This window comes from Dipteris shenzhenensis, chromosome 4 (genome assembly GCF_047967505.1).
Source record: "Dipteris shenzhenensis isolate YYH24624 ecotype China chromosome 4, Dip_SZ_1.0, whole genome shotgun sequence".
Lineage (NCBI taxonomy): Eukaryota > Viridiplantae > Streptophyta > Polypodiopsida > Gleicheniales > Dipteridaceae > Dipteris > Dipteris shenzhenensis.
In genome coordinates, this window is record NC_141599.1 from 37,458,905 (window position 1) to 37,603,083 (window position 144,179).

The 144,179-nt window shown below is 41.2% G+C and overlaps 3 protein-coding genes and 1 pseudogene across 4 annotated transcripts in view; 2 read left to right on the forward strand and 2 right to left on the reverse strand.

Annotated features, from left to right (window-relative positions):
• The first annotated feature begins 15,665 nt into the window (after nucleotides 1–15,665).
• Nucleotides 15,666–25,914, forward strand: LOC147902805 (amino acid transporter AVT6A-like). The gene is made up of 6 exons (XM_087373943.1): nucleotides 15,666–15,694; nucleotides 22,243–22,865; nucleotides 22,951–23,106; nucleotides 24,416–24,622; nucleotides 24,759–25,224; nucleotides 25,797–25,914. Exons 1-6 carry the CDS (start codon nucleotides 15,666–15,668, stop codon nucleotides 25,912–25,914), a joined length of 1,599 nt encoding a protein of 532 aa, XP_087230069.1.
• Nucleotides 25,915–60,623: 34,709 nt separating this feature from the next.
• LOC147902806 (pentatricopeptide repeat-containing protein At5g27110-like) lies at nucleotides 60,624–63,916 on the reverse strand. The gene has a single exon (XM_087374273.1). It carries the CDS (start codon nucleotides 63,793–63,795, stop codon nucleotides 60,859–60,861), a length of 2,937 nt encoding a protein of 978 aa, XP_087230399.1. The 5' UTR covers nucleotides 63,796–63,916; the 3' UTR covers nucleotides 60,624–60,858.
• A 27,864-nt stretch (nucleotides 63,917–91,780) lies between these two features.
• On the reverse strand, nucleotides 91,781–93,856 carry LOC147902807 (exocyst complex component EXO70B1 pseudogene; annotated as a pseudogene).
• A 31,730-nt stretch (nucleotides 93,857–125,586) lies between these two features.
• Nucleotides 125,587–144,179, forward strand: part of LOC147902808 (putative methyltransferase PMT23) — a 20,086-nt gene continuing 1,493 nt past the window's right edge. The window contains exons 1-6 of one of the 2 annotated variants that reach the window (XM_087373824.1): nucleotides 125,587–125,674; nucleotides 126,823–127,768; nucleotides 128,100–128,249; nucleotides 141,442–141,712; nucleotides 142,448–142,558; nucleotides 144,129–144,179. The exon at nucleotides 144,129–144,179 is cut by the window's right edge and continues 124 nt beyond it. In XM_087373824.1, coding sequence (XP_087229950.1) covers nucleotides 126,860–127,768; nucleotides 128,100–128,249; nucleotides 141,442–141,712; nucleotides 142,448–142,558; nucleotides 144,129–144,179 — 1,492 coding nt within the window. In that variant the 5' untranslated portion in view covers nucleotides 125,587–125,674; nucleotides 126,823–126,859. Of the gene's footprint in view, nucleotides 125,675–126,611; nucleotides 126,716–126,822; nucleotides 127,769–128,099; nucleotides 128,250–141,441; nucleotides 141,713–142,447; nucleotides 142,559–144,128 lie in introns of those variants that run through there. The other variant, XM_087373825.1, reaches the window with a different exon arrangement.

A 144,179-nucleotide genomic window follows, 5' to 3' on the forward strand; every position in this document is an offset into this window, starting at 1 on the left:
ATGCATAGTATATGCACATGAGTTAGATGCATCTTTTGATGCTTTGAGCTTTGAATTTTGGTGATATTTCAGTCTATTGTGGCATACACATTTGGATGCACCTGGTATTTGGTGTGATTCTCTCTTGAGGCACTAGCATTTGGGATTTTGCTTTATTTGCATCATGGCATCCTCTTCCATTTCTGAAAAGGAGTTTTTCAACATTAAAAAGTTTGATGGGACAAACTTTTCTTTGTGGAAAGAACAAATAAGGGATGTGCTTATTCAAAAGAAGTAGATTAAACCCTTGGCAGGGATTGAAGCTAAGCCTGCAAATATGTCTGAGGATGATTGGAATGAGTTGGATGCATTAGCAAAGTCTACTATTAGACTTCATCTTGCAGAGTCAGTTTATTTCACAGTAGTAAATGAGCAGACTACGGAAGATTTATGGAAGAAACTGTGTGCCACTTATGAGGGAAACTGCCTCTAATAAAGTTTACCTCATGAAGAGGTTGTTTGAGCTGCAGATGAAGGAAGGGGTCTCCATTGCTTCTCACTTGAATGAATTCAATATTATTTTCAGCCAGCTTCAGGCTCAGAAGATGAATTTTGATGCGGAGACTAAGGCAATATTTCTCTTATGTTCATTGCCATCCTCATGGGATACCTTCCGTACAGCTGTCAATAACTCTGCACCTGGTGGAGTCTTGAAATTTGATGATGTTGTGGGTAGCTTGTTGGCCGAGGAGATTAGACGGAAGTCTATGGATGGCAACAAGCAGGATGCAGCCTTAAATGTGCAAAGGGGTAGATCACAGTTCAGGGGGAAGTCCCAAGAAAGAGGGAAGTCACGTAGCAAATCCAGGGCATGGAACATTGAGTGTTACCATTGTGGCAAGAAGGGCCATATGAAAAAGGATTGCTACAAGCTGAAAAGAGAGCAAAAGGATTGCTACAAGCTGAAAAGAGAGCAAAAGGATAAGAAAAAGAATGCAAATTGGGGTGCAAATCAAAAGGAAGAGAGTCTAAGGGAGGACAAAGGAAAAGTGAAGATCGAGGAGATCAATGCAGTCACACATGATAGTGACAATGACATTCTCTTCATGTCTAGTTTATCTGCAGAGTTGCTTACCACTTCAGATGATGCATATTCCCAGGATTGGATTTTGGATTGTACCGCATTTGAGTTTCTCTGATTTTGAATTTTGTGAGCATTGTCTCTATGGGAAGCAGACTAAATCAGCCCATAAAAGAAGGGGAAAGAAAGAGTTTGAAATGCTTGATTTGGTGCATTCAGACGTATGTGGTCCCATGCCTACACGGTCATTAGGCGGGGCTGAATACTATGTGACATTCATTGATGATGCAACTAGGAAAGTGTGGGCTTATGCTATAGCTCGGAAGAGTGATGTGTTCCAGGTATTTCAGAAATGGCTGGCCTTGGTTGAGAATCAGTCAGGTAGAACGCTTAAATGCCTACGGACTGACAATGGTGGAGAGTATCTCTCTCATGACTTTTAGCATTTCTGTGATACACATGGGATTAAGAGGGAGCTCACATCCCCTCATACTCCAGAGCAAAATCTGGTTGCAGAAAAGATGAACCGTACCATTCAAGAAAGGTTGCAATGCATGCTTTCCAATGCAAGTCTTTCTGGTGGTTTTTGGGCTGAGGCAATGAAGACTGCAGTGCATGTGATCAATAGATCACCTAGTAAGAGTTTGGATGGTGGTATTCCTGAAGAGGCATGGAGTGGCAAGAAGCCCTCTTACTCTCATTTGTGTATATTTGGGTGTGAGGCATATGCACATGTGCCAAAAGAGCTTCGAAAGAAGCTAGAGCCTAAGTCTAGGAAATGCATCTTTCTGGGTTATGGTGAAAGTGGAGAGATGGGCTATCGTCTCTGGGATCCACAAAGAAGATGATACGTAGCCATGATGTGGTCTTCAATGAGAAGAAGATGCATAAGGCACCCATGAGGGATGTGGAAATGAGGAGAATCACTTTCCACGATGTGAATCCACCTGCATATGTTGATAGACAGCAAGCTGTCCATGCACCAAATGTGCAAGAAATGGTACCACCAAGTACTCCCACAGGTATACAATCAAGGGTAGATGATGGATCATCTATTGGTGGAAATGATGAGCCAAATGTGGCTAATATGCAGGTGGGACAGCAAGCTGAAATGCCATTGAGAAGATCATCTAGAGTGTCTAGACTACCTGATATAGGTTTGTTCTAGGGGTAGACTATGTGATGCTTACTGATTGCGGGGAGCCTTCTTGCTACAGAGAGGCTATGATGCGTGAGGATCAACGCAAGTGGGAGTATGCTATATGCAATCAGAGATGAGTTCATTTATGAAGAATAAGACTTGGGACTTGGTTTCTTTGCCACATGGAAAGAAAGCCTTGCCATGTAAATGGGTCTACAAAATGAAGGTCACAGGTGATGATGTGCCTAGGTACAAGGCCCATTTGGTTGCTAAAGGGTTCAAGCAAGAGAAGGGTGTGGACTTTTATGAGATATTATCTCCGGTTGTGAAGATGACCACACTTAGATGCATGCTTGGACTAGTGGCATAAGAGGATATGGAGCTTATGCAAATGGATGTCAAGACAGCTTTCTTGCATGGGGATTTACATGAGGAAATTTACATGGTGCAGCTGGAAGGTTTGAAGAAAAGGGCAAAGAGCATTTAGTTTGCAAGCTGAAGAAGAGTCTCTATGGTCTTAAGCAAGCACCTAGAGAATGGTATAAGAAGTTTGATTCTTTCATTCGGTCCCAGGGTTTTAGAAGGAGTGAAATTGATCACTGCCTCTACACTAAAAGGGCTAAGGATAATAGCCTGATAATCTTGGCACTATATGTGGATGATATGCTATTAGCTAGCAAGAATACTTATGAGCTAGATGCATTAAAGGCCAAGTTGCATGAGGCCTTTGATATGAAGGATTTGGGATTTGCAGGTCATATTCTTGGTATGCGCATCACGCGTGATCGGAGTAGGAAACTCCTTTGGCTTTCACAAAAAGAGTATGTTACAAAAGTATTGCAGCGTTTCAATATGGAGGGGGGGAAGGCAGTGAGTACTCCATTACCTCCATATGTGAAACTGAGTCACAAAGATAGTCCCAAATCAGATGAGGAGAGGGCCATGATGGCCAAGGTTGCTTATGCATCAGCAGTTGGGAGTCTTATGTATGCTATGATAGCTACTAGACCAGACATTGCATTTGCAGTGGGAGTTATTAGCCAGTATATGGCTAATCCAGGAAAGAGGCATTGGGAGGCAGTTAAGTGCATCATGAGGTACATGAAGGGTACCAAGGAGATGTGCATCTGCTTTGGTAAAGGAGACATGCATGTACTTGGGTACACAGATTCAGACTATGCAGGGCATGTGGATAGTAGGAGATCCACTTCTGGTTATGTGTTCACCTTTGCAGGTGGTGCAGTGTCGTGGATGTCTCACGCACAGAAGTGCGTTGCTTTGTCTACCACAGAGGCTGAGTATGTTGCAGCCATAGAGGGTTGCAAGGAGGCTATATGGCTTGATCAGCGAGTGGGAGGTTTGGGGATTCATACAGGTGTACCGACATTGCATAGTGATTCCATGAGTGCTATTCAACTAGCACGGAATCCGGTCTTTCATGCAAAGACCAAACACATTGAGGTCAGGTACCATTTCATCAGGGAGGTACTTGAGGACAAGCGCATAGAGCTTGTCAAGGTTCATACAGATGATAACCCTGCAGATATGCTGACGAAGAGTCTACCTAGTCAGCGGTTTGAGTATTGTCGTGTATTGATGGGCATTGGATAGTATGCTCACTAGTTGTTCTCCCTTAAAGGCACATTGTCCTTTAAGTGGGAGGTTGTGGGGGTTAAAGGTCATTGTGCCTTTACCCCGGTTATGTACAATACTCAAACACATATATAAATGAATGAAAAAGAAGATTAGGGTGGTTCTGCACCCACCAAAACTTGTGGCTCTCTGTCTCTCTCTCTCCTTCTTCCGTTCTTGTTTCCGTTGAGAGCACTCTCATGCAATCTTGTGTGTTTCTCTTATCATCAATCCGTTGTGTCAAAAAATGCTTGCCCTCACACCATATTGCATTGAACATAGTACACTACACCAAGACAAAATCAATTGAATAAACAATCTAAATTGTTGAAAGCTCCTAACTTATGCATAACATTCTATATACCGACCTTTTGCATGCATCCTCTAGCATACTCCCATTCTTCCACTGTGATATGCATCCCCTCGTCTCTCTCTACTCTCTCCATGTTGTTAAGTAGCCAATTGACATGAATATCCTTTGGAAATGCTCTTAGATGATCAGGGTATGGCACACGAGATCCATGGTGTGTATGAAAGAGAGCCCTTTCTCCTTGTCTTCCTGCCTTTGCATCCTCATATCTTGTCACCCATATTTTCATCACATCACTATATTAAGCATGCAATGGAGGTTTAGATTATCAAGCAACACCCTGTCCATTACTTTTCTCCATCCTTTCCCTTGAGGCACAATAGAGGTCATCCTTAGGTGGTCTTCATCTCTCCATAGTCGTGGGAGAGAGCTATCCACACCAACAAGAAACTCAGAAATATATACAAGTGACTCTTGTACCAACCAACCCTCAGCCATGCTGCCTTGCATTTTGCCTCATGAAAAACTTCAAGGTCTTCATGAAGCGCTCGAGGAAGAACAACCATCGTGCATGTATAGTGTTGCATATAGCAATCTCATCCACCAAATGCACTATGAGATGTAGTTGGCTTGTGAGAATAGAACGTGTAAAGGTCTCCTCCACTAAACAAACCACCTCCACTAACATAACTTGAGCATCCTAAAGCATGGTGGGATTTGTTTCTTTTGAGCTCACATACCTAGAAAGAAAAAAGTGCACCATACTAGCAATATGAAAAGCTTGCATCAAACATTGTATACACTTCACATTTTGTATACTAGTGTGAAGTACCTCACAAGCTTGCCCATCTTGTAAATACAATCCTTTACATGCTTTGATGCACAATGAGAAATTCAAGTAGGTAGTATGAACTAAACATGTGAGCAATGGTTGATTAGTTGCTTCTAGACTCACAAATTCGAAAGGAAAAATAGATTTACTTGATAGTACTGGTGCAATTTATCATCATGTGTGAGAAGTAAATGGAAGTCACACTACCAAAGCTTTCTACTTACATTCTCCATTGAACTAGAAGGAATGGATGAGTTTTATATGGATCTTCATAAATGGGAGATATGTGCACTATAAAGTGAGACTATGTGCAAGCTATAATCTGTAACAAGAACTATTAATAGTTTTGAGAAGGATCTGGGAACTCTCTTTAAACCCCTCCTCATCTTTTGCTTGAAATGTCAAGAATGACAGGGATACCAACCATAGCTAAGCTATCAAGGCTACGGTTACAATTGTAAGGCAATGGTTCTAACTCTTGTTTTACCTTGATTGACGTAGATGAGTTCGGATACTTTTCTCAACGTTTTGATGCTTAAAGAGGAGACATGGGACCATTTTCCATGAGCATACTGTAATACCTACCTGTACTTTATGGCTTATGGCCTTTGTAGCACCTTTGTCTTGTATAGATTTTTTTGATAGAATCACAAGAGCTTTATTTCTACGGTGATATTATGAAATTTTGAAAGATATGACTTAGAACTAAATATCTAATTATGGCTAAATCTAACCTACTTGAAACCTATGCAAAATGATTTCAATGGACAACCCCAATCATGTTTGATGTTTCCTGAATATTGAAATGTAAGGAATGAGTACGAGTGTGGAAAAGGAACCCCCATGATCCTTCTTGATGTAGATTTTACTATTTGATTGCACAAAATTGACAAGGGTCAAGCTTACAATGGGCCCTTGTGGAACCATTGTTTTTTGTATTTTAACTTAATCATGGCGTTGAGTAGAAAATAGATGCAAAAAAAAGGGGGCTTCTTATGTTATGTTATCTTGTTTTATTAAATGAGAAGTGACAAAAGGGTGCACAAGTAGATTGATGAATTGAAATAGTAGGCAACACAGACACTTATAGATTTGATGTGGATTTCAAAGATCCTAACTTTTCAAATTGGCATGTTTGTCCCCCAGGCCACTTCTTAGTTTGAGGATATAACCAAACTTGGTTACGAAGATCCCTTACTAGCCCCTTTGCTAGCATGCCACGCCATCTTGACCATGTTCAATCAAAAAATCCATGAGGTCATAATTGACTTGGACTAAAAGGAATTTTGCAATGACCCGAAGTCAAGCTGGCTCCTTACCATATAGCTATGATTTAAGACTGGTGCAGAGTATTAGTCTTGGGAAAGGGAAAAGTGGAGGAGACAATCACCTTGATCAATAAGCTATAGCAAAATTTGGATTAGATTATTAAGCAAGATAATAAGGCATGCATGCACTCACGTATGCATGCACACACGCACATGCGCGCGCACACACACACACACGCACGCATGCACACACACACACACACACACACACACACACACACACACACACACACACATGCGCACACACGCGCACACACACACACACACACACACACACACACACACACACACACACACACACACACACACACACACACACACACACACACACACACACACACACACACACACACACACACACACACACACACACACACACACACATTCACACACACATCCCCTTGGGGACCTTTGTAGTCCTTGAGGTTTATCAGTACATTAATGACAATGACAGTAATGGATAATGATGACAATTACTGACACACACACTCATCCCCTTGGCGAATATTGTGTTTTCGAGATGTCACTAAGAGGGCACGTTGCCCCCTATAGAGGCCTAGTTGTGACCCCCTACGAGGCCCATCCTTGGCCTATATAAGGAGTCCTTCCCCCTCATTCTAGGCATCCAAGACAGCAAGAAGGCATCCTTGGCCTCCCCCCTCATTCCAGGCATCCAGAATAACAAGCAGATCCCAGCTTCATGCTCTCTTGTTCCCAATGTCTCCTTGCCTAGTTGTGCCCACAATTGGACAATTCCAAGCATTCTCTTACAGTCTTCATTGCAAGCATGGCTCCAGAAAAACAAGGAAGAAAGCCAACAAAGGCTCGTGATTACGTTATGATGTTGGGAAATGCAACTTTTTTCATGAGGATTACTCAGGCTTCGACACAAGAATGCAAAAGCACTTCTTGGGTGATAGCAACAAACAAATTAGAAAATGCAAGGGGCTAGGAGGCGGCAGGGGCACAGATAAATTGGGATAAATCCAATGGCTTTTGGATCAGTGATGAGGACACTCCAGTTTGGGGGCTTGACATAGGATTCACTTGGGTTCAGAGAGGTGAGCTTATCAGGTATTCGGGCTGCCAGGTCAGCTTGGATATTTCTACCATGCAGCAGTTTGCTCCCGGTTTGGAGAGCATCAGGAGGAAGCTTCTTTTTTGGAGCTCAGCCAAGCTGGATCTTGCCTCTAGAGTTGTGGTGGTCGACCAGGTCCTCTTGGCCACAGCCTGGTTTGTTTGTTTATGCTAGTGCCATTCTAGGGACTGCATCATTCAGCTCAGAAGACCGATTAGAAACTTTCTTTGGAGTGGTCTTGATGGCACTGAGAGAGTTATAGCCACTCTAGGTGGACAAATGCTTAAAAGTATGGACAACCAAGTAGATGATATAGTCACACATCACCACAATCCTAGCCTCGTGAATCTATGCCTGATGATATACTCAAACCTCAAGCTAGTCAATCAGTAGATGTGCCGCCTCAAAATAGTGGTGTGGCCTGAAATTTTAGGGGTGTTGAGCTAGGGAAGCAGCCATAGCAAATGAACATAATGCTAAGCTGCAACAACCCTCAGCTGATGAGAAAGGGGATGAGGAGGATATAGGTGCTTATTTGAGAAGAGCAAACTCACACCTCTGCCTCTATAAGCCTGCCCTCTTATTTTGAGTGTGTTCGAAGGGCATTTATTTCCCAAGCCCAAGAGGGCTCTAATGGCACCAATGAGTGGTACATTTGCCGATTTGGTGGCCACCAAGATTGTTTGATCATTACCAAGTTGTTCTTGGTTGTAGTGGTAGTAAAATAATTTTCACACAATTTGCTACAATGGGGGATACAATTGCATTGGAGCATATCTTGCAGTTTTTGTTTGTACACAATTTAATTAGGCATAACTAAAATTTCTTACATTTTGTGCTTAAAAACACATTTATATTTTCATTTGTTTTCACTAAATCTAGAGATTAGTTATTTAGCATACTAGAATTTTCAATAATATGCTATTAATGGATTTTGGATGGGCCTCGGGATGGGCTTTACATTTTTATCACAAAGGGGGGTTACACACCAATGTCCACTTGCCCACTTCAAAAATATCCACCAATATACTTTTTTAAAGGGGATGGTGGGCGTCCATCAAGGAAAGGACTTACAGGAATAAGAAATTCTCTTGCTTGGTTAAAACAATCTCTCAACTCAGGAGGTTTAGAGTCTACCCCGCTAAGTTTATCTTCATCATCAACAAGTGTGACAATTTCTTGTTCTTTAGTCTTCACAACCTATTTCTCTTTCTCCTCCTCGTATTCCTAATATATTTGTTTTACCCTCTTGAGAGCCAATTAACATATGTTAATTAATTGATTAATCTTCTTTAGCATATCTTAATTTATTTAAGCCAAGGTCACATGCAACCATATTTGTTTTCTTAAATCCATATTTCTTTTTGTTAATTAGTCACTAATTAACCTATGCATATTTCCAATTGAAATTTAAGCAATGTTCACACTAAGCCCCAAAAAGTAGGTATGCAATGGGTGAGGGCATTCCACTAAGCCTTTTTTTCTAACAACTACAAGTGGTGCTCCAACATATCTTTTATAGCATAGGCACTGCGTGTACAGTTGAGCTTATGGGATAATTCCCATGGGCGCCATGTGTCACTTTGTGCTGCCCTCTTGTTCTTGTCACTCGTGCATTTTTACAGTGTTAGGTTAATTCATCCTTGCTTTAATCCAAGCCTCTTGTGCTTAGGTTAATTGTCACGTGTGGGAGCTTCTATTGCTTTTGATTTGGTCAAAAGTTCGACGGGGGCCCCTATATGGAGAGCCTTCATCTCCATAGTCCATACATTGAATAACACCACCGTTTTGAGAATTTTCTAATGTGTCTTCTTTCCTTTTGGCAATCAAGAATTGCAACCCAAAACTATGATATAACAATGCCCAAAGATGAGCAAGAAGTCTCAAAACTTCCTTTTCTTTTGGTTTTGGCACTGGAAGGGGTTGTTAAGTTTAACAATGTATCTTCCAAGAGTAGCAATAGGTGTAGGATCAGATGGCTCTTATGTCCACTAGCCTCTCCACTACCAATGATTTGCTCTGTGAACCACTAGCCTCTTCACTTGCTTTTTCACTTGGAGATGAACCATTATTCAAGATTTCCTCTGCTTATCCTCCCTCTTCCTGTTGAAGATTAAGCTCCTACTTCTTCATAGCTTTTCTGTTGTAGCCATCTCCTCTTGGTACCTCAGTCTCTCTCTCTTTTGATGCTCTCTATATTTTCTCTCCAACTTTGTACATTGCTTTTCAACTTTCTCATCCACATGTGCCTATTCTATTTGATTCATGTGCAATGTTCTTGTTCATTGTCTCTTCTTGTTGTGATTTTTTATCTCTCCTTCTTGTGAGATTTCAAAAGACTTCCTATCCATGGCCACAAAAACAATAACAACAAGAGAAAAAGAAAAGAAAATTACCAAAATTTACATTCAAAAAATCTTTTAAGCTATAGTGCAAGCCGATGCTTTGCATCAAAAGTGTAGGCCAAACAAAGCACTAAACATACACAAAAAGAAACAAAAAAAATTTTAAAATGCAACAAAGATAGCACTATTTGCTTGAATATGATGCAGTGCATCAAGTTGGCACTTAAGAACCTTCCAAATTTAGCTCTAAGGCGGCATCTTCATGCATCGCAGCAGTTACACATTGGAGGAGGCCATCTGAGCTAGTGACTTGCATGCCAATGTGATGATGCATCGGATACACTCTAGAAGAGGCCATTTGATTGGGTGACTTACGCACCAATTCGATGCAATGCATCATATACACATTGGAAGAGGCCATCTGAGTGAGCAACTTATGCACCAATTTAATGCACGGAATCAAATACATGCTAGAAGAAGCCTTTCGAGTGGGTGCTTTATGTGCTAATCTTATATATGACATCGGATACACATGGGAAGAAGCCATCTGAGGGGATGACTTGCGTGCCAATCTCATGCACCTCATTCAATACACACTACAGCCAGTATGGTCAATGTCCTTAGCCAACTCGATGCATTGCATCCTTTCGAAGCATATTGGGTGTCTCACTTGGATAAAAAATGTGTATGCATAATGCATTGTATTGACTCAAGAACTATATGGAGTCTCATGGGCGTCTGAGTCAAGAAGATTATGTGCATGCTCCATGCACTCCATCAACATGGTCCTATGGGATAGGAGCGTATGCTTGATGCATTGCATCGACTCGGCATATATCTGAAGTCTCACAAGAGTCTCAATTGGAGGATTGTGTACATGCCCAATGCACTGCATTGAATCGATCCTTTTTGGGGTCTCACAAGGTTGCAAACTAGAGGATTATGCGAATGCTTGAGGCACTGCATCAACTTGGTTCCTATCTTGGGTCTCGTGGGGGTCTGAGACGGGAGGATTATGCGTGCGTTCAATGCAGAAGTTGCACGTGTGGTCTTAATATTTGCAATTTTCGATGCATTGCATCGTTGGAGGTTTGAAAGCCAATTTCCTTGAAATTTAAAGAGGAGACTTGCAGTTTTGTTTAATGCATTGAAAAAAGGAAAGAAAAAAAAGTCTTTTCGTAGAGGTTGCCTAGCAAAGCTACAATAGAAAGCACATCGGAGGTACAACGATACATGCATCTCTTCATTTACCTCTAATGGCATCTCATTACACTAGTCTTTCTTCCAAGAAGTTGCAAGAATTATCTCAACTATACAAACACCTAGAGGTTGTTGTTTTTGATGAAGTATCACTCATAGGACACAACACTATGGTTGCAGCTGACATGCATCTCCATGAGATCAAACACAATCATCTACAACCTTTTGGAGGACTTGATGTCATTCTTTGTGGGGATTTGTGCCAAGCTAGTCCTACAAAAGATGCTTGGATTTTCATGGAGAAACCTTCTAATTCTACAACAATGTCATCATTTTGGAAAGAAAATGTCCTCCTCTATGAATTAACAACCCCCATGCATCAACAAAACAATACATTCATCGACATACTCAACAGAATAAGGATTGGGGAATAGACTCATGAAGATATCTCTTACAACCAAAAGAAAAACAATATGCTCCACACTTATTCTACACAAACAATACAAAAGATGCTCAGAATGAAGAAGTTTTCAAATTACTAGAGGAAGAACCACACATATTTAAAGCAATCGATAAAAGAAACAAAACATGTAGCAAAACAATAACAATTCCAACAAGCCCAAAAAACACAGTAGGATTACACCAAACATTACATCTAGAGCTAGGAATGATAGCTAAAATCTGTTCAGGTAATCTAGACATCCAAGATGGCTTAGTCAATGGAGCAGATGGAATTTTTAAACATTTAACCACCAATACTTCCTCTGAACGTGTACTGTGGGTATTGTTCAACAACCCTAACACTGGCAAAACAACAAGATACAACAATGCCAACCTATACAATAATTATGTTTCTCCTAAATGGACACCAATGCAACCAATAATGAGGGAGTTCCAAATTGGGAAAAATTACTTGAACATCGTCTCGAGAAATCAATTCCCCATACAACCGGTAGCAGCTAGAACCATCCATCATTTGCAAGGATTGTCTATGGATTCTCTTGCTTTTGACCCATCATCCATTAAATCTTATGGGTTTACATACACAGCACTATCACACATACACAATCCAAATAACCTTTTCCTCATCAACCCTATCCTACCAAAACACATTAAAGTTGATATCAATGCCATACAAGAAATAAAAAGACTTAAGGAGCACCAACAATGGCAACCAAAACAAATTCATTTCAATTCCAAAACAATAACAACAATGACGATACAATCACTTAACACAAGATCATTAACATCACACTATGAAGACATACTCCATGATAAAAGCATGCTAAATGCAACAATCTTATGCCTCCAAGAGTTGCATTCAACAGAAAACAACTAAAAAAGCAATGGAGTTGGAATTGCAACATGTTACAAAAAAGAACTAGTGTTGGAGCTACACTTATACATCATCGAAAGAACCTACGAATGCTACCTTATATTATTCAAAACATCACAACAATCGAAATTCTCTTTAATTAACGTGTACAAAGGACACACGACACCACATTCAATTCTTGTGTCCATACTAAAAAACTACTACTTCAAATAGATCATGACATCCCAACTACAATAATCGGCGACTTCAACACTTAGTATGATCCTACCAAAATTGGCTCGACAATACTTACCTCATACATGCAACAAAATAAATTCTTGCAATTGATTCAAGAACCTACAATTATTTATGGATACACAATTGACCACATATGGTCAAACGCCAAAACAAGGTTGGTACTAATTATATTTATTGGTTAGACCACTCTCTTATTTACCAAATCATTGACCTCGATTTAGGGCAGGCCTTCTGAATGTAATTCACCTTGTTATTATTATTCTTCCACTCTACCCCCTCCTTGTATTCTCTTTCAATTATCCCCACCCCTCCCCCAACTTTTATTATTTTCACCCCCTTAACACCCCCCCCCCCTCATTACTCATCCCCACATCCACCTTCCCCCTTTTATTTTAGTCTCTCTACACCCCTTACCCCTCTTCCTTTTATTTATTGTCCCTCTTTCCCTCTTTTTAATTTTCTTATCCCCCTCCCCTTTCCCCCCCCCTTCTTTCCACTATTCTATGACATCGATCGGCATTGGCATTGGCATTGAGCAGTAGATTTCTTGTTGCAGTCCTCACGTACACCATTGCACATTTTTAGCATGGCAGATCACTTACTCATGGATGTGTTTCATCACATTTTGCATCCTCTCATCAATGTGTGCCTTCACATGCCATCTCCATAGCATGATACTACCTTGATTAGCTTTTTTCTTTGTAGCTACGATGATTTATGGGTATTAGTGCCATTTCTTGAGTATGCATGTGATGAGTTATGTGACACACATCAACATCCATGGACTACACATCATGATGACATTTTTTGACGGTCTTTACTTATCATGGCTCTCCTTGGTTTGCCACGGTTCTTACCACGATTACAGGATCATCTTGACTTTTTCCACCCCGATCTTCAGTGGGATGTCATGCAATATGATCCTTCTTTTTTGTTCTAGCACACAAGGCACCCCAAGATTTATCCTCACCATTGAGTATCCTTTTGAGCCATCATGATGCTTCATCAATCGATAGCCCCTGTTCGTCAACGAGAACCCCTTCATTGCATGAAGTTGTAGGGACTTCTCCCCCTCTCATTGTCACATCTTTTGAGTAGAATTCTCTTCCTTCATAGATCAACATCTTGCCTTTTTCATCAATGTCCGATGTCTTGGAGACTCCTCCCTCTCTCACTATTCCATCATTTTAGGGAGAGCCTCTTCTTGATTTCATGGACACTTCATTGTTAGATCTGGAGGTGTTAGCTCCCTTTTCCCCACTTCTCAGCCTTGTATTCTTTGATCTATGCTCATCACTGGCCACATCTGCTCTTAGCATCTACATGTGGGATATACACATGTAGCGCGAAGGTTGGCCTTTTGCTTCATCGACACCATCTTCATCGACATGTGCTTCATCGACCATCTTCAATGACCTCTTGCTTTCATGTATTTTCACTTGGGGAACCGTTTGACTTCCCTATTTTCATTTAGGACCCAAGTAGAGTGGTGTGCACCTTAGAGGTGGGGGAGCCTCCCTCACCTCACTCTTCAGCAACATGGATCTTGCGCTGCATCAACATATCCTCACCGGCCAGTATTACCCCCTTGAGCCACATTTACATATCCCCTCTACTTGTATTTTACTTCTATATCCGCCACATTCAAAAAACAGAATGTACTTCAGAGTAGGGGGCATCTAAACCCATTCTAGGGTTAACACATTGGTTAGATCCATGTCATGTTTCAGCTAGGGATTATGTGTACTTTTGCACTTCATTGTATTACTTTTCAGGTGCACATTTCATGTGGTTTAGACCATAGGTTAGGAGGATTACATCCACCTCCACATCCTATTGGTTGCAAATCATATAGCCTCTCATTGTGCAACATGTGGCATACATGATTGCCTGTTCTATCTATATATTGAGAGCTAGGTGATGAGAGTCCTCATTCCATCAGCCCTAGTTTGGAGTCCACTTGTGTTCGCTTGCATGATTGTGTACATACTTGGGTCTTCTTCCTCCTGTTGCTTTCTTGAAGTCTTGTGAGTGTGAGATGCTTGATGAGTGTGAGAGGCTTGTTGAGAGTTCCTCAGTTGCATTACTTGGTTGAGGTTCCTTCTTGCGTAACATTTGGAGTGGCTTACCTTTCTTCTATTCTAGCATTTCCTGAGAGTGGTCATGGTACCTAGCTTACCTCAAGTGTAAGATCTTGCAATCAAGTTTCATACTATGATCAGTTCTTCTTACATGACTGTGAGGTGTCTAGAGGCCCATATCCTCACATGTGGGAATGGTTGAGAGAGATGTTTTATTTCATTTTTGTTGTCTTATGCATTTCTTACTTGCTTAGGTTAGGAGTAGGTTATTAAATTGTCTTGTCATTCTTAGGATAGGTTAGTTTAGTTTTCTTACTTCTTGCGGTTTATGATTCTAGTTGTACCTCCTATGTGGCTTCTTTTGCTACGCGGATGATCCGGCGATGCATTTTAGACTATAGAAATAAATAGCATGGTAGGATCAATGGACATATCTACAGTGGTGTACAACCACATAGTGTCATGCAAGTACTATGTAATCCCTACATGTACCATTCCAGAGTGAGTGGTCCTAGGACAAACATGAGTCGTGCCACCTTTGTCCAAATCAACTAGCTAGAAAGGATAGCTATATGTTCTTACCCAATGGCACCACCACTATAAACCTATGTAAGGAAGTCACCAAGGGACAGAAGGTGTTAGCACCTAAAAGAAAAGCACTTGGCACACCCTGCCAGCACCACCAACTTCATCTAAAGCATCTCCCACCCCCACAACAAAGGTAACCCCACTAGCTATTGAAGACATCACAAAATAATGGGTCTGCAAGGACTTATTCACATTAGCTAATACAGGTACAGAAGAAGTTCAAATTTGGGTACCAAAGAGACCTCATCATAACAAGATGCCATCATCCCTATCTCGCCGACCGAGCAGCTAGGAGAACCAACAAAATAGAGGACCATGATGATCTTCCAAATCATACCATTGGATACCAAAGGACATCCTTAGGGCCCAAGGATTTTATGATGGCAAATCATATATCTACGCCCCCAAGAAAAGATACAATGGCCACAAAACAAAGGCCCCGGGCTCATCTAAATGCATTGTCACTAAGGTTTGCACACTCCTTCTAGAATCTAGCTATGCATGGTTATGTAAATCAAAGGGAAAGGTAAGGGATCTGCTTGAGTTAATGAACAAGGCAACCACATAAGAACCTACCCTGCCAACAAAGTCACTGACAAAACCTCATCAACAATGGAAGCCAAAGGGCCGAAAACAACACCAATAAAAGGGATTAAGAAGCTAGCACCACAAGGACCTACCTTTGTAGACACAAAGAAGGGCCAACAACACTAGCAACAAAATCAAGTACAATGACCCATAGTGAGTGATATGCAAGTGCATTGACACAGGAACTTGCAACCTCAAAAAAAGGAATGGCAACTGTAGTCTAAAATGCACCGTTAGGTGTCCACATGATGATAAAAGTCATGTAGGGGGCCTGAAACTCACTTGAAACCAGTAGCAAACAAGAAACCAAAATCTAACCTAAATAAATGAAATTATATCCTAAGCAACCTAGCCTAATCTACACTAACAAAGCAACAAATAAATCAAAGTAAGCACATCACACATCTCTCACAACTCACAACTCTCTCCTCTCACTTGCAGCACCTAGTCTCCCACTCTAGCCACACAAGGCATGGGCATCATCATGGGGTTCTCCCAACCTCACCATACAACCTCTAGCCTTACAAGTATGTATGGTATGGGGTAGTCGAGTCTCTAGGAAGGGGAAATGGTATGCCACCCATGTGTAGCACTACACATGAGGAAACTCAAGAAGGAGGAGAAAGGAATGCCACCCACATGACTACAACACACCCTTCTAGTCTAACCCACACACGAGGATGTGTAGCATCATGTGAAGATACTCAACCAAGCCATCAATCACACAAGCTCTCTCAAGCCTCTCACACTCAAGGAACTTGCACAACATGAAGACCTCAAAGAAGGAGACAAGCACTAAAGGAAAACACACATGAGCGGATTTCAGCTAGGGCTAGAGGGAATGAAGTCTCCTCTCTCCATGCTCTCAATATATAGATAGAAGAGGCAATCTTGTATGCCACATGTCATACAATGAGAGGTTGCATGGATTTCAACCAATAGGATGTAATCCTCCTAACCTATGGTCCAAACCATGTGCAATGTGCACCCAATAACATAATACAATGTAGTGCAAATGTGCTTACAATCTCTAGATCTAATCAAACATGGATGGCCAAAGTGTTTACCCTAGAAATGGGCTAGCATGCCCCCACCTCTGAAGTACATTTTGTCCTTGGAATGTGGTGGATATAGAAGGTGTACACCAGTCCACCTGGGTCCCAAATGAAGATAGGTAAGTCAAATGGCTCCCCAAGTGAAGGTGCATGAAATGATGAGGTTGATGAAGATAATATCACTGAAGCACAAGTCAAAGGTGACTATGTCGATGAAGTGCAAATTGAGCCTCAAACATAAGTGTATGTACCCCACATGTAGACATTAATAGTAGCTGGTGCCCTAGCATCCACTGATGATGAGTACAGATACAAAAGTACAAGGCTCATAGGTGGGTTCGACAAGGGAGCTACCAACTCCAGATGTGTCACAATGAAGTACTAGTCAATGAAGAAAGAGATTACCCCTCAAATGATGTGGTGATGAGAGGGGTAAAAGTCTTTGCAGCATCAGAAAGTAAAGTGGTACTCAATGATGTCGAAGGCAGGGTATCGATGCTCGATGAAGAGTTATGATGGCTCGGAGGGGTGCTCGATGATGAGGATAGATCATGGGGTGCCTAATGTGATGGAACAAAATAAGGATCATATTGCATTACATCCCACTACAGATCAGGGTGGGGAAAGTCAAGATGATCCTGCAATCATTGTAATAACTGTGGCAAACACTAGAGAGCCATGATAAGTAAAAATCATCAAAAGATGTCATCATGATGTGCAGTCCATGGATCCTGATGTGTGTTACACTGACACCCATAAATCATCATAGCTATGAAGAAAAGAGATAATCAATGCAGTATCATTTTGTGGAGATGGCATGTGAAGGTATACATTGATGAGGGGAGGTGGAACGTGAAGGAAAATGTCCATGACAAGGTGCTCCATCATGATCAAAATGTGTGTATGTGATCAATGCAATCTCACACGAGTAAATGAAAGATGTACTACTCAACATCAATGATGATGTCGATCAAGATGTTGATGTTGCTGATGTCAGAGAAGAAAGAGTGGAGCAATGGAAAAAGAAAGAAAGAAAAACAAAGAAATAATAAAATGTAAGTGAAGGAAAATAAAATAAAAAGAGGGGGGTGCAAAGGTGGGGAGAGAGGGATAAGAAAGGGGGCAAGGGGAAGGGGTAGGGGGGGAGTTAAGAATAAATAAGAAAAAAGGGGGGGGGGGGAGGGGATAAGAAAAAAGAGAGGATGGAGTAAAATAAAAAAATTTAAAAAGGAGGGTGGAGAGCTAAAAACTAGAAAATGAAAGAGGAGGGGGCAAGAAGAGGGAAATTTTTTTACTTTTTTATTTTTTTTAAGGGTGTGATGAGTGGAAGGGGGGGTGTGATGTGAAAAGGTCACTGACTATGGGGTGTGTGATGAGGAGGGCAGATAGGGTGGTGAGGGATATGACGTGGAGGATGGTGGGTAAGGTGGGTATAGAGGGTGGGGTGTGGATGTGGGGTGAGAGGTACACGTTGATGGAGGAGAGAAGGGGGTAGGGTTAGGTTTGGAGGGTGGTGAAATGCTACTGTTCGTCACTTGAATGCATGATTCACCGACCTACCTCGTAAACTGCTCTTGACTTCTTTCATCTCGTTCCTCTTGCTCTTGTCCTTCATGAGTTGATTACCAATGGTTTTCCATGTCCTTCCAATTGTTTTGTATTTTACATCACATCAATGTATAAATTATATTCAATATGTTACTATTCCCTTGACATACCTTAGAATCTCCTTGGTTGCCTTCTTATGGATTTCTCTCAAATCACCCATATTTGGGGATACTATGGTGTATGATAAGTTTTGTGTAGTTTGATGCTGGCAACTTCCCTCCTTAGCCGACTCAAAAACATCTTGGGGGCCATGGATAAACGATCAAAACACTAGTGGGGGAAGATGATATATAAGTATAGCTTCGATAAAAACATCCATGCTGTCCACAAATTTCCATCACTACGAGTCCTTTGTAAAATTGATTACCATTTGCTTATTTTTGGGTCTTGCTATATTCAGGACTCCCTTTAATTATTGCAAGATTTTAAAGGAGGGCTCTTCTCTCCCCCCTTTTCTTGGAACTATTTCTGCACTCCCGATTTAGAGGGATGAGATAGGTGGAGAAGCCCCCCCCTCGGAGATTTTGGGGGACGCCCCCCAAAGGCATACCATGCAAGACGAGAACAACGAAGAGCTAGAGAAAAAGAGTGCAAGATGAATGAAACAACATGTTTCTTGAATTTGATAGAGGCATAGGTGGCCATGGAGACAAAGGAGCAGAACAACTTGAAGACAAGGAGATGCACTAGAACACTCTGGTAGAACACTAGGTGCTTTTACAGAGAAGAATCCTCAAAGTTTAAAAGAAGGGAGTGGTACTTAGATTAAGAACCTCCCTCTCAACCATTCCAAAAAGTGAATCGTCTTAGCGGGGAATCAATCAATCAAACAATCCCAAGAATGAGGCACCTTAACCAACCACGAATGAAGCAAACAATCCCATGAATGTGGAACTGGATCACAACAGTGTCCATAAAAGATATCTAAAGTCCTACCTGAGGGGCATAGAGCTACATTCTTGGGAGGATCTCAAAGAAAATTTGCAATTGATTGACTCAGGTACACCAAAAGTCTTCACTTGGTGTAAAAGACAGGCGGGAGATATAGGAGAGTAGCAACAATGCATAGAATATACATTTCTCATGGTCTCTTAAATCAGACCATCTCCTACAAATGCAATGTAATGACCTCGTTAACACTCTTTAATGATCATAAACCAATCTGTTGTACCTTTGATTTTGGCTCAAGAAAAAAGAGCCCCTCGGTGTTCAAAGTAGACCCTCATCTCTTTCAACTTTAAGTAGTGCAGCAAGACATCATCAGAGCCTAGATGCATACTTTTTCTTGTTATACTTTACTTTGAATGATGCTTGGGCTGTTGGTAGTTTTTAGCACTCAAAAAATACTAAAGGATGCCAGGAAAAATAGGGCAATAATATGCACAAGGAGAATGGATAAACTCAGAGCTCACCTGGAAATTTCGAAACAAAAGGCTTGGCAATACAAAACCCAAGCCTAGATTTTTATTTTGCAAAAAAAGAAAGAGATAAGGCAACAAGGGCAGATCAAAATTAGGGAAGCTAAGATACTTCAAAGACAGTGGGCAGGAAAGATTGACAAACCAACTATAGAAAACTTTAAGATTATAAGAAGAAAAAGACTTGAAGAAGAAATTCGTATCCTCACAAATAAAGTGTTAAATTGTATTCTCTGGAAAGGGAGCTTATATGGGACTGGACTCAATATGGGTTTCTATTTTTTTAAAACAAAATCCTCTTAGTGATACAGAGATAATAAAATCATGGATGCTTTTTTAAAAATGCCTACAAACGCGGGAACAGATTTGGCACAAAAATGATCTTAGGTGGAAAAATTGGCAAGAAATTAGGAGCGAGTTTAGACTTTCAAACCAAGATAAAGGGTTGGTTATGAGCAAAATTCAACTATGGACAACAAGACTCCACCTAGAAAGGAGGACATTTCCTAAATTTTACAAAATAATTCATCTAGTTGGGAGCTCTCATCTGCTTCCTATCCCAACTCCATATAGTGACATAGAAGATATTGTTAAAACCCTTAACCTTAGGTGGAAAATAGTAGATGATAAATTCAAGTGGCAACATGGTTGATTTCTTCTCATTTGAGAGAAGAAAATTCTAGAAAAAAATTCCACTCTACTTTTGCTTATCCTTCACAAGGCAATCTAGACTAACTGTAGAAGTGAAAAGATAGGAAAAGGTTCTAGCTTTTATAAAAGATGCCTTGCACTTAAAGAGGATGTCTTTCACTTGTTTATCACTTGTCAAGGTGCCAAAAAGGTTTGGAAGTTTGTGCAGATTCAAGTTGGTGACTCTTTCAAAATTGGAAATCCAATTCTATTGGGAGACTCTTTCAAAATGCCTTATGCCTCATGGGTTGTCTTAAGAGCTCATGCACTATGGTTTTATTTGGATTGCCAGAAATTCCTTTCAGTTTCAAGATGAATCTATCAATGCTATTGATTCTTTCTCTCAATGGTTTAACAGAAATGCATTCCCATTTCAAAAATAAGCATTTTAGAGTTCTCATTAATAATATGCCTGTAACTTGTTTTCTCAGGTTAAGCTACTACTTGATCATGAGATTTTAAATTACAATGTTGCTCTAAGGGAGAGAGATAATTGAGGGTGAGAGCATAGAGAGCTGAGACTGAGAGATTGAGAGAGAGAGAGAGAGAGAGAGAGGGAGAGGGAGAGAGAGAGAGAGAGAGAGAGAGAGAGAGAGAGAGAGAGAGAGGGAATTGAGAGTAAGAGAGAGAGGGAGAGAGAACTGAGGGTGAGAGCGTAGAGAGGTAAGAGAGTGAGAGAGAGAGAGAAGAGAGAGAGAGAGAGAGGAGGTCCACGCTCTCACCCTCAGTTCCTCTCTCTCTCTCTCTCTCTCTCTCTCTCTTACAGCTCAAACATAGCATGAAACCTTCGCACCAAACATGCTACCTTTCTGGACTTGCAATGTCTAGCTAGGCTCGCATTTTTGCCAGGTCAGCTATTTCAATCACCTATGACTTTCCATTCTCATCATGAATCTCTCCTTTACCTCATTCAACGGCATGGTGTCAAACAAAGATCCGAGTCTGGCAAGCATGAATTCCTGCATTGTTTGCTTGTTTTGGGCTGCGGCATGGGCTTCTTGAATGGCGAGGGGATGGGATTATTAGGTAGGTTGGCATGGTATAGGCGGTCTGCAAAGCTGCTGACACTTCCTACTGCATCGGAGCAATCATCATTGATGGAACAGACACCGCCATAGAGAAAATACCGCTCTACGCTAGTTCCCCCCACAGAGCGCCATGCGAGTACAACTCCGCTAGCAAATTAGAAATTATGATTTTCTTTAAATGGAAAAAATGGACCATTTTTTGCTTTCAGCCACAAACAACTACTAAGGCCTACCGATTGGGGGCAAGCCAAAGACGCTCGATCAATTTTCAAGCAGGTAGAGCTAGAACGGGGCTCTGAGATTGCAGGTGCTCAGTGCGCAAACATATATGTATATGGAAGATGCAAGACTCCAAAACACGAATCAAATCAATTCTGTGATGAAATTAAAAAGAACCGACCCACAAAAGCTCCCCAAAAGATGTGCATGTAATGGAGGCTACAATTGCGCCAGCTTTTAATGCAAAATTTTGGGCAAACTTTACTCTCTAAACGAGCACGTGTCCCCATCATAATCGTTATCATCATGTGTTATGCTTACCCTCCACAGCTCCCGTACACTGATCAATCTTCTTTCTTGGCTGCGTCGAATAGATTGTATCTTTGCTAGCGCTGAAGAGTTTCCGGCAATAATCTTGAATTTGCATTTGTGTATGTCCGATCAATTTGAAGCTACACGATAACGTAGAGCCTTCTGCCTTGTGGTCTTTCCCGTCGCTGCTGGTTATGCAGAGATCAAGGAGAAGGAGAAAAGGAAGGACCAAGATGCAGCGCAGTTGGCCGTCTTATATTCGGATCCGCGTATTGATTCGTTGCTGAAGAATGTTAGCTTCGTGATCTTTTGGGGTGCTAGTATATCTTATTTTCGACGCTGCAATAGAGAGGAGATGACTTCTTCCGACTTGTCCTTCGGCCCCACGACTTCCGCCAGACTCTTAACAATAGCAGATGAAAATGCTCCATTGCTCCCCCGCAAACGCCACGATGATCGGCAGAACGATGGTTACAAGGCCGCTTCGTTTTCCAGTGCTGTTTTTAGTCTCTCCACGACCATCGTCGGAGCAGGCATTATGGGCTTGCCCGCCACCATGAGAACGATAGGCCTGGTTCCTGGCCTCCTCCTGATTGTGTTTGTAGGGTTCTTGAGCAACACCTCCATCGAATTTATGTTGAAATACTCTAATGCTTGCAAGGCCGTAACATATGGAGGCGTCATGGCTGATTCGTTTGGGCGCATAGGAAGAATTTCTCTACAAGTTTGTGTCATAATTAACAATTTTGGACTACTCGTTGCATACCTCATCATCATTGGTACGTCTTTTCAAAAAACGGGTGTTTATGCAGAAATGACCTTAAAAAGATTCCACGTAATTGACGCTATCTAAGGTCGTTGCAGCTGATGTGCTGTCTGGTTCAACGTCATCAACTTTTCATCACACTGGAGTTTTGGAGGAATGGGCAGGTGGTGAGACATGGTGGAACTGTAGAACCGTTGTGATGTTTTTCACGACAGTGTTTATTCTGGTTCCCTTAGTGTCAGTCCGGCATGTTGGTACTCTCTCACCCTTCAGCAATGCACAGCCTTAATGGAGCCACTAATTCAGCATGTCCTTCAAAAGCACTTGAAACGAAGAATTTTTCAGCAAATTTGTTATGTTTCAGAAAATGCGCTGAATTGTCTGGACTGCGGAGCTCATTGGTCAAGTTAGAGATGAGCTGTAGATGGAAATTTTTAATGCAAGTTCGTCTTATTTCTAGCTTATCATTGGATGAATTTCTGTAAGCAGGTGATAATTAGCTGGCACTATATCTATGCTGGGACTTGCTTCCTTTTCTTATTCTGCACACTGCCTCGCACTGTTCTAACAAGGCTTCACCCAGATTGTTATTAGAAATCAACGGGGAAATCGATCCATGTCCTTGGCATGGGGAGGGTACCAGGGCACAGCAGACCCCTATCTTCGTAATAGTACGGTGTTTGGATTCTTCATGTGCTTCAAATCGTTTTCTCAGACTCATTTATTGTTGCATTTGTGATCTTTGAGAGTGAGCTTGTTGAGCCTTTTAAAGGATCATCTTTCTCACTATCGTGCTTTACAATGTGTCAAATTTATGTATATATACGTAGCTCAAGTCTAATAGCTTCATCTAGACCGTGAGCTTGTCCTAGCTGCTTTGCCGCTGAATTCTCTGAATTCCTTGAGTCTGCAGTCGCGTCATATTGTGTACAAGGTGATAAATTAGTTGGCATTTTTCCATGATCGAGGTGGCCTTATTTAGACGAATTAGGTCAACTTAGTTGGCCTGGTCTGCTCGACCGTTTCCTACACCTTGGCAGGATTTCAAGTAAATCAATATTGAATCTCTGCAGCTGAATGTTTTCATGGGTGCTTTAGCTATGCTTACCTTCACATCTTGCACGATGGTAAAGTAAACTGGGGTAAAGCCTCTCCCTTAGTCATTAGGGTAGAACGAGCTAGCTTGTGAGGTACATCTTTAGTTTGAAAATGGATTGTTGCTATATGCACATCACATATTGAACTGACAATATCTATTTTCATATAATGCGCTTGGCACCTAACTCTGAAGGTCTAGTATATTCTGTTTAGTTGCCATTCAAAGGGAGTCTAAACTTGCTTGAATCAATGCAAGAAACATGATTCTTTTACGCGCTTGCCTCTACGAGGAAACTGGAATAGCTAATGGGGTGACTGTCTAACTTAATTTTTTAATTTTACCTGTATAATCTATGGGCTGTATGATCTACTCTCCATTATGGGCTGTATAATTCTATGGGCTATATGATATACTCTCCGTTGTCAAAAATAAAATTGAAGCATGAATTGTTTTTGTGCTCTCAGATTCTTTGAGGCTCTCATCAGCCCTGTCAGTTGGCCTGGCTGTCGTGTTTGTCATCGTCACGGCAGCAATCGCAATCTACAAACTGGCTGCTGGAAGAATCAGTAAACCAAAATTATTTCTACGGCTTGACAATAATCCATCCGTCATCTTGAGCTTTTTCTCTGTGGTGCCAGTCGTGTTGATGGCGTATATCTGTCATCATTGTGGTATGCTTCTTATGCCTGTGAAGCATGGAATATGAGTTTACATGAGACATAAACAATCAAATTAGGACTTCTAATTTTTAAGCTCGTAAACAGTCGACATTGAATTGCATCCTACTACTGTTTTCTGTCTCTACAGTTCACCCAGTACTCAATGAATTGCAGAAGGCTGCTCATTCTCGGGACATAATTCGGACCTCTCTCATTTTGTGCACAGCAATCTATTTGGCAACAAGCCTGTTTGGCTATCTCTTATTTGGAGATGATACCTTGAGTGATATTTTATTAAATTTTGACGTCGATCTTGGAGTTTCTTATAGCAGAGTATTTTCAGACATCATCCGAGTGGGATATGCTATTCATGTTATGCTGGTTTTCCCATTGCTGAATTTCTCACTCCGCCTTAATCTTGATGGCCTTCTCTTCCCAGGGGCTCCACCATTGTCGAGAGATGCGAAAAGATTTTCCTGTCTTACTGCATGTCTCATGGTGTCATCTTATCTGGGTGCATCATTTGTGCCAGATATCTGGGATGCATTTCAAATCACAGGGTCCACCTCAGCCATCTGCATTGGGTTCATCTTCCCTGGATTTCTTGTTCTGAGGTAACCGACAGTCGTTTTTCACTTGCAATCTAGCCTGTGATAAAAAGTTTGGGTATTTTATTTGGGAGAAAGGGAAGCGTAGACTTGGTTGTTTCTAAGCACCGTAAGAACATTGGACTATGCTAATTAGGGCGGTTGGTTGTCTACACAAATGAAAGATTTAAGGACGCAGTTGACAATCTCACTACTGTAGTTAGAATGTTTGATAGCTGCAAGGATTCGAAACTTTGGCAACGTGTGGAGCAACAGCCCAACAGAGTTTGTGCGTGTGCCCAATTGAGCTCACTTGAGGGCGTTTTATTCCCTCGGGAAGACCCTTGCCCCTCATATAAGCTGGCCATGTGTTTCGGGGCAAAGAACTTTGGCAACTGGAGAGTACCCGTATTTGAGCTTACATTTAGAATGAGTAAAGCATGGTCCAATGGGCCGAGTAAAGCATGGTCCAATGGGCCTAATTTGCACACACTTCTTCAAGAGAGTTCACTTACCAAATTAAGCTGTTGGAAACTTTAGCTAGTCATCTAGTTGTCATCTTTGTATACTAACATGTGTATTGCAATCTCCTTTTGTAGGGATGTTTATGGAATAGCATCAAGAAGGGAAAAGTGGATGGCATGGTTTATGGTATTATTGGCCGTTGGCGTAAGTCTCATAACTTTGACTGGGCACATTTATCGTAATTTTTGCTAAGCCCCAGATGGCGAACATGATCATGTGGGCTTATGTAATATTGGATCCACTCTATAGGTATCTCATTGACATTGATTATAGGTGCCTATTTAAGGCTCATTTAAAGAAAATCAAATGTTTGTTTTAGTAAGACCATAGGATTGCCATGGGTATTTTACATGTTCAAAAGATGGTTTGAACGATGGGAGCTATATTATCTAGATGACATAAAGCGTGTTATTTCAATAAAGAGAGTCATATGGGGGTACATGTTAATTAAACATGTTAATTAAACACAAATATGTTGATTGATAAATAGTATGTTTATAGTTTATTACACGTTTGGACCATTTTTGGACACATAAGTTTTGTGGTCCTTCAAGTAGTTGGCTAATTATACCTTTTTAAGAGGATCTACATAGTAGGGGAAATGATATAATATTATATAATTCTATGGAACCTTGAATGTGCTTTACTATCAATCGTCTAAAGAGCCTCAAATGTAGGCAAGAGAAAATCCAAATAATATATGAGTTTTTAAGACCCTTTTTAGGCTACAATCTAATGTTAAAGATTCCAACTAGCAACATTCGAGGTAGCAAACACATTGTGCACACTATATGGTCCACATGTTTTGACCCTATCAAAGGGTTTATTGTATCAAAGAGGGCCTATCACGTATATGTTTGGAACATAGGAACTTACCTTTACATATGGGTTGATTCTATAAATAGTATCTTTGTAATTAATGTCTATGCATACAAAGGTTCATTGTGTCAAAGGGCCCCTATTACATGCATGTTTGGACCATAGGAACATCACTGTATGTATGGCGCCACCCTACAAATAGTATACCTTTGTAAATTATGCATACATGCCTAATCCCTCCCCCCTCCATGTCCTTTCACCCTACATGCAAGTTGCAACAAAAAATTAAGAGTGAATTCTAGGCCCAGAGGATTGACTAACTCTTGACTAATAAAACACATGTAGAGGGAAGGATAAATTATTTTGCACAGTCTTTTAATCCTTGTCCTTGACATACTAACCCAAGCTATCCTTGATTGGAAGCTCTGTGACAAATTTCTAAACAAACAAAGATGGTTCCTAAATCTTTCTTCTTTATAAATTAAATTAGTTGGCCCATGAAAGAATCCTCACCATCCCTCAAAAGTTTGGGGGGTGGGGGGATTTTGAACTTTTCAAACTTCTCTTGAGGTATGGCTTTCATGAAAATATTTGCTACTTGATTCTTGGAGAAATAGTAAGTGGTTGGATAGTTCCATGTTCCCCCCATTTCTTGATAAAATAGTACTTGATTTCAAGACTCTGTGAGTGTCCATGGACATTTGGATTCTTTGCCAATGCCATGGACTATGGCTATCACAAAACATCACAATAACACTATCTTGGACTACACCAAGATACTCTAAGAATGTGAATCCATTTGATTCACATGCAAGGCCAAGTGAGATGTACTAAGCCTCTCTTCTAGATAATGGCTTCATTGCTTGCTTCTTCCTAGACCAAGGTACACAAAGGATGTTTAACATGAGTATATCTCTAGAAATATGGAGTGCTATGATAGTGAGATAATTTGCATTCTTCTCTTCATATGCCATCAATCTCACTCCTTTTGAACCCTTGTTTACTGAGATAGGTGTCAGTCTTTCTATAAAAGGTCAATACTAGGCCTGTGGGCTTGGTATAGTAAGATTGACACCTATTTTAGGTACACTCCATGATCAAGTTCACTCCTTATAAACCCTTGTTCCTTGAAATAGGTGTCAATATTGCTATACTAGGTCCATGGGGCTTGCTTGAGACCATAGGAGTGCCTTCTATCTGGCATACCAAATGATTGGTTCCTTTCTCAACAAATCCTTATGGATGCTTTATATAAATATTCTCTTATAGCTCTCCACCTCTAGTATAAGAAAAATAGACTAACATTCATTTTGTTGCAAGTATGACCTCATATTGTATCAAAGAGAGAGGATCAATCAAATGATCTTTGTTCTAGTAACTAGTGCAATGGTCTCCTCAAAGTCAATGCTCTTCTATTGATTAAATAATACCATATCTCTTTGCAACTAGCTTGCCGTATACTTGTCTCTAGTTTCGTAAACCTTGTGCACAACCATGTAGACCCATTTGTAGCCAATAACATTCTTCTTTTGGCTGGTTATGTTTCTCTTCCATGGCATGTACCCATTTCTTGACTATTCCATCTCTTGGAAGAAGCTAAGATCTTCTCTAACCTATACCACGAGCAATAGCTACAGACTATCTACTATCTTCTAGGTTTTATGTTCTTGCCGCCTCATCCACCAACCTTGTAGGCCACTTGGCATTGGCTTAGAAGATATGGATTCTTGGTCATGTTGACCTACACTTCTTGGCTATGCATTGTTAGATTGCCTATGGGTTGTTTCCCCATTCTATTTATTAGTCCTACTTTGGCGAGGTTGTATGCCATCAAATATTCCACACTCTGTGGATCTCTACAATCATGCATTTTTTACATTGTACTCGATTGAGTGTCAATATAGCCTTGCATTTTATTCTTATGACAAGTAGCTTGCTTTACTTCTCATCAAATACTATAATACATGAAGTAACAAACATCTTTTGAGTTGTTGGATTGTACAGGTTATAACATTTATGTTCCTCTGCACCAACCATGATGCATTTCTCACACTTTGAATCAAACTTGCCTCTCTTGTCCTTTGAAACATGGACAAGGGCAATTGATCCAAAGGTTATCAAACGTTAGAAATTTGGCTTACACCCCCTCCATGCTTCTTTTGTATCATGTCACATAAAACAACATGTAAAGCTCTCAAGGTAGACCGATTTAAGAAATACACCAATTTCCAAATTTCTTTTTCCGAATACTTCTCACTTGCACACTCATTAGTGGTGTAATTATTACTTTCCTCTACACTATCTTTTTGCTATGTGTTTGGCAAAGAGAGCACTTTGCATATTTCAAACTGCCTACAAATCCTTAAAAATGCTTCGGATACACATTCTTCCTCATTGTTAGATCCTAAAAGGTAGACCTTAGTTGAGCTTCTACTATTGCATTGGACCCTTGAATCTATCAAGTAGTTACTTCGTGAAGTAGATAGGTACTTTTTGGTATAGTCGTCAATAAATGTGAAACCAAGTCACGGCATATTAGTCATGTACCTTGCAATATCACTATGCAACATTGCCTCTAATAGTCTGTTGGCTCTTATCGCGATACTCCTAGAAAATTATCTTTGTGTCATTTCCCATAAAGGCATCCTTAACATAAATCCCACTTTGTGACAATTGAGAGTACCTCATGTTTTTTCATTCAAGTCCATGTGTGGCTCTAAAGTGAGCATGTCTAAACCATCGGCACCATAGTTGTGAATCCCTACTATGTGCAAGCAAAAGTACTCTCTATCTAGGGGTGCAATTATTAACTTGTATAAAAAACATCTTGTGAGCTTATCTAATCCTTTAAAAACATGCTCTGCATTAGCTGCATGTGCCAAACATTATTTATTTTCTATGTTTCCATGTTCAGGGCTTTCTAGGAAAATCTCTCGCAATGTGGCCTATCTTGCCACAATTGACTTGTATGTGACTTTTTCTTTGCATAATACTATTGTCTATGTTGAATTTGACTATTCTTGTTATGTCTAGGCTTGGACTAAGAACTCCCATTATGTTGCCCAAGGATTGCAAGGAAGGAGGCTTCCATGGACTAATATTAAGAGGGTGGTGTGTAAGGCTTACAAATGTGTCTAAAGAAACAATGCTTACATGGATTAAGCTCTAGACACCATGTAAATTGGAGATTGAGCCTAAGGCCACAAGGTTGGCATGTGTAATTACTGCTAAAATGATGACCAGTTGTTAAGACAGAAAACAATATGATAATCCCTTAAATTGTGGAGTCAATCTTATTTCAAGATGGGAATTAAATTCCTTGGATGACATGCCAAGCCACTGGATTACATGTTGTGATAGTTGAAATCTAGCCAACAAGGTGGATGGCAATTGAAATCGAGCTAGCAAGGTGGATGACTTTGGCCATCATCCTAGTTCCAACTCCACATTGGCATAACTGTGATTGGATTCCTACAAAATAAATTAAAAATCCCAATGGTTTCATCAAGAATATTGAAATATACCACATGGATCCAAATGAAGGGGTTTTTAAATTCAAAAATTTAAAAGAAAGTTTACAAAAATATAGATACTAACGTTATATATGGAGTTTTTAAATTGAATTTTGGCAAAAAATGGTAATTTTGCATTATAGAGAAAAGGGTCTCTTTGTCCATATAAAATTTATAGATAATGATTTTTAAAGTACCCCTTAAATACGTGCTATATCTAGGGTTTCTTAGTAGTGTGCCCCTTAGGTACAATTGTGAGGTGGTTGATGACCACCAAGATGGATGACATGTCCCAAAGTAGGCATTGATTTGAATAATGATGATGATCAATTGGATTTTATTAATGATAGCTAATGGGCTTAGACTATTTAAAGTATGCTTACGATTTATTCAAGTGAGATGGATTACATGGATGTCCAAGCTCATTTGAACGAGGCTCAAACTACACATTGGAGTAAATGTGATCGAATTCCCTATAAGTTAAAATAAATTTGCGACATGGATAATGGCCACTAAGACATGTGATGTGGCATGAATTAGGATCTAGTTTGAAGCATGATGATGGTCACTTAAATTTCATCCATAGTGACCATCAAACTAGCGTGCATTATGGGCTATTTTGAGGCTATTTTATTACATGATGATGCTTCATTAAATTCTGGCCAACGACAGTGATGATGACTACTTGGGTAGATTGAATTTCCCATTGACATGAATGTGATTGAATTTCATATGGATTGCAGTATTTAAAAAATCAAAGGCTATTAAACTATCCTTTGATCGACTTTTGGAGAATTCAAATCAAGTGGTTGGCATAAATGTGATAATTTGATATTGCACAAGCTATTATGCTCTTAGCACCTACTGGTCATTCCAGGTATACTCCACCTTAGATGAGCTTGCAAATTTCAATTAGCATAGAAGTAATGATTTTGGAATCCTCAATCATGACTAGTTGCACACATATAAAATCCACGACTAATGTTGTGCCTACTAGCCATTCTTTCCTCATACTATAAGAGATTTTACACAAAGTAGAAGAAAAAGGAAGAAGATGGTAGGCTCTTATCACTCAAGATGAAAATCACAATCTTCTTTTTCCTTTCAAAGTGCAAAGAATAAGGTCCAATGACCAAAATAAAGATGTAGCCATGTGCATAGCCAAAAAGTTCTATCTATTCCACTCTCATTTCACTCCAATTCACACGTTGCTAATCCATCAAAATAGGTCCCTCCCCTAGTTAGCTAGCATGATCATCTTCACCAAATTAAAGACTAGCAGTCGAACTACATGAATCACCATATGAAGCTCACCACACAAACATAGAGCTCTTTTAACTCACCCCCAAGCACATAGAGGTCACGGATAAGTTTGATGCCTTTACCCTATCATAGCCCAGTAGACATTCCTATACCATGCCACCCTAAACAGGGAAGCCTACCATGCCTACGGCCAAAGATATTGAACAATGAATGCCCATGCCCCAAGCCTTCATGCCAAGCCATGACTAAATATATCATGAATTCATTTTACCCATTAGACCTACAAGCAAAATTATATTTCTTAATATTATCCCTAGTTTCGTGATTAATTAATGTTTGTTTTGTTTTGTTTTGGACTGGCCCTCATCTCTCTTACGAGAGTTGTGTGCTGCAGTCTTTTTATATTAATTAATGTTTGTTTTGTATTGTATTTTAGTGTGTAGATTGGCACTCATCTCTCTTGCGAGAGTTGTGTGCTGTAGTCTATTTTTATTAATTAATGTTTCTTTTGTAATGTAGTCTTTTTAATGTTTGTTTTGATTTATGTTTGAGACTGGCACTCATCTCTCCTATGAGAGTTGTGTGTTGCAGTTTCAATTTTAATATAAATAATTATTTTTTACCTAAGGCTGGCACTCATCTCTCTTAAGAGTGTTGTGTGTTATAGTCTCAGTTTATATAGACATTTTTGTTTATAGGAACTCTTGGGCTAGCACTCAGAGTCTCTTAAGAGAGTTGTGTGTGTGTTGCAGTCTAAGCTTAGTGATGTTTTCATAGATGCTTATTCTCGCACTCATCTCTCCCTTGAGAGTTGTGTGTTGCAGTCTAAGTTTAGAGATGTTTTCAAGCACACTTATTTTGGCACTCATCTCTCTCTTGAGAGTTGTGTGATGTAGTCTAAGTTTCATATCATGTGATGTGCTCTTAGACACTAAGTCTAGCACTCACTAACTATCCCTTGATAGTTGTATGTTGCAATTGAAACCTAGTGTTAGATGTGAAGACCACAGTTAGTCAACGTTACACGCTTATTTTTTGTGTTTTGATTTTCTGTAGTCTATTACATGAGTTGAGCTTAAGTTGAGAGGTTATACCAGCTAGGTCATTTCTGAAACGGCTTTCATTGTTAATTATTATGGCTTAATCAGTTTCTTATCGCACTTGGCAGCGAATTCTTTTTTGAATTTTGTGTTGCAACTTATTGCATATTAGATGGCTCACGTGGGTGAGAAGAGGAAGTTTTAACAACCTGATCTCAGTAAGACTCAGAGGAAGGTGCTAAAAAATGAGAATGTACACTTCTTAATGAATGTCGATTAGGACATCATTGAGACAACTTTCAACAATGGTGAAAGAAGTGTACAAAATTTGGTTAGGACAATGGCAGAGCGTGGAGTGAGCATCTTGTGTAAAAGATATCCATATGTATTTCCAATAGAGTCTAGACCAATTCATGCACCACTTCACCTTGGAGAGTCGATGCCTCGATCAAATAGATCGAGACATCACCTCCTATGACACGAAGTGGGAGGGTCTCGCTGTAGAAGCCAGGTCATGCACATCAAGAATGTGTGGCGAGGTTTCAAAGGTAAAGGAGCTGCCTCATCCTCCCATCCATCAATGCACCCATGCCCTACACCCATGCCCCCAGTCACAAGCCGCATTGCATCCACACTGCAACCACAAGCACCACTGCAGCCACACCACGCATATGCATCAATGCATCCACCACAGCCTGTCTTCCCCCATATCCCTTTTTCCCAAGTTCTTCCACATCCACAAGCAGTTCCTCCACTTGGTCCACGTCTCCTATCACATGCACGCCCACATTTTACAACTTCTTATGCATCTTCGTTTGTGCCTCCTAGTGACACACGCAGACCAATTTCCATCTCCTTCATACTTGCTTGCACCAAGAATGCACAATCTATCTGCATAAGCTAACCCATTTCCATCTTCTTCATTCTCGCCTACACAAGCACCACCCGCATCACATGGCATGCATGAATGTGCACCAGTGGCAAGACCCATGCGACCCATACTGCTTCAGCGACGAGATGTTTGATTCACACCTAGTGCAGTTGTGGGCACAGGCACATGCAGAACTATCAGCATGTGCAATCTTCTTGTCGCTCCATTCGATCTGCACACAATTTATGCATGTAATGTGCTGAAGCTTTCTGTGCCCACCATTGCATTGAAGGCCAGAGCCTTGAAGGAAGCCACATGCCTAGGTGATGTCATACATCGGGGCATCATCCGAGCTATAGGTCTAGTCCATGATGATAATCCAATGATAATATTTTCGTTCTAGAATGGAAATCATTTTGGAAAGATGGCTAACCTACCTCAGACATAACGGAAGCAACCATCTTCAGTGGGACACAGAGATGATGCAAAAATGCCTGCTGGAGCTCCACAGGTCCATTAGCATGTATTTGATATTTTAAGTGCACTTGTTCGGAATATTCATTACATGCATCAACACAATGTGCTACATAATGATTTGCATGGGCAAAACATTATGCTACATTTCTCTGAGTCATCCGAGGAAGTGTATCAAGGCATTTGTGATTGGGGAATGATGACACTGATAAGCACTAGCAAGCACTATCCAACATTACCCAGTGACAGCCCCAACACTGTGCGAAGCTGCTGTGCAAGATTTTGCCACATCACTCCAAAGTGCCTATGCACCAGTCCCCCATCTTTCAACGTTGCACAAGATGTCTCATCACATCTTGAAGATCATAGAATTTGTGCACTATCGACTAATACTGGACCTGCAAAAGCTCTAATTGGGTGGCTATGACAATTTGTGATTTAGGGAAACTCTGCACAAGCGAACAGACATCCAAGCACTGCTAATTTTTGTGGGGTTTTTGATATTTCTCCTAGATGCAGCATATAGCTCAATCCAAACCAAGGACAGACCAGCAAATGACCGAGTCTTTCTTGGACAATTTGTAATATGAATTTTTGAACATGAATACTTATAACATTGCTATTTTTGTATATCATCCAAGTCTTCACTCTGTGATTCAAGTTTGTATATTTAAAATTGGTACAATTTCATGAGATGATAAATGATGCGATAATAAATGTTTAAATATTGTTTATATAAGTCAATGATGCGATAAGTATCCATGTTGAATTTAATTGTTTAATATTGTTTAGGGTCGTAAAATAATTCTATCTTGTTGTCATTTTTTAGGTTAAGTATGAGCATGGAGGGAGAGAACGTAGAGAACATTCTCCCACACGATACTCCCCAACCAGAGGAACCTCCACTTCACGAGGGTTCAAAAGCTGCTTTTGTGCCTCAAGAGGCTGATTTAGCAGACAAACTAAATCACACCGAGGCTCAAGCTATCTTGCAGGCACAAAGAGAGATGTTGGGAAGGGAGGGGCGGGGTATTTTTGCCACTGATCCATTGGATGATGACACCATGCAAGGTGACCCACTCTCTCTTTGGCAAGTACAAAGGCTTTGTCCATTGGACTTCATAAGAAACACCTTATTTCTTCAATCCGAAAATGCTAGAAACAAATATGCATAGCCCAAGTTGTTAGACTTGTAGCACAAAACCCTTTCCCACATCCTTCTCCAATGATTCATAGAGGTGGAAGGGAGCATCCCCAACAACCAACAGATACCCATGTTCTTCATTTAGTAGGTGTATGTCCGCGATGTCTTGCATCAATGTGTGGATTGGAACGACAAGCATCACTTGTCAGGAACAAGAAAGGGACATTTTGCAGAGCGCAAGCAAGCCATTAGGGGAGAATTGGGGTCTCCAAAGGGCCCCCAATTAGTGTTTCCTAATTTCAAGGGACTAGTGAGGTATTTGAGATGTACCAATGGGAGTGCTCCTTTTTGTGGGGCAATGCCATGTTGAAGTGGAGGGTGGGTAGACCTGCAAACAAACCCTATTGGCTACTCCTCTTACACCGGGGACCACTCAAACCATCCCCTCCCCCTCAACCCATACTTGACCCTTCTCCCATATGCACCTCCCCCAAACAAACCTGCAAGTCATTCAAGAGGTGGTGGGCCCTTTTGGGCAAATTTTCCCCCCCTCTCAACTTGTTATAGGCTTGCCCCCTCCTCGTCTCTGGTCCAGCTCCATTTTCCCTCCATTTTTCAAACGTGGGAACTCATTTGGCATCTTCTCTACCCCCTCCTACTCTTGTCCATTGTGTTTCTCCCTCTCTAGCACCTCTTGTAGCAGCTGCTCATTCTCTCTCCATTCCTAGCTATAGCACCTCCTATAGCAATAGCTGCTCATCCCCCTCTGCTCTTTCTTCCTCGATTCCTAGCTATAGTACCTCCTGTAGTGGTTGCTCATCCCCCTCTGCTCTTTCTCCCTCCATTCCTAGCTACAACAGCTCTTGGAGTAGCTGCTCATCCCCCTCTACTCTTTCTCCCTCCATTCCTAGCTACAGCACCTCTTGGAGCTTCTCTCAACCTTCAGTTGCACCCTCTATACCTTCTTCCTCTCTCTCCCTCTATCAAAGCTGCTCTCTCCCTCCAAGCTGCACTTTCTAGTCCACTATTGATGTTGTGACCCCTGTGCAAGCATGGTGAGGAGACCATACATGTACGCTATGTCCCACAGGAGCAAAAATGCACTGGGTGAATGGGTGCCTTGCACCTACATCTTGAATGATTAGATAGTCATGAGAGGATCTACCAAGGGTCCACATAAGCTTCCCAAGAGCAAAAGAGGTGATCTTTTGCACGAATGGAAGGGCTGCATCATGAAGTTCAAGCTTGGGAAGAAAGGATTGCTTGCAAAGGTGCAACACATCTACATGGGGAAGGACATGCACCTTCCTCCATCAAGCAATCAATCGACTATCCCATCGCATTGTAAGTCTACATTTTGTGTAAGATTTTGAAGTATAATGAGTCAACTTGAAATTGTATTTTGAAATAGAACCAGTGTAATGAGTCAATTGAAATTGTATTTTGAAATAGCACTTGTGCATAGCAGATGTATTTCCTTTAGACTTTGAGGAGTGGGAACCAGTCAAGTGCTTCTTAGGTAAATTTACTGCCATTCATGAGGATTTAGGAAGGCAAATGCATGCTAGAAGTCCTCTACTTTGAAACAAAGAAATATATGTTGGTATAATGCCAAGTACATTACTCCAAGGACGGCATCAAGCTATGGCCATCTTCAATGCATTGCAACACCACAACTTGAAGACATGGATTGCAGCATAGTGGACACAAGAACAATGCAATCATATAAGGAAAAGATTGTAAAGGATGTGGGCATGGCCATGAAGCTTACATTTGGCTCTAAATGGGTAAGGTTGTCTTGGTTTATGCCTCTGCACATTTTTGCTTCTTGTTTTCAGAATATCCAGATGCACAGGTCATGCAAGTGCCTATATGAGAATGCCCTTGAGGAATTGGTTGGGGTGAATTGGGGAAGCAGGTCAGGTGAACAAAAGGGTGATCTATTTCAATGCCATGTATGTAAGGACAATGTGGTTGTCAAGTACCACATCTCCCACCAAATGTTATATTTTGCTTTCCAATATAGGCACTAGAAGAAAACAGGTGGCAATTGGCTCCCCCTTGACTCTAACGACGATGATAATATAGGGGTAAGTTATGTATTGGTTCTCATTTAGGAGATGTCAAGAATGTGACTGTCATGTCACAATGGACTCTCAGGGATGTGGGGAACACCTATTGGTCATGGAGGATGGCATGTCTATGTCCTTTCACTTTACCTTAAATGGTGAAAAGGTAGGAAAGTGTGCAGAGAAGCTCATGCATAGTGCCACTTTTATCCCTCTTGCAATATTGAAGATTGTAAACAATGTGGGGTGGAACAATTGTGGATTTTAACATTTTCCAATTAATAGTGATGCAATTAATTTTGATGTTTTGAATGGTTTTGTTTCATGTCAATGTCAAGTTTTTCCCAAAAAAATTATAATTCTTTTTATTTGTTATATTTAGAACATTTGGGTATATATAGGTTATAAAGTTACTTTAGTTTCAAAGTTTCACTATCATAGCCATAGTTCTCCTAGCTACCAAACTACCATGGATTCTGCTAGGTCTGCCTACCATGATTTCATCTCTCGTACTCCATTAATTGATAGAGAGGAGGAGTTATTGCTAGCTTTGATAAGAGCATAGATGTCCTAGGCACCTACTTGGGAGCCCGAGATGATTTTGAAGACCTCATCAAGTACATGCAAGACTGCATCACGAGTTTTGCATATCAACTTGATGAGTCTACAAAAAGTTGGGTGCCAATTAATTATTTGAAGTACTTGTTCAATTAAGAACACAGGTTCGTGAAGCGTTTAGATCGCTTTTGAGCCCAACTCACACCCCTAGTGTTTAGGGAGGTGGACACTGATGACCTCCTAGCATGTGGAGTCATCAGAAACATGGGAAATAGGTTCCTATCCTAGGAAATGACCTTTATTTTCCTTCTCCAAGGGGGACAAATGGAAGAGGAGGCCTCGACCTCAAGCCCCGACCCTGCCCCTACCCTTTCTGATCCTCTTATTTTTGTAGATGAGCCCAACATCTACAATGAAGAGCCCATAGATGAAGAAGCTGAGGAGCGGGAAGCTGCATTAGCCCTGGAAATGCTTTGGTGACCTCTTGAACCCCATTCTACTTCTCAAATTCCATCCACCTCGGGCACCACATCTGTTGACCCTGCAACAATGATATGGTTTCTTGCTCCCCTTCTTGTCAATGGAGAACAATACCTCTTTCTTCATGACATAGAGGTTATGTTTGGTCTCCAGGAGGATGAAGCTCTTGGTGTCTCGTGTGGATATGAGGTGGACATGACTATGCAAGAACCTAGGTTTTTGGGGGCATATGATTCAATAGAAGAGGTTCTTGCTTTAACACTGGCCCAAATCAAAGATGCAGAGACATCAATCTTCTCTGACCTACCTGATGTTCCAGAAGAAGCCTCCACATCTCACTCCAGATAGCAGGAGGCCTCTAGATCCATCCTCATTGACAAAGAGGAAGGGATTGAGCATGATAACTCCATAGTGGTAAGAAACTATGAGCTTTGAATTTCTTCTCTCTTGGTATACTTTTGCTTTAATGGAATTCTAATGTAATGTTGGACTGTTGTAGGAGGCATTTGAGGTCGACCTATTCTCATCTCGGCAATGCCTTGTTCGCAGTAGCTTCGGCCGAGATCACTCACTGGCACATTACCTTGGCCAAGCAAAAGGGCACTTTGTGGTTATCCACAAAAAGTTTTCTCCACATGGCACCGATGAGCTCCTGAAGTACAAGGCCTTGTCAAGAGTGATTGGTCATGCTGACATCAATCGCAATGCTGACAAGGTCATTTTGGTGAACGGCATGGCTGCCCTCAATGCCTTTGGAACCAATTTTCAAGGTATGGCATTGATGGCAGCAGCCATGTCCCTGGCTAGCAACGATAATAGCGTTGACTCCCTATCGACTAGGTTTAGAGCTAGGAGTGTATTTGGGAATTCAAACCCCGATGTTCTCAGTGTTTTAGAGAAGAGAGAAAGGCTTTGAAGCCTTATTGTATATAAATTTTATTTTATATGAATACAGATATACTTTTTATACAGTGCCCCATTTTGTGTTCTTTTACAAAATTTATTTTATACTGTCATTGTATTTTGTAACTTTAATTGTTGTTGGCATTAATATTTTCATTCACTATTCTGTTCAAAAGCATGCTATCAGATAAATATTTGCACTATAATGGTCATTTCTGAGCAATCTAGTAAGAATCTCACCACCCGGCAGAAGGCAAATGTGCATTGCACAAGGAGCCCAAAAATGCTAAAACCCGCTATGGCACGTATGGGGCCTGTTTGACTTGGCATTAATATTTTCATTCACTATTCTATTCAAAAGCATGCTATCAGATAAATATTTGCGCTATAATGGTCATTTCTAAGCAATCCAGTAAGAATCTCACCACGCAGCAGAAGGCAAATGTGTTCGGCATCGCGTGGGGAGCCCAAAAATGCTAAAACTGCTATGGTGCATATGGGGCTGTCAAACAGGCCCCATACACGCCATAGTGGGTTTTAGCATTTTTGGGCTCCCTGTGCGATGCCGAACATATTTTCCTTCTGCACCATAGTGAAAAAACATCATTTGATCACTCAAATTCACACTAAACTTGCATAAACTGATGGAAAGCATTACGTAACATGTATAATAACATGGGAATAGTAATAGAACATAAAAATATCTTTTATTCATTGGCCTCAAAGGGCAAAGATTTACAAAATGATTCAAGTTACACCAAATGAACCTAAACAGCATCTAGGGTCTAAGGGAGGAATCAGAGCGGATGCGCTTGGCGAGTGCAAGGTCCTTGTCCATCACTATTACTCTTTTAGCATGGATAGCACATAAGTTCGCGTCTTCAAAAAGACCTTCTGTCATCTGCTCCATTGTCTCCTGAATTGCTCCCATAGAAGTGAAGCGCACATCACTCTTGTAATGCTATGCTATTTCACGTACAACATGCTGGAAGGGTGCACGAGGAATGAGATTGTCCACAGTGGTTTGGAACTTGCGGATCTCCTAAAGTGCCTTCACGCCTAACTTTTTGCACCTCTTAATCTTTGGGGGACCTTGCATTGGCCTTTGTACATGGCTCCATGGCCGCTTGTCCGCTTTGAACTTCTTTTGCCTCTCCTTCCTTGCAACCATCTCTTGAGACTTCGCTTCCTATGTCTGGTGGGTCCTTCGAGGTGGCTTGTCGCGCCTAGGGGTGTGCTTTGTCCTTGGTCTCTTTTCCTTTTCATGAGGCTGTGAGATAGCAGGCTGAGGCTCTTGCTCAACTCGTACTAGAGGCTCCTCATATATGATAATATTGAGGCACAGAGGGTTGATGGTGCTCTTCCGTGCGGTCTGCTTGGTTGGAGGATTGGGGCCAAGGTTCATTATATCTGCAAGCTCGCCAAATACTTTCTCTTGTTGTGGCCCGTTTAATCTCTCCATCTTCTCTCTTTGCCTTTCTTACTCCCCATGTTGGTCTAGATGCTCCACGTGAGGACCCCACGGAGGAGGGATGGGCAGTTAATCAAGATTGACCGGACTATTTCGCCCCCCTTGGGAGACCTCTCTACTTCCATGGTTAGTTGTGTGGAAGGACTGAGAGGACCCCTGATCATGCTTAGATCCTTCATTGCGCTGGGATTCCTCATGGTGCTGAGATCCCTAGGATCCCCCACGCGAGCCGAATGGTGGGGACTCGTGTTGCTTGGACTTCTGATGATGAGAACCGCCTTCAGATCCCTGCTGATCATTACCCTCTTGGTCGCTAGGGCTTGCTCACTCTCTCTAGCTTGTGCTCTCTTACCAACTGAGCTTCATCCATTTTTATAACAAATACTAGCTTGCCATGTGTACAATGAAAGAGAAATTTAGTAAGAATATAGAAATCAGAAGAAATAAAGTTGAATGTGAAGAGGGAATTTCTCTTACCTTCTTCTCTCATCCCATAGAATTTGACCATGGCTCTCTGCAAATTCTCTACATCCATGTAAACATTATTGAAAGCATTCATCTCAAACGTTTGGATGCCAGATTTCTTTTTACTCTTCCAAGTCATTATGCCACTTACACAATGGTATCCTCCAAGCTTTTCTCTAGCACATTGGTTTGTTTCTTGACGTGCAAGCATTACAGACCATGGTGTTGCAATGGCATTGTAGATATCTTATAATTTTCCTCCATAGCAGACTTGAAAATTTTAAAAACAGAGTTATAAGCTTCATGACTTACACCAGTAGTATCACAAGATCCAAGCACCTCCTTTGCTTGGATGAGGCCCTTGAAATCCTTCATTACCTCTCTAGCAACTTGTTTACATAGCCCTTTTTGTCTAGGGTCCTTTAACACTTCCATGACATCACTTGGCTTTTTACTTCTTAGAACATATGAAGATCACTATCATCCATTTGCATTGTTCCCATCACATCCTCCATGAAATTCCTAAAGTAGAGTACAAATGAGTCTTAGTGGAAAGAATGCAACACCACAAATATTTTGGAGTAAGAAATTTCATTGAAAATGTGGGGAACTAACCTTGCAGCCCGTATTCTCTTCTTTCAGGCACCACTATTGGTTGACAATGCATCCTTAGATTGCAATTGTCTTTTCCTCTCCTTCAGTCCCAAGGGTGTTCCCTTCAACTTTTGTACTCGTTCTATCGACTTCACTCGTTCCTTCTCCACAGCACGTCTTGGAAGTTGTAATATGCACAATCTTTTATTCCTTTCACAAATCTTTCAAGTGCATCCTTGTTTTTGTTCACAAGCTAGCTTGTCAAATAACATAAAATCATTTCTCATTTTTGTGTCTCTTTCTTTATTTAAAATAAGGAATCTGATGGTGCAATGCTATTTGTCATGGGTTGCAAGAGAACTAGACAAAGATAGTGAGATAGAAAAGTTGATATACTCGATCAAGGTACAAGGAGGAGGTTAAAGGCCATGGAAACTGATGATACAATTTCCAAACAAAAATTGGAAGACACAATGGCAATGAATGTGGAAGGGAGAGAAAACACTAGAAAAAATGTCTCCTTGCTAAGAGCAGCTGGCCTTGGAGGTATGCACCCATTCAAACAGTGCCAGCAAAACAAAGGACACAAGCTATGGTTTCAAGGCAGCAACATCAGGTCACTTGGGAGACTAATAAGCTTATGTCCTTAAAATCTTTACCCTACACCCGAGGATTCATCAAGTGTCCACTCTTTCAATGCTTCAAGAGTTGCATGCCCAAGAGATCATACTCTCTAACTTGAGGGATGGCCTTGACAATGTCAAAGGGTTCCATAGCTTAGATCAACAAGCTGCAAAGAGGAAGTGAGGAAGTCATCGCTGCAGCGACATTGTTCTGGCACAATAGCATGAGAGTTACTCCAAACAATAAGGATGTCTATATGCTATGGAGAGGATGCAAGTAGCATGAGGAGCACATCATACACATGCTTGACATAGTGCAAGTCAGTAGTTGGACTTGCAATGCTAAAATCTTGCTATCTTTTTCCCTCTCACAAATCATTATGCTAGTTAATTTTCATTTGCATCTTATGAAAATTTTTGGGTAGAGAGAGAGAGAGAGAGAGAGAGAGAGAGAGAGAGAGAGGGAGGGAGGGAGGCAATATTATTTTCCAAGCCTAGTGTTTGAAATAATAACCACCATGCTGGTTCTTGTTAGGGGCCTATGTAAGTGTGATACATTGAATGTGCTATGTGTGCAGTAGTTGGGAAAATGATGGAGCAGAGAGCCCATCTAGTGAAATGATGGTGTGGTGAGGATTAAGTGGTGACCCTTGAAGTTGATTAGGATTAGGTGGGATGATTTAATCACTACTTTTTAGCCATCGGGCTTGTAGCCAATTATTAAATGGCAGCCCTTGGAGTTTGATTAGGATTAAATGGGATGACTTAATTTTACTGAATCTATTATTTAGACACCAGGCTCCTACAATCACTTGGCTTGCATGATGAGATGACCATTTTATCCACCACTATGACTAGTGAAGTATGCACAAAGGCGATTTGGCATTCTATCCTTTCCCCCCTTCAAAGCAAAGTGCCACATTGGAAAAAAATTCTTTTAAAATGATAGTAAGCAGTCAATTTCTCATCGACTATCAATTTAATCAAAATACCCAATTCTTCATGTAGGTGGCTCAGTGGGAATGGGCTATTTAAGTTGTCATGTAGCCTCATTGAATTCACACTACTCCACCCTTGTTGATTTGAAACTGCTCTACCCTTTTCAATTCATACTTCACACTACTCCATCTCATCTCCCACCCTCGTCTCCTACTCAACCCTCTTTCTAGACCTCCTACTTCACCTGCCAAAAGGTGAATCTGCTTAGATTGTTGTAATCAAATTTTTATAGTAGACTGGGCCCAAGGATGCCAAAGTTTTTTAATATTTACAAATCTTGTAATAATACAAACATGTTTCTCTTTTCCTCATGTTTTCTCAACACATGCCAAATGGATTGTAGTAAAAATATTATAGTAGATTGGGCCCAAGGTTGCCAAAATTTTGTAGTATTTACACATTTTGTAATAATACAACACGTTTCTCTTTTCTCATATTCTCTCAACAAGTGCCATATGGTAAATTTTCTTAGACTGTTTAATGAAAATTTTACAATGGGCTGTGATTTTGTAGTAGAGTATGCCACTGCTAGGGTGCTAAGGGATTTCTAATATACCCTTGAACATACATGATAGTATACTTTTTGATATAAAATATGAGTGTCTCTTGTGATCTTTTTTTTTGCTTTGTGTTTGTGAATCATGAGCATGCTCTAAAAGAGATAAAAAATGCCCTAAAAAGTGCCCCACCTCTCTTAGTGGTCAGTGAGATCTATTCCAGGGTTAGCTACTATGTTGCTTTATAGGTTGGGCCCTCAAGGCAAGATTTAGTTGTAGAATTTTTGTTTTCTACAACGTGGCAAACAAATTCTTGCTTTGGGCAACAATTTTCAAGGAAAGTTTGGTACATCATAAGATAAAATAGTTATTTATTTACTTCTTTACATCAAACTAGCTATAACAAAAGCTCCCAAAACCACCATGCTAGTTTTAAATAGCCTCAAAATTGCTAAATTATCTCTCTTGTTGAACAAGCATGGTGGTCATAGAAGTATAAGTCAATGGGCGTTGGCGCACAAGAACCAGAGTGATGGTCCCACTATTTCGTGGACTGCCATGTGTTATACACTGAATTGTAGTCGAATAAAGGCATGCATTTCTGTGCGCTTCTTCAATAAAGACATGGAGTGGTGCATGTTCAGATTTTCATCGTGTTCGAACGACTGCAGTAAAGGCCCCCATCGAGTAAAGGTGTGGAGTGGCACATGTCAGGCTCTACACCATATTTAAAATTGTTGTATGATCGTGGAGTAAATGCCTAGAGTGCCCATATCAAGCTCTACATGGTGTTTAGAACAATTACACTAGTGAACTTGAAATCTCTCCCACTAGCATGTCATAGTGTGGCCCAAAATATGACCAAAAACAGCTTCATTGGCTACACTCGATTGTGCATTGGCCCAGCAGTTAGTTGTAAGTTTGCTAATTAATTCTGAATTGATTGTCTCAAAGTTGTAATTGTTCAAGCCACATGATTGAAGAGTGTCAATTTAATAAAGGAAAGGGACCACAGAGGTCCACCAAGTAGAGAGAGGGAAATTTTCCCTATCAAAATGCCAACACTCCAAGGAAGGTTACTAGAGAACTATAAACTATGAAAAAATAGCTAGATACGCTACAAACAAAATCTAACTAGCATGAGCAAGAAGTAATTATAGGCCTAGTTTTGGAACATATCAAAGAAAGGCTGGCACTAAGTCACAAGAAACCCAAAAGGACCCAACAAATCAAGAGAAGTAAAAAGAGATAGGGATCCATTGGAAAGATGAAAAGAAGATGGCACCTGAGTTCACAAAGGCCGAAGTAGAAAGAGCCTATGAGAAGAATCTGAATGCATCCAAACAACAAATCAAAGCATCACAGACAAACCAAAATATACTCAAGCAAAGAACTAACATAGAGACAAGCTAGAACGGGATGATGAAATGGAAGACAACCAAGTGGAGCAAGATAGAATCAATGGAGCTTGGCAGAAATTCTATGAATTGAATGTAACAATTATAATAGGTCAACTATTGGAAAGTGCTCCCCACTACACCAATACTTCCAAAAACCCTGAACATTGAATACTATGTGAGTGGAAGTGATTGAGATGAAGTTACTAGGATGAAGAAGTTACAATGGTAGACATCAAGGTTAGGGACCACACAATTATGGGAGTACTCAATGATTGAAATTCCAAAGTCAACACTATCTTAGAAAGAAGTCAACAATAACTCAAATTGAAGAACATCACCCTTCAAAATTCGAACAGCAAATCAATGCTAAAGGATGTATGCATTTAGATAATTGTGCCTTACTTCATGATGAATGAGAGGATAACCCATGTGGTTAGGTAGGATGTGGCATAAAATTGGCATATAATTAAGGCAATGATATGCTCACAATTGAGAAAAAAGGAAAGAAGGTACAAATAATAATGGCAAAATCACTATTATAAATTCAAGCCATAATGCTTAACTAATTTGCTCAAATTTTATTTTAGTTTTAAAAAATGCAAAAAAATGTGAATTTCTTGATTTAAAATGAATCTTACAAATTTTCTTATTTTATTCATACGAATAACTTTTATTCGTATGACTAAAAGCTTATTCATATGAATAAGCTTTATATTTTTTTTAAATGATCATTGTTTTTGCCATTTTTTATTTAGACAAATATAGCTACCTCCTCTCCAGATGCCATCCCAATGTCTTGCCTACCATCTTACCTGCAAGCACTCTTATGCATCACATTCAGGTTTTTAAAAAATTTGAAGTTTTTTTTTCCCTCAATCTGGCACTCATCTCTTTCTAAGAGTTGTATGTTGTAGTCTGAGTTGTCTGTCTAATAGAAGTTTGTTTTTTTCTTTAGTTTGGCACTCATCACTCTATGAAAGTTGTTTGTTGTAGTCTGAGTAGTTTGTTTAATAGAAGTTTGTTCTTTTTCCTTAGTCTAGCACTCATCTCTCTTTGAGAGTTGTGTGTTAGAGTCTAAGTTGTCTATTTAATATATATGCATGTTTAGATGGGTTTACTCTCATTTTGGCACTCATCTCTCTCTTGAGATTTGTGTGATGCAATCTAATAGTATGTAATATGTTTGCATATTTAGATAGGTTTGTGTCTCAGTCGGGCAGTCATCTCTCTAATGAGATTTGTGATGAAGTCTGAGTCTTATGTTTAGATATTGTTTTTATCTCATTTATGCAATCATCTCTCTGATGAGAGGTGTGTGATGCACTTTGAGTTTTGTGTTTAAGGTTGCTTCTAGCCTCAAGCTGGCACTCAACTCTATTAAGAGTTACATGATGTAGTGCAATGCAAATGTAGCTCCCCGGTAAAGGAGTGTGCATCTCCTTCCATCTTTTATTGGACACTGTATAACCTGCTTCTTCTCCTTGGTTGAGAAGCACATGGATTCTTTAACCAGCCAAATTGCTTTAGACATTTTCTGGGTCACTTTACCCACAACGAAGGCATCTATAGCAACCTTCTTTAACACGAGCATAAATGGTTGTACACCTTCTTTTATTGTTTTAACATTTCTCTAGAATGCACTCGATGCCCGGTATTGGTATGGCAGCTCTAGATTGAGCACCCACTGGTTTATGGAGTTTTAGCATGGTGAGATGGAGGCCTGGGGGTTGAAGGAGTCCCACATGCCTGGGTTCGTCAGGGTCCTGGTACCTTCTCTCCTCTCTAAGTTTCTATGTAATACAGAGGATCCACACCTAAGGTGGCACTGAATAAATAAGGTGGGAAGAAAGAGTTCTCTATGAGATTTCTGGTGGGTGTAAGTGCCTCACACAGCAAAGGTGGCTCTCAAAACAAAACAAAACAAAAATATTTATTGCTAGGTAGTGTGTATTGTCTCTTTTTCTCAAGCCAATTTGCCCATTGTCTATCTACAACTGTCTCGAGTAAAGCCTATCGTACTTCCAACAACCTCGTGAGCACAAGAAAATATGTGGAAAATCTAGCCTGACAAAATTACCCTAGTTGCTTCATTGAGTGCTCTCTAAATACAGCATGCAAGTATTGATGGCTTTTTATGAAATAAATCTGCATGTTAGCATCTTGTAGCATTGGTTGTATGAATGATGATAATTGCCCAATATCTTTCAACAAATTAAGAGTATGAGCACCACATGGCACCCATGTCAGTGTGGGATATTTTTCCATGACCATCTTGCCTGTAGTCTTATAATTAACCATGTTATCTCTTACTAATGCAATAACATTATCGCTACCACCAATCTTACACATTGCTCTTTCATACGCTTTATAAATGTAAGGTATTTTTTTCTCCTAGAGAAGTATCAATAATCTCTGAAAACATCGTTCCCTTCACAGCAATGCAAATTACATTTATTAAGGGCTTGGCTTAATTGCTCGTCCACAAATCAAAAGTAAGATTACATCCATATGTTAGAATAAAAACTAGAATCTTTCTTTAAACACATTTTGCCATTGTTTTTTCTACTTTGTTGAGATAGACCATTCTCATTTTATTAAAATATCGCAAGACAAATCTTGGTTTCACACATGACTTTAACACATTACGAAACATCTTGTCTCTCATAACATTGAATGCAATGCCATTCTTTGCAAACATTTCCATCCATCTCAAATGCTCTTCAAGCACTTGTTGCTTTTGCAAACCATCCTCCATGGATGTTTATCCTGCCTTTTTTCTCTTTTTAAGATGACTCATATTCAAGGCATCATGCAACACTTGTGATCCACTTGTTAATAAATTTTCATCCTCCACTTCATCTCTCACATTAGAAGGCTCTCTCACTTCCTTATTTTCATCAACCTCAATCCTCATCGTAGAAATGCTTCCAGCAAATCTTATTAATGTAGGAGTAGCCGCTCCCTTCAACTTTTCTAAATATGACTTGCATAAGGGAAATACATTAGATGGAGGACATGTACAAGCTTTAACATTCATGCCAATCCCTAAGAAATGTTGCTTGATGTGAGTAGAGCCACTAGTAAGCTTATTCCCACAAGATTTACAATATAAATACAAGACTAAGGCACTTTTTGTATTTCTGTACATTATGACTAGATATTAAAATGCACCACACTTAAGAGTAACAGACAAAAATCATAAATTTTGAAGATAATAACAAAAATTTTTATACTTAAATTCATTAACTATTCATAGACCATACATATTTAAACACACATATGGGAATGAAATTGGATAAAACATTGTATAACCAATTTAAAAATTATATGTATTCTTTCAAGAGAGTACAAGAATGTAAAAATCACACATACATTCAAAGTACACTATTGAAATAATATAAAAAATACACTTAACATATATCCATTCATTCACATACTATTGAAAGAATAGACAATATTCATACAAAAGTAGGTGTAATAATGTTATTAGTTCAAATATCTCTATTCATTCACATACTTTCGAAAGAATAGAGAATATTCATTCAAAACTAAGTGTAAAAATATTATTACTTGAAAGTTCATCCACATAAAATTGAAAGAACACATATTTATTCTTTCAATTTCAAGTGTAGGAACTCTAATTAAGACTGCAAATAGTTATGCATTCTTTCACATTGTATTCAAAGAAAAAATATATTCTCTAAAGAGAAGACCGCTAATTAAGAGTGCAGATTTCAAATAGTTATGCATTCGTTCACATCGAAGTGAAGAATAAATATATTCTCTCAAAAGTAAGTGTAAGAATACACATTGTGAAACATTCATTCACATACTTTTGAAAGAATAAAAGATATTCATTCAAAAGTAAGTGTGATAATCCGCTAGTTAAATTGATAGAATACATATCTATTCTTTCAATAGAAAGTGCAAGACCTCTAATTTTAGAAAGATACAACACATTCATTCACATAATATTGTGAGAATAAAATACTCTCAATAATCAGTTTAAGAATTAAAGTAATGATTATCTACATTTTAAATATTTACCATATTTCACAAGGTTACAAAACATTCATTCTCAATAATAAGTGTAAGAATGTCAAATCAAAGACATAAACTAATAGAGATTTTAAGAACTTAAATAAATTAAATCCTAAGAAGTCTATCATAATACATAAAACATAATTTACATAGCTATCTTAGATACCTTAAGAACTCAAAAATAAGATCCTTAGAACTTTATTAAATTACCAAAAGCACTATTCACAAATCAGGCTATCTTAGAGATCTTAAGAACCCAAAAATGAGATCCTAAGAACTCTATCAAGCACTATTCAATAATTAGCCTATATTAGAGATCTTAAGAACTCAAATGAGATCCTAAGAACTCTATCAAATTACAAAAAAGAACTATTCACATGAGATATTTCAATCTCTAATGAGATTTGTAGAACTCACACAAAGCAAACACACCATTTTAGTTCAAACCTTCAAGATTGCTTGCTAGACTAATAGGCCTTCCTTCTTATCTTTCCCTTTTTTTATCTCTTCTGATAGGCTGGAGAATCAAGTGCGAGCTAAACATATCAAGGTTGTTTACTAGATTTTATAACATGAACTATTCATACCATTTAAGTTATTCATATAAATAAAGTTTATTTGTACAAATACTTATCCATACAAATAAAGGTTATTCATAGTAATACATGTTGATGGTGTGGCAAATCACCAAAAGGCTTTGATTTTTAGCGTGATTTTTTTACCCTTATGTATTATTTGTCCCGAATTCCCAAATTTTTTGAATCATAAATTTGAATTTTTCTACTTAGATACTTAGAAATGAAGGGAGAATTTTCCATGGACATACAAGACAAGCTAGTCCCAATGAACATTGTGAATTTTCCATGGACATACAAGACAAGCTAGTCCCAATGAACATTGTGTTGGTAGTGCTTATTAATGCCATGAGAGGGGCATCATGAGAGTAGCAACACACTTTCTAGTACGTGAAGAGGAGCCAAAACTAGAATTTCCAAAGGGTTCAATGAAGAAAAAGAATGAAAGTGGGAGAGCAAAGAGAAGCCCATGCATGGTGGTCCATCAAGGAGCTCAATGTGGGTTTGGAAGAAGTGTCAAAGCTCATACAAATTAATGAGGAGCTACAGGCTAGTGAATTCATCGAGCAAATCCCAAGAACCCTTTTCATAATACAAAGATGTCTTCACATGGGAGTACATGAACTTGAAGTGTGTATGTCCAACTTTGATTCAACACGAAATCCCCTAGTCTTAAATGCAAAGCTAACCAACAAGTAGAGATGCCAAATGAGTCCTAACCCACAAAGTTGATCAAAGCTAAAAATGGTCAACTATATTGCTAAGGGTATGATTCATCTATGTAGTGGACCAAAGAAAATGTTGGTCCCCATTGTCATTGTGCCAAAGAAGAATGGAAAGCTAAGGGTGTGTGTGGACTATAGGAAGGAGATAGGAAGCTAAATGAACAAACTGATGGCCTTCCACAAAAGTACCTTCAGCAATAAGCTTCAGTCCATTAAATCCTTGAGTCTCAACCACATAAAAATACTATTGTTTTCAAAAAATGATGGCCACAAAACATTGTAGAAAGAAAAATGTGTAATGACAATAGCAAGGATAATGCCTAAAATATAAATAACCTTCTAAGAAATGGAGTTGCTTTACAAAATACATTCCCAAGAAAACCACAACACTATAGGACCTTCTAGGGAATATTGATGGAAAAATATATATAAGAATGTCTTAGTAATAGACGTTTGAAGAACCAAGAACTGAGGCATTCCAAACTAAAAAGTCTATCATATCACTTGAAAAAAAATACAGTATTAAAATTTCAAGGCTTATAAATAAGCATGATAGCATCAGCATCAAAACTTTCTCCTAGCACCTAGTGGCTTCAAAGCTTGAGTAAGACCTTTAGGTGGCTAGCACTGCAATCACAATAGGAGAGTGTGGTTGAAGGTGTAGCAACAACTCATGGTCAACAAAAGGAGGCTGCAAATGTTAAGAAGGGACAAGGGGGAGAAGAGTAGAAGATTCTCATACCATGTTACAATGTATGAAAGAGAGTGCACACTCGAGGAACAAGGTCAACATGGGAAGGAGAGAAGAAGATAGAGGAGAAAAGGATGTAGAGCCAAAAGAGAAGGTATATTGGCCTTGCAAAGTGAAGATTCCTTATGTACCACACAAAACACACAAGGTACCACTTAACTTATATACTACCAAGTCTCCTTAATAATCCAAAATCCTATCCAAGGTCCACATCCTCCAATCATCCTAATGTACAAATCCCAATAGAAACCAAGGCTAAATCAAGTGGAATTTCAAGATCCTTCATAAACTTAGTCCTTCTCATTGCGAGGCGAATTATTTGTCTCACACTCAAGACAAAATAGGGAGAAAAGATCCAAAGAGGAGATGGACGATGAGCTATTCAATCTAGACTTATGCACTATGTTGATGTATAAAGATAAGCACAAAGGGATCTTGTAGTACATCTCCATAGACACATTCCCTAAAGGAGACTAAAGTAAAAGGATTGTACTCAAATCTTGAGATATACATTGATCATAGGACATCTCTATAGAAAAGGTAGGGATATTCTATGAAAGATGTGTCTTTCCTCATGAGACAACAATAGTAATGAAAAAGCATTGCAAGGAGTGGCAGAAGGTCATTTCTCTATTGATATCACAATAAATATAATAATGAATGCTAGGTTGTGGTGAAGCACAATGTGTGTATATTTAACAAGGCACTATAAGAGGTGTGACATATGCCAATGAGTGGGCAGTCTAAAGTTTTAATAAAGTCACAGACCAGATAGAGGGGTTTATGGTCTGACAATATAGGGAAGGAGAAGATCAGAGAAGATGTCCTGCTGCTTCTACTTAAAAGACCTTGGGAGAGGTAAGCTCTATCTAGACTTTCCTCTCCTCTTTTGTCTCCAAGGCTACATGTTAGACCAAGTGAAATTACAAGGTACACTAGAGTCAACTAAATGAAGGGTATCATTGAGGTGTTTCCTAGGCCTATAGTTTAGTACCTATGATCACAATCGCCTTTACCTTGCCATCTATCCTTTTTACTCACTATCATGCTAAGATACCCATGAATAAAGCCATCTCCATTTAACACTATCAAGGCATCCTAGGTGTTTGTCTTACATTGCAAAGCACAAACTAAGGCAATAGTGAAATGAACCTCTTTCATTAAACATTGCAAGCTATCCACCTTTGTTCCCCATCTATCGAATCCTTGAGCATACCCTCCTTGAAATGTGAGAGTACACCTATGGAAGGACCCCCTCTCCCTCGTCATGTTTAGTGTAATACCATGCTATACTTTTATCTATCGACTTCAATCCAGCTTCTAAAGTCTATTTTGTGACCTTGACTTCTTTGATTGCTAGAAAGGTTGGTGATAGAGAGTTAGTTCGCATTCAGCTACATAGAAAACCCCCTAGATGGATGCACATTAAGTGTGAGAAAATAGAGTGGCTTTGTAACCATTCTATTGACCCTTTTTAGCCCTGGGTTTTTGGCTTCTAACTTGAGAGGTTGTCTCTTTTGCCTGTGAAAGGCTCAATAATCAAACTCCAGAAAGCCAAGTAAGCCATTGCTTAAAAATCTTGATTGGTTCTTAATGGCATCAGTCCCATTGGATCTATCAGTTTCTCACTCATACACCACCTCAACACCTTTGGCAATGGGAAATATCAATAACTGACACTCTTGCATCTAGTGGAGAGAAGAGGGAATCAGTAAAGGTTACACGCACTCATGCATATAATTTGAATTGGGCATTCTCAATGGTGTGTAGCTACGATCCTTTTCTTCATGATACATGCCCTTTAGTATCAAATGCTAATGATTGGTTTTTTGATAGTGGTGCTAGCAAGCACATTACTTCCAATCATAGTATGTTTATCTCTCTTGAGAATGCATCTCATGGGGATACTGCCACATTTGCAAACAACTCCTCATATCTAGTGAAAGGTGTTGAAAAAGTGTTGCTTACCACCACCACAACAAATGGTGGGACAATTACACTCTCTAATGTTTTATGGGTACCTAGAATTGAAAAGAACCTACTATTAGTTTTGGCCATTGCTAGGCTTGGTTGTGTCATTATGTTTGTTGATGACAGATGCTTGGTTCATGACATTTTCAATCGAACACCATTATCACTTAAGTTACAGTATGCCATAACCTATACATGATGAATCAGTATGAGAGAGTTGCACATGATGCTTTCTCAGTGATTACTACTTCAGAGATGGTGGATGCAAATATTTTGCATTCCTAATTTGGCCATCTAAATTATCATAGCTTGTTGCTTTTCAAAGGCATGATATGGTGTCTGAGGTGCTACAAATACATGCTCTTGCCCATCATGTTTGCGAGGAGGATTGTACCTAGGGAAAATGCATTGGGTATCATTCCCAAAAGATCGACCAACTGGAGCTATTAGAAAATTATAGCTCATTCATAGTGATCTATGTGGTCCCATGAGGATAGATGTGCATGGGTATATCTAATGAAAGAAAAATCTGAGGTATTTGTGCCCTTTTGACATTTTATCTTTAATTATGATTAAAAATATATTAGGCTTTAAGATTGGTACTCTCCCTATAGATCAGAAGGGAGAGTCTATGTCAAAGGGTTCTCATGCTTATTTGGTAGATACAGACATTATTCATTAGTGGATTGTGCCATACACACCTTAACAGAACACTATGACTGAGAGAAAAATCGATCTCTCATGCAAATGGCAAGATGCATGTTGAAGAGTTAAAGTTTTCCCATTAGGTCTTGGTTGGAGGTTGTCATGTGTGCAACATATGTGCTGAATTAATGCCCCACAAAAGCATTATAAATAGTAACTCTATTAGAAGCTTGGTATGGAAAATGCCTTCAATCTCACACTTTTGAGTGTTTGGATACTTGGCATATACATTAGTGCTAGATCAATAGAGAACCAAGCTTGATGACAAATCTATTAAATTCATTTTTGCACATTAAAGCTTCAAAAGAAAAGGGTACAAACTCTACCATCTGGTTAGGAGGTGGAGTAGAGATGTGTTTCTGGAAAAATAAGCTCATATCATTTGTTGCCATACACAAAACAACATGAAATCTATCCACAAGCCCTATACAATATGATTTAGTCAATTGTATAGCTTTCAAATCCACATCAAGGTGTTGAAATGCTGCCCATAGCAATGGGACTAGCCTATTTTAGCAAGAAACCAGCCTGTTAATATGCCCATAGATGAGGCAATTGTGGATGATGCAATGAATGAGGAAATGCAAGCAATTTAAGCATACAAATGGATTCCCAAATGGTTGTTGGATACAATACGTGGCATTGGATGGCTAATTCATTACCTTACAGGACATGCTCAACATCTCATCATGCATCTGGATTACTAAATCATTATGAAATTTGTGAGCACGTGTAGTGAAAAGGAGGATGGCTTCCATGCAAAGTGAATATGATTCCATCATGCATAACGATACATGGTATCTACCTCATGGGAAGAAGGCAATTGGCACTAAACAGTTTTACAAGCTCAAATGGGAAGAGATGGCACTATGGACCGCCTTAAGGCAAGGCTTTTTGCAAAGGATTATGTGCAATAAAAGAGTATGGGCTTCAAGGACACCTTTACTTCCACTTTGAGGATGACTACTATTAGATGCATAATTGTTATGGCATCTCATCATGGTTGGAATATAGATCAATTGGACATAATAAATGCTTCTTTGCATGGATATTTTCATGAGGAGGTATATGTATCTCAACCTCATGGTCTTGTATAAAAGGTGTAGGAACATAAATTGTGTCAGCTAAAGAAAGCTCTCTATGTAGTAAAGCATGGTACAAGAACAACATACATAGATATTTAATTCCACATGGCTTCTATAATAGTCCAATTAAGAGTCCTCTCTATGTCAAAACAATAAGAGTAGAATTTTCGATCATCGTGTTTGATGTCAATGATATGCTATCGATAGAACCTCATGAGTAGAACATTATAGCATTTAAGGCTGAAATTCAATTACATGACTCATTTGAGGTCAGTGATCTGGGACCATTGCATTTCATTTGGGGAATACAATTTTCACAGTGAGAAAATGGTATCCCCATGATGTAGACAATGTATATATAGAAGCTACTCCAAAGGTTTCTTTTTTAGGGCTACAAGCCAGGTGACATACCTATGGACATAGGTATGAGGCTTAGTCTTCAGAACTCGAGATACCCATTTGATCAAACTTTATACCAATAGGCTATGGGTTCTTTGATCTATTTATGCAACACAAGGCCATGCATACAGTATGGGTGTCAGTTTATCGTAGCCAAGGTAGTAAGCATTGGTAGGCAATGAAGTGGATATTTTGCTATTTGCAAGGTACTCAACACCTTGGATTGTTCTACCCTAGGGGGGGTAGTCCGTAGCTGCATGCTTTTTGTGACTTAGATTTGGCTAGCTACTTTGACACATGAGTGTCACACTATTAGTTTTTCCTTCTTCTTGGGTAGTTCATGCATTTCATGGTTGAGCAGGACAAAACTTTTAGTAGCCACTTCTAGTTGTGAATCTAACTCTAAGGAAACATTCAAAACTACAATTGAGTGTGTATGGCCTAGACGATTATATTCTTATTTGCTTATGGGACACTTGTCACTACCTCTATCTTCATTGACAATTAGCTGTCCGCTAATTCAAAAACTGAGTATAGAGCAAAATTCACAACTACAGTTGAGTGTTTATTGCATAGACAATTATATGTTGATTTGGTTATGGGACCATCATCACTACCTCTATCTTCACTAACAATTATAATGCTTTGGTAGTTGCAAAGGATCCTATCTTCCATGCTTACATAAATAGCATTGAGGTACACTATCATTATGTAAACCTTCAAGGAGCAATTGTCTTCACTAAAAATCATTATTTTCATTGCTTTGGTTATGGGATAGTCACCATTACCTCTATCTTCACTAATAACTAGAATGCTTTGGCAATTGCAAAGATCCTTCCTTCCATTCTTGCACAAAGCACATTGAAACACACTATCATTATATCAAGGAATGATTGTCTTCACTAATAGTCATTTTATCAAGGAGAGATTGTCTTCATTGACAGTCATTATGTCAGGGAGAGATTATCATTATTGTCACCAGCAATTAGAATGCTTTGGAAGTTGCAAAGGATATTGTCTTCCATGCTTGCACAAAGCACATTGAGGTACATTATGTCAAGAAGAGATTGCTTGCAGGAGTGATCAACATGATCTTTGTGCCTACACATCATAATGTGGTAGATATATTCATAAAGGCTTTGCCTCACAAAAAGTAAGATTTTGCAAGCTTTCGAGCTTGCTTCCATTTCATGATTGATGTCACATTCAACTCCAGGGGGTTTGTAAGCACATGTTTTAGAAGTGCCAAGTGGTCTAGTAAGACTCAAACAGGGACACTTTTTACTCCATCTAGTGGAGGTTTTTTCCCTTTATTAGTTCATGTGACCATGGGGCTGCTAAGCGGTTTATCCTTATGTGTACATGTAAAATGATTGCTAGCCTCACACATTGTCTCAATCCATTTTTTGTACTTTCCAAGCTTCCTTTCTCCCTTGCTTTGCTCTACACCAACAAAGCATATGAATCATAAACATGTAGAAACCAGATTGCTTGACTAATTTGGCAACAAATCACCAAGTCCCAAAACCATGTATAATGATAGTGAAAAAAAATTTGACATAGGGAACACACTCTGTCTATTCCCAAGTCCATAGCAAATAAAAGAAGATGGAACCGATGGATGTAGGGGTATTGTAGGGGGTGGTAAAAAAGCCTATTCTTGCATCAAAAAGTGATTGGAAAATAGGTGTCTATTAGAAATGCCTCCATAAAAAATGGTTGGTTTAATAGATGGTGACATATGTTCATCATTTGCATGGTCTTCTAGGAGGTTCCCATGCTATGCAACTCTTTGATCTATGCAATCTTGCCTCAAGAATGAGTTGATGTTCAACAAAGTCCTCAACTATGTTTAGAGAGATATCACATTATTGTGGGCATTATCTATATGGCAATTTGCAAGCACTAGATCTCCTATAAATGAGTTGCAACTATGTATAGAGAGCTATCACCATGTTGTGGGTATTCTCATCTACATTGTGCTTTGCAAGAACTAAATCTAAATTTTCGTCTTGAAACTTCTCTACTTGGTCCTCTCCTATGCTCCCTAATTTGTATTGAATATCATCCCTTGTGTGACAGAGACATTAGTTTGAGGCTTCCATCATTTTTCCCAATCTAAAGAAAAGCCAACCTAAACTTTCTTCACAAAGTATAGTGGCACATATCTATGCTGATGCTTCTTGCCATGTATTGAAGTATATAGTGTGTGCTCTAGGACAAAACTTGAGGTGCCAATAGTTTGTGATCTTCCATTTTCCATGTGATTCAATTGGCTAGGTGGCCCTCTATTGCTTGAATCCATGCTCCCCCACAATGTATGAGCCTACTTCTAGTAGCATCCTTGCTTACTCTAGAGCCTTGGTCCTCAAATGTTGCAACCTATCATTTCTATTATTGTGACCTCCATCACTATCTCATATTGTTTATTTTCTCTAGCAATTTCTCTTAAAGCAAGCTTGCATGGAGAATTTGTTAACATAGCACCAAAATTGTGCTTAGAGCCAACCAAAATTTAACTTGATGTCACCTCATAGAAATTTATGCATGCAGTGTTTTGCTTATGGCACACGCCAAGATCCACATATTAATGCAACTTTATAAAGGCCTATTGACTGGAGAGCCTCCTTGATGCTCAACTATCATAACCTATGTGGATATGCATTTATTAAATAAGCTACCTCTAGCACACAATGATACATACACATGATTTTATGCATACATGACATATAAAACATGCATGAATTTATAAAATAATTTTACGTAAAAAATGCAAAAGTGCATGCATGAGGTGGACATGTCTTAAACAATGTAAAAGTGAACCCATGTAGCATTTCATAGTACTCATTTTATATGTGCTAGAGACATGTACACATTAAAAAAGGCAAAAAAACTCCCTTCAAGAGATTCTAAGCATTTGCACCTAAGAAATAGTCCCATCTAGCCCTTGCCTTGTGGGCATAGGAACTAGTAACGACTCCCTAGGACAAGGCCATGTGTGGGCTTGGATTAGAGAAGAATATACCTCTGAAATCCAAAGTAGGAAAAAATAACCAATGGGGTCCTTATATAAATGTGTCGCCCAATAGTAGTACTAGTACCATCAATACTATGTTTATTACTTCCTATAATATTTATCACAATAACACTACAATTTTCAGAGTGGTAACAAGAACAATATGGAATGTGTTATTTTTTTTCCCAATCTATCACCATTATTTTCAATTTTATTAGTAGTAATAAGATGTTTAAAGCCATTTTTTACTATGTTACTAGCTTACAAAAATAAGTCAAGTAAAAAATGCATATAATTACATGAATATGAAATTCTTGATGCTAACCATGTCTTCTTTGATCTTATTCCTTCTCATGTCAATCATTTACATCACCCGGCACATTGTCCGCATTGTCTACCTACTTCACCTTCTGAGAAAAAACTCTCATCTCAAAAAAGCCAATTACTCAACCAAAATTGATTATACCTATAGAACATGCATCATACGCAATGGACTCAAGAATTATGTTAGTTGGATGAAGATCAATATGCATCACAATGATCCAATGATCCAATGATCTAATGGTCAATATGCATCACAATGATCCAATGCATGCAAGCTTTCACTAGAGTAGATCTTGGTGTATTCTCTCAACCATGTCTCTACGGAAAGATTCCTTGCTTTTATTAAAACATGCTAAACCGTATGCATCGAGTTTCCATGACATTTCTTTCCCAAAAATGCCTCATAATACTACTTGTGCCCCGCTTTGCTCAACAACAAGTGATGCACGTGCTTCTAGAGTTCCACCATTGAAAAAAGGTGTGATTAACGATGGTAGTCCTTCACTTATGACATCAAGGACTTGGACAAGCATGTTGTATGTATAGGTGTCTTTTCATCAAGATGTCTTTCTTGTTCTTGCAATCTTTTCATCAAGATGTCTTTCTTGGATTTTATAGTTTGTGCTCTCCCCTCTCCATATTACATGGCATGTTGAAGCAAGACCAAGGATACCTACCTTGTACACCTTTCCAAAGGCCCATCTACCAGTACAATCTTCAACTTCCATGCCTTCATCCTTGAGATACACATCCACATGGAGCTTGAACTAATGGCTCATGCCTCTTTCTCATGGCTATGGATTCAACTCTCACACTTCCAAACATATCTATGCCAACTAACCAATCTTGCCTACAAAATCGGCGAAGTGGATAGTGAATGCATCTTTCGACTTGGCATATGCTAACTCGGATTATCTCACCAAAGCATGATTTTATATATCCATCCTTTGGCCTTAGCTCCACAATTGACCCTATCTCTAAGGTTAGTGTTGGCCTCCTATCCCAATCCTTTAGATGCAATCTTTGAATTTCTCGCTCCCTAAGTCAAGAGGTGTTCATAGTTCTCTCTTTCATCTAATTCATCTTAGCTTCTATCATCTACAAATCTAAATAAGAATCTCATAGTGCACCTTCCTTCTCACAAGCCTTCCCTTTGCTTTACTAAACTCTTATTATCTTGGGGCATCCATGATTGCAGAGTTGTTGAAGACGAGGGTAATTTTTCTTGATGTATCTATCATATAGCCAATAATCATAATTTGTGTTGGGGTAAGGTGGACCACAATTGAGTCGCAAGTATCTAAGAGAGGAAGATGGTGAGAGATGAATGTTGATTGTGCTTGTGGAAGTGGTCCATTGCTCCAATATCTTGCATTTGGGGTAAGGGTTACCACAACTAGAGCCAATAAATGTGATTGTGAACATGGAGTGATGGGTGAGGTTGCTAGGACTTTTCTTGCTTAAAAAGCTAGATTGATTTCTTTTGTTTGGTTTGATGATGCAATGGTCTAAATTTTACATGTCATACAATAGTGGCCACCTAGATATAAATCCCGAAGCCCCAAAACCACATATATTCACATGCCATAGAGTAATGGACATTTGGATACTAATACCAAACGCCCAAAACCATATGCAACTTGTTAGCATCCTCAGGGAGGAGGAGTAATGGTGTGGTGACTACCAATGGCATTAATAAGACTATTACTTGCAATTATCAACATTTTACTAGTGATAATTGACCAATTATCGATGGTAGTGCCACAAGTATCGACAATAGTAAGACCATTACCTGAATTCTAAATGACGCGGGGGGATTTATACAACTTACTCTTTTATTTCACTAGGTGTGTAGAAGAGAAGTTTACTCTGACCTTTCTTGAACTTTCAATTGAGTAAGAAAACATGATTCGCCATGATTTAGGGATGTAAGTTAAAAGGATAAACATAAAGTTCTAGTAGCTGAAAAATCAGATTTACATTTTGATTTTGTAGCATTAAATTAGAAATTGGATCAAAAAAACATTTGAACAAAATGTTATGAATGCCAAACACGTCGACTTTCTTCTAGATAGCATGTTTATAATTAAAGGGATACATCGTTAAAGAATTGGTATTCGTATGGGCAGGTACCCTAGTTGATCCATTTGTCATGGATCTAGCAATTAAAGATTTTGAGTGCAAAGATACAAGTTCATTGTTGGATATGAAATTTTTCGTAACTTCTGTAAAAATTGAATGCTTTGCTGTGTTTTCAGAAGTGAAGTCCCCTGTCTGCATACAATCAACCACCGTTTCCTGGCTTGGACCACATTTTGATCTTCTCTCAGGCCACATCTTTATATTCTTACCCATCTTTCCTTCACAAAATTTCCCCATCAACCCTCCCAGATGCAAGAGACATTTTTGATAACACGACATATGGTGAAACCTCCTTTGGATCCAGTTCCAAAGTATAATCTACAGCTTTCTCTCCTCGATTAACATCCCCTTGGTACCTGCAGGCACCAAGTAAGCTCGTCCATGATACCTCACTAGGTTGAAATGGCATATGACTAATCAAGTGCTCTGCCTCATCCAATCTTCCTGCCCTTCCAAGTAGGTCAATGAAGCAGTCATAGTGTTTGGGAGCCATTTTATTGCCAACATATTGATCAAGGGCAAACAAGCATTGGTGACCTTCATCAATCAGGCCAGCATGACTACACCCAGAAAGAACACCAACAAAGGTAGCCATGTCTGGGTTCAGTCCTTCCTTCAGCATCAGATCAAAGACATGTAGGGTCTCATTCCCATGCCCATGTTGGGCATATATTGAAATCATAGTATTCCATGTGAAGACATTCCGCTCAGGCATGCTATCAAAAATACCTTGTGCATCCTGCAGGCTTCCACACTTGCCATACATGTTAAGGATAGCAGTTGCTAGTACTACATCTAACGCAACTCCACTGTGTAGCACCTGAGCATGCACACGCTTACCTTCAATTAAAGCTGATTGGCTGGCACAGGCAGAAAGCACACTGATGAAGGTGACCTTAACTGGAATAAACCCTTCCAGATGCATCCGGTCAAAGAGCACAAGGACATCTTTGCAGTGCCCCAACTGGGCATAGGCAGAAATCATGGTGTTCCATGAGATAATGTCCTGCTTATGCATCTTTTCAAAATTTCTTCGAGCCTTTTCCAGGCTGCCGCACTTACCATACATGTTGACAAGTGCAGTCACTACAACATGATCTGACTCAAAGCCGGAGTTCATAATCCGAGTGTGCAGATATTTGCCTTCGGCTAAGGCAGCCTGGCTGGCACATGCTGAGAGCATACTAGCAAAACTGAAATTATCTGGAATTATTCCTTCCAACTGCATTTGATCAAACAGGAGGACGATTTCCCTGCTGTAGCCATGCTGGGCATACATTGCAATCATGGCATTCCACGAGTATAGATTCCTCTCAGGCAATTTGTCAAACGCTCTCCTTGCCTCCTCAAAACTGTTGCATTTTCCATACATGTTAATCAGAGCATTTACAACAACCAGATCTAACTCGAGTCCAACATTTATAATACAGGTGTGCATATGCTTGCCTTTTACCAGGGTTGCCTGGCTGGCACATGCAGAGAGAATGCTGAGAAATGTGACTTTGTCTGGAATGAATCCTTCCCATTGCATTCGATCAAAGATAAAAAGGACCTGACGAATGTGCACATGCTCGGAATATGCTGCAATCAAAGAGTTCCAAGATACAATGTTTCGCGTAGGCATCTTTTCAAATATCGTTTGAGCATCCTCTATATGTCCACACTTGCCATACAGATTAAGTAGTGCATTTGCAACTACAATGTCCAGGTCACAGGTATGGATTGCGATGAGCATATGTACCTGACGCCCTTCCTTTAGGGCTGTCTCACTAGCACAGGCATCAAGAATGCTAATGAAGGTGAACTTGTCTGGAATCGCTCCTTCCTGCTGCATTTCATCAAAGACCTCAAGGGCCTTCTTACCTTGTCCATGACGGCCACAGACGGCAATCATAGCATTCCATGACACCATACTTCGGTGCCTCATTGTTTCAAACACCATTAGGGCGTCCTCAAGCCTATTGCACCTTCCGTACATGCTGACAAGGGCAGTTCCCAAAACAACATCTTTCTCAAGCCCAGTCTGTAAAATGCGGGCATGCATTCGCTTGCCTTCAGCTAAAGCTATCTCGCCAGCATAACCATCAAGAATGCTGACAAAGGTAACCTTGTTCGGAATAAAATCTTCGTGTTGCATTTCACAAAAAAGTTCCAGGGCCTCCACAGCATGGCCATGGTAGGCATATGCACCAATAATTGCATTCCATGCAATCACATCCCGGGTCTTCATTCTCTCAAACGTCTTGCGAGCATCCTCAATGCTTTTGCATTTGCCGTACATATTGACAAGTGCAGTTGCCACTACCACATCTGGCTCAAGTCCATTATACAAAATGCAGGTGTGCACACGTTTGCCTTCAATTAAGGACGTCTGGGTTGCACATGCAGAAAGAATGCTCACAAAGGTAGCCTCATCCGCAATCACTCCCTCCTGTTGCATATTGCTAAAAAAGTGGAAGGCCTCATCGCCACACCCATGCTGGACATACGCTGCAAGCATAGCATTCCAGAAAATCACGTTCCCCTCAGTTATTTTGTCAAACGTTCTCCGTGCGTTCTCAAGGCTGCCACACTTACCATACATGTTCACAATTGCAGTGGCAACAACAACGTCAGACTCAATTATGCTACCCATGAGACGGCCATGAATTCGACTTCCCTCAGCTAGGCATACCAGGTGGGCACACGCGGAAAGAGTATAGACGAAGGTGACCTTGTCTGGAGTCATCCCTTCCTGCTGCATGAGACTAAAGAAACGGAGGGCCTGCTCGCTCTGCCCAAGCTGCGCACAAGCTCCAATGATGAAGTTCCAGGAGTGCGTACTCCTTTCACGCATTCTGAAAAAGAATGCACATGCTTCCCGTATAGCTCCACACTTGCAATACATCCGTACGATGAGGCTCCCTAGAAACGGATCGTTTTCCAGTCCAATTTTACTCATGTGGGCGTGAACGCGCTTGCCATCTGGGAGAGTCTTTGAATTACCACAAGCCCGCATGAGAAAAGCACAGGTAGAAGGATCCGTTGAGGCGCCGAGAGAATCCAGGGTCTGTTTCCACGAGAGAGGTCGAGATGTGGATAGCACATGAGGAACGTATGTTCCTGAGAGGCATGCGAGGCGAGACCAAATGCAATTGCTGTGGATGGGTGGCAGCATGAGCGAGAGAGGAGGTGTCTGCGATGATGGAGTCGCTCGCGGGAAGCAACCCACAAACGATTGAGGACCATGACTGAGATTTCAGCCGTAGCAAGTGCGAGCACAAAACAATCTCTTGAGGGCAGGGATTTATGCCCTCTGGCCACTTGAACATCATAACATAAGTTATAACTTAGAGCATACCCCTCCTTCCTTTGTACATGCCATTGTCTAGAATTAACCATAACAGCTTCACATTTCTTTCAAGTCTTTATTTTCTCCCATATGAGTAGTAAAAACCTTTTTTTTCCCCTGCCTCAAGGGTAGGACTAAGTGAAGATGCCTCTGCAAGAAGCGAAAAAAGCCCACATTTCGTTTTCTTAATTTCTTCAAAAATAGGTGGCACCAACTTTTCCTCCCTCTTTCTATTAGAAGGCAAGCACACGCACACACACACACTCTCTCTCTCTCTCCCTCTCCCCCCCCTCCCTTCTTCTCCTTGGTGCAGATCCAAGTCATCACTCTCTCGTTCTCACTTTCTCACTCTCTCCCCCTCTTTTCCTTACTGCAAGGCAAGCAAGGCAGGCCACTTGAATGTCGTTCACCTTGCTTCTTTCCACTTGAATCTGTTGTCAAAAGCTTTCAATCTGTCATTAAGAACTCTCAAAATATCCTAAAATTCATTCATGTGAGTAGGGATAGGGAGGAGGTAGGGAGAACGTACCCAGGTGAGTAGTTAAGAAAAGAACCCCTTTTCCATTGAATGTCATGATTCCATACAGAGATTCTGGCCATAACAAAAGTTTGATCTTGATTTGAAAGCTTGAACAACATCCATCTAATTTTATTGATATCCCACAACTGACCTCAGCATTATTAGGCCCTTTTTGAAGGGCAGGTTACCTTCAATATGTCAATATTATTGAGAGACCTACCTTGAAATATTTCAAATACCTAAATGGAGTCCAAACACATAAAATTACTCTTGCCTATGAAGAAGATGACCTAACTCTTGACTTCTTCAAAAGCATGCCACAAAGATTTTCAGAGTTCACTACCCTTAGTCTGACAAGGCTCAGGGTTGCAAATAGGAGATAACCTAGGTGTAATTTTTCCATTTAAAAGCCTTCACAGGTCTGACATGTCTGAATTTTCTAAGGAGAAGTTGAGCCCAATCCATGTCAAGGTTTTAAACTACCTTAATGATCCACGAGGCTGCCAGCTTGGATTGTTGAATGTCCACAACCCTCATGCCCCCCTTCTTGGTTCTTGTGCATAAGGACCACCTTACCTTAGATATTCTCTTTCTAGTGGCATCTTTTGAATTTCAAGTCCTACCTTTGACACTAGTAGGATAAATAGAAAATAGCTATAGGATAAATACAATGGTTTAAAGCCATCGTCCTCCCTACCAAGTTAGCCTGAAAAACCATTCACTTGTCAAATTTTCCTTTGAAACTATTTAAGAACCATTTCCATTTATCTTTCGTATTAACATCAAAACCCATGGCGATGCCCAATAGTCTAAAGACTTTCCCTTTAGGGATTTTTTTACAACCTAGCTGCTTTAAAGTCAGCTAGTCATTGCCTTCCAGAGTTGCATATCCTATTTTAGCATGATTGATAATTGAGGCTAAACAAAAAATATCAAGACATTCTAGAACCCCTTGAATGTCCTGAGGAGTATTTCCAAGAGTGAGATTTGTATCATCTGTAAATTTTTGAGTAATAAGTTGTTTGCTAGAAGGGAGTTCAGTTCCCTTTATCCTACCTTTAGTCGCTTGGTCTTGAAGAGTAACTACCCAAGGGCATCAATTGCAAAGGCAAAAAGTAAAGGAGCTTGGAGGCATCCCCATCTAATAGATCTCCTTTGAAAAAAGCCTAAGTCATCTCACAATTGACGTGTTGGAACATGAAGCCAAAGTGAGTGTTTTCTAGTGTTCTAGAGTAGTACTAGACTACTTTATATCCTAGAGTGCCATGTGTCACTATGGGACTTATCCCATATACATGTGACACCTAGAGTGTGTGTGCCTATTCTATAAAGGCATTGTACTTTCTAGTTTTGTTACATCAGTCAACATCAAGCTATCTACATGTGAGTATTTTGGTTCAATACTATTGTCTACTTCCATTTCATTTTTATTTCCATTGTCTTGCATTCTTTCCTTTCCATTCATAGAGATAGCTTGCCACATGTTCCTTCATGTAGTATCAGAGCCACATTGCTCTTAGAGATTGAGGAGAGGGAGGCCGGAAAAGGAAGCCATGCCCTCTCTCTCTTTCTCTAAGTGCAAGAGAGGTGCTCCCCTTCCTTAACCTCATCATCGTCTTCATTCTTGCTACATCTCCCGAGTTCATGTGGAGCTGCCTGAGTTCATGAAGAAGCTGCCCACGCTGTGGTTCCTTGAGCAATGACGTCTTCATTCTTGCTACATCTCCTTGCTAGAAACAAGCCGCCACTTTCTGATGGCCGTATCTTTGGACAGAAGCTGAATTTTGACCTGAAATCTGAAGCAAAGTTGTAGAGGACTTTGAGAACTTCATTTTTTGTTTTCACATCTTTGCAATTCGATGTTCTGGTGAAAAGTTATGGCTCCTGCAAGAAAGTGACGAAATTTTTCCTGCGCGAATTTTTCTGCTTGCCCACGAGTTCTGTTGCCCGTCATTTCTTAGAAGCTGCCTACCACCACTCTTCCTGAAGCTGCTGCTCACTTCTCTACATTCGTGGAGATGATTCGTGGAGCTGATTCGGCCTGAGACAGTGCTAATTCGTGGAGTTGATTCGACCTGATCTACAGCAGCAAGACATTGTTGATTCTTATTTCTCATGTTGACTCCCTCTTTCCTCTTCTTCACCAAATCAACATTGATGACAAATGTGATGTTGCTCCTATTGCTCATAATGCTTCTCTCGTGATGCCCTCTCCCGTGATGACTTCTTCCATGTCCTAATCAAGAATCATTTACAGCCATGGAGTCTTCAAGATCGAGTACCTTTATTGAGAAGTTCACTGGTAAGAACTTTCCGACATGGCAAACAAAGTTGCGTCTTATCCTTATGAAAGATGGGGTCTGGAATGTTGTTTGTGGCAAGGATAAAAAGCCACAATTGGATGAGAAGAAAATTCTACACTGGGAGAATTTAAACGACAAAGCCCTTTCTCTCATTGGTTTGGGTTTGGGTGATGAAGTTATTCATCATCTCGACTTTGATTCCACTGCTCAAGAATTATGGGAGAAGTTTGAAGGTCTCTTCGGCAATAAGGTAATCAATTCTAAGGTCTTTCTCTGCCAAGAATTCTTCAAACTCCAGATGAAGCATGAGGACTCTCTTCTCACCCATCTGAATCATATGGAGTCTCTCATCACTCAACTTGCTACGTTGAAGGCCCCAGTTGGGGATGATGACCAGGTTGCAGTGCTCCTCACGAGCATTGAAGAAATTCCTAAGTATCGGGAGATCATACCAGCATTAAGAGTGGCAAGCATGAGCTACCATGACATGGTTGCTATGCTTCTTGATCATGAAAGAAGGCATAGTGATACTTTTGATGCCAATGCACTATTTACTAAAGGGAGGTTTCCTAAAGGGAAAGGTAACTTCAAACCTTTCAAGTGCACTTACTGTGGAAAGCTTGGTCACACCGAAGATCGTTGCTTCCAAAAGCTGGCCAAACAACAATCTAAAGACCATGCCAACTTGGGTGGGACTATATCCAACGAAGACGAAGACGATGCAGACACCTCTACTCCAATTCATGCTCTCACTGCTCACATCCAAGATCTCTCTCTTAATAAAGAGGTCTATGAACCGGATGATCTTGACTTTGTTTTTTGAGTGTGTCGAAGGTACTTTGCCTTGGGAGTCCCCCTAAAATGAATGCAAATAAATCATGTGTGTTGAATTAATAAAGGTTCTCAGCCTTGGATAGTCCTCCTAAAATGATGTTATTCTCTTTTACTTTATTTGTGTGTGGCTTCCTACCACTTCATGTTATGAAGCCAGGGGGGGATGTACTATGAGAGTCCTATTATTGGCATTGATGGATTTCGTTATCAGGCTTGGCCGAGTTCCAGGATGTTGGTGCACTCCCTAGACCGTTTTGTTGGGTCAGGTAGCCATGCTTCTCTTTTGAGCCTCTGAGCTATTTGGGATGTACAGATTAGTAGATTCATCATGTCATGTCTTGTTCTTGGCTCCATTCTAGTAATCTCTCACCTTGCCTTCATGGGGGGGTGTTGGAACATGAAGCCAAAGTGAGTGTTTTCTAGTGTTCTAGAGTAGTACTAGACTACTTTATATCCTAGAGTGCCATGTGTCACTATGGGACTTATCCCATATACATGTGACACCTAGAGTGTGTGTGCCTATTCTATAAAGGCATTGTACTTTCTAGTTTTGTTACATCAGTCAACATCAAGCTATCTACATGTGAGTATTTTGGTTCAATACTATTGTCTACTTCCATTTCATTTTTATTTCCATTGTCTTGCATTCTTTCCTTTCCATTCATAGAGATAGCTTGCCACATGTTCCTTCATGACGCAAATCTTAGCTAAGGCATTAGTGAGTAACAATCTGACAAAAGAGATGAATTTTGTTCCTAGACCCATGTCCTACAAAAATTGTAGCAAAAATCCCATTCCAATCTGTCATATGCTTTGTTAAAATCAATTCTGAGAAAGCATATATCTTTTTTAGTCTCCTTAGCATACTCATAGCCTTCCAAAATATTAATAATAGCTTCCAAAAGCTATCTTCCCTTTATAAGCCCTTTCTACTCCTACAAAGTCCATCTATCCATTTTATTTTTTAGTCTCGGAGCCAAGGCTTTTGCAAAAATTCTATAACTACAATTTAGCATGGTCAGGGGCATCCAATTTTTTCAATCATTCTTATCTCTATCTTTAGGTATAAGTTTCATTATGTCCCCATTAATATGTTCAAGTAGTTGTTCAGGTAAGATACTTTCTTGCCATAACTTCAACAAACAAGCCCCAACTATTGTGGGGGTTAAAGGTCACTGTGCCTTTACCCCGGTTATGTACAATACTCAAACACATATATAAATGAATGAAAAAGAAGATTAGGGTGTTCTGCACCCACCAAAACTTGTGTGGCTCTGTGTTTCTCTCTCTCCCTCTTCCGTTCTTGCTTCCGTTGAGAGCACTCTCAACTGGTATCAGAGCTCGGGTGATCTAGCTGAGGGTGCGTGAATGCTTGAAGCTCAACAGCTCTGTGGGAAGCTTTGTGGGTGACTTTACTTGCATCCGAGTATGTAGAGACCTTGGAGGAACCTTTGGAAAAGTCACTTTGGTTTTGTGAAGTGGTTTTGAGAGCCTGTTAAATGTTTTCAAAGAAAAAGTCGTTTTTTGAGCTTTCCCTGTTCCATTCGATGACAGAGACTCCGTATTGACTTGTAGAGGCAACTATTGCTTGCTTTTGGTGTCCACTTCACTTCAGGAGCTTGGAAACACCTTCATTCTTAAATCTGGGATCATTTCATTGGATTTCTGACTCACTGTGTCAGTTTCTGCGTTTTTCCTGCCCGAGTGTTGGAACTCAAGTTTGGAGCAACCATTTGCAGATCTGTCACTTCCGGTGGACTCAGGAGGTCCTAAAACTTCTATTGCTCATCATTCGCACTCCGGTGGAGTTTAAAAACAGCTCTGTTTCCAAAAACATTTTTCAGTTCGTGTGTTGGACCCAGTGATTGAGACCACGGTTTCCAAAACCATCTGTCCCATTGCATTCCGGACGCCAAAAACCCCTACATGTCAGTTCTGATGCGATTCGGTGGAGGATTTCCAGAGTTATAGATCTCTGTGTATTCGATTTCGTCTCTCTATTATGCATTTTTCATTCTAAGGTTTTGAAACCTTAGATTTATGCCACATGGCAGTGGATAAGTGTTGACTCCTATTTCTCACTCATCGGTTGGGATTTTGGAGTTCCGGCAGAAGAGAGATATTTGCAGATTTTCTTGCTGAGTCCGATTATGCAATGGCGCCCATGTTTTGAGGCATCTCCAGTTCTATTTTCAGTAGTGGTCATTACCGTGGGACTATAATTTCTTGAGCATTACTTATGCAGATCACTCTGGTTGCAGTTTGAGCAGTGTGCGCTCATTCGTGGTGTGCATTGGGTTGCAGTGGATGATTTATAGGCCATTTGGATGCATTGCGATTTTTATTGGATGCGTTGATAGGCCCAAATTTCCTTGTGGGATGCTATTTTTATGGACGCTTTGCACATGGATGCTATTTTATGCTGAGGGACAGCTTTGACACATTGCAGGTGATGCACTGATACTGCTATGCTCTCTTGGATGAGATATTATTAATGCATATGCCAGTGGACGGTGTTTATGCTTGAGTCATTTGGCACTTATTGGCATTTTGAATTGCCATTGCAGTTGGCATTTTCTTTTGGGCCATATTTGCTCATATGGATGCATAGTATATGCACATGAGTCAGATGCTTTGAGACATGAGTTTTGGTGATATTTCACTCTATTGTGGCATACACATTTGGGCGCACCTGGCATTTGGTGTGATTCTCTCTTGTAGGCACTAGCATTTGGGATTTTTGCTTCATTTGCATCATGGCATCCTCTTCCATGTCTGAAAAGGAGTTTTTTAGCATTAAAAATTTTGATGGGACAAACTTTTCTTTGTGGAAAGAACAAATAAGGGATGTGCTTATTCAAAAGAAGCAGATTAAACCCTTGGCAGGGATTGAAGCTAAGCCTACAAATATGTCTGAGGATGATTGGAATGAGTTGGATGCATTAGCAAAATCTACTATTAGACTTCATCTTGTAGAGTCAGTTTATTTCACAGTAGTAAATGAGTAGACTACAGAAGATTTGTGGAAGAAACTATGTGCCACTTGTGAAAAGGAAACTGCGTCTAATAAAGTTTACCTCATGAAGAGGTTGTTTGAGCTGCAGATGAAGGAAGGGGTCTCCATTCCTTCTCACTTGAATGAATTCAATATTATTTTCAACCAGCTTCAGGCTCAGAAGATGAATTTAGATGCGTATTAAGGCAATATTTCTCTTATGTTCATTGCCATCCTCATGGGATACCTTCCGTATAGCTGTCAGTAACTCTGCACCTGGTGGAGTACTGAAATTTGATGATGTTGTGGGTAGCTTGTTGGCCGAGGAGATTAGATGGAAGTCTATGGACGGCAACAAGCAGGATGCAGCCTTAAATGTGCAAAGGGCCAAATCACAGTTCAGGGGGAAGTCCCAAGAAAGAGGGACGTCTTGTAGCAAATCCAGGGCACGGAACATTGAGTATTACCACTGTGGCAAGAAGGGCCATATGAAAAAGGATTGCTACAAACTAAAAAGAGAGCAAAAGGATAAGAAAAAGAATGCAAATTGGGGTGCAAATCAAAAGGAAGAGAGTCCAAGGGAGGACAAAGGAAAAGTGAAGATCGAGGAGATCAATGCAGTCACACATGATAGTGACAATGACGTTCTCTTCATGTCTAGTCTATCTACAGAGTTGCTTACCACTTCAGATGATGCATATTCCCAGGATTTGGATTTTGGATTCTGGTGCTTCATTCCATGTTACTCCCCATAGGGAATGGTTATCCACTTATGACAGTGGAAAGACAGGTTGTGTGCATCTTGGAAATGACTATACATGTGACATAGTGGGAGCAGGTGACATAAAGTTTTCTTTTGCAAATGGGTCTGCATTTGTTTTGAAACATGTGAGACATGTGCCTAAGTTGACCAAGAGTCTTATTTCAGTGGGTCAGCTAGATGATGCTGGTTTTCACACCACTTTTGGCTTTCAGAGTTGGAAAATTCAGAAGGGCTCTATGCTTTTGGCCAGGGGTGCCAAGTGTGGGACTTTGTATCCCTTACATGTATCAGGGGTATTTGATCATGTTGTTGCAATAACCAAGCAGCCAAGCACTTCTTTGTGGCATTGCAGGTTGGGGCACATGAGCCAGAATGGAATGAAACTCTTATGCCGTTTGGGTTATGTACCGCATTTGAGTTTCTCTGATTTTGAATTTTGTGAGCACTGTCTCTATGGGAAGCAGACTAAATCAGCCCATAAAAGAAGGGGAAAGAAAGAGTTTGAAATGCTTGATTTGGTGCATTCAGACGTATGTGGTCCCATGCCTACACGATCATTAGGCGGGGCTGAATACTATGTGACATTGATTAATGATGCAACTAGGAAAGTGTGGGCTTATGCTATAGCTCGAAAGAGTGATGTGTTCCAGGTATTTCAGAAATGGCTGGCCTTGGTTGAGAATCAGTCAGGTAGAACACTTAAATGCCTACGGACTGACAATGGTGGAGAGTATCTCTCTCATGACTTTCAGCATTTCTGTGATACACGTGGGATTAAGAGGGAGCTCTGAGAGTGCTCTCAACGGAAGCAAGAACGGAAGAAGGAGAGAGAGAGACAGAGAGCCACACAAGTTTTGTTGGGTGCAGAATCACCCTAATCTTCTTTTTCATTCATTTATATATGTATTTGAGTATTGTACATAACTGGGGTTAAGGCACAGTGACCTTTAACCCCACAACCTCCCACTTAAAGGACAATGTGCCTTTAAGGGAGAACAACCAGTGAGCATACTATCCAATGCCCATCAATACACGACAATACTCAAACCGCTGACTAGGTAGACTCTTCGTCAGCATATCTGCAGGGTTATCATCTGTATGAACCTTGACAAGCTCTATGCGCTTGTCCTCAAGTACCTCCCTGATGAAATGGTACCTGACCTCAATGTGTTTGTTCTTTGCATGAAAGACCGGATTCCGTGCTAGCTGAATATAGCACTCATGGAATCACTATGCAATGTCGGTACACCTGTATGAATCCCCAAATCTCCCACTAGCCGATCAAGCCATATAGCCTTCTTGCAACCCTCTGTGGCTGCAACATACTCAGCCTCTGTGGTAGACAAAGCAACGCACTTCTATGCGCGAGACATCCACGACACTGCACCACCTGCAAAGGTGAACACATAACCAGAAGTGGATCTCCTACTATCCACATGCCCTGCATAGTTTGAATCTGTGTACCCAAGTACATGCATGTCTCCTTTACCAAAGCAAATGCACATCTCCTTGGTACCCTTCATGTACCTCATGATGCACTTAACTGCCTCCCAATGCCTCTTTCCTGGATTAGCCATATACCGGCTAACAACTCCCACTGCAAATGCAATGTCTGGTCTAGTAGCTATCATAGCATACATAAGACTCCCAACTGCTGATGCATAAGGAACCTTGGCCATCATGGCCCTCTCCTCATCTGATTTGGGACTATCCGTATGACTCAGTTTCACATATGGAGGCAATGGAGTACTCATTGCCTTCCCCCCCTCCATATTGAAACGCTGTAATACTTTTGTAACATACTCTTTTTATGAAAGCCAAAGGAGTTTCCTACTTCGATCATGCGTGATGTGCATACCAAGAATATGACCTGCAAGTCCCAAATCCTTCATATCAAAGGCCTCATGCAACTTGGCCTTTAATGCATCTAGCTCATAAGTATTCTTGCTAGCCAATAGCATATCATCCACATATAGTGCCAGGATTATCAGGCTACTATCCTTAGCCCTTTTAGTGTAGAGGCAGTGATCAATTTCACTCCTTCTAAAACCCTGGGACCGAATGAAAGCATCAAACTTCTGATACCATTCTCTAGGTGCTTGCTTAAGACCATAGAGACTCTTTTTCAGCTTGCAAACTAAATGCTCTTTGCCCTTTTCTTCAAAGCCTTCCGGCTGCACCATGTAAATGTCCTCATGCAAATCCCCATGCAAGAAAGCTGTCTTGACATCCATTTGCATAAGCTCCATATCCTCTATTGCCACTAGTCCAAGCATGCATCTAAGTGTGGTCATCTTCACAACCGGAGAGAATATCTCATCAAAGTCCACACCCTTCTCTTGCTTGACCCTTTAGCAACCAAACGGGCCTTGTACCTAGGCACATCATCACCTGTGACCTTCACTTTGTAGACCCATTTACATGGCAATGCTTTCTTTCCATGTGGCAAAGAAACCAAGTCCCAAGTCTTATTCTTCATAAGTGAACTCATCTCTGATTGCATAGCATACTCCCACTTGCGTTGATCCTCACGCATCATAGCCTCTCTATAGCAAGAAGGCTCCCCGCAATCAGTAAGCATCACATAGTCTACCCCTGGAACAAACCTATCAGGCGGTCTAGACACTCTAGATGATCTTCTCAAGGGCATTTCAGCTTGTTGTCCCACTTGCATATCAGCCACATTTGGCTCATCATTTCCACCAATAGATGATCCATCATCTACCCTTGATTGTATACCTGTGGGAGTACTTGGTGGTACCCTTTCTTGCACATTTGGTGCATTGACAGCTTGCTGTCTATCAACATGTGCAGGTGGATTCACATCCTGGAAAGTGATTCTCCTCATTTCCACATCCCTCATGGGTGCCTTATGCATCTTCTTCTCATTGAAGACCACATCATTGCTGCGTATGATCTTCTTTGCTTCTGGATCCCAGAGACGATAGCCCATCTCTCCACTTTCACCATAACCCAGAAAAATGCATTTCCTAGACTTAGGATCTAGCTTCTTTCGAAGCTCTTTTGGCACATGTGCATATGCCTCACACCCAAATATATGCAAATGAGAGTAAGAGGGCTTCTTGCCACTCCATGCCTCTTCAGGAATACCACCATCCAAACTCTTACTAGGTGATCTATTGATCACATGCACTGCAGTCTTCATTGCCTCAGCCCAAAAACCACCAGAAAGACTTGCATTGGAAAGCATGCATTGCAACCTTTCTTGAATCGTACGGTTCATCTTTTCTGCAACTGGATTTTGCTCTGGAGTACGAGGGGATGTGAGCTCCCTCTTAATCCCACGAGTATCACAGAAATGCTGAAAGTCATGAGAGAGATACTCTCCACCATTGTCAGTCCGTAGGCATTTAAGCATTCTACCTGACTGATTCTCAACCAAGGCCAGCCATTTCTGAAATGCTTGGAACACATCACTCTTCCGAGCTATAGCATAAGCCCACACTTTCCTAGTTGCATCATCAATGAATGTCACATAGTATTCAGCCCCACCTAATGACCGTGTAGGCATGGGACCACATACGTCTGAATGCACCAAATCAAGCATTTCAAACTCTTTCTTTCCCCTTCTTTTATGGGCTGATTTAGTCTGCTTCCCATAGAGACAATGCTCACAAAATTCAAAATCAGAGAAACTCAAATGCGGTACATAACCCAAACGACATAAGAGTTTCATTCCATTCTGGCTCATGTGCCCCAACCTGCAATGCCACAAAGAAGTGCTTGGCTACTCGGTTATTGCAACAACATGATCAAATACCCCTGATACATGTAAGGGATACAAAGTCCCACACTTGGCACCCCTAGCCAAAAGCATAGAGCCCTTTTGAATTTTCCAACTCTGAAAGCCAAAAGTGGTGTGAAAACCAGCATCATCTAGCTGACCCACTGAAATAAGACTCTTGGTCAGCTTAGGCACATGTCTCACATGTTTCAAAACAAATGCAGACCCATTTGCAAAAGAAAACTTTATGTCACCTGCTCCCACACCTGCTCCCACTGTGTCACATGCATAGTCATTTCCAAGATGCACACAACCTGTCTTTCCACTATCATAAGTGGAGAACCATTCCCTATGGGGAGTAACATGGAATGAAGCACCAGAATCCAAAATCCAATCCTGGGAATATGCATCATCTGAAGTGGTAAGCAACTCTGAAGATAAAGTAGACATGAAGAGAACGTCATTGTCACTATCATGTGTGACTGCATTGATCTTCTCGATGTTCACTTTTCCTTTGTCCTCCCTTGGACTCTCTTCCTTTTGATTTGCACCCCGATTTGCATTCTTTTTCTTATCCTTTTGCTCTCTTTTTAGCTTGTAGCAATCCTTTTTCATATGGCCCTTCTTGCCACAGTGGTAACACTCAATGTTCCGTGCCCTGGATTTGCTACGTGACTTTCCTCTTTCTTGGGACTTCCCCCTGAACTGTGATCTGCCCCTTTGCACATTTAAGGCTGCATCCTACTTGTTGCCATCCATAGACTTCCGTCTAATCTCCTCGGCCAACAAGCTACCCACAACATCATCAAATTTCAGTACTCCACCAGGTGTAGAGTTACTGACAGCTGTACGGAAGGTATCCCATGAGGATGGCAATGAACATAAGAGAAATATTGCCTTAGTCTCCGCATCAAAATTCATCTTCTGAGCCTGAAGCTGGCTGAAAATAATATTGAATTCATTCAAGTGAGAAGCAATGGAGACCCCTTCCTTCATCTGCAGCTCAAACAACCTCTTCATGAGGTAAACTTTATTAGAGGCAATTTCCTTCTCATAAGTGGCACACAGTTTCTTCCACAAATCTTCCGTAGTCTGCTCATTTACTACTGTGAAATAAACTGACTCTGCAAGATGAAGTCTAATAGTAGACTTTGCTAATGCATCCAACTCATTCCAATCATCCTCAGACATATTTGCAGGCTTAGCTTCAATCCCTGCCAAGGGTTTAATCTGCTTCTTTTGATAAGCACATCCCTTATTTGTTCTTTCCACAAAGAAAAGTTTGTCCCATCAAACTTTTTAATGCTGAAAAACTCCTTTTCAGACGTGGAAGAGGATGCCATGATGCAAATGAAACAAAATCCCAAATGCTAGTGCCTGCAAGAGAGAATCACACCAAATACTAGGTGCACCCAAATGTGTATGCCACAATAGAGTGAAATATCACCAAAATTCAAAGCTCAAAGCATCAAAAGATGCATCTGACTCATGTGCATATACTATGCATCCATATGAGCAAATCTGGCCCAAAAGAAAATGCCAATAAGTGCCAAATGACTCAAGCATAAACACTGTTCACTGGCATATGCATCAATAATGTCTCATCCAAGAGAGCATAGCACTATCAGTGCATTACCAACAATGTGTCAAAGCTGTCCCTCAGCATAAAATAGCATCCATGTGCAAAGCGTCCATAAAAAATAGCATCCCACAAGGCAATTTGGGCCTATTAGCGCATCCAACAAGGACCGCAATGCATCCAAATGGCCTATAAATCATCCATTGCAACCCAATGCATACCACGAATGAGCGCACACTGCTCAAACTGCAACCAGAGTGATCTGCATAAGGTATGCTCAAGAAATCATAGTCCCACGGTAATGAGTGCTACTGAAAATAGAACCTGAGATGCTTCAAAACATGGGCGCCATTGCATAATCGGACTCAGCAAGAAAATCTGCAAATATCTCTCTTCTGGCAGAATCCAAAATCCCAACCGATGAGTGAGAAATGGGAGTCAACACTTATCCACTGCCATGTGGCATAAATCTAAGGTTTCAAAACCTTAGTATGAAAAATGCATAACAGAGAGACGAAATCGAATACACAGAGATTTATAACTCTGAAAATCCTTCACCGAATCGCGCAAGAACTGATAGGTAGGGGTTTTTGGGCGTCCGGAACGCAATGGGACAGACGGTTTTGGAAACCGTGGTCTCAATCACTGGGTCCAACACACGGACTGAAAAAAGTTTTTGGAAACAGAGCTATCTGTAAACTCCACCAGAGTGCGAATGATGAGCAACATAGAAGTTTTAAGACCTCCTGAGTCCACCGGAACTAACAGATCTGCAAATGGTTGCTCCAAACTTGAGTTCCAACACCCGGGTAAAAAACGCAGGAACTGACACAGTGAGCCAGAAATCCAATGAAATGATCCCAGATTCAAGAATGAAGGTGTTTCCAAGCTCCTAAAGTAATGTGGACACCAAAAGCAAGCAATAGTTGCCTCTGTGCTTGGAAATTATTTTGTCTTACCACAATCTCAAGTGCTTCTAATTCTTCTTTGAGTTTTTCCATCCTTCTTGCCTTGATTACAACCCTATTTCTTTTGTCATTTTTGAATATCCTCTATGTACACTTAATAGCCTCTTGCCAGGCTATTGAAGCAGAATTAGAATTAGAAAAAGTTAATTCTCATACAAAGCCTATCTTTGTACATTCGCAATTAAGAACAACTGAGGATCTGCCTTACAATTGTTGTGGAGAGGGGTTTGTGATTTAATAGTGCAAGAGTAGAAAACAAAACCATCTTATGATCTATTGTTTGTCCCAAAACAATTTGGGAGATTTAAATTCTATCTAACCTTGCTTCCCTTCTTAGATCCCAAATTATCTATTACACCAGCTAAAACAACTAACTATTCTTACATCCACTATTTGTAGTGTTTCTAAAGGTCATCCCACATTTGTAATTTATAGCCTCTCAAAGAGGACCCTTTCAGAACCATCTATCATCAATATTCTCCACTATGTTAAAATCTCCTAGCAACATAGTGCTATCCTAAAAGTATGTAAGGACTCCCAAGTTGTCATCTTCCTTGTGCTCCTATAGGTGCATAGACTAAAACTATTGCGAGGAGGATATTTTTCATTTTACAATTCAATGAAACCCATCTAGTGTCTCTGTCCACAATCTACCTAATTACACCTTTTCTGAAGTGCGATAGAACACCTATTGCTATTTCATGCCTCCCTTCCTCATGAGTGGTGTAGTACCAAACTCTTCTTCTATGTCCTCACCTAAGTCTCTATTCAAGTGTTGCTTCAATTACCTCAACTTTTTGTAAAGCTAAAATGGTAGGTGAAAGTGAGTTGGCTAAGAAAGTGAGTTGGCTCTCAACCATCCAGCTAATTCCCACCCTCTAAAGGGGGTTGGTCAATCCACACACATTGAGTATAAGAAAAGACAAAGGTCTACTTACCATTTTTATTTTTCCCCTTTTTAGCCTTGGGGGCTAGGCTTTCGAGGGGCATAGTTGACATTTCATCTAAGAAAGTCTTCTTTTGTTTTGCAATATAGCTTGAGCTTTCCCTATTATTGAAAAGTCCTTCTCCACATTTCTTAGGGTGGCAGGAATCTCTTCCTTAGAGCCTTCCTATTGAGTCCCTTTGATTTATCTCATCCTCCAAGGCTTTAGACTAGCCAAGCTTGACTTCACTTTCTCCCATCTCATTATAGTTGTCCACTACTCTGTCTCTTCATCAACAAGAGCCTCAAAAGCATTTTTTGAATCAAAAGACCTAGTTACATGCTCCTTTATAGGTTATGTTCATGCATCCTTCTTTTCCTCCTTCATGGATGCTCTGTGATACCCTCTTTCTGAGGTTTATTAGTCTTAATAGTCCACTTGGTTTTGACAATCTGTGGGACTTGAACAACTCTTTTGGAGGCTTAGCTTTACCTCTCTTTTGATAATAGTTCTTGACTGTGTGAGAGGAAAATCCATAAAGAAAACAAGAATTGGGAAATTTTTATAAATCAAAGGCTGTTCTTTGTAGAGCTTGCCATTTCTATTAATAATAGAAAAAGTATCAGGAAGATCCTCTACTATATCCATCTTCACACAGACTTGGGGGTTGCATAACAACACAAAGCAACTATAGATGCGCTTGGTAGACGTGCAAAATAGCGGGCGCATCTATAGGCATTGCTTTAATAGAGGAATTACGGGCGCGTCTAAATGTGCATCTAAAAGCTCGTCTATTTGCACGTAAATTACCGCATCTACGTGCACGTCTGACCTGAGAAAATACGGGCCCGTCTAACATCCCGTTTATTGGCACGTCTATTTGCGTGTGTATTTGCACTTTATTTACGCGTTTACACTGAGAATCAGACGCGCATTTAGACGCGTAAATAGACACAAACCAGAGAATACAGAAAGTGAGATTTTGGTGTACATCATTGCTTTCCAAACATTGCCCATGATTACCAAAGCACATAATTTTTTGCAAGCCCACATATACAAGAATTAAGTGAGATGAGGAGAATGAGACAATATGTAAAATAGTTTTGCCAATATCAATTATGGGGCTACGGTTCAATCTCATCCTCAATGAGATCAACCCTTGCCAAACTATCTACTTCAAAATCCAAACAAGTGTTTAGATCTACAAATACATTCAACCCACTACTACTTGTGCCACTCATGTGCTCATCGAAATCAGCATCTCGAATGGTAGGCTCGTCCTCATGGGTAATGGCCTCAATATCTGTATCTCCTATCTCATGATCATCCTCCTCTCTTGTATCACGGTCATCATCACGTCCATGGCCATGATCATCCTCCATACGCTCCATATTAGTAACTGTACTATACATCACTTTGGAACGTGGCATAATAGGTATGACATGCCACCATCTATTATTATCCACCATTGGTTGATAGACAACCTAATTCAAACACAAATACAATCATGTTACTTTTCTTGCATCAAATATTTAAAAGCGAGTATTTTTATATGTGTGCACAGTACCTGTTCACATTGTTGCAGTAGTACTAGTGTGTCCTTCCTACTTTGCCAAAACTTTGTGGAGTCAATAGTTACAAAGCCACTTGCATGGCGTTTGATTGTTGCATTAGGGCCTCTTTCCACCACGTCCTTAAACCACTTTACATCCAAAACATACACAAAGAAGCGTCGAAAGTCAAGCATAATAATATCTTGGATTATGCCACAATAATCATCCATGGCTCCATTAGCTCCCTCAAAGCTAGCAATGACGCCGCAATCTTGTGTGTTTCTCTTATCATCAATCCGTTGTGTTCGAAAATGCTTGCCCTCACACCATATAGCATTGAACATAGTGCACTACACCAAGAAAAAATCAATTAAATAAGCAATCTAAATTATTGAAAGCTCCTAACTTATGCATAACATTCTATATACCGACCTTGCTCATGCATCCCCTAGCATACTCCCATTCTTCCATTGTGATATGCATCCCCTCGTCTTTCTCTGCTTTCTCCATTTCATCAAGTAGCCAATCCACATGAATATCCTTTGGAAGTGCTCTTAGATGCTGAGGGTATGGCACACGAGATCCGTGGTGTGTACGAAAGAGGGCCCTTTCTTCTTGTCTTCTTGCCTTTGCATCCTCGTATCTTGTCACCCATCTTTTCATCACATCACTATTAAGCACGCAAAAGAGGTTGATACTATTACGCAACTCCGTGTCTATTACTTTGTTGCATCCTTTCCCTTGAGGCACAATAGAGGTCATCCTTAGGTCTTCATCATCTCTCCATAGTCGTGGGAGAGAGCTATCCACATCAACAAGAAACTCAGCATCCTAGAAACTCAAGCTATTCATCGAACCTCCCTCACAACACTCCCTAAAACCCACCTCCTTTCTGTGTCACTTTACACTCACTTTGGAGTTTGGAGTTCTCCCATTACATGTAGTACATGCATGCACGCATGACACCTCTCGCAATTCACTCGTAGTTGTGATCTTTAATTTCTCCTTTGTAGAGATTTAATAACATTGAACAAAATTTCAATAAACCAATTCATCCAGTAAAGTGGTAAGAGGCCATCCTTGTCTAGTAGAGAGTTTCAAATCCATGCATCTCACTACCTCTCCATTTAGCATAACAGTTGCAACAAGGTTTTGGAAGAAATCATAGATTGCATTCACAAAAAATTACCGAAAATAGACACGTTTGAGTATCCTAACAATGAAATCCTAGAGAACCCTATCATGAACCTTATCTTGACAAGAACTCAGAAATATATACAAGTGACTCTTGTACCAACCAACCCTCAGCCATGCTACCTTCGGGTCTTGCATTTTGTCTCACAAAGCCCTTCAAGGTCTTCATGAAGCGCTCGAGGAGGAACAACCATCGTACATGTATAGTACTGCATATAGCAATCTCATCCACCAAATGCAATATGAGATGTAGTTGGCTTGTGAGAATAGAACGTGGAAATGTCTCCTCCACTAAACAAACCGCCTCCACTGACATAACTCGAGCATTCTCAAGCGTGGTGGGATCTATTTCCTTTGAGCTCACATACCTCACAAGCTCGCCCATCTTGTAAATACAATCTTTCACGTCCTTCGATGCACTACGTGAAATGCTAGTAGGTAGTATGAACTGAACCCGCGAGGAGGTGGTTGATTAGTTGCTTATAGCTATTCACTCACAAATTTGAAAGGAAAAAGATATTATGCATATAAAATACTTACTTGGAGCATCTTGTGCCAATCATGAGATTTCAAGCCATATAATTGCTCTACACCTCTTTTCTTGCTCTTTGTAAAGGCTCCCTTGAAACACCTCATGCATCTAGTGGGAGTATGAATTGTAGTAATAGCGCGCTTCACCATCGCCATCTCTAGCTTTGATAACATCCACGGTGCACGAGGTAAAAAAACACGCCCATTTGGTCTCTCTTGAGGCCAAGCTTCACGCATTTTCCCTGTGGTACATAGATCCTCCCTTATGCCTGCCGAATCTCGTGTCCCATTCAAATGCTCCCAAATGGTAGATGCCACATTCTTGAAAATATGCATGGGATCAAGCAGGTGATTGATCTTGAGGTGGGACCAATATGGTAAACGATAAAAGATGGAGTATCTAAACAAAATAAAGTGTTAGCGTGCAATCTTTACTTTCAGCCAATATAGCCAATCTTTACTTCCAACCAATAGTTACAAACCCTTACCGGCTCATGCCAAGTGGTGGAGGAGTCGTGGAACCGTCCCAAATTCTCATCCAATCTCCCGCAGTGAGTGATTGTGGGAGGACTTCATTCCAAGGGGCAACATATCTAGGATGATCAGGTGGGAGAAATCGATGGTGATTCTCATAGATGACCTTATTCAATGCGTCTGCCCGTGAGACAACTAGCAAAGGACCACAAACAGGACATGCATGGTAACCCGATGTAGTGAGACCTGAACAATAGATGCAATTAAGAGTGGAAGGTGGGTTTAGGGTGCCACATCCTTTGACTATTCATAATTAAAAAATGCAATGCTTACCTGAACACTCGCCATAGCCTGGGAAGTCATGCATCGTCCACATCAAGACTGCTTTGCAATTGAAGTCTCGTGACGAGGGAGGCCTGCTCACATCATGCACCTCGATACCTCTCCGAAGTATCTCTAGCTCATCAATCAAAGGCTCCAAATAAACATCAGGGTTTTTGACTTTATGTTTCCCTGGAATTAGAAGGGACAGCATGACATGTCCTTTCTTAATAGCCATAGAGGGTGGAAGATTGTAATTCACTAATACCACTGGCCATACACTGTAAGACGTGCTTTTGAGACCAAATGGGTTCACACCGTCCATACCCAATCCAAGTCTCAAGCTCCTAGGTTCTTCCTTGAAGCTTGGCCATGTGTCTTCAATATGCTTCCACGCAGGAGAGTCCGCGGGAGTTCTCCACTTGCCATCGGTCGATGGGAGGAATGCCATGACATGAGCTCTGCAATAGATTTGCACTTGAACATATGTTGGATGCGAGGGATTATGGGAAAATGTCGCAATACCTTACAAGGCACGTCCAAGGTTTTGAGATCTGCTCTATATCTTGCCTCTCCACAAGTAGGACACTCTCTTGCATCCTTATGTAGTCCACGAAACAAAACGCAATCGTTGACACATGCATGGATGCGCTTGTAATCTAATCCTCTAAGAGAGGTCACATGTTGCCTTGCCATATCTCTTGAGGTCGGTAGTTTATTCTCCCTTGGAAGCATTTTACACAATAGCCTGCACGTGAAGACCATAAATGAGGAAAAGCATTCGAGTAATTGACCCACTAGCATAATTCACCATGTTTGCAAAATTGACTTTAAAGCTTACTTGAGTAATGCATTCAAACTTGCATTGCTCCATCAATAGATGGTTTGCAAGTTTAGTAACTCAAGGGAGGCACGTGGAACAGAGAATGTGCACCCCTCAAACAGTGGAGTCGATGCCGCAGTAAAAAGATCATCCTGCTCCATGCTATTATCCCTCCCTTGATGGACATATAAATCCCGCACCATATCATCAAACACCTCCTCCTCCACGGCTTCATGAGGTAATGTCGGAGGGCTACTATCACCATCACTCCATGCATCCGTAACGGTCCCTTCTGAAGATCCCACCTCATATCGCCGACACTTCGTCTCCTCACGACGGGCATAGGGTAACATATGCGGGTGTGGCACTGCATCCTGTATCAAATTAAAACGGGATCATAACTCAAACATATGAACACCCATAGGTATCTCAATCAACCTTAACTTACAAAGCCTTACCCTGTTTATGGTCACATCCCATTCTCCATACTTTGAGATATGATTGAGTGTAATCCTGCGTGCACGATACATGTTTCCTCGACATCGATCACACAGACATTTGATTTTTTGCTCCAACCACATTTCGCGATGGTGGATACAGAGGGATTCATCCTCACTGGAGCTACTTGTTGAAGATGGAGACATCCTACAAACAAATAACCCACCAAATTTGCTCTTCTTCAAATGTTTAATTTAAACTCTGTGTTGTGTCTATCGCCGCGTCTATACTCGCGTCTAAAATCGCATCTAACGGCGCGTCTAAACGTGCATCTACTCTATGTATTTAGACGCGCCTATAGATGCACTATTAGACGTGACTATAGACGCGGCTTTTAAACCTGCTTTTCGGTGCGCCGCTCGCTTTGCTTTTCTTCACATTACTTATACTTCACGCGGCTTGCTTCCTTCTTTATTAGTAGATCCATAGTTTCGAAGCTTAAGAGGGAGGCTCCCATACTTACTTCCAAGCTTACACTCAAGAGAAAGGCACCCACACTTACTTCTAAGCTTAAAGGAGAGAAGGACGAACAAGGAGAAGAAGCAACTTTGAAAAAGAAAGAAGAACCTTCCATACCTCTATCCAAGTAAGTCTTTTTGCAGTTGATCTTGTTTGGAAGTTTGCTCTCTCCAGTTTTGTACTTTCTCGTATCCAAGAAGCGCATGACCTAGGTATTAGTGTCACGTTTTTGAGTCGGGCGCAATGTCCTTTTCTACTTTTTAGAAATCTCGTCTGTCAGAGCGCGTCTATAGGCGCATCTCAGAGCGCGTCTACAGGCGCGTCTAACCGTGCGTCTGGCTTGTTTCAGACACAAACACACGCGTCTATAGACGCTCTGTTAGACGCTCTGTTAGACGAGTTGTTAGACGCTTTGTTAGACGCATCTATAGACGCGCAAATCAGACGCGTCTATAGACGCGCTCTGACAGTAAGCCTCTCTTTTCTTCCCCTTTCTTCTCAGCTCATCAGTAATAGATTTTTTTCCTTTTTTCCAGTTCAACATGTGGCCAGGAAGCGCTTTTAGCTCACTTGATCCCCGGGAATCTATTTGGAAGGACTTATATAATCTTTTAGGGCACCCTCTCCAAGTCCTGCGGAGTTATACGGGTATATGACGGGTACTATAAACACTCCCCAGGAGTCAGCACTACAGACTCCAAGCCACCCCACACCGCCTGAGATCACCCCAGCGGAGTCAGCACAGCCGTCTTATGCCCCTTCTTATGCCCCTTCCCCCGTACCGTCTTATGCCCCTTCCCCCATGCCGTCTTATGTCCCTTCTGCCATCCCGTCTTATGCCCCTTCCCCCATGCCGTCAGGAGGTCCTTCTGTCTCGGCGAGCCGTTGACGTACTCTTGTGCCGTCGAGACTCGGTTCTCCAGCTACGACTGGTCAGCGTAGTCCCGTGTAGTCCCCAGCTACGAGTGGCCAGCGTACGAACTTGACACGACAGGGTAGCAGGCGTAGTAGCAGGGAGAGCGGTGGGGGATGCATGGCACAGTGCTTTGGGCCATGTGGCGGTGGGGAGGATGATGATTCGGATGATTTAGACGTGCCTCTGGGTGATGGTACGATTTATTATGACATCACTCAGACAGGAGGCATCTTGATGGATGCGCGGGGGAAGGACATCATGGCCTTCATGCGCTCTGTAATTGCTAACAATTACAGAGATTGCTTTATCCACTACAAAGACCACCCAAAGAGGTTGGCTGATGAGACCCTCGCTACTGTTCGCTCTAGGTATCCTAACCCCCCCAATCGCCAGTTCACAGATAAATGGGGGAAGTCAAAGATTGTTACGATACTTAGCAATAAATTATGTAGTTTATTAGGAGGTTGGTTGTTTCTTTGTACTAATCCCTCCGCAAAGTGTGTCGCGGTCATGCAGCTTGGGATCGTGGGCAGATACCCTACTCCAGTGGAGACAACCTACCACCGCCACCATCGCAGAGGAGATACATGGAGGCACTTCTATGATGACGGGTTGATTACTGAGGAGCAGTATACCCGAGCTACTGGAGCGGCCCCCCAGGTATTTGAAAGTAATTAAATAATGCCAAAATTATAAGTAAAGATTTGATTTTTCATACATTGATATATGTTGTCCCTTGTTTACAGGCCCGTGCACAAGACGATGAGGAAGAGGAGAAAGGAGGCGCAGAAGGGAGCGCAGAAGGGAGCGTGGAAGGGAGCGAGGACCTAGAGAACATAGATTAGTCGTATAAGTAGTGCTAGCTACTGTTTTTTGTACTTAAAGCCATTGGCTTGGCTTTGTGCCTCTTGTATATACACTCCTCTTATTTTTCGTACTTAAAGCCACATGATATGGCTTAGCTTCGTGCTATATGTATATACAAGCACTTTTTGAGCTTTCAATTTTATTGCATTTTGGAGTTGTAATGTTTTATTTGGAATTGTAATTAAAATGCAGTTGGCTGTAAGAATTGAATTACACAATGTGGATATGGGATTCTTGTAACTATTTAGCATACACAACATACACAGTATTCCGTAAAATTTAAATTAAAAAAAAATAAAGCGCGTCTATCAGTGCGTTTAAAAATACGTTTATATGTGCGTCTGTCTGTTCGAATTGCGTCTATATGTGCGTCTATAAACGCGTTTATAAGCGCGTCTATTTATGCATCTAACTGTGCATCTATACGCGCGTGTGTCTGATATATAGACGCGCAATTAGACGCGAAAATAGACGCACAAATAGACGCGCCCGTAAGTTTTTTATTTAGTTCATGAAACGCGTCTGTGCGCACGTCTATGTGTGCTTTGTCTTGTTGTGCTGCCTCTGGGCTTATGAATTGCTCTTTCTTTACCCCAACACCAACATCCAAATAGGGATACTTGTTGGTCTAGGCCTATCTAGAGTGAAATCATGAGACCAATTCTCAAGGTTGTGGAACCAGTCCCACTTGGTTCTATTTGGTACTATTAGTAATGTATAGTCCCATTTATAATAGAGACACTTACTATTTTGTGTTGTTATCACACCCTTCATAAAGACTCTAGTCTTTAAATCTTCAGTAGCTTGCCTATAACATTGATTATTGAACTCATACACTCATCAAGTTAGAATATCCATTGCAAGTCTACAATCTAATATTGTCACATGCCTTCATGAGAGCTCAGCTTTTTGGATCTCCAATGGGTTGCCGGTATAAAAAGAAGAAAGAGCTATGCTAAAGGTATCAAAGGGCAACCTTGAACAACTAATGAGAAGGTAATGAAAAAGGTTCACAAGGGACACCTTCAAGGGTAGGGAGGAGGTGTGGCATAGGGAGAGTGTAGTACAAGGAAAGATGATGATGTAGTAAAGATGACTACATGATGTTCCGAGAAGCTAGTTTAGAGAGGAGCAGCACTACTATGAGCGTAGTCCCATGAATGCAATTTGTACGACCAAAATATGTGGAGGGCCAAATGCTGGCAAGTTTGCCTTACTCACCAAGGCTACAAAAAAATTTGATGTGTTGAAAAATAACCACCCCTTCCACTTCGAAACTACTATTACCTGACACAAGGGAGCACCTCTAGATAACTTGCAATTTTACTAGCTTCTACACATAATCATGGACAACCCCCTCGATCTCTACACATTGACTTAATGAATACTTTTACAAATCTCATTGGATAAGTACGAGGCTTGACTCATGGCAAAAGGATTTGCACAAGTCAAAGGATTTGACTATTAGGATACATTTGCCACCACAAACAAGTTAACCAAATCCACCTTGTCTTGGCCTTAATAGTGCAAAAAAGATGGCCACTCCTACAGATGGTATGTCAAGGCTACCTTTTGGATTGAAAATCTCGAGAACGAGGTGTACATGGCACAACCAGTGTGTTTTGAGATTCTCAGTTTAGAAGGCATAGTTTGTAGACTCAAGAAGGCTCTTTACGAGCTGAAACAGGCCCCACGTGCATGGTTGGTACTAGTGGATTGACACTTCTTTTGTGAGTACTAGTTTTATCAAAAGCCCCTATATGCTAATTTATATGTTTTTGTTATAAAAGGAAGTACCTGGTGATTGCCCTTTATGTGGATGGCGTTATCATCATCTCAGGGAGCCATGAAGACAAGATCTCTCAAATGAAGGAGATGTTGAGGTCTGTTTCTTCACATCAATTGGCTCTTACTTCCTCTTGGAGCCTACTACTACACAATATTGCAACAAGATAATCTCTCGTCCACGCATCAGCTTTGCAATGCCTTCAATAGCTCCAAACACAAGTACCATATATCATCTTATTTTGCCACATCAGTAGAACATGTGGCAATCAGGCCACATCATTCGAGCTTGTATAGTGCCACATCATCCAAACTAGTGGACTATCCCATCAACCACATCAGTAGTCCAGCCAATCGTGAACTCATAGTACCATGTCATCACTACCATGAAGGTAGTTGAGTCAGCATTACTAGCTCAAGAGTGCCACATCGTCATTGCAATCTCCACATGGACAACTTAGTAGGATTGACATCGATAGCAAGGTGGCACGCTGCCACTTTATATTATGCCATCTAAGCATGGTGTGCTACATAGGTAGCAATTGCATCTATGTATGCCATATCACCCGTGCATGCCACATCATAATTTTGAGCACTCTTTCAAACAAAGGTTGGCAAATCTTCAAAGTGCCATAGCTTTTGATCCATAGAGAAGTTTAAGGTGCTAAAAAATGAAAATTGCACAAGAGCTCATGCTCTTTACACTAATTATCTCAAATTTTGAGCTTTGACCTACTCAAAGTGTAGACTCATTCAACCTCATCATCAAAACCACCTCATGGTTCATTGTAGCCTCTTCAAACCAACACATAAAGGAATAAAGAAAAGAAAGTATGTGTCTAGTTGTAGACTAGCACACCTTTGTAGGAGACCGAACTCCACAAAGCCAAGTGAGCCCTTACTAAAACACCCAATTCGTTCCTGTTGGTGTCCGTGATCTATCATCTGTTTTCACATACATCTGATGCAGTGGGAAGTTCACCACGTCAGTGAGTCACTTGCAAAGTTCTCTCTTTTGGATTCTTTAAAGTTATTTTGTTGACTATTTTTGGCATTGATTTCTGCACATACATCACTCTGGTAAAGCCTCTTGGCTATTTCGACAAATTGTTGTCACTATCTTGTTACCGGTTTTGACCTTCTACATTTGCTTATCCCATCATGACTTGGAGCAAACATCATGATTAGAAAACAGTCTCTTTTGCGGGGGAGTATTACGGACTGAGGAGGTTGAGCACAAGCCCCACAAAGTCCACTTACATCTCTTATCTTTCAGCTCATGATCAAGTTTATGAATGCTCATTTATCAGCATTCTTTCCACATTTCAGTAGCCTTTCACAGTGAAGCATCTCAGTGTTCTCATTGGTAGATACTCTTGATGGAAGATGGGTAAGCCTCTACCATGGAGCCCCATAAAATCTCCAACGTGAAGCAATTCACATTCTGACAATATTCATTAATGACTCTGGATGAAAATCCGTGAGTGACAAGGCAAAAGAACATTACCCGGTATACAATTCTGATTCGGAGTTCATAGGTCTCGTCTCAGATAAAACCAGTTTGAATGCCACATATTTATCATATGCTTGCATAGATTAGACTCTACTTTTCGATCATGCAGATTTATAGGTAAGCCTTCAGGATGAGGCCCTTCCCTCTAATCATCGTAGTCTTAACATTTGTAGCGATGTACAACCATCACATGCTTGCATTGATCAGAACACACTTTTTGATCATGCAGACATATAAGCCCTCAACCCATCAGATTCTGTAGATTTATGCCAAAAGTACATTATTTGTTTACTGCCATTTGTGATCAGCAAAAAAATCCTTAGCATCAGGACATCTCAGCATCAGTTCAGTTATGCCATAGTGCATCATTCTTGGATTCAGTTTTGACCACCACTTGTGATCAGCATATCAATCCTCAGCATGAGACAATTCAGCCCTACCATATTGCAGTTGATATTATCAGTTTTTCCCATAGAGCAAATTGGGCTCAAACCCATAACTCAGTCTTTGTTCAACAAGGAGGGAACAGGGGTTTGCCATTCTGAAGACAAGGGAGAGGTATACAAGCACAAATTCAGACATTTTTAAGCAGCGATAACTGGCGATTGAACAGGGCAGCCAGGAGTCCTTATCACAGGCCAATCATCTAGGCCCATTAAGCAAGCTGATTTGAGAATAGGGGTAAAACACCTGCAAAAGTAAACAGAACCAAAAGACGATGAAGTACTGGCCTTTGTACCAATGACCCTGGTTATGCATGAGAGCTCCATTATGAGCTGGAAAGGGTTGATCAAGGAGAGACCCATCTATTTCATTCAATCATTGCATATATATTCAGCCAGTCTTCCTCCACTAATGTGGAGTTTCACCTACAGTAGTGACTGATTCTACATGCAATGGTGGAATGAAGAGATGGGTCTCTTCTTGATCAGCTCCATCCTAAACATTTCAAGCTCTCATGGACAACGGCCGGTGAATCATTGAAATCTAGAAGAGCAGTATTACTGCATTATGTTTTAGGCTTGTGTTAAAATTGAATACTTGTTAAAGGACTCTTTTGAGTTCAAACCAGTCCTGCTGCTTTAATTTCTTATCGTTCAATCTTTATTTTAGCCCTCGGTTTCTATCTTGTATGACTTGAGCTCCTCTAAGGAGGTGAGAAAAGCAGTCGAGAGCTCAGATCATGAGGAAAACAGGAAATCATTTCGATAATATGCGAGTGAAAGGATTTGATCAGTCTGCTTTGTACTCGGCCAAAAGCTGGAGCGTATCTAGGGCTGTCCATCTGCCATGCTTTCCTTTTTCTATATGTATCTCTCTCCCAACTGCCCTTCTCTGTCTGCATCCCTGTCTCTGTGACCATCAGAAAAGATGGCTGGATACTGTGAACAAAAGCTTACAACATAGAGTAGCCATAGAGGAGTTGCCAATGATCTATACAATCTAGAGACATTCATCATAGTAGATATTTTGCTGAATTAACCTTTTTTAGTTTTAAAAGACAAGCGAAGGAAAACAAAAAGGCAAGCGAAGGTTGTAAAGGAAAAATCTAACCAAACACTCCAAATTATTATTCTGATACTTCTGTGGCGAATAGTTGGTTGACAACATCTTAAAAGCAATCTTGTGGCTCACCTATTTCAAATTACTTTACATGGTCAGAAGGACCCATCAACTAATCAACATTCTTGAGGCAGTTGAGAATAGCAGCAGTAAAAATGACTGTGTCCTAGAACGAGGCTTATATAGCTATCCATTCTTATTGAAAAATGATGTGGTCTTTCCAGGACAAGGATCAAGCACCATAAACTGGGGGTAAACTCAGTAATATCAAGGAGCCTTTCTAGTTTCTGTTGGGCTAGATTGCTTCTTTCGTGTAGACCTAAGACAACATGCTGCACACCACTGTCCCAGAATGCAGAAAAACCATTCCAGCTACCACGTCACCGAACACACAAGACATTCTCCTTCCAAATTAATACAGGTCCCTCCCCTAGAAAGGGAAATGTCATCATTAATATTAACAATGCAACACGAATGCAAGCATCATCAAAGAACTGAATGCTGAACGTTTCTTGAACACGTTTACTAATTATAAGAGAGATAAATTTTCCAATGAAAGATGCGAGATGCAGGAACACATTTACCTGCCTCTGTCAAGTGACTTCCTGAAGAAGAAGAAGCATCCATGTCAAGGAAGCTACGCAAATCTTAAATAGCATTAATGGATACAAAATGCAGGAGATGGTAACAAAGCTCTTTTATTACAATGAAATTCCTGAAGTTGACATGGACAGGGACTTTCTCCTATTCATAGAACCTGAGCTCCCTTTGAACAAATCGTTCAAATGGGACTCCAAATCCTCTGGCGTGTATTTCACGTATTTCTCTGGATGCTTGGCAACATCCAAGTGGCTCTTAAACCGGCCAAGAAAGTTACGATAAGCTGGAAGAATCATCTCAGTGATCGAGATTCGTAGTTCAGTACACAGTTGAGGGTCGGAAACAATCCAACCAGATTGGGTTTTCACATTCTCCTCAAATGCAGCATTGAAATTCTTGAACCTGTCCTTTAGTAGCACATTTCGTGATGCGGCACTGGCAGAGCCTCCGCTGGCATTCATGCCCTCATCCTTCAAACAAGAAAGGACCTTTGTCCAAGCGGTCCTTCTGTAGTCATTGTGATACTGGTGCAGTTTACCACTGTGCCGTTTTATCCAGTCAGTACCAAGAAGTGTCCTGAACTCGGAGTCTTTCACCTTCTGAACGATATAATGTATGTTATTCATCAGGAACAGAGACGTTAGAGCTGGATCTTTGTATAATTTTGACTTGACGTCTAAGTTTTTCTCGAGGAGTTCCATTAAACTTAGAGTTGCTCTAGAGAGGGAGCCTCGGTCTGTAGCTAGTGACCTGCCATTATGCATATCACCGCTGTCTCTAAGTAACTGGTTCAGTGTTTCCGTGTAGTCCGACAGAAAACCCATATAATTCATGACATACCGGGTCAGAGGATGAACTGCACCACCGGGCACGGGATTCTTGGAAGTCTCACGTTGGACTGCATTCTCAAATTCTGCAAATGTTCCACGGGCAGCATCTGCAAGTCGGGTCAATATGGCCGATGCCTCTGACCTTAGACTTGCACAGGCTGCCCCCGCAAAAATGGACTCGATGGAAGGAACGAGATCCCGGAGCGCCTCGTACATATCGAGAATTTTGAATAGCTTCTCTGGAGCTCGACGACCTATGGCTACGGACTCGCCAAAATTGAGCAGCTGCATTATGGACGCCCTGCTAACATCAATGTAGCAGGAATCTGAAAGAGAGTTTGAAGCTGCGAAGACGTTTTCGCAGAGCTGTTTTTCGCTTGGGAAGAGGATCCCGACAGTCATTTTCATCGCTCGGATCCAATTCGCAATTTCGCTCTCGAGCACCTCCCATGGCATTTTCTGCACTTCTTCGATCGTGAGCTTCTCGACCCCCAAGCTATGCATACTCTCCTCAAGAATCGGTTTTCTCATACAAACATAGACCTGGCTGCACTCTGTCTGGTAGCCAGAGCGGACCATTCGTGTGGCAATGTCGCACAGATCTGAGACAACCTCGGGTGGCAGTATATCAATGGTCATCTCTACGATGGGTCGTGACTCTGCCGTCTCTGGTTCAGCATCTGCTTCGACGTCGTCATCTTGCGCGAAATATTCTCTATTGCTCAAGGAAGCTGCGGACATCGAATCGAACAGCCGCTCTGGATCTTCAGATCGACCGTGCCTATCCAGGAGATTGCGGAATTCCTCTTCCACGCGCAGCATTGCGAGTTGCAGAACGTTTTGCGCATGATCCAAGGTGGAGCTACTCGGCTCAGAAGACAAGGAGTCAATGAGTGCCTGTAAGCTATCAATGGCAGCGAGATAGCCCGGCACTTGGTCCCGCTGCTCCACCCAGATAAAAGTCTGGCGGGCCGATTCGGAGGAGCCAAAGTCCCATCGCAAGACGGTCTCCTCAGCGGACTGCAAAGCGAGGGAAGTCTCATCAGAGCCGAGATCTATGGGGGAGGGATCAGAGGAGGAGCGAGGAGGCGAGGAAGGAGGAGGGTCACGAGGGAGGGAGAGGCTGAAGCGGGAGAAGCGATCGTCGAAGTTGGAGAGGATACGGAGCATGTCACGGGAATTGGAGGAGCCTAAGCTACGGATGATATGGTGAGCGGTGGCCATGACACGGTCATCAGCACTGAGGCCGGCCATGGCGAGGGAGAGGGAGGGAGGGAGAGCTCGGAGATGGAGCTTGGGAGCTTGGAGCTGGAGCTGGCGATGGCGATGACGAGAGTGAAGAAGACCAAAAAGATGATGAAGAAGAAGAAGCAATGAAGAAGATGATAAAAGTAAACGTTGAGAATAGAATTCCTTTGCCCCCTTGGACTTTCCCTCCCAGAACCGCCGCCGGGTCTCCCTTTCCTTCTTTGCTTGCTTGGCTGCTGAGCTGTCCGCTGGTCCTATATTACGCTCGCGTTTCCCATACGCTCTCTCTCTTTTTGCATTTCATTCCTTGGCAATCCATGCCTATCCCTCTTTTTTAAGCACCATCCCCCAAGTTGGTGCCTAGTTGTGTGTGCATGTGCACGCTTTTGCGCACCGGTTTTTTCTCTAACACCCTTCTCTCTTGTGTTATTCATATAATGGAGGGGAAAAAAAAGTGTGTTTGCATGGCTGCATGTGAAGGGGGGAGAGGGTCGGGGGGGGAAGCATCCACCATCGCCCGTCAAACGTACACAGTCCATTAGGTCGCAAAGGTGGTCCACACATTCACTCAGGGGATGGACACTTATTACAAGGCTTTCACCAAGCTTATAACATGACCTTGTCAAACACGTGATAGGTGCGATTGTGTCAAACGCTTGTGACTATCTTTGGCAGGATTCTGACGCCCCCCAACTTTCATCCCTCGGGATAACAACACCAATGTGCAAGCAAATGGTTGTGGAACCTGCCTAATTTTTTAATTAAGAAAATGTATGCTATCTATCTATATATATATATACCTCTCTATCTATCCATCCATCCCTCCATATATGTATATATATATATATATATATATATATATATAGAGAGAGAGAGAGAGAGAGAGAGAGAGAGAGAGTCTCTCTATCTATATATCTATCTCTCCATCCATCCATCCATATGTGTGTGTGTACATACATACATATATGTATATGTATATAGATATAGATATAGAGAGAGAGAGAGAGAGAGAGAGAGAGAGAGAGAGAGAGGTTCCTAGTACCCAACTTTAGATTCCAATCCAATGCAAGTCCCCGATTGGTTGGCACTATTCATCCACATCTACCCACAGCCAATATTAAATCCTCACCACCTCATCTAAGAGCTTTCAAATGTAGAAACTAACTCACAACATTGCATGGCAACCCAAAAGTGCCATAACTTTCAGCGCCCCAATCCCTTGACACACAAAAAATGCTCATGGCTCCATTCTTTGCCATCAAAAAATGGCTCGTGGCTAAAAACCGCATTCACCATTTTCTAATGCCGGGAAAATGATCCCACACGCATTTCTCTACTGTATGTTGACTTTATCCAAATCATAGTTGTCAAACCATTATCATTTGACACCTATGACCTATGTTGCATAACATCATGATCAAGAAGGCACATCACAAGGAGGCCAATAATCTTCACTAATGCAATTTCAAACAGCATCCCGCAACTAAAACACACGTACAAGGTCAATAAATTTAGCTTTGTGTATATGTCTCATTTTCTTTTCTCTTTTTTTCCTTCTGTAACTTAGAGGAGCTCATCCAACAAATTTGGCTTGCATATGAGAACTCTAGCTATTGTGGCATGGGCATCATTACCAATTGCTCTTACAAGCAATAGTAGCATAACTACCATTAAAACACAGTAGCAACAACCCCCATGAGTCCTTTAAGCACAATAAGCTCGCAAGCAAGAGCTCTATTGTCCCTTCCTAGCATATAACAAGAACTCAAGCGGCCCTTCCTAGGGCCTCGTGTTTAAGGAATGACAAGTGCCAACACCCCTCAAACCCCCCCTTTTGGCATCTTCTATTCTTATAGTCATCGCACATCCACCCCCCAGCCCCCTCTCTCCCTCTCTCTGTCTCCCTCTCCCTCCCTCCCCTCTCTCTTTCTCTCTCCAGAGACAATGTTCAACATCCAACTCTAACTTCTTAATCCAATTCCTATACAAATCAATAAATCAACTTTTGAAATAACATTGAGTTTGTATGTACAAACAATAATAGAGCATTCTTGATCCAAATTTTCTCTCTCGGTTCAGTTTGAATTTGTTGAAATCCTACGCTATCCAACGTAAGCATCATAACAATGGCATATTGGCATATTCTCTCTTTGATTTGATTTTAAATTTGTCTTCAACATGCGACAAATAATTTAAAACCTAAAAAGATATAATCCATAACATTTTGTTAAAATGGCCTTAAGCATGTTCTTAGAAAACACTTCAATTCTTTTTGGGCCAATCATAGTGCATAATCAAAATATTATATCTTTAGTATATTCGTTTTAACAATGTGTTTCGTCATCGTGGATACCAAGGTCAATCAAAGCTCCCTAATTAACACATATAATTAATCCCACTTGGTTTTGTAAAATATGATTGGAATGGAGGTTAGCTCTATCAATCTTGTATATAAGCAAGAGACTATTCACGCATGTGCATATTCCAAATAATACACACGATGCTTTGAAAATATCACAAGGCACAATAACAAGAGCTTCACAAGACAAAACAACTAGATTTTGCTAGTTTATGAATGTTATAAATGGAAAGGCTATTTTTTAAAACAACTTTGCATATCAAGGAATATCACATCTAGTGTTATTGGGGCTCTAGCCATCATGCCCTTTTTGGAAGTAAAAAGAGATTTTGCAAACATTAGTGCAAAAAGGCTGAAAGGGCTATTTGTATTCATGGGGGGCAATTTTCATTTTATCTACTATAAGTAATCTTATGAAGGGTTTTTCTTTTTTATTCCAGAATCATAATTTCTATTTATGCTTGATTAATTGCATGTACTCAATTTTATGATAAGTGGCAAGAAAGTAATAAGGATTATTTGTTTAAAATGTTAAAAATGGTACACCTAAATCAATGTGTACTCGTCTACATGCAAAGCTAATGATGTTAATTGACAATTTTTTAAGATTTCCAAGCACAATTTGTGTACGCTTGATTGCTAATGCACAAACTCTTTGAATTCTAAGATAGAAGAGATGAAGAGCGATTGGAAGAATTCAAAATGAATCTTTCATGATATTATAGCCTCATTAACAAGCAAAATAAGGCGCCCGAGCAAGAAAAAGCTACCTATTAATTGATTAGTTGAGGTGCCGGGGGGGGGGGGGGGGGGGGGGGTAGTGGCACAAAAATTAACATCGATTAACGTAAGGTGGGGTGGCACGATAAATTAGAAGTCTCTTGAAGAATCTGCGATAAATTAGAAGTCTCTAGAAGTTGAAGAATCTGCGATTAATCAAAAGTCTACAAAAGCAAAGGGATCTAGACGGGTGAGGTCTATAAATACACGGAGGCACTGAGCCAAGGGAGGTAGAGGGAGGAAGGGGAGGGAAGGGAGAGGAGAGGAAGGAAGGGGAGGGAGAGAGAGAGAGAGAGAGACAGGAGAGGAGAGGGAGCAAGAGAGAAGAGGGAGGAAGGGGAGGGAGAGGGGAGAGGAGAGGGAGGAGGGAGGAGAGAGGGAGAGGCTGGAGAGGACCGAGGAGAGGCTGAGAGATGGTAATGGGAGGGGAAGCGAGGGAGGGAGAGGCGGCCATGGAGGGAGAAGTGATTTCTAATAAATTTTACATGAGAGGTGATCATCCACTACTCTTTCAAGAGTGAGTTTCTAAGCCAATGGCTTGCCATGGGTTTCACACTAGGTTGTATGTATGTCCATACATATATATGTATGTATGTATGTATGTGTGTGTGCTAGATCTAAAAAGAATCCCAAGTGAATGGACTACTAATATAAGATCTACTAAAATGTATTATTCTTGAAAGAAAGTTAAATGCAAGATTAAAGTCCAAAATTTTGAGCGTGTCTTTGCCAAAATTTTTTGAATCTTCAACCATATCCACTCACCTGCCACCACCATTTAAAAGAGAGTTTGTAAGAACTGACTTAACCCATATGGGAAGACAGGCTTCAACACGGAGATGGACTTGTTATCGATATCCAAAGAAAATTGAAAGAAATTGCAAATAGATATCAAACACATCACACGAGTTGATCTCCAAATGGAGATTAAAACACATACACCAATTGGGGAGGGGGGGGAATAATTTTCCCAAGTATCATAGTAAATGATCAAAGTCTTTATCGTATTAAGTGTAAACCAATAAGTGTGCAAAGAAACCCTCAATAGAAACTTTACAAAGCCAAACCTATAACCATATAACACCAACATAGCATTGGTTATTAAATTAAGGCTTTACACAAAAAGAGCCTGTAAGCCTTGTAAAATAAATTTGTAATGTTATATTCAGAATGAAGAAATTTATATTCTTCCCCAAGGAGTTTAGAAAGCCCTCTCTTTTTTTTAAATCCCTTGGCACATAAGATCATGCCCTTATAAGTCATAGCAACTAGAAAATTACCACCATACTTGCCATTCTTATAGCCTTTTAATACCAAAATAACTCCCTTTTATTCCCAAAATGAACCCAATGCTTTTCCTCATAAGTACAAATCCGAATTATAAATGCGTTATCTAATCAGGTCATGCACATGGAATGGATGATCATAAACTTGTAGCTTACAAAAACTGCCCAAGCATAGAAGGGTAGTGGTTACCTATATTGATTTCTTTAAAATTTACTCATACATTATGTTGAGAGTTGTGGTGCCATGAGCACATAATTAAAGGCTAAGGTATGGTATAGGAAAGAATTAAAGCATAGAAGGGTAATTGATTTCTTTAAAATTCACTCATACATTATGTTGAGAGTTGTGGTGCCATGAGCACATAATTAAAGGCTAAGGTATGGTGCCATGAGCACATAATTAAAGGCTAAGGTATGCTATAGGAAAGGCTAAGGTATGGTATAGGAAAGAATTAAAGTAGCCACCCTAGGATGTGGACTACATGATGTGGAGATGTGGATCGAGGATATCCACAAGGAGAGATGTGGATGAGAGGATCCCACATGGTTTGACTATTCAAAAGGCTCTCTCTATATAAGAAGATTATTATGCACATTGGAATATTCTTGAGTGTTGTCTACATCTTGTGTCTTCTCTCTCATGGATTTCCTTGTTTGGTTTTATCCTCCTTATTAGCATGTTCACTAATCTTGTTGCCCTAGGCTAGTGGCGGCCCATTTGTGTATCTTATCTTGTATTTTATTATGGTATCAAGAGCTCAGGGTTGCCCACTAGGTCTAGGTAGATTTGTGATTGTTTTTATTATTATGGTTCTTGTATAGAAGAAAAAGAAAATGGCACACTCAAAGTGAGAGAGCTTTTGTTTTGTTGATTGTGAGATTCCTTACGCCCTTCCTCAACAACCCCTTGCAGCAGCTCTGTTCTCTTTGGTTTCAGCTGCTACTGCTACCCCTGTTGCTGTCCGGCCTCTCAAAGTGTAGGCCAAGAAGGGCGAGTGGCTTCCTACGACCTAAGGCGCGGACCTAAGGCTTCTACAACCCCTAAGCTCCAAATGAGCTGATCTACAGCATAGCCTTCAAGCTTCCGTCCTCAGCTTGCTCCATCAAAACGACAGACCACCTTCAGAACCTGCTCTTCAGTGCCTTTTATGACAGCTCCAAATGAGCCTATCTATAGCATAGCCTTCAAGCTTCCGTCCTCAGCTTGCTCCATCAAAACGACAAACCACCTTCAGAACCTGCTCTTCAGTGCCTTTTACGACAGCTCTATGCTCAATTAAAGTTAAGCGACAATAGGGCTCTTGAGAAGCTCCTCTGCCAGATGCAAACAATGCTGGTGCAGAGAGCCCAAGAGCACGTTGTAGCGGGTAATTGTGCTACGTCGAGTGGGCAATCATGCCTCCTGCTTCACGCCCACGTTCAACAGCAGCAAGGCAATGCAAACGATGCACTGGCGACTCAGCAAACAGCAGCGCAAGGGCACCGCTATAGCCCACGACCAGCCTCCTCCGACCATCCATAGGCGCTGAGAGATCAACTGTTCTAGGCTACGGCCCAAACGAAAGGCGGCTCCTAACAGCTTCGTTGCAAGGGGAATCCTCACTACATTCGTCTCGCTGCTGCTGCTTGCCAAATGATCTGCTACATGCTGCACCACTGCTGTGTTGAAGTCTCCCGGTGGACTCTCTTGGCATGCTTCCGAATCCACTTGCGCCTCCAAGCTCCCTACTGCAACCTTCCAACACGCCTTCGAGCTCCCTGCGACATTCCGAAACCGCAACGCCGTTTCTGCTTAGAATTTCTTCCACAAGCCTAAGGTTCTCCAAAAAAATTGACACGTGGCATTTTTGGAACCACCCCTAGATAAGCTGGTTAAGTTATTCGGCTGGTTAGGTTAATATAACCTTGGTTAACAAGTGGATAATATTGGTTAACCTTAATTGTGGTTGGTTAGGTTCATCTGCCTGGGTTAGTTGGACCATGGTAAAGTGTGTATAACCTTGGGTTAAAAGGTCACCATAGTGCCACCTAAGCACACAGTACCTTGCTAAGCACTGGTTTGTAAGCAGCATGTGACTCCCTATGCCACCTCATCATGCCCCCTCTTCTCCAGAATCTTCGATAAGGCGTAACTTGCAATCCAGGAGGAATTTGCACACGCTCCAAAAAGGAAAAATAACCAGTTTTTCGAGCTCTACACGTAGAGCTAATGTTTGAGCCATTACTTTGTGAATAAATAGAACCTAAGGGCTCCCTGTTGCTCTGAGTCTTAGCCATGGAAGGAAGGCATGAAAATTTTCTACTACGCTTTTTGGCCTGCCATCAGAGGCCTTAGTATAGGTTGGCTTCAACAAGTCAAAAATAATTTTTGATGCAATCATTTGGACGCGTTTGGACGTGTAAATCGGTGGTTGGATGGCATTGACACGTTGCATTTTGTTTGGTTTTCTTGCATTCTACATGCATGTCGGTGGCCTTCCACATGTTAGTATTTGGTTGGTAGTGTTAATGGATGACTATTGTTGGCTTCCTCGCCTTGTGCATGGATAGCCTTGTTTGTCGCTTCGTCGAATGAAAACAGATTCTCTGTGTGTTGTCTCTGTGGCGGTGGAGAAAATTCTGGAGCTATCGGGTTAGACGCTTGAGATTGCATGGGAGAATGAAATGTTCGAGAGGGATAGAAGAGGAAACGCTTAAGGGAATGGAACAACAGTTTGTAGCCTGACTACACTGTCAAGGTGAGAGCCACCGTGGTGGTTGTAGCCTACCGACTACTATCAAGGAAGGTGAGAACCACCACGGTGGTTGTAGCCTGACTACTGTCAAGGTGAGAGCCACCGCGGTGGTTGGCACGAATTTTGAATAATTCAATGGCAGTATTGACTTGCATGGTAATGAATGATTAGAGGTGGGGGCATCTAAGATTCCCAACCTACCAAGACATTGCACAGTGGGAGCTACTTAACAAAGGTAGGCGCTTTGCATTGTGCATAGAAAACCTATTCTTCAAGATGATGAAAGTGCTAGTCGCACAAGTTTTGTCATCCTCTTGGGTGTGCATGAGGAAAGGACAGTTGCGAGGACAAAGAATATTGGCAAAAGATGCAGCCAAAGACACAAACATTGAGCAGCTCCTTCAATCACATATTGGCTTTTGTGACTTTGCATGCCTTCGCATGTCCGTTGATTACAAACACAAACTCTAAAAAAACCTGTTTGCAATGTTAGACAACTAGGCCCACCTACTTTCTTCTTAACTTTCTCTGCTACAGAGACCGAAAGCCACTTTTAGATTGTGTGCACAAACTCAATCAGTTGCATGCCAGTCAAACTGATCTTTCACCATAGAGGCACTATGGTCAATAGTGCGTGGTGATCCAATCACAACTTTGAGGTACTACGTTCATAAGTTCCAAGCAATGAAACGGTTCCTTAGACAAGATTCATCAACACTAGGACAAGTGCTTGACTTTTTCTTCGTTACTAAATTCCAAAATAGAGGCAACCAACACGACCATGGTCTTCTATGGATTGAAGGTGCACCTGCGTATGGTGAATCCTCAAATGAGGATGTCATGTCATTTGTGGATCAATACATTTGCACTCACATTGCTAGATTTTCATTGAACAACAAAGACATCCAAAAACACAAGCACAAAAAAACTTGCACGAAAAAGGGCAACGTATGTCGCTTCCACTTCCCACGCCTACCTATGAAAGCCCACACCTACCTATGAAAGCAATAGCAATATTGACCCCTCTACAAGAAAATGAAAAAACAGTCAAGCACAAACACAACTATTGTAAAATACATGCTCTCTTAAGCGACCACAACATAGAAGAACTTGACTTCGATGGACTACTACAAACCTTGTCACGCTAAACAGAAGAACAGTACATTATGGCCCTAAGAGCTAGTGTTGTTTAGCCTTCACTTTTCTTGCGTCGTGAGCCCAAAGATATTTACACAAACAATTTCAACACAATAGTCTTAGCGTTGTGGCAAGTTAACACTGACATCCAATTTGTGATGAATCCCCACACCGCAGCTGCATATTGCACTTCATACATGACCAAAGTGGACCATTCGATTGCAAAAGCCATGAAACAAGCGATGGATCAATGCCTTCAGGCGGATGTCCTGGTAAATGAACGCATCCGTAAAATTGGAAATGCAATTCTAAACACTCAGCATATCAGCTCGTAGCAAGCAGCATATTTAACCTTGTCCTTGCCATTAACTAGCTCCACGGGGACAATAGTGGACTAGAAAGTGCAGCTTGGAGGGAGAGAGCAGCTTCGATAGAGGGAGAGAGAGGGAGAAGGTATAGAGGGTGCAACTGAAGGTTGAGAGAAGCTCCAAGAGGTGCTATAGCTAGGAATGGAGGGAGAAAGAGTGGAGGGGGATGAGTAGCTGCTCCAAGAGGTGTTGTAGCTAGGAATGGAGGGAGAACGAGTAGAGGGGGATGAGTAGCCACTACAAGAGGTACTATAGCTAGGAATGGAGGAAGAAAGAGCAGAGGGGGATGAGCAGCTGTTGCTGTAGGAGGTGCTATCGCGAGGAATGGAGAGAGAATGAGCAGCTGCTACAGGAGGTGTTGGAGAGGGAGAAACACAGTGGACCAGAGCAGGAGGGGGCAGAGAAGATGCCAAATGAGTTGCTACTCCAGGAGGGGGATGGGCAGCTGCTCCAGGAGAAGAGCAGGAGGGGGATGAGCAGTTGCTCCAGGAGGTGTTGTAGCTAGGAATGGAGGGAGAAAGAGCAGAGGGGGATGAGTAGCCACTACAAGAGGTACTATAGCTAGGAATGGAGGAAGAAAGAGCAGAGGGGGATGAGCAGCTACTGCTGTAGGAGGTGCTATCGCTAGGAATGGAGAGAGAATGAGCAGCTACTACAGGAGGTGCTGGAGAGGGAGAAACACAATGGACCAGAGCAGAAGGGGGCAGAGAAGATGCCAAATGAGTTCCCACATTTGAAAAATGGAGGGAGAATGGAGCTGGACCAGCGAAGAGGAGGGGGCAAGCCTGTAACAAGCTGAGAGGGGGGGGAAATTCACCCAAAAGGGCCCACCACCTCTTGAATGACTTGTAGGTTTGTTTGGGGGAGGTGCATATGGGAGAAGGGTCAAGCATGGGTTGAGGGGGGGGGGATGGTTTGAGTGGTCCTCAGTGTAAGAGGAGTAGCCAATAGGGGCTGTTTGCAGGTCTACCCACCCTCCACCTCAACATGGCATTGCCCCACAAAAAGGAGCACTCCCATTGGTACATCTCAAATACCTCACTAATCCCTTAAAATTAGGAAACACTAATTGGGGGTCCTTTGGAGACCCCAATTCTCCCTTAATGGCTTGCTTGCGCTCTGCAGGACGTCCCTTTCTTGTTCCTGACAAGTGACGCTTGTTGTTCCAATCCACACATTGATGCAAGACATCGCAGACATACACCTATTGAATGAAGAACATGGGTATCTGTTAGTTGTTGGGGATGCTCCGTTCCACCTCTATGAATCATTGGAGAAGGATGTGGGAAAGGGTTTTGTGCTACAAGTCTGACAACTTGGGCTATGCATATTTGTTTCTAGCATTTTCGGATCGAAGAAATAAGGTGTTTCTTATGTACTCCGATGGACAAAGCCTTTGTACTTGCCAAAGAGAAAGCGGGTCGCCTTGCATGGTGTCATCATCCAATGGATCAGTGGCAAAAATACCTAACCCCTCCCTTCCCAACATCTCTCTTTGTGCCTGCAAGATAGCTTGAGCCTCGGCGTGATTTAGTTGGTCTACTAAATCAGCCTCTTGAGGCACAAAAGCAGCTTTTGAACCCTTGTGAAGTGGAGGTTCCTCTGGTTGGGAAGGATTCTGTGGGAGAATGTTCTCTACATTCTCTCCCTCCATGCTCATACTTAACCCAAAATGACAACAAGATAGAATTATTTTATGACCCTAAACAATATTAAACAATTAAATTCAACATGGATACTTATTGCATCATTCACTTATATAAACAATATTTAAACATTTATTATCGCATCATTTATCATCTCATGAAATTGTACCAATTTTAAATATACAAACTTGAATCACAAAGTGAAGACTTGGATGATATACAAAAATAGCAATGTCATAAGTATTCATGTTCAAAAATTCATATTATAAATTGTCCAAGAAAGACTCAGTCATTTGCTGGTCTAAGTCCTTGGTTTGGACTGAGCTATATGCCGCATCTAGGAGCAATATCAAAAACCCCACAAAAATTAGCAGTGCTTGGATGTCTGTTCGCTTGTGCAGACTTTCCCTGAATCGCAAATTGTCATAGCCACCCAATTAGAGCTTTTGCAGGTCCAGTATTCGTCGATGGTGCACAAATGTCTAGGATCTTCAAGATGTGATGAGACATCTTGTGCAACGTCGAAAGGTGGGGGATTGGTGCACAGGCACTCTGAAGGGATGTGGAAAAATCTTGCACAGGAACTCCGCATAGTGTTGGGGCTATCACTGGGTAAATTGGATAGTGCTTGCTAGTGCTCGTCGGTGTCATCATTCCCCAATCACAAATGCCCTGATACACTTCCTCGAATGACTCAGAGAAATGTAGCATAATGTTTTGCCCATGCAAATCATTATGTAGGACATTGTGTTGGTGCATGTAATGAATAGTGCGAACAAGTGCACATTTTCGCATCATCTCTGTGTCCCACCGAAGATGGTCACTTCCGTCATGTATGAGGTAGGTTAGCCATCTTTCCAAAATGATTTCCATTCCAGAACGGAAATATTATCATTGGATTATCATCATGGACTAGACCTATAGCTCGGATGATGCCCCGATGTACGACATCGCCTAGGCATGTGGCTTCCTTCAAGGCTCTCGCCTTCCATGCAATGGTGGGCACAGAAAGCTTCAGCACATTACATGCATAAATTCTGTGCGGATCGAATGGAGCGACAAGAAGATTGCACATGCTGACGGTTCTGCGTGTGCCTGTGCCCACAATTGCACTAGGTGTGAATTGAACATCTCGTCGCTGAAGCAGTATGGGTCGCATGGGTCTTGCCACTGGTGCACGTTCATGTATGCCATGTGATGCGGGTGGTGCTTGTGTAGGTGAGAATGAAGGTGATGGAAATTGGTTAGCTTATGTAGATAGATTGTGCATTCTTGGTGCAAGCGAGTATGAAGGAGATGGAAATTGGTCTGCGTGTGCGGTAGGAGGCACAAACGAAGATGCATAAGAAGTTGCAAAATGTGGGCGTGCATGTGATAGGAGACATGGACCAAGTGGAGGAACTGCTTGTGGATATGGAAGAACTTGGGAAAAAGGGATACGGGGGAAGACAGGATGTGGTGGATGCATTGGTGCATATGCATGGTGTGGCTGCAGTGGTGCTTGTGGTTGTGGTGTGGATGCAATGCGGCTTGTGACTGGGGGCATGGGTGCATTGATGCTTGTGGCTATGATTGTGCTTGGGGGCATGGGTGCATTGATGGATGGGAGGATGAGGTAGCTCCTTTGCCTTTGAAACCTCGCCACACGTTCTTGATGTGCGTGACCCTGGCTTCTACAACGAGACCCTCCCACTTCGTGTCACAGGAGGTGATGTCTCGATCTATTTGATCGAGGCATCATTGACTCTCCAAGGTGAAGTGGTGCATGAATTGGTTTAGATTCTATTGGAAATACATATATATATCTTTCACACAAGATCCTCACTCCACGCTGTGCCATTGTCCTAACCAAATTTTGTACACTGCTTTCACCATTGTTGAAAGTTGTCTCAATGATGTCCTGATCGACATTCATTAAGAAGTGTACATTCTCATTTTTCAGCACCTTCCTCTGAGTCTTACTGAGATCAGGTTGCTGAAACGTCCTCTTCTCACCTGCGTGAGCCATCTAATATGCAATAAGCTGCAACACAAAATTCAAAAAAGAATTCGGTGCCAAGTGCGATAAGAAACTGATTAAGCCATAGCAATTAACAATGAAAGCCGTTTCAGAAATGACCCAGCTGGTATAACCTCGCAACTCAAGCTCAACTCATATAATAGACTACAGAAAATCAAAACACAAAAAATAAGCATGTAAGCTTGACTAATTGTGGTCTTCACATCTAACACTAGGTCTCAATTGCAACATACAACTATCAAGGGATAGTTAGTGAGTGCTAGACTTAGTGTCTAAGAGCACATCACATGATATGAAACTTAGACTGCATCACATAACTCTCAAGAGAGAGATGAGTGCTAGAATAAGTGTGCTTGAAAACATCTCTAAACTTAGACTGCAACACACAACTCTCAAGGGAGAGATGAGTGCGAGAATAAGCATCTATGAAAACATCACTAAGCTTAGATTGCAACACACACCTCTCTTAAGGGACTTTGAGTGCCAGCCCAAGAGTTCCTACAAACAAAAATGTCTATATAAACTGAGACTGTAACACACAACTCTCTTAAGAGAGATGAGAGCCAACCTCGGGTAAAAAAAGATTATTTATATTAAAATTGAAACTGCAACACACAACTCTCATAGGAGAGATGAGTGCCAGTCTCAAACATAAATCAAAACAAACATTAAAAAGACTACATTACAAAAGAAACATTAATTAACAAAAATAAACTGTGCACAGCACACAACTCTCGCAAGAGAGATGAGTGCCAGTCTACACACTAAAATACAATACAAAACAAACATTAATTAATATAAAAAGACTGCAGCACACAACTCTCGTAAGAGAGATGAGTGCCAGTCCAAAACAAAACAAAACAAACATTAATTAATAACAAAAGACTGCAACACACATCTCTTGCAAGAGAGATGAGTATCAGTTGCAAACAAGGGTGAGGAAGGTACGGATGAGCTGGTAGGTATTGTAAGCAAGCAGGAGGTAGCAGGGCTGGCAAGCAAGTGGCTAAGGTGGCAAGCTGGGATGATTTTTTCATGCTAGTTTCGTTAAGAAGTGAAACTTTTATATTGGCATCGAAAGTTTGTATGCCTAATAAAAATAAATGTTTGAAACATTCGCCAGGATTTGAAACTTTTATGTGAAAATTTTTGAAGTTTCGTCAGCATTTACATATTTTACTTCAAAATTCAAAAGAAAATATACAAAATGGTGCTATATGCTATCAATATTGTGAAACTAAAAAAAATAGCGCGATAAACTTTCACTAGCATTTTATATTAATATATAAATATACCTTTGATAAAAACATCCATGGTGGCAAGGAAGACAGGTGGCGTATGAATACCAATACTAGTTTTATTTGTACGAATAAAATTGGAAAAAACGTATGAATCGTTTTAAATTGTAAAAAAGTGAAATTAAGCATTTTTACGAATGAAAAAAAAAAGGCCCAAATTAATGCAACTTACGTTTATAGGCTCATTTTTCTAGCTAAAGTGTATCCACATGGTTATGTTAGTTTTATAGCATTGTTACATCCTTGGCTATCTACAAAGATCCTTCTAAGGAATTACCTTATTTGTAAACTAACATTCCTAGATAAGTTGTGTCTATGTGGTAATGCTAGTGACCTTTTCTCTATGAATATCCTTTTAATCATTCCCTTATTTATAGGATAGCTTTCCTAGATAAGGTGCATGAACATTCCCTTGTTTATAGGATAATTTTCCTAGCTAAGGTGTATGAAATGTTTATGTTAGTTTTGTAGCATTTTAACATCCTTGGCTAACCATGGGTTGCTCTAGTAGCTAGCCCTAGGCTTAGGAGAGACCTTAGAGGGTTTATTAGTCTAGGGTGGAAGGCCCTAGGGATAATATTAAGAAATATAATTTTGCTTGTAGGTCTAAGGGGTAAAATGCATTCATGATATATTTAGTCATGGCTTGGCATGAAGGCTTGGGGCATGGGCATTCATTGTTCAGTATCTTTGGTCGTAGGCATGGTAGGCTTCCTTGTTCAGGGCGGCATGGTATAGGAATGTCTACTGGGCTATGATAGGGTAAAGGCATCAAACTTATCTGTGACCTCTATGTGCTTGGGGTGAGTTGAAAGAGCTCTATGGTTGTGTGGTGAGATTCATATGGTGATTCATGTAGTTCGACTGCTAGTCTTTAATTTGGTGAAGATGATCATGCTAGCTAACTAGGGGAGGGAGCTATTTTGAGGATTAGCATATGCCAAAATTCAACATGTGAATTGGAGTGAAATGAGAGTGGAATAGATAGAACTTTTTGGCTATGCAGATGGCTGCATCTTTATTTTGGTCATTGAACCTTATTCTTTGCACTTTGAAAGGAAAAAGAAGATTGTCATTTTCATCTTGATAGTGATAAGAGCCTATCATCTTCTTCCTTTCTCTTTTACTTTGTGTAAAATCTCTTATAGTATGAGGAAAGAATGGCTAGTAGGCACAACATTGGTCGTGGATTTTATATATGTGCAACTAGTCATGATTGAGGATTCCAAAATCATTACTTCTATGCTAATCGAATTTGCAAGCTCAACTAAGGTGGAGTATGCCTGGAATGACTGGTAGGTGCTAAGAGCATAATAGCTTGTGCAATATTAAAGTATCACGTTTATTCCAACATTTCTCACCAACCATCACTTGAAATCTCACAGCTACCCCGCCACTCTGAAGCTAATCGCAAGCCAAAACATGCTTCTACCATCAATGATATGAATTCTCCCAATGCTATCCTGAATCTTCCATAATAAAGCTCATTTGTTTGACCTTGTCTAAACAACTTTATAAATGCATCAAGCTTTGTCCACAGTTTTGCTCTCAAAGTAGCAATTCGCGGATGTGAAGCTTGATTTGTGGTGCACTCACACAAATCTTTCTAGTACTCCCAACCTAGGGTGCTTTGAGTTGAGCCAATGTATGTTTTTCTTTATCAGCATTGTGGTTGGACAAGAACCTCCTTGCCTTTCCTCCACCCATGGGAACTTTAGCAGGAAGATTTTGTGTCTTTCCTTCCTACTTAAGCTTCACATTGCCTCCGTGAAGTCTTATTAGTGAGAGTAGTTCTTCAGCTTTTGCAATGCATTGTACAGATACTTGTTGTGGCCTCAAATTACAAGCATAAACTAGATGGAGATAGAGTAACTTATCAAGTATACGTAGTTCAGTATGCAAAGTACACACGTGTATCCACTCCAATGGAATTGGTAGAATGGGGTCCCACTTAGGATCCTTGCTGTGATGATTAGGGGCTGCACTTTGGTTACAAGAAAGGATGCCATTTTCCCACTATAGGCTTCCCTTTTGCATCTTCTGAGAGTGGGTGCATACAAGCATGTCCATTTTGCATCTACACCTGTATCACAACCATACAAGCACTTGAGGGTCTTCAAATCACCAGCTAGATGCCATTCAACTTGAAACGTTCCATGCCCATCCACAATTAATGTTTGCCCTGCCTCTTGTCTTTGAATAATTGACGAGATGCTGGTTCTCTCCAAAACCCACTTCAATGTCTCGTGGCACTCTTTGGGGTCTCAAAGGCTACAAGCCACCATATGTCCTTCTCAGATTGGACTGAGAAACCCTACTCAACTTCCTCATCCCCTTGAGCAAAACGCAAGGCGTCGTTCATAATACAAATGCTCACTCTCTCTAGCTTGTGCTCTTTTACCATCCATTTTTATAACAAATACTAGCTTGCCATCTGTACAATGAAAGAGAAATTCAGTAAGAATATAGAAATCAGAAGAAATAAAGTTGAATGTGAAGAGGGAATTTCTCTTACCTTCTTCTCTCATCCCATAGAATTTGACCATGGCTCTCTGCAAATTCTCTACATCCACGTAAACATTATTGAAAGCATTCATCTCAAATATTTGGATGCCAGATTTCTTCTTACTCTTCCAAGTCATTGTGCCACTTAAAATCCTCCAAGCTTTTCTCTAGCACATTGGTTTGTTTCTTGATGTGCAAGCCTTACAGACCATGGTGTTGGCAATGGCATTGTAGATATCTTATACTTTTCCTCCATAGCAGACTTGAAAATTTTAAAAAACAGAGTTATAAGCTTCACGACTTACACTAGCAACATCACAAGCTCCAAGCACCTCTGCTTGGACGAGGCCCTTGAAATCCTTCATTACCTCTCTAGCAACTTGTTTACGTAGACCTTTTTGTCTAGGGTCCTTCAACACTTCCATGACATCACTTGGCTTTAAACTGCTTAGAACATATGAAGGATCACTATCATCCATTTCCATTGTTCCCATCACATCCTCCATGAAATTCCTAAAGTAGAGTACAAATGAGTCTTAGTGGAAAGAATGCAACACCACAAATATTTTAGAGTAAGAAATTTCATTGAAAATTTGGGGAACTAGCCTTGCAGCTCGTATTCTCTTCTTTCGGGCACCACTATTGGTTGACAATGCATCCATAGATTGCAATTGTCTTTTCCTCTCCTTCAGTCCCAAAGGTGTTCCCTTCAACTTTTGTATTCGTTCTATTGACTCCACTGATTCCTTCTCCACAGCACGTTGAACTTGGCCATAGATAGACCTTTCCAAATCTTTTTTGCTTTCAGCAAGCTTCTAGATTGATTCTTCCAATTTATGTCACTCCAAGTCCAGTGCATGTGCTTTGTCACTGAGTTCTTTGTTTTGCAAGTGGAGCTCCTGCATACTATTATGCATTGCCACAATAGTAATATTTCCCAAATGTGCAAGTTCTTCTGCTTGGGCTCTCTGCACCTTGCTTGCTTGCATAGCCAATGTCTGAGAATGGTTCAATCGATTGCAATAACCGAGCAATCCAGCATGTCCCTTGCCAACAAACCGAACAACATCATGCAATTTATGAAAAGGAGGACTCTTTTGGGTGGCAAGGTCTAAAGGTTACAAGTTTCCATCCACCCAAAGGTCAAGATGCTTCTTCCCTTACAACCGAAGACTGTGGAGCACAATTTGAGGAGTTCCACTATATCCCAAAGAGCATGTGCTTGCATATTCTGCCTCCAGTTGTAGGTTCACATGGTACTTGTTGGATATGTTCTCAAATGGTGCCATGAGTACTCAAAGAGAGGTATCAGTGATGCATGCTAAAATGTAGGGGAGAGCTGGCAAAGATGGAGCAATGAGAGGGAGAGAGTAGCAAGGAAGAGGGAGGAGGAGAAGCAGATGAGGGCAAGAGGAAGAGGAGGAGGAGAGTAGGGCGATAGGTGTAGAAGGGAGGGAAGGAGCTGCTATAGAAGGGAGGAGGAGGGGAGAGATACTACAAGAGGGAGGAGGAGGGGAGAGATTTTGCAGGATGGAGGAGCAGAGGAGAGGGATCCTGGGCGGCTAGAGAAGGAGGGGAGAGGAAGGAGGGAGGAGGGGCCAAAAGGAGGAGGAGGAGGGGAGAGGGAGGAGGGAGGAGGAGGAGCAAGACGGAGGAGGGGAGAGGAGGAGGGAGGGAAATTCATGGAGAGACAAGTTATGAAGTCCACCCTATAATAAGATAAAGTGGTAGTCTTCATCCAGCAAGAAGGTAAAGCGAGTGTGCTTGCCTGATGAAACTATCCATGGAGCGGAAGTGTTGAGTTTCTAGGCAATTCATGAAGAGCCAAGTTATGGATCTCCACCCAATAAGAAGGCAAAATATAAGAAGCAAATGAGCTCATTTGAAAATTTCCTTGAGCATATAAGGATGAAAAAATCTACCACTACTAAAATAGGCATGTGTAACCACCATGATGGCTATAATGATGGGGACAAACAAAGAGTTGAATTAGATGCACAAAAAATTCAAGGATATAGCAATGATGTTGGACAATCAATGAGTTCTTCTTAAACAAGTATAGTCACTATTTTCCTTGCGGATGACCTTCCTTACATTGTGGATAGCTAGAAAAAGTTTATAGTTTAGTTCAGCAAGGGACATACTGATGAAGTCCACATTGGTTTTGTCTATAGATTCTTTTTTGTGCTTTTGTGTGCTTTTATGTGCTTCGAGGCTTGCTTTTATGTGCTTTTATGAGCTTTCAGGTGTGCTTTTATGTTCTTGCATGTGTTTTTTTGTGCTTTTATGTGTGCTTTTTTGTATTAAGTGCATAATGTGGATAAATGTAGTTTAAGTGGTTAGAATTGATTAAGTGATTTAATGTGAATTAAATGGTTTAAGTGATATAAGTGAATGAAGTGGTTTAAGTGGACTAAGTGGTTTAAGTGGTATAAGTGGGTTAAGTGGACTAAGTGGTTTAAGTGGTATAAGTGAATGAAGTGGTTTAAGTGGACTAAGTGGTTTAAGTGGTTTAAGTGAGCTACGTGGTTTAAGTACAAACCAAGGGGGGAGATAAAATACAAAAACTTTAGTCATGGGAGATTTTGGCTCGCCTTTCCACAGTCTAAAAGAGAAACTACAATATTTTATTGATAGCGATGTGTGCATTCATGCTTTGATTTGTCATTTGTTGCAAAGGTCTTATCAATTGATTTATTTCAATATTGGAAGTGTCTAATTGCTAACAACAATAATTCTGACTGAATAGGCGTGTAGAGCTTGAAAAGGCAATCACTTTTCCTTTTTGGAGTGCATTCAAATTCTTCTTGGATTGGAAGTTATGGCTTGTCGAGTTTTGATGAAGAAGAAGAGGCATGATGATGTGGCACAGGAGGTATTCACATGCTATAGATACACTGTGCTTAGTAGGGGCTATGTGCTTCGGTGGCACTATGCCATGGGGTAATCTTCTAACCCAAATTAGTGAACCCAAGGTTACACAAACTTAACTATGATTCAACTAAACCAGGAAACGTAACCAAACTTAATCATGGTAGATTTTAATCTACCTTGGTTAGATTTTAATATACCTTGGTTAAAAATCTAACCTAGGATTTTAAAGCTTTGAGGCTAAGGTTGCAGGAGGCGATGGGTGGCAGAAATGGTGAGGCAGCATCGACAGCGATGGCGTCTTCCACCTTCTTCGTCTTTCTTGTCACTATTAGTGAGTGTAGGAGGTCTGCCTGTAGGAGGCCATTGCACCTCTGGTCGTCGGAGTTGTGAGGAGGCAGGACTATCAGCCAGGAGTGCAGATGGCTTTGGAAGCTTGTTGGAGAGGTGCGAGTGTTTGCTCTTGCTCTGAGAGTGGAGATGGAGAGCTGCTAGACAGTGCTATGTGTTGTGGGAAGCCTCTGTGAGCTTGCAAGCTTTGAAGGAGTTACGTGTAGGAGGGTTGTTGCCTTACTGCTACTATTGTGGTGAAGGAGATGATGCCCGTGAAGATGGAGCTAGCGTGCAAGGTAGAGATTCCATGGAGGCATTGGTTGTTATAGATTAGCTTGTTGAAGGAGCTTGCCTTGGAGGGACGTTGATGGATCTGCTGCAAGCTATTTTCAAAGGTCTTCTACAAAAGGTGTCGCTGGGCATTTAGGTAGGTCATAGTTCATAGAAGGAGTCAGCCGTTGTGTGTCGATTGAAGCTTGGAACTTGGAGGAGTAGCGCCGATGGAGGAGGCTCCCAGATTAGTTGCCTATGGGTGTTGTTGGTTGGTGTTGTTGGCTGGCTGAGCAATGCTGGGCCTCACAGTTTGGCGCTGTGGTTCACCGACTGGGTTGTTTGGAGCAGGTTCTGAGGGTGGAGGGCTGACGACGATGACTGATCAAGATGTTTGCAATTCTAGATGCAAAGATGTGAGCGAACCTTGTTGCTGCAAACACTAGGAATTCTTCTTCTCCCAACAAGGTTGGTGAGGAAGACTGCGCTTATGTGAAGGACCAGGAACGATCCGTGAGCTTGCTATCGGCTCCTATGCAATCTCTATTTTAACAATTGAAATCTTGAAATCCGTGAGCTTATGATCGATGCAAGAGGTCTCTACGTAAAGGCAGCTTGAAGCGGAGACTCGAGGCGCCCTTGGCTATAGCTTTGTGGGTGAGTCGATTGAGGCTACTATTGTCGTGATTGAAACCTTCAACTTCATCTTTCCTTACTCCTCATCTACAAATAAATCTCCTCTCTCTTGAAGAAGTCACTCAAATCTCCCTCTTTCCCTTATAAGAAGCTCTCTCATACACAAGTATATAACAACGAAAATCTCTCTACTCTCGTAAGAGAAAGTGAATGAGTGGATGAAGAATATCACTCAAGAGAAAGCATGAGAAAACATGCCTATAACTAATCAAGGAGAGCTAGATCTAAGCTCTGATACCATGTGAAAGTGCGAATCATGCTCTCCTAGTGCAACGTGGAATTAGCAAAAGATCAAGGGGGATCAAACCATAGAAGAAACTCTATGAGAGACATACGGTAGGCAATACTCAATCCATTGCAATGTGTGTACTCAACAATACATGATAGGCCTCTTATATAGAGAGTGCCCTTTGAATAGTCAACACATGTGGGATCCTCTTATCCACATCTCTCCTTGTGGATATCCTTAATCCACATCTCCACATCATGTAGTCCACATCCTAGGGTGGCTACTTTAATTCTTTCCTATACCATACCTTAGCCTCTAATTCATGTGCTCATGGCACCATATCTCAACACTAGCTTGCCAAATAACATAAATTATTTCTCATTTGTGTGTTTCTCTTTCTTTATTTAAAATAAGGAACCTGATGGTGCAATGCTATTTGTCATGGGTTGCAAGAGAACTAGATAAAGACAGTGAGATAGAAAAGTTGATATACTCGATCAAGGTACAAGGAGGAGGTTAAAGGCCATGGAAACTGATGATACAATTTCCAAACAAAAATTGAAAGACACAATGGCAATGAATGCAGAAGGGAGAGAAAACACCAGAAAAAATGTCTCCTTGCTAAGAGCAGCTGGCCTTGGAGGTAGCAGATGCACCCATTCAAACAGTGCCAACAAAATAAAGGACACAAGCTATGGTTTCAAGGCAGCAACATCAGGTCACTTGGGAGACTAACAAGATTATGTCCTTAAAATCTTTACCCTACACCCGAGGATTCATCAAGTGTCCACTCTTTCAATGCTTCAAGAGTTGCATGCCCAAGAGATCATACTCTCTAACTTGAGGGATGGCCTTGACAATGTCAAAGGGTTCCATAGCTTAGATCAACAAGCTGCAAAGAGAAAGTGAGGAAGTCATCGCTGCAGCGACATTGTTCTGGCATGATAACATGAGACTTACTCCAAACAATAAGGATGTCTATAGGCTACGGAGAGGATGCAAGTAGCATGAGGAGCACATCATATAAAGAGGGTATATCAAAACAATGGACCCCAATCTTGCAAATAGCATGCAAATTTCAAATTGGCAAGAACCACTTGAATAGTACCTGTAGATACCAATTCCTGATATAGCCTACTGCAACACAGACAATTCATAGGGCATAGGGGCTCAACATGGACCTTTTGGCATTCGACCCTACAAGAATAAAGTCTCACGGCCTTGTATACATAGCTCTATCAAGGGTACGTAACCTAAAAAAATTACAGATTCTTCAACCTATCCAAAGCAACCACATTAAAGTTGACAAAGTGGTTCTAGATGAATTGCAATGCCTTCGTGATGAACGTGCCTAGAACATCCAACAAGTAGACTTCTTAGCACTAGGACAAAGCAAATTCACCCTGTAATGCTTGAACACAAGGTCGTTCCAAGCACACAAAGACGACATCCTTTCATGTCCAAGTCTTCATGCATCATCCATCCTATGCATACAAGAACTCCGCACAAATAATCCACATTGGAGCTCAATTCTCGGGTTCAAGCATGAGCTTGGCAACATTGGGCTAGGCATTGCCACGTACTACAAGGACAGTATGTCATTGTTGGACAGTAGATTCTCATACAATGAGGGGGTCGAATGTCTTTACACTTCATTCGATTGCACGGGATGTGGCCTCGTGAATGTCATTAATGTCTACAAGTCACCAGGTGCAAGTGTCCACAGACTAATTCATAGCCTACGGGAAACAATGCGAAACAGTCTTCCAGCCACAAACACGTTCATTGTTGGCAATTTTAACACGTGCTATGAAACAAACAACAAGACAATTGGCACGCTACAAGTGTTCATGTCATCCCACAACATGCACCAAATAATCAAGCAACCAACAACAATTCATGGGTCCACAATTGACCACATCTAGACGAACATCCACCAACCAAGAATTCATGCCCATCGTCGCAATTATATTTATTGGTTGAACCACTTCACGGTCTACTCGACCATTCCAACGGTCCAATAACAACTACTCTTCGACATCCAGTCCCTTCAAAAGGCAAGCCTCATGAATCTAATCCACCTTGTTATATACGTGCAAAAAAGTTGAATAAAGTCCATTTTGCCTTACCATAGATGGAGAGACATCAAGGAGAGGCTATAGAACACAACATCAGTTGGAGACCTTATGATAGTCCTCAATTACAAGATCCATAAGTAGAAGAAGTGTTCCTTGAATCTCAAGCATGTTACTATGTTGTAACGTGTCTCACCCTGATTAGGAACTCACCACATTGTTCTTAGTCCAAAAAAAGGTAAGGAGGGAAGAGACTGGATGCTAGTCACCCATAAGGCGTGAAGTGCAACATTTGGGAGGTGTCCAATGTCTATGAATACAAAGGAGAGAGCTGCTCAACAATCAATCCAAAGAGAGCTCCCTTGGCTAGAGTCCAATGCTACTAACCTTGCTGCCATACGTAAAGTATCCTCTTCTCTTTAGATTTGGCACCTCGTGTGTTGTGTCACTACGCCAAGCTTCCTTTCCTCATGCCCAAGTGGCAAGGCCATTAGTTACAAGTTAGGGCAATGACGGGATAGGCTAGCATATTATCCCATTTCTCTTTCCCATATTCAAACAAGACATTGTGGAAATCTTCCATCAAGAAAATTTTTGTGTATTTCCCACCGAGACTTCTCCAGAGACATCCAAGGAGCTTCAAGTTATATTCCCTAAATAAGACGTTACAATTAGGCTTGAGCATTCCCAATCATAAAATCTATATGATTCGCCTTTCCTATCAAAGTATAATAATTCTTACCAAACTATAATCACACCTGCATAACATAATAAGGAAGCATGTTTAATTTCATCTAAGTGTTATGCCTCAATCTATAATTTGTGCCACAAGCGAGCCATGCATTCTAGTGTTTATAATCCTCAAGATAGCTGAGCTAAGTACCCACATGTCTTTGCCTCTATTCATAATCACCACTCTCAATTGCTCTCAGTATCTATGCAAGCTTCCTTCCTTGGCACATTTCCTCATGACTTGTGTCAACTTGCAAGCACTTGCTTAGCCTCTCTGCTAACTCAGGCATACCATGTCTATGGATTGATGTTTGGCTGGTACTCTTTATGATGCTATGTTCCTCTCTAGCCATCATTGCACCTCTATTGTTACCTTCACCTCACTTGCTATCTTTAGCAATGCCTCTTACTTAGGTCTCCTTTCTTGGCTTTCTCTGAGCTACCAAGCATACGTTTCAATGGAAAATTCATCCATGGTTGTCTTCAATTGATTGTCGCAGTCTTCCTTTCTAGTGATTTGCTTGGTAACAGTTACCAACGCGATTGCTGCTCTTTCTTTACAGTTCCCTATAGCATTTTGTAGAGCTTATGGTTCTAGTGCATTTTGAGGCTGGTTCTCTCACTGCTCACCTTACTGACCATTCTTTCTTTCTATCTTGACTCACGGATTAGCAGCACAACCACCACTCTTGACCACCATTAGAGCTTTATTTGTTTACACCATTTGTTCAAGGCTCACTAGCTTCTTTGGAGACTCGACTCAGTGACTAAGAGTTATGTATCCATTTTGTTTCAAGTATGTTTAGGTCTCAAACTTATTTATTAGCATTGTCATTATTATTGTTGTTTAGTTCTCAACAAAAAACAAGTTTAGGTCTAAAACTTGTTTATTAGCATTGTCATTATTATTGTGTCAAAGTGCAAAGTGCCTATCATATGAATTATTTGTTTTATGGATATAGAAGCTTGGGAGATTTTGCAACCTTGAACAATAATTCTTTGATGGGAAACATGCTAAGGTAGCTAAGGTTCACAAGATGATGTTAGCCTCCCTTAACTCACACTACCTTACCCTACCCACCTTGACTAACCCAACCAACCACCACCCCACTCCCCCTCTACTTTTTGTGTTTCTTCCACTGCGCATCCTTTGCTTGGACGTGTTGGGTATGTGTAACGGCCTCTTGGCTCTCCTTTTAACCTCCATCGCCTCCCCTCTTTGTCACTTCTTGGATTCATAACTGTGCGGCCTCATGGGCAAGCTCTCATGCAGTCAACTCCTCACTCTCTTGTTTACGTCGCCCTCCTCTTGATCGTCTTACACTCTCTCCTTTACTTACCTCCCTTCATGGCATTGCCTCTTGGTTCTTTTTCTTTGTGCCATCTTCTCTTCATGGTGTCATCTCACACTCAAATACTCATTGGCCTCCTTTTTCATAGCTATTGTGTGCTTCTCACTCAAAGCTCTTCTCCGCCTTTGTCATTCAAGCCTTCACATTGGCATTTCTTTCCTCACTCTTGTGGTCATCCTCCATCACGCCTTGAGCCTCGGACCTTGATGCCATCTCTTGTTTACACTTGGAGCCTTTACATCATCTCCCTTAGCACTTTGATGGTCTCTCCTTTGTTTTTACGCCAACGAAGTAGCATAAGTGCAATTTAAATTATAATGGAAAAGTTTAAAAGTGAAAAAAGACCTACGGCTAAGTAAATTAGCTAAGGGTAGATTAATTGATCGATAGAAAGCATAAAGGCAAGCATAGAATAATCTTTAAAAAAGCACAAATTGAATAAAGAACTAATAAGAACAAGGAGGAAAACAAGAAGAAGGAAAATTGTGGGATAAAGGCTAATACTAAAGAAGAGCTTTATATATATATATATATATATATATATATATATAATTGTAAAGTTAGAGGAAGTGAAGAAGTTTACATAAAACTAGAAGAATATATAAGGGCACATGGACAGAGATCACATAAGAGGCTGTGGAGCCATGCAAGGCCAACCAGAGAAGAGCAAATAACAATTCCCCATTGATGCCAAATGTAAGAAGGGAAGAGGTATTTTAAATACATACTTTGCTCAAACATGCTAAATGGGTTGTCCAACAATGAATAACCCTTTCCCCCTTTTTCCAAAATATGCTACACAATCTATATGCCTAACTGACATTTAAAGATATATGAGTTTTCTTGGAGGGAACCCCTCTCCCCCTTTTGTAAAGTATGTAACACATTTATATACCAAAACGATACTTAGCGATGCAAAGTATTTTGATGGGTTAAAGGAGGGACACTTTATTAATTACCGTCCTTGCAATTCTTTATAGATCTCCTCAAACTTTTCATTGATTAAGTGAGCTCGAACATTACTTAGAAACGAGTGGTGAGCTTTAACAAGTCCTATTATGCTTTAAATCTTTTAAAGAAACGAGTGGTGAGCTTCAACAAGTCCTATTATGCTTTAAATCTTTTAAAGAAAAGAAATTGGATTAAAGAGAATTTTATTAGCATAAAGGATCATCTAATGTCAATTGAAAAGGAATTTAATAATATAAAATAAGTTTTAGTTCACATAGGCAAGTTGATCATCACAATCGAGAGAAAATAGTTACTTACAATCTTATTGAAACAAACGCTTCAAATTTCTTCGTATAGCTTGAAGCCAAAAAGCACCTTCATAGCGTGATCATGTGTTTGATAGTTTAAGAGGTTGATTCTTCCTTTTTTTCTATCACTACAAGAGCAAGGACCCAAAAAGGCCCACAAATCGCATATTGTGATGCCCAATGCATTCATTTTTATGGTGCCAAAATCAAACAACGAAATGTCACTGTAGCCATCTATACCAACTAGTTGCCAAGTGATGGGAACTTGCATTGCTTAGTGACAACAATAAGAGAGGGCTATTTTTCAAAGCTTAAATAGCAATAAAAAAAGAAATGGAGCTACCAAGAGATGTTGCTAAAAAGGACCGCATTTGCCAAAAACTTTGTGATGAGTTTCTGTGTTGGTTAGAAAAAACTAGGGCTTGTTGTTTCGTCACAAATGAGTGATGCAAGGTCACACACCAATGCATATGCACAACACTAATAAGCAATATTATCTGTTGTTGCCAAGAATGAACAACTTTTATGGCATCAATGTGAATAGAAAAGCATTTTTTCTTGCTAGTGATATCTTTGTTTAGGTGATAGCATCAAGTTTGGATCAATAAACTCGCATGATAGTATAACATTTATAATAACATAGCATTTTTTCTTGCTAGTGATATCTTTGTTGGTAGCTAGATTTTGCTACTAGGTGATAGTATTAAGTTTGGATCAATAAACTTGCATGATAGTATCACACTTATAATAACATACGTTGTTGCATCACTAAGCAACTCCACCAGTCCTACTTTGCCCACACTTACTTCTCTCTCTCTCTCTCTCTCTCTCTCTCTCTCTCTCTCTCTCTCTCTCTCTCTCTCTCTCTCTCTCTCTCTCTCTTTGGTTTTTGTGTGCGTGTGTGTGCACGTGCGTGCGTGCACACCATGTGTGCAAACACACACACACACATGTGACAGAATTAATCGTACATCCTCCCACGCCTCCTTAAATACATGTGCATTCTTCAGACATACCTTGCATACATCCCTATATGATGGCTATCATATAGGTGACATTCCTCTCTTAGAAGTACTTTCCTAGTGTTTCCAGCTATCCCCACTCTAGCTAGTAGCAAGTGTGCATTTCACTAATTAAATCAATGGTTTCACTATTTTTTTTTAAAGTTACACACACACACATTTTTTAAGTTACCCCCCCCCCCCCCACTCACATACGCTTTACACCTTTCCATATCTATGACCTATACACTCACACCCACACATGCACACACTTATGAACTACATTCATTTCCCTCCCTTTTTTTAATGATGCTTTTTTATCTATTTTCCCTCGTCCCTTGAAAAGAATTTAAAGCATTTTTAATCTTTGATAAGGGCACCTTGATAATTTTATTGTTTTTATTCCCCTCCTCCCCCCCTTATACCCATTACAAATATGAGAGCGAAGATCAATCCAACATTGGCAATTGTATTGAATCAAAACTATATATAATGCATATAATTTTTGCCTTATAATTCTTTAGACATGCATCTCATCATTATCTTGCATAAGAGATTTCTAAAAATTTCATATAGTTCTAAGCAGTACAAGAGTATGTTAGGATGTTTTTTTTTTTGTTGGGAACAAGATTGGGATGCTTATTTTCAAAGTATATGGTGATGTGACTTCATAATTAATGGGGATGTTCTACTTAGTTTATTAATGAAGGGCTAACTTGGATATCAATTCTTATGCTTATCCATGCCATGGAAGCAAATTTTGAGGAAAGTAGACAAATGTTTTATCATAAGTCTATTTACCATCAAGATGAAATAGAATCCTATAAAAAATCTTTGGTTATTAGGCAAACCAAAACCTAGTATACTGTAGCTACTCTTGGTGACAAAAAAAAATCTAATTTGATAGTCGATAAATCTATAATAATTGATTTAGAGGATTTTCAAACTATATGACATTAGATAGTTCCCATTTGGTGTGCAATGGTCTTTAGCTTGGATAACATTAATGGTATTTGATTGTAAAGTCATCCTATACAATATATATACTATGTTAGATTTACATAATACTGGAAAACCTAAAAAAGGCACTTAGCTTGGAGGAGATTAAAGTTGTACTTCATTGTCATGCGGTAAAAGAGTTAGCACTAGCAACAAGACATGCATTAGCAATGCAAAATCTTGCTAGAACATTATTGCATTATGGTGCAAAGACAAGCATCACAAGATAAAAAATGCACCACATTGCAATATGAAATAAGATGCAACATCATATGGCAATGCAATATGCTTTTACATTTTCATGTTGCTAAATCAATGACGCTACACAACATATTTTGCAATTCGATGCATTATGTTGGAATATCTATCATATCAAGTGCAACTTTGTGTCTCAACATGACATTGTTTTTTGGAGGTTTTTTATTGTGTCATTACATGCACCCATTGCTATATGATCTTACATGTGGTGTTGCATGTAATAATGTATTTTGCAAGTGTTACTTTGAAACATTCCATAGTTAAGCTATATATTAGGCCCTCTTTGAGAAATCATGAGCTTAGGAAACTAATGGAAATTGGGATGAATGTGGGTCATGATAATAAATTCAGCTTTATACATTTGTATGTCCTTTTGATCTATGAAGTTGCATCGCTATACACACTTTTCAATTAGGTACATGTTATGAGTTTGGGTGGAATATAGTCAAATGTCGAGTTACGTAAGTTTCTCATTGTAAAAATCTTATTCGTTAACAACATATATTTTGTTACATACTTCGAGTAAAAGCTGTTTTCATTATACTTAAATAGTTACCATTAAAAATAAGTCTAATTTGTTCGAAACTCCATACATTACTATTATCAATACATTAATAGGTACCATCAATAATGAATTCAATTTGTTTTTAGAACTCACGATTATTTATTAATTATATATCTATATTATTGCATTAGAATGGCACATAAGGACAAATGTATCATTGAGACAAAAGGTAAAGTGTCAGTTCTTGGAGTGGTATGTCACTCGATTGGCACACAAAGGCACAATGCTAATACATTAATAGGTACCAAATAGTAAGTCCAATAATGTGTTTAGAATTCAAGGTTAAGTATTAACATATGTTTATGTTATTGCATTGAAATGGCACATAAGGACAAAGGTATTATTGACACAAAAGGTAAAGTGTCAGAGCTTGGAGTGGTATGTCACTTGATTGGCACACTTGATCTCACAAAGGTACAATGCTAATGTCAGGAGTGGGATGCTACTTGATCGTAACACTTACAAGGTCTCAAAGGCGAGTGATTCTTTTTGAGGTGGGGCACCGTTAAAGACTCTCCTTTTGGTGAGAAGAATTAAAAGTTTATGGTGGGTAGCTAGAAAGACCCCACACATGTATTGACTTTCTTGTTTTGAGCGTATCTAACACGTTTGAATGATTTGGAGGACATGGCTAGTAAGAGAACGGTGTGGCTACGGAAACAATGAAAATAATGATAGTACCATGTAAGAGTACATGGCTATGAATCAATCTTGAACTTTATGTGGGAAGGTGAGTAAAAGTATAATCAAAGTTCACTATTGTAGGGAATATCATAGGTGTGAGGAGGGAGTCATGAATGATCTTGAATATGAACGGCCTACTTTTACATATGTACATGGGATGGCAAGTAACATATTGGCATATTGAAAGGGGTCCTCCTATTTTCAGAGAAATTTCAGCATGAACGACTTGCTTCTACATATATACATGGGATGGTAATTTGCATTTTGGCATGTCGAAGGGGGCCCTCTTATTTTTGGCATGTTGCAAAGGGCCTTCCTATTTTCATAGAAACAGGGATGAACAACTACTTCCACATGGCAAGAAGGCTATTGGCATGTGGAAAGGAGTTCGTCCTATTGTTATAGTGTGACACATACGAAAACAAGCTAATTAATCATCCACATTGGTTATGCATATTGGCATGTGGAGAGGGGTCCTCCTATTTTCTAAGACACTTGAGCATGAAGGACTTCTTCCACATAGGTGTATGGGATGACAAGTCTTACACATAGCCAACACATGGGGCTAATTTAACATCCACTTTGCTTATGGAGGCAAAAGTTCAATTATTTTATGTGGCCATCATTTCCTTTTTAGCATAGCATGTTGGATCATCATTTGGCAATGGTGTAGAAAATTAGCGGCCAATGCATTCAAAAAAAAAGGGGGGGGGGGGGGGGGGAAGAGTGTGGATCGCCTTTAAAAACTAACTTTATAGGCCCATGACTTTTAATTGACAATCAAAATGGGGTAGTCTTGATAATCAAATCAATTGGTAAGGTCTACATGTAACTTATGTTTCCCCATTTGCTGAAGTATTATCTACTATAACAACTTTCAAAGCTCTCGAGGAGGCAAGGCCACCCAAAAACAAGGGCCACCTAAAAATAGGGGAAACAGGGAAGGGGTCATACTTCTTTTTTTCAAGGGGGTTCCTCTCCAATTTTGGCCTTGAGCAAGGAGCTAGCTGTATGAAAAGAAGCGAGTAATGATAATTGACGGCTTGTTTCAATTGAGATTATTGGGTTCTTCCTTATTGTTCCTATTCTAATGGATGTTTGATGGTTGTTCTACAAGAGTAGAGCAGCATAGTGGAGGTGAGAGTGGCTTTGAAAATTTTAGTGTAGAATGCTATGTAATCAATGGTGACTTGGACAGCGAGTCATAGAGGGGCTACATGAATACAAGAGGGAGGAATAAATGTTACAAATAAGTTGGGTGTTGATTGAGTTTGATGTAAAGGAGTGTCCTCCTAGGGAAATCCCTAGTGTTGGAGCAAAATTTGTACACTTCATCCACGATTGGCAAGGTGTCATCCATTCTCAAATGCGCCTTTGGCTTGATGTTGCTTGCAAGTCATTGAGGATTGTGTATCCCTTCTAGATGAATGGATATTGGGATCCTGTTGTGATAAACTAACATAAAAAGGATACGATACAAGTGCACAATGGCCTCCATTGACCTTGATGTGCTCAACTTGGGGAGGCAACCCTATTGTGTTTGTGATGCAAGCATTGGTCTTGTTGAGGGGTCCCAATGGGCCAAGGGATGCAAGTTTTACCGACTCCATGTCACATGAATGTAATATGTAATGTAGGAAATTAGTGGTTGCATCATGGGCATGATGGTGGACGGAAAGTCACTACTTTGGGCTATGTTATCCATTTTTGAATGTTGGTGCTTGGGTTAAGAGTAGGTTAGATTTTGAGCTTGACTAAGGCATGGACATTGAAAACAAACGTCTTCTCTTCCAACGAGGGAAGGTGTGGATCGATGATACACATGATATGTAATGGGTGCAATGAATGGTAATAAATTTGCATTAAATGTATTGGGGGCAATAAATGGTACTGGATTTGCATGGAGAGAGCGGAAGTGTTCTCTCAAAGGGGGAAGAGCAAGGGGCACTGAGCAAAGAGGGATGGAGAAGGCAAATCATATGAACCACCTTGCTCAAACGGGCCTATTTGCCCGATCTTGAAAAGAAGCCCTGGAGAATCATCTCTTCCAGGTCGGTGATACCAGTCGATCTCAAATTTCAATCCACGGAAGCTGCAGATTGCCGGAGTGTGGAGTCAATTGCAATCACCGGCGGCGGGAGGTGTAGGAGATGGAGAAGTGAAGAGAGGTGAATCTCAATCTCAATCTCAATCTCAATCTCAATCTCAATGTGAATCTCAATCCACGGAATCCATGGAGCCGAATGGGAGACATAGGGGGGGCAGCGAAAAGTGGAGGCAAATTTAGCGGGATGGGAATTTAGGAGGGGGTTAACCAAAAATGGAGACGACCACCACTTATAGAAAGAAACCTTTCTTGCACTTCTTCAGCAGCAGCAGCAGCTGAGCTCCCTGGCTATGGCGCCTCGCTTCTGACCTCGCCTTCTTCTTCTTCATCAGGTAACGCCTCCCCTTTCTTCTCCTCCTCGAAATTCGTTTCCTTTCCTTTCCATTTCCTTTGTCGGATTGTCTTGCCCCTCGATTTTCTATGCCGATCCACCCTGCTCCTGCTCGCAGCTTCCCCCTTCGCCGCTTTCCTTGCCTCTCTTTGCTCGATTTGCACCTGCTTCCTTCTCGCTGCGCTTTTTTGCGCTTGCACGCTTCTCTAGACTTCGTAGCTGCTGTCGGATGCGCACACATTCCCCCTGGGGCCTCGCATTGCGCTCCCGAGGATTAGATTTGCCCCGTATAAGGCGAACCGCACGTTGATCTCTAAGGAATCCAGGGGAGTAGCTCTTCTACACTTTGCGAGAGCTACCACGTGTGTACATCGGATCTGAGATGCTTCGCTTTCAGTCATTAGCATGGCTGGGAACGGATCCAGCAGATTTAAAGCTCCAGGATCACAGCATTGCTGGGAGATGTAGCAAATACATTTCACGGAACTGGATCTGACACGTTAGACGCCGAAATGCCACTCCAGGAGCGCCATTACTGAGCGTTTTCTTTTGGGTGGCTGAGAGTGTAGCCTTTGTCTCGTTTTGTCTAGCCATCTAGCAATTTTTGCGCTGCGGAGAGGAAAGTCGAGGTCCTGCTATGCGTAACATCCGTGGATTTGCAAATCGATCATATACTGTGCGGAAATAGTCATATATGAACTGCGTTGTAGAATGAACCGTAGCTCAAGCTAGGAGCAGTCTGGGTGACAGTCGCCGTTCGTGTTTTTAGTCATAAGCCAGTAGCAGTCTATCCACCGCTTTGGACAAACCAAGCGTTCTTCCGTATTGATGTCATTTGCGGACAGCTTGATGCGTATCAAGTAATCAATGTTTCAACGTGATCATACGGGCGAGTTTTTCGATTCTTCCAGTCCTTACATAGCGACGTCTTTCACTGTTTTCCGTTCTGCTCCTCCTTACATCGGAGCGCATTCTACTGAGAAATGCAGTTTGTGCTCACGTGCTTTGTTTCAATCTACGGTGTGCACCCTCAAGGTCGAAGGTCGGGACGAGTTTGCTTTAGTACTTGCCATCTGGTGATTTGAAACGCAGTTCGAGGACGCATTTTATTTTGGATTTACATGTTTGCCATCAATTTTCCTTGGGCAGGTGATTATCGCCAGAAGTACCACTGCTTTCTGGCAACATGGCGGCAGGGAAGCATTTCCGCCAGGAGAAACGGATGCCGTCTTTCTATATCATGGTCACGGCTGTGATCTTTGTTGCGTTCTTTTTGATTGGCGTATGGGTCTTCAGCTCTCCTTCTGAGTCTCAAGTTGTGAAAGACGATGGTGAACCGGAAGCTGTACCGGCTGTTTCGAAAGTAAGATCTGAAGAGAAAGCTACGAGTGACACTCAGGCATTCGAAGAGAGTGCTGGCGATCTGCAGCAGGAAAATGAAGAGAAGGCGGAGGAAGAGCCTCAAACACAGAAAGAATCACCTGAACTCGATACAGAGCAAAAGGATGACGAGCCTACGCAAGAGAAGGTACGACAAGAACCCGTCAAGAAGAGAGCAGAGGATTCTGAGGAGTTAGAAATGGATCGAGAAGACACTCAGAAAGACAGCAAGTCTGTGGAAGAAGCATCGGAGCATATCATTGAGGTTGAAGAAAACGGTGGATCGCAGGCTGAAATTCAGATCGAAAACAAGGAGACTACAGGTAACTGGGAAACTCAAGCAAGTGAATCCAAAGAGGAGAAAGAAAAGGTGGATCAAGAAGAAAAGGGGAAGGCCGAGGATGAGCTTTCAGAGGAGGGGAGCAGCTCTGATAAAAAATTGAAGGATGAAGAGATCATTGAGCAAACCACAGAAAAAGAGGAGACTCAAGACGATGGCCCGAAAAACGGGAAGGAGAAATTTGCAGTATGCGAATTCGAGGGAGCGATTGATTATATTCCTTGCCTTGACAACAAAAAGGCTATAAAAGCACTGCACAGTACTAAACACTATGAACATCGAGAGAGACATTGTCCTGATACAGCACCTACTTGCCTAGTTCCCCTACCTGAGGGTTACCGCTCACCAATTCGGTGGCCTCAAAGCAGAAAAGAGGTGATGTTTTTTTCTTCCTACGATTTTCTTCCCCTGTTCCTTTTCTCTTTCTTTATTTTTTCGTTAACACGAATCGATTTAAACATGTGCGTGTACCGTTAAGGACATATTTTATGCTCTTGAATTTCAGTTAGACCAAGTATACGAAGCCACGAAGATAAATTGGCTCTAGATTGTTCTCAAACCGGCCTACAACTTTTCAAATACGTTATCGCTGCTATTGTTTCACACTGACCAATTCCATTCGTATCTAGCCAAAGTAAACCTACACATCAATTCGTTTGGCTATATTTCGTTAGCTCTGGACGCTAATACTCTGTTTCATTAACAGGTCTGGTACAACAACGTTCCTCATCCAGGGCTCGTCTCATACAAGAAAGACCAGAACTGGGTGAAGAAGTCAGGTGATCGGCTTCTATTTCCTGGAGGGGGAACTCAATTTAAACATGGAGCTCTTCATTACATAGATTTTGTCGAGCAGGTGCACATATAATCTTCTTTCTCTTACATGTAGGAATTTTGGTTGCTTCATTTTTCTCTCTTTTTGCAGCTAGATTTAGATGCTCGTTTGGGAGAGACTAAAATGAAATCGTTTAGACTTCACAAGCAGTTGTAGCTTGAATGAAGAGGTTTTGGACTACTTTTTGATTAGCCTTCTCCTTTTGTGCTAGCCTTCGTCATGGCTGAGTCTGCCCTTCACCTCCGGAGTGCCGACAGAAACCCAGTACAAAGACTTTGTATAAATGGATGCTAAGTATGTGGGTGTGTGGATTTGTATGTGTGAGAGCATATTTTTATGGGTGTGTGGATTTGTATGTGCTAAATGTATGTGGGTGTGTGGATTTGTATGTGTCAGAGCATATTTTTATACTATGGTCTACACCCACTATTGGGCGCTGATGACGTCAGTGGGGATGTCATAGTAGCTAGTCCTTGCTATGCATGATGGAGTTATGGTTTTCAACCTTATGAGTGACTATCATGAGATTGAAACTGCACTATGCTGTGTTTGTAGAGGATGAGTTTGGTAATGTTCCTAGATTCATCTAGGTAGATGCTTCTGCCATATTAGTGGACATGCAAATTTCACCTTGTAAAGTTTTCGTCCATGTTGCGGCCTGTTGGTATTGCGTTAATTCTTTCTATCTTAAATGATGCATGTCCCTATCAGCTAGATTTACACGCTCGTTTGGGAGAGACTAAAATGAAATCGTTTAGACTTCACAAGCAGTTGTAGCTTGAATTGAGGTTTTGGACTACGATTAGCCTTCTCCTTTTGTGCTGCCCTTCGCCTCCGGAGTGCCAATAGAAACTCAGTACGAAGACTTTGTATAAATGGATGCTCAAGTATGTGTGGGTGTGTGGATTTGTATGTGTGAGAGCATATTTTAATATGTCTACACCCACTGTTGGGCACTGATGGCGTCAGTGGGGATGTCATAGTAGCTAGTCCCTGCTATGCGTGATGGAGTTTATGGTTTTCAACCTTATGAGTGACTATCATGAGATTGAAACTGCACTATGTTGTGTTTTTAGAGGATGAGTTTGGGAATGTTCCTGGATTCATCTAGGTATATGCTTCGCCATATTAGCAGACGTGCAAATTTCACCTTGTGAAGTTTTCGTCCAAGTTGCGGCCTGTTGGTATTGTGATAATTCTTTCTATCTTAAATGGTGTGTTGCCCTATCAGCTAGATTTAGATGCTTGTTTGGGAGAGACTAAAATGAAATCATTTAGACGTAGTGTGAATGAAGAGATTTTGGACTACTTTTTGATTAGCCTTCTCCTTTAGTGCTAGCCTTCGTCATGGCTGAGTTTGCCCTTCACCTCCAGAGTGCCGACAGAAACTCAGTACGAAGACTTTGTATAAAGGGATGCTCAAGTATGTGTGGGTGTGTGGATTTGTATGTGTGAGCATATTTATTGTCTACACCCATTGTTGGGCGCTGATGACGTCAGTGGGGATGTCATATTAGCTAGTCCCTGTTATGCGTGATGGAGTTTATGGTTTTCAATCTTATGAGTGACTACCGTGAGATTGAAACTGCACTATGTTGTGTTTTTAGAGGATGAGTTTGGGAATGTTCTGGATTCATTTAGGTATATGCAAATTTCACCTTGTGAAATGTCCATGTTGCGGCCTGCTGGCCTATATATAGGCCTGCCTAGGTGGGTCAGCCAGCAGCCACAACCAGGCTGGTCGACCCAGTTTGTGGGAATCAACCAGCAGGTCGGCCAGATCAAGGGGGCAGCCATGTCCTATATAAACCCCCCTCTACCACATCAGCCACTGTATCCTTCTAGGCAGCATGGAGGAGTTTTCCAAGAGAGTTCTCAGTCTTTTGTCCAGCCCTTTGCTGATTGTTTGGTGCTCACTCTTGAGCTTGTTTTTGCCCACTTTTTGGTGGATGAATATGATGCGAGGTCTCTCTCGATCTCTCTTGTATATGCTGTCTACACTCTTGTGCCAGGCCTTCATCAGTGAGTTGCATCATAGAGTGGGGAGGATAGAGCTGATCTTATTCCATTGTGTGTGAGATTGAGTGATTCTACCTCGTGGTTTCTAACATGGTATCAGAGCCAATGCTGCAGCTCTAGTTTCCACTCTGAAGGAAGGAGTTCGTCCACAACAAGGTGACCCCGGTCCAACTCAAGTTTGCATGGAGTTTTCTGGTGTCTACAGCAAGTGATTATTTGCAGGTTTGTAGAGTGTATTGCAGTAGGAGATTGCATCCTCGACAGCCACTGCTCTCCCATCCCCCTCTTTGTGTGTTGACGCTTGGGATGCTCCCACAAAGCTTCAAGGGTTTTGTAACCAAAGAGGAAGGACCAAGCCTCCGAAGAGCTTGGTCCCTTATTGCTGTAGGAGGCGGCTCGGGAGAAGAAATTCAACAAAGAAGATGACAAGGCACTCTTGGTGAAAGAGAAACCCGGTGAGGGAGAGTCTAAGGATTTCAAAGGCAAAGCAGAAGATGTAGAGAAGAAGTTAAGTATTTCTACTGCGAGAAGCTTGGCCATTATGCAAAATTTGTCGCAAGAAGAAGGCAGATCTGAAGCTGAAGAGGGAGTCCAAGCCCAAGGAGGAGTTGAAGTTCGACACAACAAACATTGTTATTCGTGTGCTCTTCCTAGTCATTGAGCATTGCTCCACTCATGTATGGAATGAAGACATGGAGGGCTAGTATGTGGATAGTGGGGCATCAAAACATATTTCGAACAAGAAGGGATGGTTTAAGACCATGGAAGGTACACAAATCCCGACTCTAAAGTGACGGTGGGGGACAACGGGACATGTCATGTCAAAGGTATTGGCAGCATACCATTAAGCACAAAGTCAGGTTGCGTTGAGGTAATCTCTTGTGGCGGGAGATAGACCATCCTCGTTCTTTCCTGCTCAACACTACCTGCAAACTGCAAAATGATGCACTCAATACACAAAGTGATGCTGTGGATGTGAGTGAGAGAATCAGAGGGAGAGAATGTAGTGGGCCTCTGAAGAGGAATAGATACAACTGAATAATGAATTCCCAAATCGCTGGATACTATTGTATGGAGGGGTTGAAATCCTCGCTGTAAAACTATCCTAGAATAGATATTGAGTAGAGGAGGTGAATCCTCACTAGAGATCCTTGAAGAGGATGAGGCTATCTTGCTGGGAGGCCTGGCTATCGCTGCTCTGAAGGTTGGAATGCCTGAGGTGGAATGATGAATGGTGCTGCCTTTTATATGCCCCCTTGGGCCTCAAACAGACCGACCATCAAGGCCGACCCCTGCTATTGCAGAGCCGCCTGGTCCACTGCCCCTGCTGGGTACCACACCTGCTGATGTGGCCTGCGTGTCGTCTTGCGCTGCCTGCGTGTCCTGTATCTACTGGCTGAATGCGTGACGGTCCCACGTTACAGCTGTTGATGTGGGAGCCTGCATGGTAGGCCATGCCCTGCGATGGCTATTGCTGAGGTGGCTGCTTGCATGGCAGTCTAGCATGGCCACGGGTTGAGGATGCCCGTGACATCCCCTTCTGTTGAACTTGAACCAGTATATGAAAGTGGCCTCTCGTTGTTTTGATGGAGGTGATTGGTTGTGGTATACCTGGTTGATAAATCCTGATATGAATTATTGGTTCATGAAGCTGGAAATGGTAGCTAAGCTCATGGATCTTGATCTGTAGGTATTGAATGCCTGCATCTGCTGCTAACTTCTGGTAAGGATATGTGCTATGGGTTAATGCACTAGGATGATGCTCCATGTGGTTTTCCTTGGTGCATATAGGTGATAAGGACGGAGGAAGACTGGGTTTGAGAGAGGCATCCTAGTCTTGTTGTAACCCTGTTGCCTGCTGTAAGATTGTATCCTGTTGTAGTATTGTGTCTTCTTGTAAAATTGTGTCTTATCGGCACCGGTTTTGAGCCCCTTGAATAACTGATATCAAAGGTCTAGGTGGAAACCGTTAATCCATTAGATGAACTTGGACCAAAGGTTGAGGTGGAAGCCCTTAATCCATTAGATGAACTTGGAACCATGGCCTAGGATTTTGACATCCAAGCCTTGGTGCTGATAATTTGGTCGGACTTCGAACTGGTGTTACCATTGTGTTCCCAAGACGATGTTCGTTGCTTGAGTACTTGCGTCCTTGAGTGCCCAACAGTGTACCCACCCTAAGATCGTCAAAGTGGCTGAAGCTACCTGGGTCCTGCATGGTGCTCTCTATCTACTGCCCTAGAAATGCCCCATTCAAGCTACTTTGGAGATGATGTCCTTCTAAGCTACTTTGGTGGAGATGATGTCCTCGAAACTACTTGAATCTGCCAGGACAAGGAACTTCTGACCACCAACCTGTCTATAAAACTGAAAGATATTGGGAAACTGACGAGGTTCCCTCTTGTGATGAGCTTCAAGCTCTTGTATGACTACTGAGCTTGTGCGGTAGTCTGTTGTTCATCAAGCTCCTGAGGTTTTTAAAGCTATTGTTGAACCACTTGACACGGCTCTTGCGGTGAGGGAAGCTTTTGGTAATGCGGGCAATCTTTCTTAATATGGCCTGGCACATGGCAATGCAAGCATTGGCTCTCCTTGGCATAGAGTGCTTGTGTTGCTTTATCCAAGTACCCACCATGGTCAGTTCTTCGCCATCCAGCTCTCATCTGCTACCCATTTCCACCATCACCTGGTGTGGAATCCTAGGACTTCTTATTGTTGACGTGCTTGGATCCTTGACCCTTGTGCATGAGCTCAAATTTCTGAGCAAGCTCGTATGCACACTCATAATCCCATGGCCCGAAACTTTTGACATATCATTGGATGTTTGTATGCATCCCATTGATCAGTTTCTGACTTTCCTCCAGTTGCAATTGTATAAACACTTGAGTGAATTTATTGGCATAATAATTCACTGTCTCAATGTCTCCCTGCGTAGCTCATAGAATTGACTCTAAAGCCTTTCCAGGTATTGGGGTGGTAGGAACTGTGATCTAAGGTCTTTCACAAACTCCATCCAACTGTAAAGAGGTATCTGCTCATTTGCATCAGAGTGGTCTTTCCGATATTTGAGCCGCCAGGTGATCGCCTCGCTTGTAAGGTGTGTGGATGCTAGGATGCACTGCTCGTTGTCGCTTGTGGCCATCATAAAAAAATAACTTTCAAATTGATTGAGCCATGGCATCAACACCAAAGGTTCTTGCTTACCATCATATTGTGTGAAGTTGAACTTTCCCGGAAAAGAAGGCTTGATTGGTGGTGGGGGCCTCTCCTTGTCTTCCCCGGTTGGTTGGAGTAGAGTAAGGAGGAGTTGCCGGTCCCGTTGTTCCTTCTCCTCCCAAGCGGCATGCTCTTTGTGCTCCTTGGCTTCTTGAGCCTTGCGGTCCCGGAGCTCCTTGGCTTCTCGAGCCTCCCGATCGCGTTCCTCTCTGGCCTCCCGAGCTGCTCTGTCACGGTCTTTGGCAGCCTACTCATGATCGTCCTGCATTTCTTTTGGAGCTGGGCCATGTGGGTGAGCCTCGGGCTGCTGCTGCAGCATTTGCATCATGGTCTGCCCCCTTGTGTTGGACTACTCATTGGCACTCATGGTGTCCTTACTGGATCTTGTCTATCTAGACCACAAAACAATAGAGCTGCCCCTAAACTGATCCTCTCTATCTTAGGAAAGAAATTTTGAAGCTCTCATACCAATGTAGCTGGAGATAGACTATCCTCACTCTCTCTCTCTCCTGCTCAACACTTAGTGCGAATTGCAAGATGATGCACTCAATACACAATGTGATGTTGTGGACATGAGTGAGAGAATCAAAGGGAGAGAATGTAGTGGGCCTTTGAAGAGAGTAATGAATGCCCAAAGTGCTCCATACAACTGTATGGAGGGGCTGAAACCCTCACTGCAAATTGTCGTGAGAACTGGAGCAAGTCTCGTTCCTAGGTGCTAGCTCTGATCTTGGATTGAGTCGCGGACGTGCGCTTGCATCATAGCGTAGCCCAAGGCCCAACAGTAGATCCCAGGCTTCACAGCGCCACTTGGTGGTATGGGATACCAGGTTGGTTAGGAGTTCGTGCCAGTAGCTCAGCTCGTGACTGGGAGGGGACACCTCTTGTTTCGGGATCGCATCTCGTAGATGTCATTGTTGGGTGGTGAGCAGTGTGCTCAGTTTTCTCACGTTTGGTGTGTTCTTGTGTTTGCTTGCAGAACAGAGGTATCAGGAGTGCTGGGGTCGTGTCAGTTGGTATCAGAGCCAATTCCTGAGGTAGGAACTTCTGTTGCGAGAAATTTGAACGATTTTTTCTCCAAGTATGCCCTAATTTCGAAATTCATGTTCATTACTCTACTAGTGCTTGTTTGGTTCATTGGTTAAGGGAAGTGGTTAAGATTAGGGAAAGAAGGTATAGGAGAAGGCAGAGAATGAGTGAATTCGAAGTTGAACTGAGGCGTTAGGTGAGAGAGAGCGAGGTGTAGCTTGGAGGGACAGAGAACGATTGGAGGGGAGAGAGATTGCAGGTGAGAAGCGCTCATAGGAGTGAAGTGATGGACTGATCGTTGGTAAGCGAAGGGTTGAGGCAGAGCTTCAGTTGAACCCAGGTACGGTACGCTGAGTAGGGACCATGAGAGCGCCAAGGGCTGTTTGCAGCCAAGGAGGGAGTTGAGGGGTGCGCCATAGCTTGGAGCAGGCGGCAAGTAAGGCTGCGTCTATTCGAGAGGGGCCTGGATGATTAAAAGAGCACTACCCCTCCAAGTTAGGAGGGAGGCGCTTTCTTAGAGGCTGAGCTCTCTAAAAGCATTGCTCCCCACTCTAGACCTTAACACAGCAGCAGCTCCTCCCCTATGGGCAGATTTGTGCGCAAGCCTCTACCCCTCCACATTCCCTTCCCGATTTGACGCCCTGGTTTTGCCTGCTGCAGATTTTCGTACGGGCCATCAAGGAGCTCGGCTCCTGGATTGACAGCCTCCGCCAGCCCCTTCTCCTTTCGACCAGCCAGCCTCTTTCTCTCATTCCCCTCTGTTTTGTTAGTTTTTCTCTCTGTTCCAGCCTCCCAGTTTCAAGACCACCTGTTCCTTCTCTTCTCTCAGTCTATTTTCTTCATCAGATTCGATTCAGTTATGACCCCGAGCTTGCGCTGGGAGACCAAGATATGAACTACCATGCAAAGGATGACCAGGGACTCTACGATGATCTGATTATGAAGACAGCCTTCAGTGAATTCACCACTGCTCTCGATGAAAAGTTTGAGCAGGTTAACACGAATCAAACGGGGTTGACACAGCAACTGCAAGGGATTCAGACTACACTCACACTTTTGACTAGCACTGTTCAGGTGCTCACGCATGTGGATGCCATGGCTTCAGTGTTAGGTCCAAACATCACTCCCGATCCTTTTCCCGGAGATCAGAAGTCTCGTACCAAGGAGGTTGTTGACACTTGGTTGCACAAGTGGCAAGTACACTTCCAGTTTCACCCTTACTCGGATGACAAGAAAATACAGCTTGCAGCAAGGTTTATGTCAGGAAAGGCTTTATTGTGGTGGAAGGAACTCCGACCCAAGCCTGCAACATGGATAGAATTCGAAGGGGTCTTCAGGAAAGAGTTTCTGAAGGAGGAAGATTACGATATCGTAGGCAAGCTCAAAGCTCTCGATATGTCTAAGCTGAATCTGACTTTTGAGGTTTATCTTCAAAGGTTTCGGGATTTGCAGACCAGAGCTACAAAGATGGATCCAGTGACCTTGTTAGGTTTCTTTGTGGATGGTTTGTCTGACTCGTACAAGTTACAGATCAAGAACAAGTGTATCACTTTACAAGAGGCCATGAATTACGTGTGCATCTATGATGATACCATGGCCAGCGCAAAGGGAACCACAGTTGCTGACACAAGTGGGAAGAACAAGAGGAAGTTCTTTCAGTCTACCACTGGTACCGGGGAGTCGAAGTCTTTAGACAACGCCTCCAAGAAACATTCGACTCAGGCGAAGAATGATCATGCCCGTTTCCTTCGTAACTTGAAGCTAAAGAAGGAAGGACGTTGATGCGGGTCCAGGTACCAAAGCTAAGGAAGCTAATCAAGTTTCGATGACAGGTATTTCTGTAAATGTCATTACCTACCTACTTTCTTGTAATTGCACTTTTAATAATTTGTTATTTGGTTGCCATGATCTTTTTCGAGTTTATGGAGAAGTTAGGGACCAAAGAGTTCACATTTTCTTTGACCTAGACAGCTCTCACAACTTTGTTAATTACAAACTTGTGCAGATGATGGGGCTGTCCACAATACCTAGTGATCACACCTATAAGGTGTAGCCCCAAGCTGGAAAGTAGTTTTGGCATCGTAATATTGAAGCGCTTTCTATCCGGATTCTAGACTACACAGCTGCTCTTACGTGCTATGTCATGCACTTGGAGTATGTGGACTTGTTAATCGGATTAGAGTGGTTTAAAACCCATGATATTCGGATTGGATGAAAGGAACATACTCTTTCTTTTTTGGATAAGGACATCCAATTTTCTATTCAGTGTGATAATATTTCCTCTTCTTAGGGACCTATTGTATCTGCGATGCAGCTTCAGAATATATTAAACACTTCTCATTATGATGTGTATCAGTGTGTTTTGATTCCGCTTTCTTCATTTGTTGTCTCTGTTAATAACAAGAATGATTTAAGTGTGTTTGAATACCGTGAATTGAGAACGTTGTTAGACGATTTCATGGATGTATTCCCTGCTCAATTGTCGGAAGGTTTACCTCTAGAATGGGCAGTAGACCATCGTATAGATTTAGGTCATGGGGCTCAACCTATTAGTGTTCCACCTTATAGGATGAGCGAGCTTGAGGAGGATGAGTTAGCTTCACAGCTGCAAGATTATTTGAATATGGGCTATATTCGTCCAAGTAAATCACCTTGGGGAGCACCTGTTCTCTTAAGAAAGAAGAAAGATAATTCGTGGAGAATGTGTATAGATTATAAACGATTGAATAAAGTGATAATTAAGAATCGATATCCTCTTCCTCGTTTTGATGATTTGATAGACCGTTTGGTCGGAGCAAAGTATTTCACTAAGATTGATTTGCGTACGGGCTATCACTAAATCCGTATCTATGCTAAAGACATAGATAGAATCACATTCCGAACTAGGTATGGCCACTATGAGTTTCTCGTATTACCTTTTGGTTTAACCAATGCTCCTGTCACCTTCCAGCAAATGATGAACGATTTGTTCCGAGATTTTCTGGGCAAATTCGTTGTCGTGTTCTTAGATGACATCTTGGTATATAGTCGAACGCTAGAGGATCACATTGGACACCTCCGGATTGTCTTAGTTATCCTAAGACAGCATAAGCTCTATGCCAGGATGAGTAAATGTGACTTCTTTATGAAGGAGATCATTTACTTAGGACATAAGATTTCTTCTGAAGGTATTAGCATTGATCTAGATCGTATCTAGAAGGTTTTAGAATGGCCTATCCCTTAGACTGTGAAACAACTTCATCCTTTCATAGGATTTACGGTATTTCTACGGAAGTCTATGCGTGATTATTCACACATCACGGCACCCCTGACAAACATATTGAAAGGTCATGGATGTAGGTCTACCCAGCCGATCTCTTGGAATGATGCATTGAACAAGGCTTTTGAAATGGAATGATGCATTGAACAAGGCTTTTGAAACCTTGAAGTTAACTATTAAGGAAGCACCTGTTCTTGCATTACCCGATCCTACCCGGCCTTATGTTTTAGAGACCGATGCGAGTGATTTTGCGATTGGGGCAGCTCTATTCCAAGAGGGCAGACCTGTAGCTTTTCAGAATAAGAAGCTAGACGACATCTAATATCGTTGGTCCACACTAGAAAAAGAACTCTATGCGGTTGTGTATGCTCTGAAGGTTTGGAGACACTACTTGTATGGTTCGAAGTTTCTTGTATTGACGGATCACCAGTCAATCAAGTATGTGTGTGATGGGTTTGAATTGAGGGGACGGAAGGCTAGATGGGCAGAATTAATGCAAGATTTTGATTTTGAAATACGTTATCAAAAGGGTTCACTGAATAGTGTGGCGGATGCCTTAAGTCTAGTCAAGTTTATAAATGCTATGTCATTTACGGAAATATCCTCAGACCTATTTCAATCCTTGAGAGGGCTTTGTGCAACTGACAGTCATTTCAGTTCTTATTGGCAGAAAGTCCAGGATGGGAGCTCCATGGTTGACTAGGACTCAGGGATTGTGCCACCTACGGTACAGGCAGCAGGAGGTCAGTGGATGATTAGAAACGGCTTGTTGTTCCGGAATGGAAAGATATGTGTGCCAGATGTTATGGATCTTCGATCCAAGATTCGTTGGGAGTGTCATGATGCTCCTAGTGCTGGACATCCAGGTATGCATCGGACTCTGTCTCTTGTGAAGCATACCTTTTATTGGCCTAAGATGCATGTATTTATAGAAAACTATGTGGTAGGTTGCCGGGTTTGTCAGGTTACTAAGGCAGAACGTCTTAGAAGTGCGGGTCTATTACAGCCATTACAAATTCTGGGTAATAAATGAGAGTATTTCCATGGGTTTTATTACCAGTTTGCCAAGAACGCGCAAGGGTCATGTCTCCATTTGGGTCATAGTGGACCGTTTGACAAAAAAAGCTAGATTCTTACCTACTAGAACAACTATTTCAGCTGTTCAGATGGCTCACGAGTTTGTGGACCACTTGTTTAAGCTGTATGATTTGCCCTCTGACATAGTCAGTGACACGGACTCGAAGTTTACAAGTAACTTCTGGACACTTGTTTTTGAGAAGTTAGAAACTACTCTAAGTATGAGTTCCTTAGATCATGCACAATCTGATGCTAGTACAGAGAAGGTCAACCAATTGGTTAAAGATATGCTTCGGGCTTATGTTTCTAAGAGACAGTCTTCATGGGAAGATTATCTACCTATGATAGAATTTGCTTATAACAGTGCAAAGCATTCGAGTACTGGTTACCGTCCTTTTATGCTTATGTATGGGTTTCAATCTAAGTCACCAGTTATGGTTGGGTTAAAGGGAATCCAAAATGATGTTGCAAAGACCTTCTTCCAAGACATGCAAGAAATGTTGCAGTTTGCCAAGGAGTCTATTAGAAGTGCCTAAGATCGGGACAGATTTTATGCTAATAGACATCATTCACCCAGAGAGTTCTCTGAAGGAACGATGGTATATTTACGATGGTCCGTTCAAGGTTATCAAAAGAATTGAACCAATTGCATATAGACTAGAATTGCTCCCTGATGTTAAAGTACATCGAGTATTTCATGTCAGCAGAGTGAAAGAGTTACTGGGTGTGGATGATCAACTTGTTTCTCCTCAAGAAATAATAGAAGTTACAGATTTGACTTTTATTCCACACGAACCTGAGAGTATTCTTGAATTTCGTGATAGACAGATTCGTAATCGAACTATCACGGAATACAAGATCAAGTGGAAAGATCGTGTTGAGGAGGATGCAACATGGGAGACATTACAGAGGCTCCAGAGGACATTCCCGGGTTTTTTAGCGAACTCAAGAGTGAGTACTTAGAGAGGAGGGAAAGTATGTCATGTGCACGGATTGGTATCTGACGTATACTGGGTACACAAGACTAGCTCAGGTAGCTTGGGGAGGCTTAGAGCTAGGTAGGCTTGATTCTCAGGTTGAGTGGCAAGGGTACAAACTAGATAGAGGTCTTCGCTATTTTTGGTACTTGGGGCCCGAGTCTATATAAGGGGCCCAGAGGTTCAATTCTCAAGGAGCCGATGGGAGCAAGTCTCGTTCCCAAGTGCTAGGTTTGATCCTGGATTGAGTCGTGGACACGCGCCTGCATCATAGCATAGCCCAAGCCCAAGCAGTAGATCCTAGGCTTCACAGCGCCACCTAGTGGTATGGGACACCAGGCTGGTTAGGATCTGGTTGGGAGTTCGTGCTAGTAGCTCAGCTCGTGGCTTGGAGGGGACATCTCCTGATTCGGGATCGCATCCCGTAGATGTCATGGTTGGGTGGTGAGCAGCCTGCTCAGTTTCCTCACGTTTGGTGTGTTCTTGTGTTTGCTTGCAGAACAGAGGTTTCAAGAGTGCTGGGGCCATGTCAGGTGGGATGATGAATGAAGGCCAAGGGGCTGCCTTTCATAGGCCCCCTCGGGCCTCAAACAGACTGACCGGCAGGGCCGACCCCTTCTACTGCTGAGCTGCCTGGTCCACCGACACCTGCTGGGTTACCGACCTGCTGATCTAGCAGTTGACTGGCCATGTGGCAGATACTGATGTCAGCGCTGCCACGTGGCAGCTACTGCGTCTGCCTGTGTGTCCTCTTGCGCTGCCTGCGTGTCCTGCATCTGCTAGCTGACCGTGTGGCAGTCGAATGTGGCAGCTGCTGATGTGGCAGGCCACGTGGCTGCCTGCTTGGATTGCTGCTGAGCTGGCTGCCTGCATGGCAGTCCAGCATGGCCACGGGCTGAGGATGCCCGTGACATCTCTGGTGTTCTCGATGTTCTAAAGCTTTGCAAGAACTTGCATTCTGCAAGTCAGATGTTGAAGATCGGCAAGATGAGGGTGATATTTGATGACAAGGGATTTGTTGTCAAATCCAAAGAGACTGGAGCTACTGTGAGGAGTTGAGGAAAATGGATTGTACCGCATTGATACTTTCCTAGGTCGAGGAGATCATAGAAGTTCCAAGCTGTGGCATGAAAGATTTGGACAAGTCACGTACGGCACCTTGTCAAAGACGCAAAAGGCGAACATGGTGGATTATATGTGTAGGGACTTAAATATGGTGGTGAGTACATGGAAGCGTGTAAGTGGATATCAATAAGATTATGAGCACCAAGGGGGGTTGTGGGGGAAGGGCTATGCAAGCAAGAGGGGCTGTGTAGGGGCAGACAGGGGTAGTGTGGGTAGAGAGAGAGAGATGGGGTGAGGGCCAGACTTGTAAGCTGAGATCTGGAGAGATCCATAGGAGTGTACAATAAAACCATATAGTGCACAAAATTCTATCCTGTGAAAATCTGATTTGTAACGTCGTTTCTTTTTAACATCCATTACTGCATCTTGCTGCCATCTCTTATAGTATGTGCTTCCTATAAAAGAATATCTGATAGAAAATAGATGCAGCCATGTATTATTTTTGGATTTGCTTTCTATGATGTCTTCTTATCACCTCTTATGTTATGTGCATTTTGCTGTTGTAAAGCAGACGCTGCCAGAAATTGCTTGGGGCAAACGTACACGTGTCATGTTGGATGTCGGCTGTGGAGTTGCAAGTTTTGGGGGTTACATGTTTGACCGGGAGGTGCTCACCATGTCGTTTGCTCCTAAGGATGAACATGAAGCGCAAGTTCAGTTGGCTCTTGAGCGGGGAATCCCTGCAATATCATCTGTGATGGGAACCCAAAGGCTGGTCTTTCCAAGCAATGTGTATGATGTTGTTCATTGTGCTCGGTGCAGGGTACCTTGGGAGATTGAAGGTACATCCTGGTTTGGAAATTCGCCAGCAAATGGATGCAAATTTTGCTATTCCTGAGGGTGAAAGTCTTATTTCTTCAGTTTATTTAGTGCTTTCCTCAAACGGTTCATGAACTGCATGCTTCTAAAAGAACGGAACTTGGATAAAGAGCATCAAGGTCTACATCAATGAATTTGTTGGCAAGTTAGTTTCTGCGTGTGTTAATGCTGTTGGGCACACAGCTGTGATTTGATTCTTCAGTCTCATACGGTAATTATTCAGTTCATATTAGCATGTCAGTAGTTTAAACGGGCTTGGATTGTATGAAGGATAGGGCTACCTTGTGATCTATTGCATCAAGCAACAGTTTCTAGTGAAGGTTGATTATTGGCATCACTGCACTTATATGTGACTGTCGTTATTCCCTACAAGAAAAAATGAGTCTGGGTGGTAGACAGACTTTGTGCAAATGTGCAGAAGATATTTTCCAAGAAATTTGTCGCCTATTTGTTTTACATCTTTTGTCAAGGAAAAGTTCAGATGCAATAAGGCAACATAAGTGTTGCTTTGCTTGTTAAGTATGTCTTCCTTTTGTTTTTCATAAATGTGTTTGTTTACCTCTTTTTTCTTGTCTTTCATTTTCTCTTTTATTTTCTGTGTAGTTTTTTTATCTTAAGAACAACAAAAAATCCAAATTTGTATGATTGGACTTATTCTAGTCTCATAAAGGTACATTATCTTTTTGCTGAATTTTCAGGTGGCAAACTTCTACTTGAGCTTAACCGTGTTCTGAGGCCAGGAGGATATTTTGTTTGGTCAGCAACTCCAGTGTATTGGAAGGGCGAGGAGGATGTGGCGATCTGGAAAGGTTGAACAACATGACCTTCTTCCTGTCTTTGCAAATTGAAAAGCAGGTCTTAGAAATCTTGTGTCAGGTGCTCTTGTGGAGAAAGATTCTGTCTATGGTGGTTTTGGGAAAAGGATGTGCTCCCTATTGTATTGGATTTTGCAAAGGGAGGAGTACGAATTGCACTTTCTTTCCTGAAGTGGCAAAACTCTCTTTTATGGATTTCATCTAGGGTTCTATGTTTACTCACTACTCCTCTGTTTGCCATTTCATAAATTGAGTCCAAACTTGTTGTTTGCTTGAAGATTCTCAGTCAAAATATGTTTTTTTTTTTCAGCTTTGGTAACAGAGAGGAACCAATCTCTCTGATCTGCGAAAAGTTCAAAGCTTGCAAGTGTGTCCGGACTTTCAGACACATTGCCACATTGCTCTATTTTCTTTCTTTTTGAGATTGGTTCTCAATTTGGAACTTTTATCCAAACTGATATTTGGAACAGCCGAGGGAGAAGAAAATGCAAATCGAGAAAGTTTATAGCTTTTGCACATAGCATGCGTTCCAAATATCTGCTTTGGGTTGATTCTTCGAAAGCTGCTTCTTTTTTTGTCCCTTTTTCATTTTCATAGTATGTTTAACTCGGTTCACCAGTTCTGGTTCCATTTCAGAAAAGATTAAAAATTCGCAAGTCTAGAACCTTTCTATGTCCCAGAAGGATGCATATATCAGTCTGCTTGTCACCTTTAGAGTAGTTGCATGATTCTCACCTATGTGACATGCACCCATTTTCATGTTCACCAATTCCGGTTCCATTTCAGAAAAGATTAAAATTTGCAAGTCTAGAACCTTTCTATGTCCCAGAAGGAATGCATATATCAGTCTGCTTGTCACCTTTAGAGTAGTTGCATGATTCTCACCTATGTGACATGCACCCATTTTCATGTGCTGTTTATGTAAATAGGGTACATACAGGTCATTGCTTGTGCTTAATATTTTGTGCGCCATGATTTCAAGCTTTGTGAGTGAAGAATGAAGGAAAAGCAAGTTCCATATTCTTTATTAAGACATGGATGCTAACTTTCCCTGGTAAGAGAAAGCTCCATATTCTTTGTTAAAGCTCTGTAGGAAAGACAAAGCTCCCTATTCTTTGTTAAGTCATGCCTGTTACTTTCCTGTAGTCCCCTAGTGTGCTGCATCAACCAGCATGTATGGTTTGGAAGTTTTGTGTGTGGAGGCTTAGGAACGTGAAGCTGGCCCCTTTCGATGAACTCTTATCTTTCTGGATTTGGCCCTACACTTTGATATAGTTTAAATGTCTTTCTTTCGGATCTGTTGGATGAGGCTCTAGGGAATTCTGCATACGTATGGGATTTTGATACTCAGGTTTAGGTTAGTTGTAGCAATACTCCAATGGCCTTTTAAATGAGGGGCTCAATATTCTTTGCAAAAATAAAAAGTAAAAAAAATCAGGGTCTCAATATCATCTACAATTTGGTCTCTTTATAGAAATGATCAAATTTTGAATGCAAAAATGCATCTTCGAAATTAAGGTCTTCTTTCTCTATTGTTTACTGATTCCACTGGCTTGCTCTGCAGCAATGGTGGCACTAACTGCTGCAATATGCTGGAACCTGGTGGCTAAGACTA

Coding starts and splice junctions, on each gene's coding strand:
- LOC147902805 (XM_087373943.1), top strand. CDS start 15,666: ATGCATGGTTATGTAAATCAAAGGGAAAG. Junction 15,695..22,242: donor TATGTAAATCAAAGGGAAAG/GTAAGGGATCTG, acceptor ACGATAACGTAG/AGCCTTCTGCCTTGTGGTCT. Junction 24,623..24,758: donor GTATATCTGTCATCATTGTG/GTATGCTTCTTA, acceptor CTGTCTCTACAG/TTCACCCAGTACTCAATGAA.
- LOC147902806 (XM_087374273.1), bottom strand. CDS start 63,795: ATGCTGCCACCCATCCACAGCAATTGCATTTGGTCTCGCCTCGCATGC.